Source organism: Echiichthys vipera (assembly GCF_963691815.1).
Source record: "Echiichthys vipera genome assembly, chromosome: 1".
Taxonomy (NCBI): domain Eukaryota; kingdom Metazoa; phylum Chordata; class Actinopteri; order Perciformes; family Trachinidae; genus Echiichthys; species Echiichthys vipera.
This window is the reverse complement of record NC_139826.1, coordinates 25680048-25824226: the sequence shown is the minus strand read 5'-3', so window position 1 is coordinate 25824226 and position 144179 is coordinate 25680048. Positions and strand designations below refer to the sequence as shown.

General features: G+C 39.6%; 5 protein-coding genes and 1 pseudogene across 10 annotated transcripts in view; 3 read left to right on the top strand and 3 right to left on the bottom strand.

The window, feature by feature from the left end:
• The window catches only part of sdhaf2 (succinate dehydrogenase complex assembly factor 2), a 6613-nt gene extending 434 nt beyond the window's left edge, over positions 1 to 6179 (bottom strand). Inside the window, exons 1-5 of the mRNA XM_083927419.1 lie at positions 6088 to 6179; positions 4842 to 5036; positions 3442 to 3665; positions 2567 to 2676; positions 1 to 525 (exon numbers count right to left, since the gene is read on the bottom strand). The exon at positions 1 to 525 is cut by the window's left edge and continues 434 nt beyond it. Coding sequence (XP_083783545.1) covers positions 395 to 525; positions 2567 to 2676; positions 3442 to 3665; positions 4842 to 4868 — 492 coding nt within the window. The 5' untranslated portion in view covers positions 4869 to 5036; positions 6088 to 6179 and the 3' untranslated portion in view covers positions 1 to 394. The remainder of the gene's footprint in view (positions 526 to 2566; positions 2677 to 3441; positions 3666 to 4841; positions 5037 to 6087) is intronic.
• LOC310956918 (cleavage and polyadenylation specificity factor subunit 7-like) lies at positions 5752 to 14280 on the top strand. The gene is made up of 9 exons (XM_083927296.1): positions 5752 to 6218; positions 6607 to 6810; positions 9206 to 9309; positions 9438 to 9583; positions 9683 to 10025; positions 10346 to 10449; positions 11718 to 11862; positions 11967 to 12196; positions 13979 to 14280. Exons 1-8 carry the CDS (start codon positions 6141 to 6143, stop codon positions 12190 to 12192), a joined length of 1350 nt encoding a protein of 449 aa, XP_083783422.1. The 5' UTR covers positions 5752 to 6140; the 3' UTR covers positions 12193 to 12196; positions 13979 to 14280.
• Positions 14281 to 14686: 406 nt separating this feature from the next.
• Positions 14687 to 15929, bottom strand: polr2l (RNA polymerase II, I and III subunit L). 2 transcript variants are annotated; one of them, XM_083930770.1, is made up of 3 exons: positions 15813 to 15929; positions 15323 to 15427; positions 14687 to 14952 (listed from the first exon to the last, which is right to left on the bottom strand). In XM_083930770.1, the coding sequence occupies exons 2-3, from the start codon at positions 15415 to 15417 to the stop codon at positions 14844 to 14846; spliced, it is 204 nt and encodes a 67-aa protein (XP_083786896.1). In that variant the 5' UTR covers positions 15418 to 15427; positions 15813 to 15929; the 3' UTR covers positions 14687 to 14843. The 2 variants fall into 2 exon arrangements, with proteins under 2 accessions (XP_083786896.1, XP_083786895.1); XM_083930769.1 differs by having other exon boundaries at positions 15807 to 15906.
• Positions 15930 to 24944: 9015 nt separating this feature from the next.
• Positions 24945 to 76180, top strand: dagla (diacylglycerol lipase, alpha). Its single transcript, XM_083915552.1, has 20 exons — positions 24945 to 25605; positions 56020 to 56121; positions 56274 to 56485; positions 57605 to 57706; positions 57807 to 57945; positions 58085 to 58172; positions 58970 to 59104; positions 59230 to 59307; positions 59880 to 60004; positions 60597 to 60747; positions 61808 to 61891; positions 63101 to 63178; positions 63446 to 63526; positions 63771 to 63913; positions 65568 to 65636; positions 65731 to 65803; positions 66290 to 66498; positions 68738 to 68864; positions 73760 to 73926; positions 74694 to 76180. Exons 2-20 carry the CDS (start codon positions 56027 to 56029, stop codon positions 75796 to 75798), a joined length of 3261 nt encoding a protein of 1086 aa, XP_083771678.1. The 5' UTR covers positions 24945 to 25605; positions 56020 to 56026; the 3' UTR covers positions 75799 to 76180.
• Positions 76181 to 80838: 4658 nt separating this feature from the next.
• Positions 80839 to 104721, top strand: ext2 (exostosin glycosyltransferase 2). 4 transcript variants are annotated; one of them, XM_083926824.1, is made up of 15 exons: positions 80839 to 80981; positions 83050 to 83392; positions 83517 to 83740; positions 84001 to 84090; positions 86126 to 86242; positions 86509 to 86704; positions 87110 to 87249; positions 87523 to 87616; positions 94367 to 94498; positions 98654 to 98843; positions 100385 to 100551; positions 101203 to 101346; positions 101717 to 101845; positions 102534 to 102616; positions 103324 to 104721. In XM_083926824.1, the coding sequence occupies exons 1-15, from the start codon at positions 80905 to 80907 to the stop codon at positions 103460 to 103462; spliced, it is 2265 nt and encodes a 754-aa protein (XP_083782950.1). In that variant the 5' UTR covers positions 80839 to 80904; the 3' UTR covers positions 103463 to 104721. The 4 variants fall into 4 exon arrangements, with proteins under 4 accessions (XP_083782950.1, XP_083782952.1, XP_083782951.1 ...); XM_083926826.1 differs by lacking the exon at positions 80839 to 80981 and adding an exon at positions 81855 to 81978 and having other exon boundaries at positions 83053 to 83392; XM_083926825.1 differs by lacking the exon at positions 80839 to 80981 and adding an exon at positions 81860 to 81978.
• Positions 104722 to 108758: 4037 nt separating this feature from the next.
• On the bottom strand, positions 108759 to 127153 carry LOC310949990 (homeobox protein aristaless-like 4; annotated as a pseudogene). Its single transcript has 3 exons — positions 126817 to 127153; positions 109835 to 109963; positions 108759 to 109079 (listed from the first exon to the last, which is right to left on the bottom strand). The product of its transcript is annotated as a homeobox protein aristaless-like 4 (transcript).
• Positions 127154 to 144179: the final 17026 nt, after the last annotated feature.

Sequence of the window (144179 nt, the reverse complement as noted above, 5' to 3'; positions counted from 1 at the left end):
CATTGGTTATTTAGATTATTTATTCAGAATGAATCTCATACATTGAACAGTTTTAATTTACAGTCTTGAAACAAACATTTACAATACATTAATGTCAACACCTTTCTAATATTGTGTTGCATCAATGTTCAATCGATCCACAGCTTCCACTAATCATCGAAATGACTGGAGTTAGCAGAGGAAATAGCGCATGGAGACTTCTGTGGTCAGAGTATTTCCTGAAGAAGTGTATAATACTAAAGTGTTCTAAATATCTTCCACTCTGCAATATTTTGTTCACTCTGCTGCGTATAATTGGAGAAACACAGCTGACCTCTGAAGGATTTCATGGCAATAATAGTCCACCTAGTTCCCAAACCTTAAACAGAGTCTCTGTGGAGGTCTAAAGAGGACCTCATTGGCTTCCTTTATCCAGGTACTCCAAGTTGGGTGCATCTAACCTCTGCTCCTGGTCACGGTTCTTTGTGAACTCCTTCAGCATATCCATCACCTCTCCTTGGTAAACGTCAGGGGTGGGCTGAGCTTCTGTAATCGTGTAGAAAGAGAACAGGTTTAGACACCCTCTATAAAATCTTAACTGGGGGAGGAAAGTGAGATTTCTGATTATTTTATGCAAGAAGATTAACTATGAGACAGATGGCTGAAGAACAACGAGCACACAGAGGGGAGTCCTCCTGACATCAACATGGTCTATTTTGGGAGAAGCTGAGAACATAAAACCGAAAGGCTACTGTTATGATTCACCGTGATTTTCTGACCCTGATGAAAGTTCATCTGGATGTTTGTATTTGTGTCATATTGTAGTAGTAAGAAGAGGCAATTGTGAGCCTTCCCCGAGCCAACAACAGCATCTCTGCAGAAGACAGACTCTTGAGTTTCAGGTCTCACATGGTAATTTTAATGCCACATACAGGCCTTGTGAAATCTTTGTGGTCGTTACAGACTTTGGAAATTCAATGCTCATTTTCAGTAGAACACGTTTACATACTATAATGTTCAAAATACACATTCTTTTTCTCATACTGTCTCTCTGAATATACCTGTATTCACCCTCTGTCTGAAACACCTCCAATAAAAGCCTCAACTTTTTTTTTTAAATAGTCTTCCTCATCTGCCCTCTTGGCGTCTCTGCGCCGTCATTGCAGCTGGGAAATGACTGTAACTGGCACTGTGGCCACCTATATACTGTATAGTATACAGTAATTGTGATGTCACAACCCTACCGAAGTCCTGCAGCTCATTTAAAAGTTTCTGAATCTTGGCTGTGTGCATTTCTCTGTGGATTGAGCATTTTTATACACAGTATTCATTAAGTATTCACAGTATTTGTATAGCACCTCCACCAGCTTTATAATCTAAAAAGACATGACAATCTCACTTAAATACAGTATGTATGTATGTATGTATGTATGTATGTATGTATGTATATATATATATATACTGTGTATATATATATATATATATATATATATATATATATATATATACTGTGTATATATATATATATATATATATATATATATATATATATATATATATATATATATATATATATTAATAAAAGTATGTATGCAGATTCTGTTTCAGTCAAGTCAGCCTGCCTGTTTGTGTTTGTTTTCCAGATTGCTGCTGCCAATTGGACGTGTTGACGCAATTCTCAGACTCACACTGATTCTATTTTTCAGTTGTTCTGCACAACAAAGCAGACACATCATTGAATCATATGAAAGAAAATTAGATGAATAAGGCAGCGAGTTAAACTGGGACAGTAAATGAGCTCCCAAGATGAAGTCCGAGCCAAAAGGAACCTTAAAAAACAGCGACAGATCTGAAGTTTATTTGTAAGCAGAGCAGTAATTTACCTATTTTCGCATCATCAGCCATGAATGATTGATGTTTTGTTTTTTTAAATTATTGTTTTCCACATTCTGTTGTTTTACAGACTGAATTTAAAATTGGCAAGTCTGATTTATTTGTCACCACAGAATAAGGTACACAGAGTTTCGAGTAGGTACCAGGGAACAAATGATAAACGAATAAGGAACTAGTAGAGTAGCTAATGATTAGTTAATGACTAGTTCATTGAGAAACAAATCCTGTGATCACTTTACGTAATAATTCCTACTATGTATTAGATAACGATGAGTTACTAGAGAACATACTGGGAGATCCTATGTTAATGAATAGTAGGTTAACCAGTTCATGAATATCTGTGAATCGGTCATACTATTTTCTGCAAGAACCTTCCTGATCAACTCTGAACCAGCTGCTGAGCTGCACAAAACTAGTAACGACTCATTAGTGAGTTATTAGTGAGAATTACTTCAAAATGAGTTACCGTTTTTGTTATTTGCAATTTGTAAATATGTAAACATTAATATGGCAAAGCTGAAATGTTTTTTAACATTTAAATGTTTTGCACTGAGAATCTAAAGTATATACAAATCCCCATCAGTGTCTGAAAGGTCTCTTGAGTGGAGGCCATCTGTTGCCAGTTTTATGTCTGCTGTTCTGTATAAGGGGGAATATCTCATGTCCGAGGAGAAAATATACACTATTCGCTCACCTGTTGCCCAGTAGTAGATGTCCCAGTCATTGCTCGGTTCATTAATCAGTCTATCATACTGGTGCAGCTGGATCTCACTCATTGTGTTCAGGTAACGCTTTGCAAAAAGGCTGCAAGAGAAATGGAGAGCTGATTAGAGTCTTTTCTTCAAATCAAAAGTCATTGTTACTGGTCAGAGCGGCCAGTGAATGGTCAGCACACTGGGAACTTCTTCTTCTTTGGGTATCTCCACGTTGCATTGCTGCCTCCTAGTGGTTTTAGTCCTTGTAAGTGTCCCTTTTCAATACATTTGTTCAGGTAACTCTGGTGGCTCCATGGCAGCGTCTAGCTCACTGGGTAGTGTGCACACCCCATATAGGCTCCGTTTCGGGCATGTAATCCCCTCTCCCGTCACTCTTCAACAGCTCTAATAAAAAACAATTTAAAGCCTGAAAAAGAAATATCTAAATCATTTTAAATTGGTGGTGGCTATCAAAAAAATTAACCAACATCTTCTGCCCCCCCAGACTCTGAAATACTGAGCTCTAATATATATATAGTTCTATCGTAATAATATAATACCATCATCTTACATGATATAAGAACATGTTTTACCGTCCCTGCCTCCTAACAGGGTTCACAGTGACATGCAGGATGTTTTCCTTTGCTGTTGATTACTATGTATGAATATCATTGTGCTAATTTTTACCTGTACTCCTCACCTGACCCCATTCTACACTGTGAACTTAAATTAGAAAGAGAGCTAATTGTTAAAAAGAAAAACCTCTTCAAATAGAACAAAATAAATGATTAGTGCTGTGAGGTAAAAGAAACATAAGAAAAGCAACATAAGTAGATGAGATACAGACAAGAGAAAAACAGTTTAGTTTAACAACCTGAGCAGAATGCAGTTCTCCAACATGCCTCTCTTGCGACTCTCATACAGCAGGCGTTTCTTCTTGATGTCAGTGGGCTCGCCGGGCCTATCCTCCCAAGGGGGCAAAGGGATCTCAATCAGGTCTCCCTTGGTGTCATCTGGCGACTCACCGCGGTAACCACGAGATGATACCAGGCCTGTGACTGCTGGTCTCCATGCTGCCTGGCACAGCCCTGTCACCAGCTGATAGGCATCAACCGAACACATGTTTGAACAAATATTAGCATTAGCTTGTGCTGTAATGTATCATCAAAGACATGTGATGGATAAAACAGTTCACTGTGTAATCAGTGTCAGTACTGATGCAGTACTGTTGTTGAGCTGATACATCTTGCTTTAAGCTGAAGGCTTATAACTAAAGGCATGGTATTAATTTGTATATTCTATGATTATTATTATTTTAAGTTTATTGACACATAACAGTCTTTATGCTGTCTGAGAACGCAACATGTGACTGACACTGAGACAAATTTTATGTATCAATTCTTTCATTTTTTTATATTTATCTATATATTAATTTATCCCGCAATCTGCACATATATTTTAGTATAGTTTTCACTTTTTTATCATATGGGGACAAACATCTGTGTCATTACATTTAAAATCAACACTAAAAGGAAGAAGAACAAGAGAGAGGGGGATTAGAATAGTTTTATATGTTATCTTTTTTCTATGGCAGACACTTTCAACAGAGGGTCCTCAGAGTTACTGCATGGGGTCCGCCAAAGTGTCTGATAATCTTTCAAACATTTAAAAAGAATGGGAAAAAAATAGATGAATGTAACTTATTTTTAGCAAAGATACATTTGTGAGGGGGGGGGGGGGGGGGGGATAAAAAAAATTACATAACCTTGATGATAAGCTTACTGGCTTATAGGCAAGGTAGCCGCTAAGGTAGCCATGCACAGATACAACTGAGCTGAATGATTCAATTAGGCCACCCTAGCTGTTCGGCCCAATTTAATATGCAACTGAATTTAATACAATATTTGCAGCAGAGGGTCCCTGCTTCGTCTGTCTTTCAGATAAGGGGTGCTTGAACTAAAACAACGTTGAAGACCCCTGCATTATGGGGATTTCTTAACACTGCCCTGTTGTACAACTCCAGGATTGTACAACTGTCCTCCTGCAGGTCACGCTTCGTTAATACAATGCTACGTTAAACTAACTGAAATCAACAAGACCACGCTAGTAAGTCAACTACAACATTAAAATAATATTGCTATATCATATTATTACATCTCCCTCACTGTATAATTTAATTGGCGTTACTTATGGCTCTTCCATCAGCCCTCGATGAGCTCTAGGCGTTAAAATAATTAAAACTTATACAAATGCAAGGGTTACAAGGTTACTCACTCTTCTCGCAACAACAGAGGACAGCATTTGAACCCCCTTTCTCGTAACGTTGAGACTTCTTGGCGAAACTGCTTCTCCGTCGTGAAAACGTTACTAAACGTGTGAATGTCAGAGACAAAACAGTGATATTACACAAGCAGGGTGACGTCACAGCAGCACACCGGAAACTCACGGGTGGAGGGGGACGGATCTCTGCTATGGAAATAAAAACAAAACAGTACAATGGATGTCATTTTATTAAATCTACAAGGAAATTGAGGCTAACTTTTAATCCCTTCAAAATTTAATTTCTGAATTTTTTTGAGTCTATCCAAATTATTATTAGAAGAAAACTATTTATACAGCTGGAAATGTGATTATATAGCCTACCTTTGAATACTTTTTTTTTCTTGTACTTATTTATTAACGTTGCATTTCTTCTTTTATTTTGTATTTACTTCCTTCCTTTTTGATTTTGTATTTAAGTACTCTTGCTTCTTAAATTTAATTATGTTATGTCACCATAATGTAAGATTGTAATGTTCAATAAAAGGGAAACAATACTGCCGTACATACATTTTTAAACGTATGGTGTCAAACTGTTTTACAACTGTTTGTGTCACATGTTGTTTGTGAGAATTTGCAAATAAAGTAGTGGTGGGGAGAAAAAAAAGAGAAAAGAGGGGGGACCGTATCGTACCGGACGCGCATATTGCCACTATGTCTATGGCTAACAATATTGTTTAACTACAAGAAAACACCATTGGCCCCAGTGTAATGGTGGCTACTTATTTGGTGCGATTTCAGTTATCTTCTATGATCAATGTAACTAGAATTTAAAGAGGCTGAACACAGGAATCACCATAGGAACCAAAGTGTAGGTTGTTGTTGTTAGCCGGTCACATATTCCTGACGCACTGAAATGGTAACATTAGCATCAGTAGCGTTAGCTGCCCATGGACCAGCTATTGTATTTCAAAATAGTTTGTATGTTCACTCATACAAAACCATGCATGTGACGTTATTTTGAAAGTGTCCATGAAGACATAATTTCGTGACTTATGTTCGCTTGTTGTATTTTCGGTTTATCGTCAGAATTTGTTAGTAGATTATCATTGTGTGCGTCGAGCGGAACGTTAGTCAACGTTGGCTAACGGTAGGAACAGGCGTAACGTTGACAACAATCCTTACAATTGATAGTGCACCTGTTGTCGGTATGCACTGATAGTTGTGCAAAGTGTGCATGTACGAGCTAAGTTACACTCACAACCACCGAACTAGCTTGCAGTGCCATCAACTGGATCATCTTAGGCCCACGGGATGACTGCTGCAGCCGGACCGAGTACCTCCAAGCAGGACGTCACAGATCTTTACAGTGACCTGAATCAAAGCGACGAGGTGAGTGTGTAGTCAACTTGTATTCTCTAAATCACAGCACATGCATCAATGATAGCATAACAGTGCCGAGTGTAGATGTAGACTTGTCGAGTTTAAATTTTATTTGACACCTGTGCGGACTGATATCACAATAAATGTTAAACTTCAGTTTATTTTGCTGCTTTGTGTTGTATTCCCCAGAGTACAAAATGCACTGAATCAATTTGGATATATATTTAATAAACAACTTCATCCAATATATTATTTAATATATTTTTTATTTAACTTTATGTTCTGTAAAACCCCTGTAATAATGGGCAGCAGCTGGTAGTGTATTGTCATCTATGTTTTGCACATTGAGATACACAGATACACACAATTTGTTGTTTTTCTTTTCTCTCTCATACAGGATTTGGACAAAATTGCCGAAGCAAATGAACTTTTTGATGCTGTTCTGACTGGCTCAGTTGATCAGGACAAGAAAGTTAAGACAAATGTAGGGCCTTCAAAGGGGACAACAGCTAAAACAGAGGCTCAATCAACAACAGTGAAAAGCCAAAAAGGAGGAAATGTTCTGAGGAGACTGTCTTTATATGTTGGAAATTTCCCCTGGGTGAGTAATGTTCTGTTAATATTGATTACATTTTTCTTGTATTGTCCATTCAATTTCTGCTATTCTGTCCACATGAGTTGCATAACAGTGTTTACATGAAACATGACAGAGAATTAAGTTCCCCTATCACAATCTAGATGACTATGAATATTTATAGACCACCCGAGCACATCCCCTCTTTTATCAGTGAATTTTGCGAACTTCTATTGATTTTACACTCAACTTACAACAGGGTTTTAATAACTGGTGATTTTAATATACACACAGATAATGGTTCAGATCCCACTGCGAGTGAATTTTGAAATCTTTTAAACAACCTGGGTTTTAAGCAGCACTTCACACAGCTCACTCACAACAGAAGACACACCCTGGACTTGGTCTTAACAGGGTGTCGACCTGGGTGTGTCTGACCATCATTGTGTGTCTTTTGATATCTCCAGTTTTATCCAACTGGAGGCCCCGGTGAGAACAGTGAGGAAGCGCTTCCTTTCTTCTGAATTGCCTGCAAATTTTATTGAAATATTACACAATAGCACTGCTGACATTTTACCTGCACCCTCCGATTTTATTGTTGACAATGTTAACAGTAAACTCAGGTCAGCCCTAGATTCAGTGGCTCCACTTTCCACAAAAACAATACAAACAATATAACAAGAACTTCCCATTTTTCACAACACATCTCAGATAAAAAGAACAACCACAAATTCCTCTTCTCTACAATTGCTTGTTTAACTAATATTGATTTTTAAAAATCCTCCATAGTTCCAACATACCATCTATGTGAGGACTTACTTCAGATGTATAATCGTTGGTATTACCTCCACTCTCTTAGAACAGAACAATGTTGCTTTTGACAGACCTGGACCATCACTTTATCTGAGGAGACAATGGAGAATTTTGTCCTGGTTGATGAAGTAATACTCTGTAGAGTTTTCTCCCGAGTTAACCCAACAACCTGTCTTTTAGACCCAATTCCCACATCACTCTTAAAACAATTTTATGCGTTCTTTGATTTTGACCTTTTAAACTTTGTGAATTGCTCTCTCCAGACGGGTGTCTTCCCCACTGCCTTTAAAACGGCACATAGATGATTAATGATGATATAAAGTCATGGATGGCAGAGAAGCTCTTACAGCTCAGCCAGGACCAAATAGAGGTTTTAATTATTGGTTCTGAAGGCAAGATAGAGAAACTTTTACCAAAATTAAATGCTTTTAAACGTTCACAGTGTGTTAAAAAACTGGCCGTTCTATACTACAAAGATGTTTTTTTTACCATCTTAGGAATATAGCCAGAGTTCGCCTTTTTCTCTCCGGCCAGCACAGAGGTGCTAATGTAATGCCCTGCTCACTGGTCTCCTGAAAAAGAGCATTTCAAATCTTCGGCTGCTCCAGAACTCTGCATGGCTGACGAAGACCAGAAGGCGGGCTCGCAGTACACAAGTTTTAGAATCGCTGCATTGACTCCCTGTGCGCTTCAGGATTGATTTTAAGGTTCTTTTATTAGTTTTTAAGTGTCTTAACGGCCTTGGGCCTTCTGATCTGACCCCCAACTGCTCTGAAAAAATCGAATTTTCCCGTTGCAGAACTAATAAGGGAATTCTTCTTCTTCTTCTTTTACCGTATCGGCCCTGGCGGACCATGAGGTGTCCCGGTGCTGGTCTTTTATCTGTTCCCAGTGTGAGAACCAGAACCATTGGTGAAGCCTCATTTTATCATTACGGCCCTCTCCTTTGAAACAGCCTGCCGGAGGGCCTCAGGGCCACTGAGTCTGTTGATGCTTTTAAACGCAGGCTCAAGACTCACCTTTTTAATTTAGCTTTTAACTGGGTCCTCTCTGACTCTTTTAGTATTACTCATTTATCCTGTCCTGTCATTTTTCCTTGTCTTTTAATTTTTTCTTAATGGTTTTATTATTCATTTACTTATTTATTTTTGTTTTGCTCTTAGTAATTCATATTAACATTAACATTCTCTTATGTGGTTTTAGGAGGTTTTTCATTTCTTTTAGTACCTATTTTATTTATTGTCTCTTAGTTACCAGCTCCATTGTTCTTCTCATGGGGGCCCTCCACTCCGAGAGCTCTGTCTGTTGTCCGGGCCTGGATAGTTGGGGAGTCCTGTCCCAGGCTTTATGGCCGTGGTATAGGTCCCTATCTGTCTGGGTCGGGGCGGTGGGGACGGACGTATCGGTCGGTCGGGTGTGTGTGTGTGTGTGTGTTACACGATTGAGGGAGTGGGGATGTCAAGGGGGTTTGATTTATTTTATTTTAATGTAAAGCACTTTGGGCTGCATTTTTATATGTATGAAAGGTGCTATACAAATAAAGCTGATTAGTAACTATCTACCCTCCATCATTTTCGTACCTTTTTTCGGAACATCCAACTACCTCCAGTGGACATCTGATAAGGACATCATGACCATGGCTCTAACATTGGGTGTGAAAGACATCATAGAGATCAAATTTGCTGAGAACAAAGCGAACGGCCAGTCGAGAGGGTCAGTGGTTGGTAGTGTCACATTCACAGTGTTTTCCCGTGAATGATTTGTTTATTATTAATTAATTTTACTTAAGATTTGAATAGCTGTGCCTTAATGTCAGTAACTTTAAATGTGTGGTTTCACAGCTATGCTGAAGTGGTGGTCACCTCAGAAGAATCGTTAAAAATAATGTTGGAAAAAGTACCCCGATGTGAGATCAATGGGGAAAGGATCAACTGTCGCTTTGCCACTCACCAGAACCTTAGTGTGTTTGAGGACATGGCAAATAAACGTAAGAGCACCACAATCTTAAAACACTGTTGAATTTACATTATATTGCAAAATGTCAGTATTACTGTCATGTTTAACAAAAACAATGCATTCTCTGCAGGTATACCCCTGCGTGTTAATTCCAAAGATCCTAAGGACTCTGAATATTTGGAAAAGATTCCCTCATTATTATCACAGGAGCCCAGCCCCTCTCCTATACCTCCACTTTTTCCACCACATCTACTTGCAAACAGATTTCCCTCAATACCCAGCCCTTATCCTAATCACCCACCTCCTCCCTTCCCACATATGCCACCAAACATACCCCCGCCCATGCCGCCCCATTTGTTCCCTCCTCTTCCAGTCCATGTTCCCGTTCAGCCCCCTCACAGTCTGTATGTAAATCCAGCATTCTTCACCCCAGCACAAGATGGACACAGCAGCAAAACTTACAGCCAACAAAAGTAAGAACATACTTTGTTTATTATTTATAGCTATTGCAAACCATAAACAGTGATATCATATGATTTGTTTCACAATGAGATAGGGTGATAATATAGTTAATCTTTAAACCAGCAAAAGACCAGAATAAAGAGAGGAATGCAAAATAACGTGCAGATATTAAAGCACATGAAACATATTAAGGGATAATACACCAAATTGAGCATTCAGCATCTTTGTCTTTTAAGCAATTACAAAAATAGTTTTTTATGGCAACAGTTATGTATCTTTTATATCTTGTAGTGATGGTTTGAAAATTCTGTTAACAATCTGTACTTTTCAGACACATGCCTCAAACTACAGATCCAGATTTTGAGGAGCTAATGAACAGAAATAGGGCTGTTGCCAGCAGTGCCATCAGCAAAGCGGTGTCTGGAGCAACAGCCGGTAAGTACAGCCGATCAGAGTACGTGAAGCAGAAGAAAACAAAGAACTTAATAAACAATATATGCAGCTGTGGCTCAGGAGGTTCAGTCGTCTAGTCCACTAATCGGAAGATCAGTGGTTTAGTTTTGAAGAAGAAGCTTGGGCAAGATACTGAACCTCAAATTGCTGCCGAAGGTTGTGCAATGTACGTGTGCGTATGTGTCTGAATGATTAGATTAGATCGTGATGACCAGGTGGCTTCTTGCAGGGCAACCTCTGTGTAAGTGAACGTGGCAAGTAGCGTAAAAGCGCCTTGAAGGTCAGAAATGCACTATGGAAGTACTGGTCCATTTACAAAAGCTGTTCGCCACCCCTCTTACATTGTAATTGGAATTTAAATTGATAACCTAATTTTTTAGTATTTTGTTATGTTAGAGATAATATCAAATTGACAACAAAAACATGGAACCTTTTATAATGTAATGTAAGAATATGTGTAGCTTTCTAAATCTTAGTGTTTTATTTCCAAATGCATACATCTTGTGTGTTCCTCATTCAAATATTTAAACATAGATTTGTTGAGGTTGCAAATCCTTATTTAGCATACTATTAACTTGAGTAATTAATCATTAATCATCTATGTACCCTTATTATTACCCTTATTATTATTAAGGGTTAGGCTACAGCTTTATTGGAGCATTCGAAGAAAAACATGGGAACAACCGCAGCAGATCTCTGATACACTGCAGGTCTAACACATTAACAAACACATCCATGCCAACACAATCATCTAAGGATGATTTAAAGAAACAGGATGCATCTGTGCTCCACTTGAGTAACTAGTTAGAAAACATGTAAATGAATTTCTGTTGGAATGAGCAATTATTATTGCAGTTATATGTTTAAAAAAATCTTGTTTTTGTGTTGTCTATCAGGTGTCATGGATAGATTGTCACGAATAGCTGATATAAAATTAGCTACAAGACAACATAATGTAACAAAGAATGATGAAGTCCAAATACTGCTAGTCAATTCTAGCCTTTTTTGGAGGTTGCTGTTGCGGGCATTGTGGATGTTCCAAACATTTTTCAACTTTATTGATATTGATTTCCAGTTTTTCTGTCATTTAAGCCCCAATGGATGCAAGTGCTTAAAAAGTTTGCCTAAATTTACTGTATAAAGGGGGTAAATATTCATTTAAAAACTTCCTTTATGCACCCTAATCCTACGAGCTTTGAAGTCCTTAAAAGAAACTGTCTAATATCTATTTTTTTCAATTGCTAATGCAGGAGACTTGCGGGTGGCCATGGAGACTCTATTAACTGCCATTGCCATCATTAAGCAGTCCAGAGTGTATGGAGATGACCGCTGCCAAGCCCTGGTCACCTCACTCAAAGACTGTCTCGTCTCTATCCAGGGCAACTACGGCTACAGGTTTGTGAAATAATGCAAGACTCTCAGATATAATGCATTTCTTTGTCCATATAGAAATTAAAGATGAATATGAAAAAGTGTGACAAAAACACATTTCTCTGCAGTAGTAACAGTCGTTCTGAGGACAAAGAAAGAGGCCGGGACAGGGGTCGTGACCGAGAGCGTGACAGGGAACGTGTCAGAGAAGATGCTTCAGGTCGGAATAGTGCGGGAATGTCTCGAAGACACAGAGAACATTCCCGGAGCAGAGAGAGGGACAGGGAACGCTCACGGGAACAGGAACGGGAAAGGCACAGAGATCAAAGAGATCACAGAGGCCGATACCGCTGACTTGGTAAGCTTCCCTATAACTCACATACTTTTTCACCAAACAGACAGTTTGATTTCTTGGCGTGTTTAATTAGTAGTTGTACTGTTGGGTTCCTTAGTATATACAATGTATCATGTGTTTCTTCTGCGATTTGTTTTTAAGTACATCAATACCACAACAGAAGAAACTGCCCCAAAATTCCTAAATGTAACAGAAGATTAATATCACAGTCACACAGTGGTCTTGGTTGGTCTTTTATATTAAAAGATTCAGAAAATCTGAAGACATGCCTGTACTCAAGGGACAAGGCTGTAAACCAATATTGGATGTTGGTGATCTTCGGGCTCAGACATCACTGCATTAGAAACAGACCCGATTCAGAGTTGAAATCACTGCTTGGGCTCAGTGACAATTCCAAAAACCATTGGGAGCACAGTTCGTCACTGCCTCCACAAATAACAGTTGTAACTCTACCATGCAAAGAGGAAACTGTATATAAACCAGATCCAGAAATGCCACCGCCTTCTCTGGACCTGACTGAAGCGAAGTGGAAAACTGCCCTGTGGTCTGACGAGTCAATATTTATTTAAAATTATTTTAGCAAAATTATGGACACTTCATCCTCCAAGCTAAAGAGGAGAGAGACCATCCAGCTTATCAGCACACAGTTCAAAAGCCACCATTCATGATGGTATGGGGGTGTGTTAGTGCACAGTTAATGCTGAAAAATATATACAGGTTTTGGAGCAATATATGCTGCCAAATAGACAACATCTTTTGCAGGGAAGGCCTTGTTTACTTCAGCAGAACAATGCTAAACTATATTCTGCACATTACAGCAGCATGGCTCCGTAGTAAAAAAAAAAGTCCAGGTGCTAAACTGGCCTGCCTGCAGTCGCGACTTGTCACCCATGGAAATTGTTTGCTCCATTATGAAATATAAAATAAGACAAAGGAGACCCCAAACTGTTGAACATCTGAAATCCTACATCAAGCAAGAATGGGAAAACATTCAACTTTCAAAATGACAGCAGTTGGTCTCCTTAGCTCCCAAACTTTTAGTCTTGTTACATGAAGAGGTGATGCAACACAGTGGGTAAACCTCATCCTGGCTACATGTTTTTTGATCCATGTTGCTGACATCAGATTCTAAATATAGTCTTTGGGATATTTTCAATTACATATGGGGTTTCAATAATTTGCAAATCATTGCTTTCTGTTATTTCTATTTCACACACATATTTGTTCTGTACTCAACTTCATTATGGATGTCAGAAACATTTTTCTACAAACCGAAAGAAAGAATGGCTTCAATCTATGACTTGTTTTAAGCATGCGATTAATTTCAATAAAACATCCTGTATACTCCCTATATCTGTTAATTTGGCTTAAGAGTGCAGGCTGCTGGGTTTAGGGTTTTAAGTAGAATTGGATAAACCGTTAAAACTACAATCCTTTGTTTCTTAGTGCTATTTAACACCCCCAAAACGTTTTTGATAGATTAGTTTATGAAGTGAAGGTCAGTAAAGCTTTTTTAAAGGATTTTTTACAATGAACTGTTAAGTCTGCAAACCATTACGTCATCAGACTGTTAATACATCATTACATTTTCAGTCTTCTTGTCAGCACATGCCTCTGAAGAGACATGATTATAACGTGATGACATATGAGGTAGAGCCTATGCTTAATAGTAATTATGTACCTAAGCTTTTACATAAAGTAGTAGTACTGATTGGACAACTAACAAACATCCTCCGTCCTGATCTGTAAATGTGGCTTTGAATATTGTTTTTGTTTTCTCCCCAGGAATGATGGAGTGTGTGAGGCCGAGCAAAGGCAGGACTTTTTTTTTCTGGGCCAAGTTCTGTAAAAATCTGGAAGAGCCATAGGTTATACTGAAGATGCATCTTCAAAAGTCTAAAGTGTACTTTTGTTGTTCACTAGTTGTCTGTACATACCGGAACTTTTACCCATTTTAAGAGGAAAAAATGGGGTTGTAGATTTTTTGCCGGGACATCGGATTCCAATACTAGCATGTGCAGGAACACCATAATAACTTAATAAATACAGTAATGTTTGTCACTTTCTTTTGTATTAAATCTGCAGATTAAAAACACATTCCCTAAAATATAATTTCTGTGTTGTACTTTTTCAGACATTGGTTGCATTACAGCTGCTTACTAAGGACCACGAACATCTAATAAGTATACTATTTTTATGTACTAGAAAGATAGTTGAAAATATTATTTAGACCTGAAGCAGTCAAAGCAGTGACTAAATTCTTCTATTGCTTTCGATTGATCATTCTGACGCCTGTACTGTGAATTATTTGCAATGTTTTTGGTTAACCCAGTTTTCCAAAAGGTTTACTCTAAATTAAGTAAAATCACCATAAGTTACTTTACTTTGCACAGTGCAGACACAGCACTAATGACTCAGGTTCACCTTGTAGTTCTGGAAGAAAGATAACTTATGGTAACTACACAAGTCAGTAATACAGGTAATGTCATTTAACACTTTTATTTAGAAAAACAATGTATTATCAAAACAAATGAATGTTTCAGAAGTCTTTACCGTGGTCTCATCAAAATATAACAGGGCGGTGACATGGACATTTAATCTGTCCATGCCACAGCCCCACAAAGTCTGTGTAGTTCTTAGAGCTGGCCATTCACTTTTCCAGTGGTGCATAATTCAACAATTTCTCAATAAGATCCACATGAGAAAGGAGCATCCGCCGACAACAGTATCTCTTCAGGCCCAGGGCATCAAGGGCATCACTTAAGTGGGAGAGAGAAGGTAATGTTAGCCCTAATGCATGGCATACAGATCACTGAATGACTAAGTAAAGTACAAGAACATTACTGCAGTGTAAATGGCCTCAGGTAATTGCTATTATTCAGTGCATCGTAAGCTTGAAGGTGGACAACTCAAAACCTTTGATGAAATGAGCATACCCTATGACATAAATGGGTTAAAGGGTTTTTGATTTATTGCATTTCACCTCGACTGTTTCTAGAAAATGATTTTGTAATGCATGAGTTTTGCCTTAAACCGTATTCACTATTCAAGTAATGTTTGCCACGGGCCACTAACGTTTTACTTGCAAAATGTGGGTGGTAAATGTAGTCTATCAGGTATGTATCTCACCCCTCAGTATACTCTGCTTGAAGTAGGCCGAGGTATGCCTCCCACTTGTTACCCACGATCTTCCCACACGTGAAGCACCGGACAGGGATGATCATTGTAAGACACCTGTGGACAAGAGAAGACAAACATGCTAACATTCATATCTGAGTGAAGAATAAATGTGACGCGAGCATGACAACTACATAAGCTTTAAGTGACGCGTTTTCGTTTAAAATATTTACAAAAAATAAGCCGTAAATTTAAGTTCGTTTCTGTACCTAGAAGTGTTCATCTTAATTCGCGTTTTCCCTTAAATCCGTTGGCAAATTGAGATGTAACATTAATTTAGCCAAATCCGTAGACGACAGACTGTAGCCACGCGATTAGCACAACAGAAACTGTTAGCTCACGTTAGCCGCCAATAACACATTGCCAAGAGTAGACATAGTGTTAGTCATTTACCAGTCGAACACTGTTTTAAATAGTGCAGGTCTTATTTACTCACCGTCACCAGTCTAGTGCACCGAAAGCCTATGTTGTATTGTTCTGAGAGAAGATATTGGGAGCGAGGAACTCAAGGTAGCTACCCTCGTTCTCTTCAGACGGAACAGCAAGCAGCACTTCCGGCTCGGATCCTTCAGAACAAAAGCACAACATCCTCAAACAATTACCCAAAAATATCTATATCAGGGGTCTTCAACGTATTTTAGGCCAAGCATCCCTCAGCTGAAAGAGAGACGAAGCAGAGACCCCCTACTACAGATATTGTATTACATTGAGTAGCAAAATAAATTCGGCCTAACAGCTAGGGCGGCCTAAAGCCTATCCGGCTGTTGAGACGTGACGTAACACCCTTTTTTTTAATATGACTTCCGGTTCCAAGCCTTCCGAGCCTCGTATTTCTACACCGCCGTGTTCCCCGTTGTTTGTTTCAACAGATCGGAGATTTTAAACAACAACGTGATTATAATTTTACCTCTTTCTTATCGATGGAAAATGTCTAACTGACGAAATAGGTGATCGTAATTGTTCTCATGTTCGGCCATTGTCTGTTTTGTTCGTTTCAGCCATAGGTTTCAGGTTTCAACCTATGGTTTTAACCAACGGAGCGTTTGGACCCGGAAATCGTATTTTGAAAGGGTGTTACATCAGACATAACAGCTGGTATCACAAACAGCTTTTTGTGGTGCATACAATACTAAGATATTACAATTCATGTATCAATCCTTCAGCTTATGTGTCTCTGTGCATGGCTACCTTGCCTATACGCCAGTAATCCTTCTGTATAATCAAGGTTGTGTAAATTAATTATTCTTTTGCACTAATTTATCTTGGCTAATAATACATTGCAATTGCAATTAATGTATATTTTCAGAAATATCTAAAAAAAAAAACATTAAAAAGATTATCAAACAATTTGGCAGACCTTCTGCAGTAACTGAGAACCCACTGAGGGTCCTGGACCTCCTGTTGAAGATCTCCGGTCTTGGGGTTTACTGATGATACACTTTGTTCGACAGTTTGTTAGATACACACCCTAAAATTGAACATGTCCGAGTATCATGTAAAAGATTACAACACAATGAAACAGTTTGATCAACAACTGATTACATTAACAGAAGGCAGGCTTATGTTGCAAGGTTGATGCATTAGACTGCATTACTTTTTACTACATAATAAAATGTCACCTTGTGGTAAATTTGCCACAAACACTACAGACCCCCTTAAATAAACCATTCTGTGCAGTGGTTATTTTATTCACGATGAACTGACCTCAGAACATCTTTCTGACTCTCTTGCGAGTTGTGTTGCACTTGTTACAAGTCAGCCTATATTTTTATGATTTTATGTATACAACAAAGTTCACACAGTATCTACCTATCTATAAATATGTTTGTGGGTACAGTGCATAAGAGTTGACCGATAATGGCTTTCGTAAACCAGTCTAGGGATTAATAATTAAGTAAAAATAACCACATTACACATTACCTAAACACAAATACTTTAGCAGCTTTCCCTTGAGAAAGCTGTCACTTTCTGATGCAAGATATTTTATAGTTGGACCATAAACGTTAATAATATAATAATATAACTAAATATAGTAGTAATTATAGTCAAACTATGTAGTTTATGTTTTCATGAAAATTAAAGATAATTTGACAGTGGATTTTTTTCAGGTGAGCTGCAGTTAACTAATGCAAGGTCTGTGCCTCAAATTTGTTAACTTTGATGTATTATTCAATTTAAAAAACAGTCTGAGTTTGGAAGATTGTGGGGTTTTTTTGTTAATGTAACTCAAGGGGCATACCTACACTTCATAAAATTTGAAACGTGAAAATCATCAGATCTAAAAGTTTCTCATCCAGCAGCAGCAATATGACTTTGTTCGGTATTTCAAAATTGGAAGTATAGATAGGAACAAGAAGCATTTAACATGCATCACAGAATACAGAGATGGAAATACATATTTAATATGGCAGAATTAAGGATAAGGCTGAAAAGAGGGTGTTCCGGCATATGCAAAAAGTACCTTATTATATTGTCCTGACATTGCTGATTTATCAGACAAAACAGCAATGAATTATTATTTCATAAGTTTCACCTTTAGTTCACTCAGCGCTGAAGCTCTGTCTGTAGCTATATGATTGCTAATTCTGAATAGTTGCAAATAAAGAAATACTCACTTGCTGGTTCACTGTCTTTAATAAAGGTTGGATAATGGCCACTCTCTTTTTTACATTTAAAGTTTGGGGGGCAGAGGGGAGTGTGCATAAGGAAAATATATTAGAAATATATCAAAAATATATCATAACCGACATCATTATCAGTACAATCACCATGAAAAACATCATCATTGCCATCATTATCATCCGTAACATCACCTCCATTAACATAATTAACATCATGCAATCATCATCATCACCAACAATATTATAACATTATTATTTAGGTAATTGAACCTGCTACAGCACATGTGCTAAATAAGGAGACCTATCTGAATTATTGCATTTATACGCTGTTGAAATTATGAAAATAGGATTTTTTTTTTTTTTTTTGGTACACTGTATTGTACAATGTAAGGTGAAGTTTGTTTTGGTGTTGGCATACCATCTTTTGGATGTGTTTGGGGTGTTCACTATGGTGAATTAGATATGTTTGTACAATATTTCTGGCCAGTAATGTGTTGTGAAATACATAAGTACCCTACAACTAAAATTAGATAATGATGTGTAGCAGAACTGTCTTTCCACTTTCTGCTATCATGAGTGGACAGCTTTGTGTACAGCCATACATGTGAGTGTTTGCTGCAACAACATTGTGAATGCGTGACTTTTTTTTTTATCTCTGAGTAAACTATTCAACAGTAGTTCATCTTCAACCCACTTCAATTGTATTATCAACCAAGGTTTCTCTTGTTATATTTAAGTTGTACATAGCTATGAGCTAGGTTTTGAACGCCACTTAACGGGAGCACAGTGAAGACATAAACCACTCCCATGTTTTAGTAGCAGACTTTAAACCGGATGATGCAACACTTATGGCTGTTCAGCCTACTACAGCTAAGTACCTAATATGTAAACAGATTGAACCACCAGACTTTGGATGTTGTGTGAGACATGAAATGTTATTGATTTGAGACATCATCTGACAGTAAAACAAAAACTCTCTACAGCTAGAGGTAACTTCCCTACAATTCTTGGACACATACTGTACATGTTTTATCTCCTACAGTCCTCATACATTCCATTTCTAAACCACTGCATGCTTCTACTTTCTGTCTCTAAACATTTTTTTAAATATTTTTTGCACTGTGCTGTTCTGTATTTGGTGGGGATAGGAAGGGATTCAATGTTTCTGAACTGAATCCCTTCATTTAGGCATTGATTTAGCCAAAATATGTAGAATACATCACAATGCATATTTCCATCTGTTTTCATGCCTTTACTTTCAACTGTCGTATTTAAATGTAAAATAAAACCTATAGCAACTCTGATGGCAAGTATTAATATCAAGTTTCAACCTTATGAATAAAGATTTTCATGATCGTTTAACAAAGTAAACCAAGCTGATTTTGGGAGCAAGAATGCACAAATATTTCAAGCTAATATCAATATTTCTGCAAACTGGATTAGACCAAGCAGTTGATAGTTTAGTACTACAGAGTGTGTTCTTTTTAGAAATTGATTATTACAGTTCAGATGCAGTACTGACGCAACTTCATGCATATATTATGAGTAATTATGCTCCATATACAGCCTTTATCAAAACTTGAATGGTTTGATTCTCTACAAGTGAAAGCAGGTCAAAAGAACAAAACTAAAGGTGCACAGTGGCTCCCCATCCCCCATATGTACCGTAATAGTCTGTGAACCACTCAGCAACAACTCATCAACCAATACATACTTTAATTTGAGATAAAGATTCGGTTTTAATTTCTCCTCGCCAGTAGCAACACTCCCAGCAAGATGGCTCCTGCAGCAATAACGGCACCACCGATCAAAAAGGGTTTCAGGTGTTCCAGAGAGTCTGTGCCGGAGGCCGCAGCCTCGTCACCTGCCGCTGCTGCTGCTTCAGCTTCTGCTGCCCCATCCTGAGGAGGAGGATGCTCAGGCTCAGGGGCTGCGGGTGCAGGGTCAGCCTTGCGTGGGGCTGCCGGCTCCTTCTTCTCTGCTTTAGGTGCCGCTTTGGGTGCTGGAGCCCCGGACTTGGCCTTGGCTTCCATGGACTCTGGGACAGAGGTGTGGTCTGGTCAGGACAGAGGAGTCTTTATAAGGTCAGCTCTGTGCTGCTTCACTGAGGAAACACAGCAAACAGACAATGCCAGATTATACCTCTAATTCAGGCTCAGACATCATGTTATCTGCTCTGCTGAACGTAGAGACACTGACGTACAATAAAAAGACCTTAAAATCCTCTTATTCTCTGTACAGAGGTGAAGCAGTCAAGTGATGGTGAGGCCTTAAAAGTGACCTTGTAAAAAAATGACATTGATGGGAACTCGCTGATGCTCAGAGGACAGAGGAAGAGTTAATTTTGGTCTCAGCAGCTGTGACATAATCTTCCACTGAAAAAAATATTTTATGGCAGCTTCCTGTGTAAAGCTTTTTTGGGGAAAATCTCCGTTTTGTAATGGAGGAAGAGAGAGCTGCAGCTGCATATCTTATTCGGCGTCAAGGACTGAATCTCCATTTCTTTGACCCCTACAAGAGCTGAATCCAGATACAATAACGTGTGGATTGAATTCTATCCCCGTCCTGCTCTCAGTTCTCTCTCTGTAAAACTGCATGAGTCATGTGTGCTATAAATGGAGGACAAGATGGAGGGAATGAATAAGAACCATCATGACTGCGAGAGAATCAGTAAAATGCAATGAGGACAAAAACAAGAGGAAAAACAGCTGCTCAAATTAAATACACGCATCATTGCAGCTACTTTACACAACATAGGTTGGACATGTCTCTACAAAAGTGCTTTCTATTAAATCCTGCAGCAACGTAGTGAGAGGAAATATGGACACTACATACCTCTCTGACTGCTCTGTAGCAATTAAAAGAGTACCAGATGAAGGAGGAACTGCAGCAGTCTCTGGAAATGAGAACGTCCTTAATATAAGTAAATGGGAGAAAGCGGAGAGATGGAGGACACTGAAAGAGGGAGGGAGGAGAATAAGAGAGGGAGAGGAGGAGAGACTGGGATGTACCATCTAGTCCCTCAAAAAGGGGGAGTCCAAGAATATGCTTAATACAGTGAGTTTATATGGCTATACAACTATTACTTCAATATGGCAAAGCTTAGTGTTCTATTAATCATGAGATAGGCCTATAATACATTACACATAGGACCTTGTGAAAATAATTTAGTCTGGTCATTTTTGAGTTACAGTGCAGTAGGAGTAAGAATTTGGATTATATTTGACATTTAAATTCCTTGTACTTGTACGTGAAAACCCACTTGTCAAAAAACGATTTCTGATTCTGATTGCTCTGGTTTGTGTGGTAAAACATAACACTTTTTACTCATATATTTCCTGACAGCGCAAGAGCTGACTGACTGCAGACATCCATAGCTGAAAATCAGAGCTACCTGCTTTTAGACTGACCTACCCATCATGCATTGTGAGGACTCTCTTTAACCTGACTGGAAAAAAAACATGTCAGAAGGACATTACCACTCACACAGAGTTGTACAGTATCTTAGTGAGGTTACAAATGCAGTAAAAAGACAGATCCTTGTGAGGAAAGTGGTGTAAAAACACTTTCCCTCACCAGCGCAAATCGCAAGCGGTTTTAACATTTAATTGAATCACTCTCCTCTCTGTAATTACATTTTAGATGATTTCGGCAGAATGATAATTTCAGATATCCTCAATGACATTCTTACTAGTACAAATGACGTTACTTTTGACATTCATGTGTATTGGGATTCAATTCTAGATATCCACAAATACATTTTGGATATCTACAATGAACATTCTGGATATCTGTAATGTAATTCCTAATGGTAAAATGAAAGTTGCACATATCCATAATTACATGTTTACTAGTCATAATGTATTTTAGATAGTTAAAATTACATTATGGATATCTGGAATGTTCTTTTTCATTTGGGGTATCTGAAATTAAAATTATGACTAGTAACACTAGGATTATAGATATCTGAAATGGGGGTTTTTCCTAGTAAGAATTACATTATCCAGAATGTTCATTCTAGATATCTAATATGTAATTGTGGATATCTAGAATTGAGAGCCCAATTCGCATGAATGAGAAAGATTGACGTTGTGGATATCAGTCTACTTCAATGACACTCACCACCATCTTCTGTTAGTTCCCATAAAGAAGGTTGGACATCATGAGTCATGATGCTTTCTTCCACATGAAGGGGAGGCACCCTCGGTCACGTTTGCCCCATGTCTATACAACTATGTGCTATATGACGTGAGAAATGTTAGGCCATATTACAAATATGCAGAGTGAATTCTGCTGCAGTTGACACACCAGTGACAGGCAGCTCTGGATCTATTTTCGGACAGGAGATGTCTGCTAAATAACCTGGAGCCCGGAGGTCAGCAGTCTGTGTGAAAGGGAGGAGTCTCTGTGACTGGACTAGGGCGGTTTTCTCATTCATTAACTCGCTTTTTCAAAGAACAGATGTTTGGCATAGCTTTCACTTGCTCGCCTGCGTTTTTGACAGATGATGACATTACACCTACTGTGGATTTTATGACATGACGCTGATCCACGCCCAGTAGCTATACGTTGGATCCAAAGACGATTGAAGTCAAGATAGTAATCGGTAAAGCACGGAGGTGTCGGTCAAACGCGTACTGGTTATGCGTAAAACACTCTTTGCAATCCATATAAGTGGGCTAATCACACAAGCGCAATATTTTCACTTCGGTCATGATGGTTTTAATGGGCAAGAATTAGAAACAAAATGTAACGAGGATGCATTCACTAATTACATTATAGTAATAATAAAACAACGTGAGGTTGTGATTTTTTAAACTCATTTATAAAGTTTTAAATTTCTCATATGTTTTTAGACTAAATGTTGCTTATAATGAGTGTTTATTTGTACACAAGTAAAGCTTTGCCTACTTTGCTGTGGTAACTCAGAACTTGTTTGTTTATTGTTTATTTATGATTGTTATTTATTCTTCCTTAATTTCCCCTTTTTCATGTGCTTATTTTTAGTTTATTCATTTTTAAAATCGGAATTAGTTTATATTTTGGATACGAACATATATGAATAAGTTAAGAATTTTTGATTAAATTAAATACATATGCAATTAATGTCAATATGTATTTTATAGGAATATATGAGGAATAAATTGTATTTTTTAAGATACTTGTTAAAGGTTGAATATGTAAAATATTTATCAAAAGCTTTATTTAAAAAATTACAAAGAAAACACCCGGGGCATTTTTAGGTGTACAGAATGAAAGTATTGCTTTTCCAAAAAAAATATATTTAGTCTGAATCAATATTTTACAATTTTTGGGGTTTGACAATGACTTTCTGTCACGTTCTGTTTACATGGTACCAGCCAATAGTGGTGGCATTGCGGGTTGCCAGGGTTGTCTGTTGTTTGACGCAGCTACTGTAGGCTGGCACTGGGTGAAATGGAGTTTGCCAATCCGGCATCTGCGGTGTTATTTGTCCCAGCAGCTGAGTGACCGGCGACAGGCAAAAACGAGAGTCAATATAGAACAAGCTTTCGCTCTATGGACTGAGATAAAGGAGTTCAAGAGCATTAAAACACGCACCGAAATGGCTACATTTCTCCTTGATCGGTAAGCTAACTTTCATGTTTACTTAGCTGTAACGGTAACTGTCAGTCAAACTCCTTAGACTTAGACTTCTCTTTTTTATTGATCCTTTGGGATGACTCCCGTAAGGAAATTAAGTTTCCAGCAGCTTACAAAAACTCCTCTGCAATGCTTGTTTTAATGGTGTGTTTTGCCGGAGGGGATGGGTTCAAACAAACCGGAGGGGATGGGTTCAAACAAACCAGAGGGGATGGGTTCAAACAGGATCAAACAGACTCTGATCTTCTGTCTCGAACCTGGCAACCCGACTGCTCAAATTATTTTTTGTTGTTGCGACCACTACACGGCGGTGTTCTGCTTATTCTCCATATTCAACCTTTAATTAAAGTTAAAGCATTTGGTTAAGTTGGGAAAAAATAGAAACAAAAATCAATAATAATTCCATATCACAGAGGACGCTGTTAATTAACAATGGATTATGAAGAAGGGATGGGATTAGATAAGTGTATACTTTACCCACTCCTTTTTGAATATGTCAAAAAGAAAAGAAAAAAACATGTAATGTTATTTTCTGCACAAGTTTTTCTGTTTTCTTTTTTACACGTTTGAAATTAATACAAACAAAAATCAAACTCCACAGGTACGGTGGCATAACCTGGTCAAATCTATATTTGATATTTGTTGCCTTTAATGTTAGTGTTGTTTTAAACAAATTCAAAATAGACAGCGCCCTTAAAAAGTCACAGCAGTCTATAACCAACTGACCAAACCAGTATCAACTCCCCTGGTGTATGGAGAACTAAACAGGACTTAAGTCTCAATAAATAAATAAATGCAGAAATAAACACATATAGAAATGAATCAGTGAATCCGTGAGTAAATTGGACCTCCTACCTTATTTTCATATGGCCACAGAAATACAGAAATAAATAAATGTAGAAGAAAAATTTTGAAATACATGTAAAGCATTTATTATCTTATTCCAACATTAATTTTTGCATGTATGTATTCATACATTTATTCTTGCATTTATGTAGGCATGTATTTATTAATGTATTGAGCTTTAAGTCATGTTTAGTCCTCCGTACCCTTGGTCTTTCTGTGTGACTTCACGAAAGGGGGGTGGTGGTGGCATCCTCTTGGAAACCACTGCCCTCTTTGATTCGGTTGCAGATTCCTTGATATTCTGAAAACCACCAGTGGCGCCCTTTCTCCGCAGGATCTCAAAGTGCCTGCGGTTAATACCGTTTACAAAAAAAAAACGAGTCAGGTGTGCGAGAGCAGCACAGTTGCACGGGATTTGCGCAGCCAAACACGGAAGGAGAATCGCCGATTCGTGCGTATTTTTTTCTTTTTTTCCGTGGGGAGAGAAATGTCCGAGGGGATGGGCCAGATTCTGTGGAAATGCTGCCTCCGTTTAGCTGCTATCCGCGCTGGGGTTCGGGAGTTGTCCGGCTGATGATGGCACACACAACCAGCTGCGGACCACAACCGTGAGAATCGACCTGTCTCGTCTTGTTTGTCAAAAAAGCCGAGGCTCCGTTACCTTTTGTGGATTGAAAAAAAAACATGCCAAGCTCCGACGGAGGTATATCCATTTTTTTTTAAAAAGACCCACACTCAGTGAACTGCCAGAGCCGACGACGTGTTGCAATTACGCGGAGAACCAAGAAGCCAGTGGTTTGAAAACCCACCGCGTAATGATTATTATTAATAACGCTTTTTTTGAATGGCATGTATCAGTGTTGGCACGTAACCGATGAAGCTCGAGCTCCTTTTGATGTCTCTGGATCCATTCATCCTTCTGCTGGAATGACGTCTGCACGGTTGTTATAATTTTGATCGGTGAGACATTCGTGAATTCATAACCCACCACTGAGCCAACAACCCCTGAGCCGGTGTCCGGTGCTGGGGGGAGAGAGAGAGAGAGAGAGAGAGAGGGGCTGTGAGGCGGTGTCGGCAGTCGGAAGGATATGGGAGAGCGAGCGGAACCGATGCAGTGGGTTTTGGCAAGGCATCGTGAAAATACAGGTGAGCAGCAGGACGAAGAAGAAGGGACTGACAACCTGCCTCGTTACCTTTTGTCTTTTGGCTATAGAAGCACACGCAGGGGCAGCCAGCCCAGCCGCGACACCCACAGTGTGACCCGGCTTCTTTTAATCCATGTTTGAGTGCCGCTTTGAGACACATTTCTTAGGCCACATCTCTCCGTTAGCTAGGCCCGCAGGATGCCACCTTTTAAGCAGCTGTTCCGATTAGATGGGATCAGATGGGACACTACTCACTGACTTGTTGGAATCACACATTTGCTGTTGCACATATATACACACAGGGCTGCAGCCAGTGGTGGAAAGTACATCTACTCAAGTACTGTACTTGGATACAATAATGAGATACATGTACTTTATTTGAGTAATTCCATTGTATGCTACTTTATACTTCTACTCCACTACATTTCAGAAGAAATAGTATATATTTTCCTCCACTACATTTATTTGGTTACTTCAGTCACTAATTGCTTTACAGATTCACATTAATAATACAATAATATCGACAAATAGTATAGGATACATAATTATAGATTAAGCTACACAGCAGGGCCTTTATCATATGCAACACTAGATATTTACATGAATCTCTCAATAATTATAATCCAATGATATATGATTCTGAAACAGGTGATTCTGCATAAGGAGTATTTTTACTTTTTGTACTTCCAGTGCATTTTGATGCTGATACTTAAGTGCAGGACTTTTACTTGCAACAGAGTATTCCTACAGTGTGCTTTTAACACTTTTACTTAAGTAAAAGCTCTAGGTACTAGTGATAGACCCATAGATCTGCCCGGCGACATTTTCAGTAGATAGTTGCGTTTTTTAAGTCTATCCCTATCGGCCGATGCGGGCTGCTGCGTTCGCCGATATTTTTTCCCAGCATTATTTACAGACAGGCGTCCACAGGCAGCTCCGTGTTGCTGGAGACTCCTTTTTAAAGTTCAATAACTGTTTCTTTTTTTTTTTTTTATTAAGGGCTCGTAACAGTTGTTATCATCATTGTGTCATTTTTATGATGTAAATTGAGGGAGCATCAGTATCAGTCATCGGCTAAGGCTGATGAAAAAAAATCGGCATCGGCCCCAAAAAATCCATACCAGTTGATCCCTCCTGGGTACTTCTTCCACCAGTGACTGCAGCTGACTATAGTTCAATTCTAGTTGGGTATTTTCTAATCCGCTGTGCAAATCACAAGTTACAAGAATCCAAAGTGGTGTGACAGTTTCTTGGCCTAGTTGGTGTAAGCTGCCAGTACGGCAAAGTATTCAGTTGAAGTAAAATGACAGCATCACCATCAATTCTTCTTCTTATTTAGTAGCTTTATGATTCATCCACTGGTCTTTTCGTTACTAGAAGCAGACTAACCGGACTTGAAGCCCGGTCTAACATATCAACTGTAATGCTTTAGGTTGGGCAGTAGGTGACATGTTTCCACCAAAGGGAATGTCACACCTGTTCTCACACTGAGATTGTTTCACTGGACAATTCAGGTCTCTCCCTTTCACACAACTTCCCGGTTGTAGATAGGTTTTCCTCTGTTGTCATTCTGTTCATGCCACTCATTCATTAATCAATGTTTCAGCATAAATGACTAGAGGTGTCAGTTTGGGGAGTGCTGAGCTGTCCTAGGATAATGATTACTTTTAGGGATCTGTCTTTCTGAATTTCCCCTTTGAGGATCAGTAAAGGCTTATCTAGTGAAAATAACATTATAATCCAGTCTAGACTTCTATGCATTTTGAGCAAAAGGAGATGAGTTAATGGGAAAAAATGAGAAAGGGCATTACTTTGCACGAAATGGCACATAGTCTTGTCCTGAGTCAATTTTATACTAAGGCACCGCATACGTTTGGCACACACATTAGTACTGGACTATATCCCAGCTTTCACTTTTTCCATGTTATTTAATACTAATTTTTATACTTGATTTCTCTCACCATAAGCCTGTTGTTGAGTATAGACAAGCTTACACAATACATTTTGAATCCTACTTGACTAAAAGATCAACTCAAGCCAATCCATGTTAGGCTGCAGCAACACCCATGTTTACACTTGGTTCACTGGCATCCCCGTAGGTTTTAACCCTAGTGGAAACCAACTGCCTCCAGGGAGTGCTGGCAGATATAGTATGTTGTCTCTTTGTTTTCCAAAGCACACAGACACATCAACGCACACGCACACGCACACACAATCTGCTTCTCTGCTCTAATATTGACTATTATACATATGTTATTTGATTAGGCTGGGCGTAATTCTGGTGTTAAGGTGTTTAAAAGTTTATAAAGTCGACGTTTATTGTCATTCTACAACACAGTTGCACCATGAAATATGAGTTTTGTCCCTTAATGCTACACAAGAAAAAAACTAAAATCTATTTAAAAGAAGTTTTTAACCAGCAGTTAAGGAATCACACGGCTTTGGGATGAACCAGTAGCAAATTAGAGCATTTGGCGGTGTTATAATACATAATGAATGCCGATTTCTGTACCTTTTAAATGGCTGTATGAAGTCTTGTTGCTTGTATTACACTGAAAAAAGTATAACCTTGCTCAAACTAAAAAAAATGATGTCCAGATATCACATCTAAAATATTTGACTTCACAGAATCTAAATTGAGTAACTTCATATGACCTAATTATTTTATGTTGATGTAAACAATAATACTGCACTTGACTCAACCTTAATTTTTTGCCTTGATCCAAATTATTTTCTTCACTTTTAGTTATTGAACCAAACTAATAAATTGAAATTGAACCAACCTAATGTATTCACTTTTAACTGATTTAACTTGAATTGTTTGCATTGACACCAGTTAATTAATTTACATATATCCAAACTATATTTTTTACATTTTATTTGACCCAAAAATAATTTGTTTCCCACCTTATAAACTCTATAAAAAAGACACTTCGCCAACAGATTACATTAAATGTATTTATTAATATTAAACATATTAACCATATGCAACATTAACATTATGCAATCGGCCTTCATTTTTTTTTTAAACTAAAAGAGGGCAGATATGTGTGTAACCCTGGACTATGACTAAACCTGGATGCTGACTAAAATTATACACTGTATAGCATCCCTAAAGGCACTGCAAGGTGGCAAGGGGAGGAGACGGTGGAGAGAAGAGGAGAAAGGCTGGAGAGGGTGATGTGGAGCCAATTGAAAATTAAATAAAACACAGATGCTTCAACAAAGGGTGATATTGTTGTCATGTCCCTGTAATGCCTGGGATTAAACATCCAGACATAAAGTTACTTATTTTTTATTTGTATGTGAAATCATTACAACTTGTATAGCCATGTAAGAATACAATTTTCAGGTACTCTCTTATTTACTTTTATTTTTCATGCCAATCATTCATTTAAACTAAGACTACCTTTGATTTCTTGGGCTAGTCAGGCCAGGAGAAGATATGGAGAGGGGAACAGAGGAAAGGATGAGAGGCAGGAGAGAGGAGGAGAGAGAGCAGGACAGGGCCAGGGGAGGATATACTGTTAACACACAGGAATAACAGTGAATTGTTTTTGAGAAAACATGCCGTTTTATCACCCTCTGGCAACTGGAATCTCCCTTTGAACTGGGCAGTCTTTATCAATATTGTATCTGAACTTAGAATCTGCTACAACGTTTTCAGCACAGATCTTTAAGAAATACAAGTCAGATAAAAAAAATAGATTAGCAAATGAACCAGGACAAACACACACGTGGTAATAGGCCTATACACAGGCTCTATACAATCTGAACTGTAATAACCGGTAAATGAAATTACATGAAATATTATTCAAAACACTCACTCAAAGCCCAACAATATAACATAGCCTTAAATGGCTACAGCACCCTTGGCTAGGTGCAACTAAGTGCAGAGGTTCTAAGTGCAGAGGTTCTCCCCCTCATAAAGTGCTGACTTGTGGTTACTACAGGCTACCTCAATATAAATGCAACATCTACTGTGTGTGTAAACACACAAGCATGTGTACGCATGTCACACATACTACTGTGCAGTGTGGAGTTCACCATTCAGTTTGCGAATCTTGGAGCTCATCTTGTTGGAACCAAGCTCCATCAGGATCTTCTGAAGAGCCTCAAAGGTAAACCTGAACCCCTGTGGATATTCCATGTTAAGAGCATAACAGAGTCCAAAGAGCATTACCACTCCAGCTGCCACAGAAGGCAACTCACTGAGAACTTCCACACCATCAATGATGATCCCGATCTCTTTTGGCTGTTGTAGAAGGCTGGAGTTCTCTCTAAAGACGAAGACCGCCATGGTGGTACTCTCCAGCTCGGCTTGATCTTTCTGGGACATCTGAGGTCAAATATAGGACAAAATGTACAAGTGAACAACTGATTATTAATCACCACATCCAATAGCAGGGCTTTCAAGCTTCCCCCAGGATTATTAAAGTTGCATCTCATCACGGAGAGAAAACAGATTTGGACATACCGTGTATTCTTTTATCAGGTCCTCAACACATTCTCCCAGGTATATGATGAGAGATTTGAGGACACACTCCCTTCTGAGATCAGCATCAGCATCCTGCAGGGACAGTGAAAAAGGGTTACTATGCAGTGTGGAGGATAGGCAAGCTTTTGAATTTCCAGCTCTACCACAAACAGTCGGTGCTTGTACGATTGGATCCATAGCACAATTAATTGAAATCAGAGCGTTACAGGATATGTCAGAGACCACTGACAGTCTCTCTTACAAGAGAGATGATTGGATGTCTCTTTGCCAGGTCAGGCCAATCCTGTCTTTTACAGCGCTCTCTCAAGACCTGCCAGTGGTCATTGACATGTTCTCATCCTGGATGTCTCTGCTTTCACTAATTTGTGCTGTGGATGAATGTGGATTTGAGCTGGAATCAAGGTATTGTGCAAGCATCTCGCTGGTTTGTGGAAGAGCTGGTATTTGCACTGGTCACTTCACAAATACAACAATGGCAGTAGCTCCCCACCAAGGGAGAAGGCCACAGCAAGGTGAGGAGAGCAGTTCCTCCAAATCCCCCAAAATGCAACTCTGTGTGCACCAGAGGAAGGGCACCTGCTGCTAGTGTGTAAAGAACATTTGCAAAGCCCACACATCCTTGCTTGACACACACACACTTCATACCAACAGTTTAAAAAGATACAGCATTTTTCAAATGACTATAACCATAATCACTGAAATAAAAATGGAAAAGGATACCTATCCCCATCAGACAAGGGTTAAAATGCTAACTGTTGTTAGTGGTTCATTATATACATCATACCTGGTCAAGAAACTCCAGGATCATGGCAGTTTTTGCTTTGGTTGCCCCTCCTCTCTTTTTGATGATCTTCAGTAGCTGCGTGGAGTACTTGTCCAGCTGGGCCATAAATCTCGACAGCAGGGGAACTGCAGTAACCCGCAGAAACTCTGCATTGATCTGTACATGAGGAAGCAGTGCACAATATATATATATATATATATATATATATATATATTAAAAATTTTTATTGAAGACAAACTTCGCACAAGCATTCATTTCCCACCTCCAAAGTATGAGTTTTATGTAGTCTCTGCTTTACTAAATTGTCAATTATCAAAATGTATAATTCTTCATACACAAATACCCCTCAATGATCATTTAGGTCCCACTAGAATGTATGGTCTATAACAATCATGTAACAATTGTTCCCCATTTGGTTGTGTTTTGGTTATGATTTGTTATGATTTGTTGTTGTTCATTGTTACTTCTGTCAAAATTTAGTTAGTTTCATTTATTGTCCACGGTGTGGAAATTTGTTTTTGGTCTCATAAAAACAACAAGCAGGACAACAACAACAACACTTACACACTTAGTAATTTCAAACTAAATATAATTTTTGATGAAAAAGCAATACTATTACTAGTCTTCACAAAGCCCTGTGGATGTATTATTTCTGAAAAAATGTTTGTTATAATTAGTATGAAAGAGGTTAAGAAAGGTATACCTCTTCCACCTGAAATAGAGCTGGCCATCTTTCCATGAGGTTCTCGATGGAAGGGTTCTGATCTACAACCTCTTGCCTCCTAAACTCGAAGGTCCTGGCCATCTTCTCCCGTATGGTTTTGTCATTGTTTCTCTTCTTTACTTCAGTCAGAAGCAATGTTCTTTCTTGTTCCAGGCTTTCTGGAGTCTCAATGCTGGGCTGAGGATAATAATTGGCCTCACCTCTTCTTGCCTTTTTGTTGTTCTTTGCTGGGCGGGGAAGGGGATCTTCTCGTGACTTGGATTTGAGTGTGTTCACCATGAGCTCAGATGCAAGTCCATGTGACTTCAACTGAGTGCGATAATTGCACATCTTATTCTTGAGTCTCATTTTCCATCCATAGCTCTCATTGAAGGAGTCTGGTTGCCTAAGGCAGGGATGCTTCCTTGTGAGAGCCTCTGCGACATCACTCAGGTCTGCATCATTGGGGTACGCCTTGTAGGAGAAAATCTTCTCTGCCAATCTTTCCAGAATGTCTGACAGCATTTTAGACGTAGGGGTCAGTCTAGTTTGGTTCTGTGTGTATTCAGCATTCCCTTTCTCGAGTTGACCTTCTGTTTCAAAGGAGAAGGTTGGGATGTTGAACTCTTTCGGCCAGGGCTTTGTTCGGAGTCTCTCAGAAGAGCTGCTGCTGAGTATGATTGTGTCATCTGAATCAGTGTGTGTCGATAAGAAGCTTGAATCAGTGACTGCCGATACGGAGCATGAATCTAGGTCACTCAAATCAGTTGGGGCACTGTCTATGAATTCAAGAATGAGATCAGTATCAGGAACAGTCGGTATGACCTTGATGGTGATAAGATCCTTGATCGAGGAAGTTGAGCTTAAGTTAACAAATGCTCCTCCAAAGTCAATATCTTTGTATTGCAGCCTGATGCCTCCAGTTAGTTTGTATGCTTCTTTGACCTGTTCAATGAGCTCTTCAACAGTGTCTGGCACCAGTGGTAGATCCATCCTCTCTGAGCTGTCGTCACTCAACAAGATGAGGAGTCGTATGGGATTTGCCATATTGACGGATCAAGGGTCCAGGAAGCTGCTTCAATACCAACTAAAATAACAAAGGACAGGGACACACAAAAGACATGGCATCAGCTCCCACTGCAGGTTTCTACAGATGAATAAAAACATTTGTTCTCAACGGTAGCCTATCTGATCTATCGGGTAATGTTTCAACTAATATTATAGATAATACCACAATACAACATAAGTTGATTTTACCCCCAAATTGTGGACAGGCTCCTCTAGGAAGCCCACACAACAATCATGGTTAGAGTTTGAGTAGGCTTCACCAGGTGAGGGGGGTCAGGTTGAGGACTGTTATTACCTGGATGTGTTGAAGAACTTGAATGTAAATGGTGATGCCCAGGCAACCGATGAAGTGCAGGCTGCCGTCAAAAAACGTCCTGGATGTCTTTACACTGGGGAAGAGACATGAGAGACAACAGGACTCAGTCAGATACAGACACATATGATGAAGAATACTGAACCTCAGCAGGAGGAAGATTCCGGAGACGGACGAGTGAACGAGAGAGAGACCCAGGTTAGGAGTTGGGGTCACAACTCATTCTTACCTGGGCGTGTTGAAAAAGGTGTTGGTGTAGATTTTGATGCCCTGACGGCGTGTGTAGTGCAGGAGACTGGAGTCAAACCACGTCCTGGGTGTCTGGAGAAAAAAAGCAGGAGAGACAAAGGGGGAGAGGGAAAGCATTAATTTACATTCAAAACAACCTTGTGTGGGCATAAAGATGACAGGTTAGAGTTGTAATAATGTTTCAGTGTCCCTTTAACTTAGTCCACCATTACAACATTACTCAGAGACAGATACATGTGATGCAGAATACTGAACCCCAGCAGCAGAGAAATGAGGATTCCTAGAGCGGGAAAGAGGGAGAACCAGGTTGGGGTCAAGGTCAGAACCGTCATTCTTACCTGGGTGTGTTGAGAGGGGTTGACAGATTGTGAGCAAACAACAGATGTTGTGCAGTAAGCTTGTGTAAAAACACGTCCTGGATGGGTGTGGAGAACAGGAGAGGGGGAAGCAAAGCATTATTTCACATTCACAATCACATTGTGTGAGCATAAAGATGATAGGTTAGAATTGTAATAAGTGCAGTGTCAAATTACCCCAGTGGCAATTAAGTGCCCATTTAACATTTCTAGTAGAATGAATTATATGCAAATATGATGTTTTGATGAAAATGCAGACCTTAAACTTGAATATGTCTCTTCAGGGTAATCAAACGCAATCCTCCCACAGTGTAATCCACCAGCGGATATGGATCCGTCAGTTCATCTGGCGCCACGAGTATTATGTCTTTGGTGGGGCTCACTTTAAGTTCAAAGGCCCTGAAGTGTTCCCAGTGCCATGCACTCAGCTTCCGAACAATGAAAAAAAGATTGTCCTTCAGAACCAACATGTGGATGATTTCAGTGAATTCAGGGATCCCTGCCAAAGATCCATATGCAAGGATCATTCCAGTTCTGTAATTGAATCCATCGTAAGTGACATTCTTTGCCAGACACACATTGTCCACAGCTGGGTGTTTCAGCCGGATAGCTTTTGCGATCTCCTCTTTCAACACATCAAGAGAAAGAGTTGAAACATTTGACACTTCCAGAAGAGGTTTTTGAGGGTACATAAATACCTGCTGTGCCATGTGAAATTGGTGTCGCTCGGCCAAAGACAACAACACATTCTTGAAAGATCTTATATATCGAACAACTCTTTTAAAAAAACTGTGTTTGGCTTCAAATCTTAAAGTCCAAAGACAAACTAATGGTCCAAATTGATGAATTAGTTGGGGGTAATGTTCCAAATAATGGTGCTTAGGCAGCAGGTTGTAGTCTGGGAAAACCTCTTTAAGTTGTACTCTGTGCTCTGATATCTTGAAATTCAAATATGCAATCGATTCCTCTGTATGAACAGGTGAGACAATAAGGTCCACAATATCCTTTAGATCAGTCAATATTTTCCATGCAGGTTCTTCAACAGGCACCTTCTGGCCAACAAGGAAGGGGAAAAACCTTAACAAGCTCCAGTTTTCGTGCGAATTCCCCCCTATCGTCTTTCGTGTTGCAAAGTTCAATGGCACTGGATGGGGACAATTAACTTTGTCAGTCCACTTAAAGGGGAAATGTAGTATAGACTCGTTTAAATATGCAAGTGTAAAGTATTTCTTAGATGTGAAGATGGACAGACACAAAGCTATCTCTGCAGGAACAATCCCTTCAAATAAATCGTGGACCAGATCCGGGGGGAAACCGGTAGTGACTTTGAAATGACTGAGTTTCTCAGAGAGAACACATCTCCTCTTAACACCACAGAAATTGTTCAGAGATTGTTCTTTGATGGTTTTGAGATGGTCCGAGTGAAGGTCTTCTGTTCTTGGTGTAAAAGATCCACTGTCTACTTGCTTAGTTTGAATTTCTGATTTGGAAGCGGTACAAAATCGGCATATGTGACCACTTGAAAAACTCTCAATAAATCCAGCGATGCCGTGGGCTCCAAGATTGTCTGCTATGACACACTGTACTGTTCCCTTAACACATTTCCCTAACTTTGACAAAAACACACCGTGTTGTTCCAAGGAAATTAAATCACAAATGAGAGGCTCGAGTACTGCTTCATAGCCATACAACTTCAAATCATCACTTCTGACTAGAAGAGCCAAGTGTATCGATGACAGTGAAGATTGACAACCGGGGGACAGATTACCTAAAGTCCAATAGAGGGCACAGATCTTATGTTTTCTTCGTGATGTCCCAATGGGGTTGCATATTTCAAAATCATCAATATAAAGGTTAAGTGAAATTGCACAGTCTTTAGACAAAAATGTGTTGTTTCTGAAAAATTCACCATCAAAGGGACAACTGTAAACTGCTTTATCACTGTCGGGTGACTGATATTTCCCTTTCAAATTGGCAGTCTTTTTTAAGATAGAATCTAAATTTAGAATCTGCTGCAGTGTTTTCAGCACAGATACATACTGTAATGATTTTTTGTTCCTTTTATCAAGAATATATTCCACTGGTGACACTACACCAAATTCTCTTTTATAATATGACTTGCGCTTCCAAGAAGTAGACAATGGGCCTTGTTTCACTATTGCTTTTTGAATTGGATGGGAAGAACAAAGAACTGTAGCTAGCTCTTCAACAACAGATGCTTCCACATGACAATCGTTATCTCCCAAAACCTGATTAATTGTTTTTAGACTATGTGGCACAGAGACAGTTCCAATAAGATGTTGTAGCTCCTCAAGCAATTCGTTGACAGCTGTACTGGAGACTAAGTATGTATGTTCCAATTTAAGTAAAAGTGAAGCTAATTTCAGTTCAAATTCCTTTTCAAAATCCTTAGACTCTTCAGTGGTTGGCTCACCCAGCTGTACTTCTTCATTCAGGTCAGAGTTCAATGATTCAGAAGGATTGGAACTGAGTGATGATGTGACAATTATTCCACTTTTTAAGTCATCAACGGTGCATGTCTGATGTTTTCTCCATTTATGGGTCCTGAAACTGCTGTATATGTTTGTTTTGTATGAACAACCATCAAACATACAAGAGACTTGTTCATTTTTTTTCAAATGTTGATTGATGTGAAGGAAAAAATCATACTCCGTGGAAAGCTGATTGTTGTCACAAATGTAGCACTTGAATGAAGAGACCTTTTGTGTGAACTCCTGAGAAGGATGATTCCTAGTAAGATGTTTTTGTAGACCATTCCATGTCTTAGACGAACAGGGACAATTTTCGTGGATGCATGGGTAAGGACGGCGCCTACCGTGAAACCGATGGTCAATGCGATAGTGTTTTAGTAGCTCAGATCGTGCTGAAAATGACAGGCTGCAGTCTTTGCATTTCCACATCCGATAACTGAGAAAACAAAAGAAGAAATGGTGAATTCCCGAGCTGGCGCAATCAACAGAGCTAAAAATATATTTTTTTAAAATACAGTAATCCATTTGCTACTATGAAAATGTATAGATGAGGGTCTAATATTCAGGGTGATTTGTGAAATGGTTAAAAAGGCGATGTGCAGTGTAGGTGCAACATGTTACCTGCTCAGGTTGGATGGAGATATAGGCTACAGCCAGGGAGCTGAAGAGAGCAGCCTTGTGTTTCTGAAAGCATACAAGATAAAATAAACAATTACTACTCTCTGAAGACCACATAATACAGAACCAAGAGGTAAACCTTTATGGGTGGAGAGAGCCAGCGTTTTCTCGCCAGCAACAGAGCTCAGCCTCAGAGTAATAGCCACACTAGCTGGATGTTAGCAAGTGCTAGCACGTCTCTCTTTCTCTCTCTTGCAGCACCACAAAGGAAAAAATGCAGTCTGGGTGAAGCGCTGGAGCCGCGAACGGACGATATCTAACGTTAACTAAAGCCTCAAATGTAGTTAACAAGTATGAGAGCCGTTGTAGTGTGCTAGCTCGATGCTAACTTCGGCTAGCGTTAGCGGTTAGCATCCGCCGCTAACACCCCCATCCCAGCTCAGCACAACGGCTCTCCTGCTCGGTAACTTAGACCAAAACACTGGAGGCTGTCGTTGTTATCGGCCCACGTCTCCAGTGCTTCACTCGAACTGTATTTCCTTACCTTTACGGACCTGACAGCTGTTGCTGGAGCCCGAGAGGACGGGCCCAGTCTGCAATACAGTGGAAACCGCTTATAGTGATCACGTTGGTCCAGAGCCAATTTGATCACTATAAGCGGTTGATCGCTATAAACGAATTCTTATTATTTCACATTTTTTATGCAGAATATCATCTAAATGCCATTTATATCGTTTTTCAATGAGAACAATTGCACGAAACGGACAGTTTTAGCATTGACTGAATTTTATTATGGTTTCAAACACATTCCTTTCAAATGCTCCTTTTGAACCATGCAAGTTATATTACTGCGCAGTGCGCAGACACAACTCAAATACGTATGTAACTTCTTCTGTGCGTCGGCTCTGCCGTGAAGCCGGTGCATTTTTTTTAAAACAAGTCTTAAAATACATTTTGAAAACAAACTGTTTCATAGAACAACAACATAGAAAATAACAACGGCATCAAGAAAAGTGAAGCTACCTCTGTTTTGTGTTGCGGCTCCGCTGCGCCGCGTTAAGAAGTCACTTCATACATGTATCCATAATCCATGGATCACAGTGTTGTCTAACACCAAGTTCACTGCGTTTTCAATACGATAAAAAAATTGTCATAAGCCTCGAGGAGACGTTTTTCATTAGGAGACAATGACTTCCCTTTTCCCGCCATGATTCGCGCACTTGCTGCCGGTGCCCACCCCTCACGTTAGCTAACTGTTAGCTCGCTCGTTAGCTAGCTGTTAGCTCGCTCGGCAGAAGCAGACGTCCAGCAAGGAATCGCGGGAGTAAAAAATAAAATAATATTTTTTAATAATTTCAAATTATTTTTGCACGTTTTCATTCATAAAATGAGAAAAAAATGAACACTATAAGCGGATTTCTTGATCACTATAAGCGAATTATTTAAACAGCATTTGTATAGAAATGATTCTGTCCCAAGACTTTTGATCCGTATAAGCGGTTGATCACTATATCCGTGATCACTATAAGCGGTTTCCACTGTATCTGTTTAGCCTGGAATGTAGCCTTTTGGCTAACGTTAGCTTACATTACCGACACTTGTAAAGAGTTAGAAAATATATTTATTATTATTCACGGTCATAGCTGCTACTGCCAACTAGCTAGCCAGCTAACGTTACTGCCAGCTAACGTTACAATCATGCCAGGTAACTTATCGCCCCATATAAGTACTTAAATTGGGCTCTTCTTTGCAATTTTAACAACACGAAACACTAAAACATTAATTAATGGCAAAGTGTTTGCTACTTACGTTTATTTTTCGACGAAATCCACCCAGGACGTAAAGGATATCACAATGTCCAGCGTCTGGTCAGCATGCCGAGAGGGAGCTACCGGACTTAACATGTGCGCTGACTGAGCAGTGTGCAGTGCGCATGCGCAGTTCATTTGACTCAACCTAAAAATATTACGTGCAGGTCATGAAGAAAAAAAATAAATTGAGAGAAATCAAAAACTTTGTTTTGGGTCCTTTGGACGTATATTTAGTTCAGTATAAATCAAACTTGGTGTATCTAAATGCAAAAAGAATGAGTTTTACAATCAAATCAATAATTTTATACTGTTTTAAATGGCAGTTATTAGTTTGAATGAACAACTGCATGTTACACTTTTTTCAGTGTAGTCAGAAATGTTTAGAATTAAGACTAGTAATTGTGTCTACAGGACAGAGGGTCAAAACTACCTAAAGCATGTTATTTTTTAATAACTACACAGCTTGAATGGGAATATAACACAACTACACCATGGCCAAAGATGTAGGTACACTTATTGGTCTGCAGTCACTCCTTATGAGGTCCTGTGAGATATAATACGCTAGGCTGTAGTTTGATGTGTTTTTTTATTTTATTTACCTTTTTAAATCTTTAACCTACTTTTTATTTTATGTATATTTGTCAGTTCTTCCTTTGGTCAAAGTTTGGTGCCTTGTGGTTAAATTTGCTATTTTCATTTCCATCGTTTTGTCCTCAGCTTTCCCCTTCTTATATAGTTTGTGTTTCCCTAAAGGCTTAAGAATTTAAGTTAAAATTCATGATATGGTTTAAGGATTTGTAAATACTGTATTACTTTGTACACTAGTACATTTTTTAAAGGTCTAATCCTATTTATATAGGACAGTATTGACACTCTGAGCTGCAGGATTATCTGGAAATAACACATACCCTCTGGCCATTTTCACTGAACATGGTATAAATGCCATGTGTATGTTGTTTTGGTGTATATGAAGCAGCAGTGATTGTAAAACCATGTTGACACACAGCATATGTACTGTTATGCTGTAACAAACATGTAAAAGGAGCATAAATGTGGTGGTTAAAGTCGCAGGCCTGTGTAATCTCAACAGCCCATTCTGTTGGGTTTTCTGTGTGGAGTGCTGGTGTGAGAAGAAAGGAAATTCATATGTTTAAAAAAAAAACAGTCACTTGTACTCACTCATGTGGGGGAAATTTCTTCTGTTAATTTATACATTAACACAACTGCAAATGAAATAAATAAACTGCAAATATTCAGTTCATGTATGAATAATTTGTCTGGTATAATGAACCCAGACTAAATGAAAAATACTCTAATTTACTAAATGTAAAATGGCACGGGCCCTTAAAATTAATTAATTTTGTTTTCAGTGTGCAAATTGCACATCAGTATAAAAGGAACTTCATACCAGCCGCAACACTGGTATTGGTTTCACTGTGTGAGTATGTGTGTGTCATCATGGCAAAATGTGGTCTTGGAGACATCTACTGTTGAAGGAACCACCACAGAGGTTGTTTTTTATGTCGGTCTGTGTGTGCGGCCAGATTTTATCACCATGATACTGCAACCGTGCAAGATACAGTCACAAAACTTAACAGGTGTGTAGTTGACATTTAAATAAAGCCTGAGTATAAAGAGGGGAGACTTGAGACTTTTTCGCAGTGCATTACGGGACATGTGATCCAAATAAGCTATAAGTAAAAGGAGATTATTCTGTGATAATACGACAGGAGACAGTATTGATGATCTAGAAGGTGCTTGGCAGGCGGATTTGTGTTTGTGTGTGTGTGTCTCTCCTCCTGGACACACTTGCACTTAACAGCTGTGTGAAAAATGCAAATGTGTGAAAAAAAAACGCCAATTTAAACTGCCTCAATACATTCAATGCACTGCTGAAAACCGATGGCTGCAGGAGTGTGTTGCATGGACAAATCCGCTACAGTTATTTTCGGTATCTGATAAGATACAGTGACAAACAGATCGGTACTGTACGTGGTTCGTGGCAGCGTGCCACAGACAGGTTGGCAGAGCACATATGTTACCACCCTGACTCACAAAAAAAAACATTCATGTATACACAAATACACACATGCAATCTGCAGTGCACAAACTATCACATCAACTGAAAGAAGAGAAAATGGAGTGGGAAGAGGTGAAAGGGATTGAGTGGGTGGCAGTGGGAGAAAAAGATGTAGAAAGAGGCAGAGGGAGAGTAGGAGTGAGTGGCACATGGCTTTCAGTCTAAAAAAAAGATGAGCAACACGAAACCAAAACCAGAATCTGGATTAGCCAGATAAGGAAGAGGAGGGGGACGAGGGAAGGCTCGAGGAGAAAATGTAGGTTTCCTCTGCACCGAAAATGGTGCAGATGCACACGCTCGGTTACATGCTCATAAATGTCCTCTAAAATATGAATACTGAATGACTGTGTGGGTAGAAGGAGAAGAAGGAGAGAGCATGAGGATTGGAAGACAGAAGATGAGATGGAGATAGGCGATAGGCGAGATTCTTTAGGATGGACAGAATACTACTGTGGTGTAAGGGAATAGGAAGAGACAGTATCATTAGAGACCGCAGAAGCAGAGCCAGGAATGTGACAAATGCTGGACAGAATCCTGATCTGAACAGTGTGTAACACTGACCCAGGCAGAAAAAGAGAGAGACTGGAGCAGATGGATGTATAACAGAGAGCAGAGGAGACGGGAGAGATTTGGGACTGTGCTGCAGTCATGCCAACCGGGCACAACCACAGCATCATTTGTCTGTAGTCATTCTCAGTAGTTTGTCTGTTCAGGATTGTGCTCAACACCTCACTACTCTTCAGCCTGCCTTCACTGCACCCCCCCCCCCTCCCTTAGCAAATATTCATCCTTTCTTTTTGATTTCTATTGATTCCGGCTCCAGAACAAGCTACCAGCAGGACGTACATGTGTGCCCACAGAGCTTTTCTAGTTCACCTACAGCTTTTGCAATAGTTTTGTAACCCTTTAACATGCATTAACCTGGAAATATCACATGATATTGATATTGATATGAATTACTGTTTGCATTAAGAGTGCCCCCCCCCCCCCCCCCCCCCCTTCTGCTCACACTTACCATTCGTACCGAGCCCAAGCACGATTTACGGCTTGAGTCTAGTTTGTTTGACCAGTAGGAGTGCAACTGTACCGTGCCCAAGTAAGCTTCCCAGCTGCGGCCTGGTTGAGAGAGGCTGGCTACATCACGGCAAGATTGCACATGTACGAGTACTAGCACGAGAAAAAATGAAAAAAAAAAAAAAAACAGTTGTACGAAACAAAAACTCAGAGGAGTGATGACATATAAACAAAAAGTAATCGTGCCGTTCTCAGTCTTTTGAAGTAAGACTGGGGGGTAATCACGTTAGAGCACGGCACAAATGGTAAGTATGAGTTGACTCTAAGATTTATTTAGTCGATTAGTCATTTTTAGGCTTTTTTCCCATGTTGAATGACTTATTTCTAACAAAAACATATTAGTCCATCTCTGGTAAACACAATATTTAAAGTGGTGTTCTTGCATGATTCTTGGTGGAAAAACACTTTTCTTTTTTTAAATCATTCGATTTAAATCGAAGAAACGATTTGTGGATAAAATCGTATGAGTGTTAAACGTCTAAAAATGTCTTTAGTCTGCATATGCTCTGTCAACTCTGTCACCAAACCGACATCCTTACATGACATCCTTACATATACATTCTAAATACATTTTTCCTTCACCAAATAGAAGCGTAGTGGGAATATTCAAATCTCGTGGATCAGCACAGGCCTGAAACAAAATTTGCAGCAGTGAATCTCAGATACATCCAGGATGTATTCAGAGGAGGCCGTTCACCTGTGTCTTGTCATTGGGCACACCTTAGTTTACAAAGATTCACTCACATCCAGTATGTTGAGTGAAAGCGGCTGTACTTGATGCTGTGTAAAGAGTGGTGTATGTATAATCAAGTAAATAATCCTACCACTACAGATTATTGAAGCATGTCCACAAACGTTTTGTATCTGTCAGATAAAGATGGATACAATTTAGAAATGTAGTTCTGTTGGATGTATTTACCGTCTGCTGAAGCACACCATTAGGATGAATGATGTATGACATGTATGTTGTCATCAGAGCAGAGCATCCCGACTCGGGACACCCATAAAAACAACACAGTTTTAGAAAGGCTGGGTCATGACCGAAAGAACAAGGTCGCGGGTACAAGCGACCGAAATGGGTTTTCTCAGGAGGGTGGCTGGAGTCTCCCCCAGAGATAGGGTGAGATGTTCAGCCATCCGAGAGGAACTTGGAGTAGAGCCGCTGCTCCTTTGCGTTGAAAGGAGCCAGTTGAGGTGGTTCGGGCATCTAGTAAGGATGCCCCCTGGGTGCCTCCCTAGGGGGGTGTTCCAGGCACGTCCAGCTGGGAGGAGGCCTCGGGGAAGACCCAGGACCAGGTGGAGAGATTATATCTCCACACTGGCCTGGGAACGCCTCGGGATCCCCCAGTTAGAGCTGATTAATGTGGCCTGGGAAAGGGAAGTTTGGGGTCCCCTGCTAAAGCTGCTGCCCCCGCAACCCGACCCCGGATAAGCGTATGAAGATGAGATGAGATGAGATGAGATCCAGCTGTATACCCACTTGACAACTTAATCAGGGAACAATGTAACATGTTTGTTTAATCAATCGCTGCAGAATCCACAGCACATTGCAGCACCGAAACATTGTCCCTCAGGGTTTCCTCTATGGCACTGCCCCTGCTGCAAATCCTAGAGGAAACATTTCTAAGACAGCCAGGCATCCTGTTTTTTTAAGTGTCAGATTTAATGTGCAGATCTGCGGAAAAAAACACCAGTTGGTTTGTTGGTGGCTGTAACATCTTACATCTGTTCAAACTGTAAGCCCTGACACAAAGCTGCACAAAGTGATGCAAAATCTGTATTTTTTTGAGTTTCAAACAGTCACCCCTTGTAGGCCTGAGAGGTGCCTGTTAGTTAAATGAGATGATTCTGGATGGTTTAAATGGGTTCATATGGGCATTTCGTTGTTGACCTTTTCCCGATAAGAAAACCCAGACACTGTTGGAATCCATTTAGCCAAATTGAGGACGAGGACATGACAAACTTTGTGCTATGACCTTTTTAAGCCTACACACTGTGTTTGTTAGACACTCAGATAGATATACTGCAGATTATGGTTGGATCACTTTGAAAGGTGCCGACAAGGTTTATAACAATGAGGTTACAGTTGGATATTCAACACCTGTAAGACTTCTCTGTTATGATAATGGATTAGAATTCATCGCCTGTTTGTTTTCAAACCAGTTGTGTGTGTGTGTGTGTGTGTGTGTGTGTGTGTGTGTGTGTGTGTGTGTGTGTGTGTGTGTGTGTGTGTGTGTGTGTGTGTGTGTGTGTGTGTGTGTGTGTGTGTGTGTGTGTGTGTGTGTGTGTGTGTGTGTGTGTGTGTGTGTGTGTGTGTGTGTGTGTGTGTGTGTGTGTGTGTGTGTGTGTGTGTGTGTGTGTGTGTGTGTGTGTGTGTGTGTGTGTGTGTGTGTGTAATATTCCTTTTGAGCCTGGCTACAGTGGCAATAGATGGGGAGGTTTCTCAGGGAGAGAATGTAATAGAAAATAAAGAGACTGTAACCAACAGGCTGTGTGCCACAGCTCGGCTTGATGCTGCTGTTCCTGCAGCAGCAAACTAACTGTGACTGAGATGGAAGAGTAGGATACTTAAACACCTGCTGCTAGTCACACCAGATTAACCTTATTTCTCCTAAACAAGGAATATACAACTAATGTTGTCTTCAGATGGGACTGTATTCAGTATCTACCTTGGAAATGATGTATGTATATCTTGAGTGTGTTCTGCGTAATGCTGTGAGACCAGGTGAGTAAGTGTGTGTGTGTGAAATGACAACAGCATGATTTTTTTTTTAAATCACCTACAATTTTAAAATTATTGCGTAAAATAAGATTTTGTTGGTTTTTACAAGGCTATAGCATGTGAGCATGTGTAAGAGATGAATCTGAAAATTCAAAAGTGTTGTGCTGCATGCCTGTGCCCTGTTTGTTTCATGTCCATGTCAAAGACAAAGCCATAATGACGAACGGGGAGCCCTGTCATTGTTTGTTACATCATTGTTGTTGCATCACGTGGGTGCGGGCCTGGGCCTGGCACACAGTAGCACGCTGTGTGGAGCACAAAAGCATTGCTCACATGCAGGAATATGTCACAGTCTTTTCACAAAACACATGTCATTTGGTTTGAGACGGAGTCAGTAGCTCAGGATGAGAGTCAAGAGTTTGCATGATGACTCATGCTGAATGCAGAACGCACCAGCAGAGTCAGGGACTGCAGCTCTACTGGAGTTGTGTGTGTAGGAGAGCTGTCCTAAAGGTTAGGTTTTAGACATTTAGATGCTCTTTTGATCTCGGGTTACAAACAGCAGGGTGTGTGTGGTGTGTGGCAGCTTCAGGTGCTCCGGCTGATCAAACTTACTGCTTGGATTGGCTCAGCGTTTGCTTTTATCCCGACTCTGCATCATTTCCAAGTAAATCATGGAGGGTATCATCTATATCATATAATCAAAGCATTGTGTTAGTTGAATCAATATCCAAAGTAATATATATATATAATAGCTATTTGAAATAACAAATATGTGTTCAGATTTTAAATTACAATAAATAGTCATATAGTTTATGAAGACTTGCTTACCTGTGAGTGTATCAATGGTTTGTCAGAATCTAAATCTATAATTTTGATTCTGCAGACATGACAGTTATTTAAAGGGTTGATGTTCTGCACTATGATGTGAAGGGTCCCACCCACAACTGCTCAAAATTGACGTTTCACTTGAGAGTGCATGTGTGCATTTAGTGTATAAAAACATAATCTTTATAGGGCTGGATACCGAATGCTGATACTTTTAGGCACAGACTAAATTAGTCTGAAAAAAATACCAAATTTCAACACTCTTATCAGCATCAGTGAGGTAATAAGCATGACGCATGTTTGTACCAAGATCTAATAATGCTGGTGATTGGCTGTCTAATATTTCACGCTGTAAAAGCATGCAGAAAAACACTACGTCAGACACACAGATGGGACTCGTATGTGTGTGTTTGTGTTGTTATATATTAATAGGCTTGACTACACTGTGTGCAGTGTAGAAGAGCTGAAAAATAAATATTCTAATATAATGCAATCTAATTCTTTTTCTGTTAAAAATAGAGTAAAAAAAAAAAATTGGTATCCAAAAAAGTATCGTTCAGGAACAGTTCTTGAAGCCAAGGTATCGTATTGAGTCCTAACTTTGTCAGGTGGTAAGTGTTATGTATTTACTTGTAACGAACATGTTACATGAAAGAAAGCCCATTCTATGAATCCCTGTAAAAATAAAAAGCCATTTCACAGTTTGCGCCATGGTCCAAAGTACTTTGTTTAATATATTTTTAAATAAAGATCAGCCATGAAGTGAAAATATAACATCAAGTTGTCTAAACTTTGCAGTAAGTTTAAATGTTCTGAAAATGTTAACGTTTTTTATCCCCTCTTCATTTTCTTCTCTTTTGGTTAGATAGGTAGGTTGCCCCCCCACCTCTTATTAGAGGGCTTTTTTAAAAATAATTGCATGGAGACGTCCCAACCGGTCGACTCTACGGTAGGGGGCGTGTTGCCATTTTAAACCCATAAAATGCTGAATTGTTTTTTTTTTTTTATATAAATTTGGTGAGAAATGCCAATATTAACAGCAGTATTGATGTGTTTCATCCATAGACTGTATAAAAAATGGATATAACCTCTACGTCCAGGTCCATTCTCTCAACTCGATCCAATCGTACTAACCCACGGGAGTCGCCATCTTGTCAGACTTTCACTCCGCCTCATTTCCTCTTACCAAAAAAGGGCATTGATGTGACGTTGGGGGGAGGGAGTTACGTCCATCTGGCTGACTTACACCTCCGAGGCAAATTGAGGGCCAGAGGCTAGCTGTCACTCAATAGGCTGTGCCCCTAATTATTCATTAAATCTAACCTCCAATTAAATAAAAACTAGCCTGATACAAAAAAATTATCCCCCTCAGTGTTGTCATGGAGATATGACCTACACATACAGACTAGAATGTTTTTTTATACCAGGCCTTAAATGGGTTTAATTATGCCAATGAAACAGCCTGTTTAACATGGGGGGTCAATGAGAAATTGCTCTATTATGAAACCTGCCCCTAGTGGACACTCTGCGAACTGCAATTTTTGGCACTTCCTTATTGGATCAACCAGGAAGTCCCTTCGGTGGGGCTTGGTTTCATTGCAGTACAGTCATGTCATTTAGTTTACAGCTAAAAAAAAAGCATGTGTGCAATACCTCTTTAACGTAGTAAAAAAAATATTTTAAAAAGTCTATTTTTTGAGAGATAATTAGACATAAATAAAATATTGGAATACGATTTGCTGTTATTGTCATAGGAATGTGATTGCGCACCTAAAAACCCAATTTGTTTTAATTTGCTTCATTTTCTGAAGATATGTAATTGTAAATAATTTATAGAAATAAAATATCTCCACCTTTTCTGTTTTAAATCTCATTTGGTTAAGGGAGTTAAGTTTACTATGAAAGCTCACAGAACCATGCATCTCCGTCAGTATACCACAGTTTAAACGAATGCTGGGGTCCCTGTGGGAAAAAAAATGAATGTAAAGCGTAATGATCTGTTAGCATTTCAGTGTGGTGAAAACAGTCTAAGTGCATCTGCTAATGTACAGTAGGAGCTCAACAGCACCACTAATAGGCTAACATCCCCTGGGTGATGGATGGGAGAGCCCTGGAGGAGGCAACTGGTGAGGATGTGGGGTTGAGACATGTACTGATGACCAGAGTCTTCTTCCATGAAATGAGCAGAGCAGATCTCGCCAGAGGTCAGTGCTGATGAGTTGTACAAAGAACTGATTACAAGAGTAATAGACTGGGTTTCGTGTTCGCCACTGGGCAACATGATGGATTATTGGGCTAGTGTACTCTTGACTGTTCTGACTTTACGAAAAAGCTAAGGTTGACTAAAGCTGTTTTCACATATGAACCCTGGACAAGAAGCAGGTCCGGAGATCGTCAGATGTATTCGCACTGGAAGTACTCTACTACTATTTTGTTTAGGTGAGGGGAGACAGCGCCTCTAAGGGTGCACTCACACTGTCCTGGGCCTTGCGCAAATGCTTCTTGCCTGTCTATATGTCATCACGCGTAACATGTCACACGCATTGATCGACGTCATCGCGATGCGTTGCTTTGTTTACAAATCTTTCCATTGACCTCTGAGTTTTTGTGCGTCTTGTCTGACTGTTTTTTGAATATTTTCATCTGACCAAATCTGCAGTAAACACTCCACCTCCGCATCACACCAACGTGAACCTTTCACCGCCATTGTTTTAAATGTCCGTGTAGGTCCGTTTTTTTTTTGTTTGTTTTTCCTTTTCTGTGTCCGAGCAGGAACACATAAAATGACGTCAGAGCCGCTGTAGGCCTTGTGCTCGTGCTCGTACATGTGCAAGCTCGGATTACAAAAGCCCACCTCTCCTAAACGGTCCGCCGGCAAGCGGGCAGCAGCTATGCACCGCGGTTGCACTCACACTGGTCAAACGAACTAGGCTTTACCCGTAAAACCTGTTTTGGCACGGTACGGATGGACAGTTTGAGTGCGCCCTAAGGCGGCAGGAGGGGAGGGCATGATGTGGGTTACACCAACGAAGCAGGTTTTTAATTTGGTAACAAACAGCGGTGTTTCTTGCATTCGTTGAATTTGTCTGATTATTTCAGCTTTGGTCCCTTACTAACAGAGGTTCCAGAATCTCGTCATCTCTCCATTTAGATATTTCCATTGCCGTCTTTGTGTAAATCACCCTTTTTCTTCACCGTTAGAGGTTTATTTTCTTCCCATGTCGACATAGCAATGTCATCAGCATGTCCATTCTCTCTCAGTAAGTACTCTGGAGAACGAGTGTCTCTATTCACATATGGGCTCACTCTGAGATTAAATAGTCTTTGTACTAGGGAGCTGGCAGGGTAAACTCCGTTTTATGTCCAGTCTGACTAAATCTGACATTTGAGTTCTCACATACAACCCCGCCAGGTATTAATGTCAAGATAATTTCAGGTTTTCCAGTGTGTGAAAGGGGCGATAGGGGAGTATTTCAATCCGGTCTCGAGAACTAGTCACAGCTATCTGACTCTTTTGCAGCTGGATTGGGATGCACTGATCATTAAAGGGACATTTTTCTGAGGTGTTCTTAGCGCATTGATCGCCTTCAGGACCCCGGGTGTGATCGATCAATATTGACTGACCTTAGAATCTATGGTTACAGTAGCTGCCTTACAGAGGCCAGAACAGTGAGAATACAAACTGAATACAGTTCGAATAAATGTAACATGCTCATACAAGGAACATTCACAAGAACACAATCAACCCAACAGATAACACAATTATACAATAACAAACAGTTAAAAGAATGGTTAAAATCATGAAAACATTCAATTAAAAAAAAACTTTAAATCCTAGGGGAATGCAAGACTCTTGTTTGAGGGAAGTTGAGATTCTTTCTGTTTAAACAGTGTTTAGTATGTGAAACCAGTCCTGCCAATGTTGGTGCGTAAATGAGGGATATAAGGTTAAGTTGTTACTAGATGTTGTACTGCGGTTATTAGAATTAAAAGGAGAGAAGATGTTTGAGGGAGTATGGAATCTTCTACAGTAGGGCTTTGTAAATGTATAAGATCAGATGGTAATATGACATTTTTCATTTGTGATAAAACATAAAGGACTATGAATATAATACATCGGGTTTAACAGCTTAAGTGTCGTGGGGGCAGTGTGACTTTACAGTATATCGCCATAAACAAGAACAGACATGAAGGTTGACTGCACAATAGTTAGAGATAGAAACACAATAGAAGCCCAGTTTAAGTTAACTGTTGTATAGAAATATGGTCTAAAGGTTTTTGCAAAGTGCTTCGTGATTCATAACCGCTGAAATGATTGACACAAATTCAATCATTGCATGTTTATCAAGCAAAACTGTAAAACATTCTGTTGCTTCAGCTTCTTTAAAATTGAGGACTTCCTGCTTTTCTCAGTTTCATATTAATGTGGAGAGGAGAACACGTCTTTGGACCGTTGGTCTGACAAAACAAACGATTTAGAGGCATCACCCCAGGTTAACCATTACCCAGAGTAATGATGATGAGCATTTTCATGAATTTTTAACATTTTATAGATTTTGAAAATAATTGTTAGTTGTAGCCCTAATCGTGACCAATTAGAATAAAACAATAAAAGACCCTCAATAAAAGGAGTAAGTAAGAAACAAGCAGTCAAAATAAATAAGCAGAACGTAATATATTTAAAAAAAAAATGGTGGTTGAGCAGTCATGAAGTTTTTCTTTTCACATTTCTGTACTATATTTTAAACCGGTAGACGTGATCCCAGCATTGATTAATAAGATTGATTTTCTGAATTTCACTCTGAATGGTTAACTTTATAGACCTTTTTAATGGAATTCCATTATTAGGCAACAGGAAGTTAACTTTTTTAACTGTCCGTCATTCACATTCAGTGCAACATGAAATAAACTTGGACACATTTAGAATGTTTATGTTTACAACTTTGAAAAGGTCTATACGTAACATAAAATGCTATCTTCCTTATAATATAAAGAAAAAATGCAAATCATATTCCTTAATCACTCACTTGAGGGCAGGGAAAAACATTTTGTTAGCATATCAAACATATTCTGAATAGAAAATATCAAAATAATACACAGGCTACTTAACATGAAATGAAATTGGGCATTCTCTCATCTGCAACATTGGAAACTTTAATAGCAGCAGCATAAAAAAAATCATTCCTGAATAGATGAATACAATACAATGCCAGTGAGGCCGTATACCTCACTGACACACTCTCTGTGAGTAGGACTGCTGACAGTACCTGCCAGTCCGGTTCAATGTAGTAGCATGTAACTGTGATGTAGCTTTCTGTAGTCGAGGAAGTCCAACAATCTGTTGTGAGAGCCTCATTCGTGTTTGCAAATTGTGTTTTCAACTTGGCCTTCTTCCTTGCGTAGCTTGCTTCCACGCGGGTGGTTATGGTTGTACCCTGGCTCTCGAAATCCCTGTCCGTCAACGACATTTATAGGCAGCATGTTTGTAGAAACCATATTACATATCCGCTGGGTAATGCCCTCTTCTTCCGGGTAGTCACATACCCTTCGCCCCAACGCTGTGGTGTAGGCTGAGAACCACTCGCTGCTTGTAGCCCGGCTAAACGTGACATATTTAGGTGGTAGTTCAACAAAGTTGTGGAGTTCTTGTATTTAAATACTTCCACATATTGTGCATTTGTCATCATCAACCAACTTAAAGTGGCTCCATACTGCACTCCGTTTTTCCCTTTTCATCCTGTCGGTGTACCGCTTCTCATTTGTCTTGTTGCTCATTTTTCCCATGTGTGTGTCAAGCGCATCCTCACATGGACTGGCAGGGGCATTACGGGTTCAAAACGCAATTAATGGCAATTAATTTATTTTAACCAAGTAATTTCTCATCGACAATTAATTGAAAATCGATTAATTGTTTGCATCCCTACTGAGTAGATCTACACTCTACACTACACCAAGGTCACACTGTTACTGTCTAATCCCCTTTAATTTATAATGAAGTCATAATGTTTTTTTTCCACTGTTGAGATCTCTGCTGGGAGTTAAAGCCATCTTAACAACAGGCCTGGAGGAGAGTGCTGATAACAGTGTCTCTGGAGGTCTTGAGCGCCCCTTCTGCGTTTAAGCAATCTGCTTGGCTTTGGCCTAAATTAGATTTTTTTTTTTGGCGTGGGGGTTCAGATATACCCATATTTCTTTCCCCCCTCTTCTTTCTTTTCTGCCTCCCTCCTCTCTCTGTCCTCTTTAATGTTTCCAACCCAGATAGACTTTTTTTTTTTTTTACAAGTAGCTTTGAGATGACTTCAGTCACATGAATCCATTCGCATGCCCTTGTTTCCTTCACTTTCAAAAGCTGAGGAGCCCCGTGGTAAACTGAAGTTAAGACCTGGAATCTGTAGGTCAGGAGTCGTGCCACGCCTGATGCGTATTCCTCAAGTCTCCTCTGATGCTGGGAATCCAATCATTTGCTGTGGAGAGCTGAAAGTGAACAAGGCTGTCTTCCAGCTGATTTCACTGTGTCTTCCGTCCTCTTTGATTAAAGGTCGCTAATCCGAAAAACCACCTGCTGCAGTGCTCTGATTGGAAAGAAACCCTTCAAACTGTCACTCCACTGGTCATGGTTTGAGTTAGCCAGTTGTGATCACCTGCCTAAGGATAAGTTGCTGTGAAAACAATTTTTATATCCCTAAAACATTGAAGGAATTAGGCATAAATTATGCTGTAATATTTGTGCCCACTCCATGAAATCTTTTTCTTTTTCTTGGTTTGTTATAAAATCCAGTATTAGTCAAAGAAATCGGGGAGTTTCATATTTTCCTATTACTCTCAGTGTGGCAAATGCTGTTCTGTCTGCTGGGTCTCAAGTAGTATGAGCCCCTTTTTTTTTTATAGATCTACGTGTCGGTAGGTTAACAGAAAAACCTTTAAATTCAAATCCAGTGGCCTTACAGTGAACACGTTTAATGAAGTTCACAAGACTGCCATGTGTGTAGAACCGACTTTATAGCTGTGATTTGAGCCTATACACTGTAGTTTATTGTGCTGTTAAGCAAACGGCATTAAGCATCTCTAGTCAGTGATGTCTGATCGTGACCACTGTCGAGACGTGAATAGTTTAAGCTTTTATGGAAAAGGAGGTGTGCTGCTTCATGTATAATTTCAAGCAGCCAAAGCATGTCACTGTCAGGTGAATAGTGGGTGTTTGTGTGATTTAAACATTTAAAAGAAGAGAGAAAATAATTATTGTTGTGTCCTGTCACCCTATTACAGTATAAGTATGTGATTCACTTTCAGCTGAAGCTAGAGAAAAGCTTTTTTTGTCACAATACCCATCCTGCTCCTCATCATTATTCATGTGCATATTAAGTCCATGGCTCATTTCCAGCTTAATCTGCACAATAGTAGAATTTGGTAATATTATAGGTATTTTATTTGCTTAAGTTCAGTGTTGCTCAGCAAATCCCTCTATAGCCCTATTCAGATAGGATTAGTTTGATGTGGGGACGTGGGGCAAGATCATTTTTACCAGAGGTTTTTGTCCTATCCGCATGCGCCAAGTCAGTAATTATTACAAAGAATGTCAGTTAACAATACGGCAATTTTTACCTTATGTATAACAGTCTGGAAAAAATACCTTAGGTAAAAGTAATCCCATCCGAATACAACCCTCTGTAAAGCATATGTAGATATTCCGTTATATCCTGCTAATAAATAGTTTTTTTTAATCTTTGTGTTTACTTAATTTTTCGATATCAGGAAGCAACATAGCACGCACACAGCAGCGCAAAGCCAATGTTTTTTTAATGCTTAAACCTTCATCCTTTTTTATGCATTTTGACACGACAGTATGTCATCGACACTTGTAGATAAGCGGAATAATGAGAAACTATTGGAAAAACAAACCAAATGCGGCCCCACTCACTAAAACGTTGCTCCACAGTTCTACCAGTGGACAAAAACTACACAGGTTATCTTTGATTTTTGATGAAATAACAACAAGCAAAACAAATATTTTATTCAACATTATTGCAAACAGACTGTAACTGTATTTTTGCAAGATAGAGAGTTCATGGTAATGTGTTTTCAAATTCGGACCTACTCGTCCCTCTCTGACGCACCTGTCCCATTAAAGATTTTTAATTATTAATTTTTTTTATCATGCTTCAGAGAAAACATTATCAATACACACATTTAAAAAAAGTACACGCAGCAGTTTAGTCCAACACAATTTAAATTTTTTATGGTTTATTTTTCAGGAAATAAAATAAACCAGAACATGTATGTGCTTTCAGTAGGTTCAGTAGGTCTCCAGGTGACTGTAATATAGGTCACTAAATGTCTTGGTGGTCAGTACCAGACTACCAATTTTGAAAAATAAGCATACTAAATGTATGCACATAAAAGGAACAAAAATTATAGGAGCCCATATTTCGTGTTGGCCCCTAAAAATAGGGAAAACCTTTGCTCTTTATTTAGACAAAATGCAAATCAGTGTAGGGGTTAAGGCTCAATAAGCAGAAATAAAGGAGGGAACTGGCACACAGCTAAGCATTGGGGATAAAAAAAAAAGAGTTGCAGAGACATTTGTTACAATTTTAGATCTTAAAAGACTTATGTCTTATGTTTTGCCAAAACAAAGCTGTGAATATGGAATTTTGTAACAAAAGAAAAGTGAACTCGATGGGCATGGGGATGTATTCTGCACTGTGTTTGTGTGTGATCTGTATTTCTCCACCAGATTTGCTTAGAGGAAATGCCAGTGTGTTTTTCTGTAATACTCCACAGGTCCCTACTGAGTGCTATGTAGTTGGTAGCACAAATGCCGCGGTGAATTCTTTTTTTTTTTGCGTGATGTCTTCTTCAGATGTAATTACAAAGTACAAACCAGGAACAGCAGATTCTCTGCTGAAGACTATGTGAAGGTTATTCCTCAAGATTAGCTATATTGGCTGATGCTTTCTTGTCCGTCTTAGTCTAAGAAACTTTAGACCCCTCTTCAAGACATGATAATGTGCTGAGCTGATATATTTAATACATGTATATTTAATACATTGTCTGGTAAAGGGCACCTGTCTGAAGGGAAACTCCTTCTGTCTGTCCGGGGGTCTTACCTTTTGCATTTTTAGATTAGTAGTGCGGATTCTTTTTCATTTTAAATCATTACTCAACTTAGACCAGGTCAGCGTAATCGGCACATTTGTTATCTCTCTTAGTAAGTCCTTTCAGACACCATCTATTATCTGCGCATTCATCATAATTAGTAGGGCACGAACTTAGCCGAGAAAACATTGTGAAACACAAAGCACACACACAAGGTCCACAGGTATTACTGTTCTGCAGACAGATAGCTTTTTTTCCACAGTTGTTTAGCTGCATTTTTTATCACCTTTTACTGTAAAAGATTACATCACTGTCCATCTAAGAATGGTATGACAAGCATGTTGTCTTGTCACTACCTGACATGCACAAGGGAAAAGAACATGACTAAACATTGCAGTACAGTTTCGGTGGGCCAGTGCGAAACTTGCAACGGGAACGGTATGCATAATGTCAGTAAACAGAAATGTGAACAAACTTGGAAAATATCACACAAAGAAATGCCAAATAAAGAACTGTGTTGCACCACCAAGTTGTTGTGCCAGTACTTTGCTATCATGGTCCAATCTGAGTTCACTTAAATGCAAAATTTCACATCCCGGCTGTCTCTTTTTGACCTATTAAAATAAGAAAACAAGGTTTTGCAACTCCGGATTTTGCTCATTTTATCATCCCACCAAATTGCTTCTGCAGTTAGTCATCGTGGAAATTCAAATCGCTACGTCTTTGCTGCAGAATTTATGAGTCTTACCTTTTAATGATGCAACTGCAGGCACAATGTGAGAAGTGGGACTTCTAACAACTGTGATGACTGTGGTATTTAAGGGTGAAACAAGGAGGGTGCTGCCAGATTCTTAATTACTAAAACATGGGGAAAATTTTCTAAAAAACAATACTAAAAAGCAGAGGAGTGCTAGATAGTGACCAACAAGAAATCTTAAAATAAGGTCATGATGCTTTATCTTTTATAAGTAATGCTTTTGGCATGATGGATGGCATACTTTTTTTTGACAGAAGTGAAAAAGCTGCCCTATGCAGGAGCAGCGCCTGATAAAGGCTGTATCAGCCCATAAGGGCACCATAAGGCCTGCCTCAGCCTCTCTGTGGCTCCTTTCCCTACTATTTGCTTCTTACCATGCTTTTTACAGTTCATTTCAGTTTAGCCCAGAGGCAACTTGAGTGAACTCACAATGCTTTTCCAACACAGAGAATGGACAGAGTGGTGTAAAAGAAGCCTTTTCATGTGGCTATAACCAGCGTGGTACCATCATATATCAAAGTGGGTTCTCTTTCTTTTGTTCATTAAAGTGGTGCATTTTCTCTGCATCCCTTCACCCACTTTGTCTCATCTTCTTCACGTCCCATTTGCCGCTCACTCTTCTCCTCAAGTGCAAGTCTATTTGCTTTATAATCCCTGCAGCCCTCTCTCAGTTTCAGTGTAGAGAGTTTAAGAAACAGGAAGTAAATCACTGCCCTACTGAGTATCTAGAGCTTTGAGCAAGACCTGTTGAGACATCCATGCCATTGTAAATGTGCTCTGTGTGTTGAAGCTCATAATGTGAGATTATGATGTACAGTATGAAGGCCATTAGGTTAAACACTTTCATACATGCAGAGAATTAAGAAGAAAGAATTGAGGCATGGCAACTTTTTAGACAAAGGACCCAGGTTGCACATGATGTTCAAAGTCCCTGAAGTCGTCGCTACCTTTTCGGTCTTCCTACAGGGCAGTGATGCCTGGCATGGTGATGTTTCGGCGGCGCTGGTCAGTTGGGAGTGATGACCTGGTGCTGCCCGCCCTCTTCCTCTTTCTATTGCACTGCATCTGGTGAGTCACTATACTTATGTTTTTATTTTTTTCATATATATATATATATATATATATATATATATATATATATATATATATACACTTAATTATTAATATATCTCTGCCCCCAGATATACTATATATTCCTTACCCTTGGCTTTCATACTCAGGTTGGTGGTTCTGTCCGTGGTTCTGTTCGGCCTCCCTTATGGCTCAGACCAGTCCTGTTCTATAACGTTGGTGGACCATGGCAGAGGGTACCTCGGCATACTGGTCAGCTGCCTTATCTGTGAGAGCGCCATCATGTGGTTGAGCATGAGAGGCAGCATTCTGTACACACAGCCCAGGGAAGCTGTGCAATATGTCATCTATATACGACTAGGTAAGACACACAGGCACACTTTTTTTTTTTTTTCAGTAAAGGTCCCGTATTGTGAAAAGTGAGATTTTCTTTGTCTCTTTTGATTATAAAGAAGAATGAGATGCTATATAAATACCTTGGTAGTATCAAAACGTTCAATCCACAGAGAAATGCACACAACCTGTACTCAGAAGCTGTGACTTTAAACGTCAAACGTCAGGACTTCTGTACAATTGTGATGTCACAACTATACTAAATATAGGTAGAAAGTGCCGCTACAGTGCGGTTACAGTCCTTCCCCAGTGGTGAAGAGATTACAGATGTGGAAGACTCTGAAACGCTGACTAATCAGAGCAGACTGGGCTTTTTTCAGGCTGCAGGGGGGTTAATAAGACAGTACTAAAACAGTGCATTTCAGACAGAGTGAATACAGGTATATTCAAACAGACATTATGAGAAAAATAATGTGTTTAATACGCCAGCGTCCCCTTTTCATGAATGCGATATCTCAGGAACGCCCTGAGGGTTTTTTTCTTGATATGTGGCACAAAATACATTTTTGTCCATAACTCAAGAGTTCCTACGCTAATTCTGACAACATTTCCCACAAATGTCTAAAAAATTATGAAGTGATGTCATTTTCATTCCAAAAGGGCAAAGGTCAACTTCATTGGGACGTCATAATGTTTCATAACTCAGGAACAGAAGGGGAGACATTTTGTCGCATACTAAATTGGCGGCACTACTCTTGAAAAATGAGGTGTTGTTTAGAGCTTCTGAGATGCCGTGTAGAAGATGTGCGTGAACATCCACGTTTCACCAAAGTCTTTACTACTAATATTATCTAAGTCTGGACAATTAGGATGTTTACGATAACTTGACTAATCAGTGTAGGCATACAACCACAATGCAGTTATTCTATAAAGCATAAAACCTTTTACTAGAAACCCAAAATTCAAGTATGAGTCTGAAAATGAGCAGCATGTGTTTTTGAGGTTTACTTGTGGTTCCAAGTTAAGATTCGAACACTGTATATATTGATTGAGATTATATTGGTCATTATTCTCTCTCTCTCTCTCTCTCTCTCTCTCTCTCTCTCTCTCTCTCTCTCTCTCTCTCTCTCTCTCTCTCTCTCTCCAGCTATTCTGTTGGTTGAGCTAGTATATGCTGTGGTGGGCATTGCCTGGCTTGTCCAGTATTACCAGCCATGCTCTGATGTCACTGCCAAAAACCTGGCTTTGGGTGAGTGAAAGAGGATATAAATAAAGGAGGCTGGATATTCTAAATTAAAAAAGGGTTTGTTATGCTTTAATGTGAATTATTTTTTTAATATTCTCTGCAGGAATCGTTGCGTGCAACTGGCTAGTTATATTCAGCGTTTGCATTACTCTCACCTGCACCTTTGATCCTACGGGTCGGACGTTTGTCAAACTGAAAGCCACCCGTCGGCGTCAGCGTAACCTCACTACGTACACACTCAGGTATTAACAGGCGCTTAGCTTCTATATTTCTCACTGTCTCTTATTTGTCTTGACACAAAACTCAACCAAAGCAAAACATCCAGGCATGCATATCTTATCAGTCTTGAAGGTATTCCTTGTCTTTTTTTCTCTCCATTAGACACAGGTTAGAGGAAGGCCAAGCCAGCAGCTGGAGCAGGAGACTAAAGTTCTTCATGTGCTGTACAAGAGCCCAGGATACACAATCAGTGAGTTCAAGTGGTTCAAGAGAAAAAGAAAGGAATGAATCCAGAAATAGGACAGGCCGTACGTCCAGTGAGCCAGTCATTAAAATACGCCCTGACACAAAGGAGCTCGCTGCTCTGCTACTTACCAGCAACATTAGGCCTTTCACATAAAATAGTATTCTAAAATGATTTAATTTCAGGCCACACAACTATAGTCATATCAATTCTAGTAACTGCCAATAACTAGACTGAACTGCAGAAAATAAGTCCTTAAAGAAAAAAAATCCATTCAATCCATCCAGTTGCCGTCTTTGCTCTTAGCCAACAGTCCAATATTTATTCCTCTCTGATTTAAATTAAAACTAATACTTCAACAAGACGTGCTGACCTCAGTGAGTTGGTACAAATCCACTGCACTCGATAGACTCTCCGGTTAGTGTGCTTTGAAGCGTTCAAAATATCCAGGCAGTTATACCAAACCGCCTAAAATTAAAAACATGAATACACACATGGTACCAACTAAGTGAAGTGTGTATTAACAGTAATCGACAAGTTATATTTTTTTTTCAGAAAATATTGCTATTTAATTGGAGCCAAAGTTGTGGCTAAAGCTATGCAATCTAATTTATAAGCCTACAAAATTGTAATTGGGGGTGAGGAGAAATATACCTTCACTACATTTGCTTTGAGCTATCATTCACTTGAAGGGAGCACAATAAGCAGAGGGTCGAACAGTTTGATGGTGGCATGATGAAATGAAACCTGTTTCTTACTGTGCTTTGCCAACGTGTCCTGATATCTGATGCTCTCTTGTCCAGGATGCGTATTCAGAAGTAGCCAGCCTTTTCGCAGAGTTCTTCAGAGACCTGGACATTGTGCCTAGTGATATTATTGCTGGCCTGGTACTTCTCCGCCAGAGGCAGAGGTCTAAAAGATCTTCTATCCTTGACCAGGTATCGCTGTCTCTAAAAAATAATATTTAATTGAATAATATTAATATCAATGTCTCTATTTTTGTGCTTGTGTGGACATGTGCTGTCCTGAAAATAACTTTTCTATTCTGTTTGCCCTTCCCAAGGCCAACAATGACATTTTAGCCTTCTTATCTGGAATGCCTGTCACTCGTAACACTAGATACCTGGACCTTAAGAACTCGGTGAGTTTATCTATACTTTATATCTATACACAGCAACTTACAAAGAAACTGAACCAGAGTTGATTTGATAGTTACATGTCTTGAAAAGTTGTTTTCCTGCAGGTGTGTGTGTGTGTGTGTGTGTGTGTGTGTGTGTGTGTGTGTGTGTGTGTGTGTGTGTGTGTGTGTGTGTGTGTGTGTGTGTGTGTGTGTGTGTGTGTGTGTGTGTGTGTGTGTGTGTGTGTGTGTGTGTGTGTGTGTGTGTGTGTGTGTGTGTGTGTGTGTGTGTGTGTGTGTGTGTGTGTGTGTGTGTGTGTGTGTGTGTGTGTGTGTGTGTGTGTGTGTGTGTGTAATATTCCTTTGGAAGTTGGATATTCAACACCTGTAAGACTTCTCTGTTATGATAATGGATTAGAATTCATCGCCTGTTTGTTTTCAAACCAGTTGTGTGTGTGTGTGTGTGTGTGTGTGTGTCCTAATCTACGTAAACTGCAGTTTTGTATATCTCAGGATTTCTGAATGTGTGATTACTCTTCTTCCTCGGTTGTTCTGATGCCTGTGTGTGTCCATCTGTCTGCCTCCCCCTATCCCAGTCCGAGATGAACATGTACAAGGATGTGTGTTATTACATGCTCTTTGCCCTGGCTGCATATGGTTGGCCCATGTACCTAATGAGGAAGCCTGCCTGTGGACTGTGCCGCCTTGCCAGCTCCTGCCCGTAAGCACTCAAACATACACCCGCACAGTTTTGATCTGTTTGGCTTTTGTGTCTCTTGAGCCTCTCCAGTGCGGATGAAATTTCACATGCGTCAACACTTGCCAAGTGGTAATCCACTGAGACAATACCACTCTAGTCATTAAACCTTTTCTAAAAAAGCGGAGCTTAGATGCCTCTATTATTAACAACTACAGACCAACTTTCCAACATCTTTGCACTTTTAACGTCCGCACTGTTTTTATTATTGTCTATGTTTTTATTCTCTTTGTCTTTCTGTAGTGCATTTTAATTCATGACATGTTGTGCTGTGAAGCACTTTGAGTCTGCCTTGTGTATGAAAAGTGCTATACAAATAAAGTTGCCTTGCCTTGCCTAGTTAGACTCACTGACACAAACGCTGTCAAATTAATCACATTCTTCTATCCACATTGCCTGCACTCGGATACTAGATAATTTCTCTGTAATCCTACCTGTGTATTTTTTTTCTCTTGTATTTGTCCCACATACTGCTTTACAAAGAAAATGTATGTGTTTATTTTTTGTACTTATGTGTTCTCCTATTTTCTTCTTATATTTTTCCCTCTCTCCCCAGCTGTACGTCAGTGTCTGGCTCTCGGTTGTCTCAGTCTGTGACAGTGGAGGAGGACAATTGTTGCGGCTGTAATGTCCTGGCCATACGGAGGCACTTCCTGGACAGGGACCTCAAGCAGGTTCAGATTGTCTACACTTCCTGCCACGATGCTGTGAGTAATCAGAGGTGTTTGGGCTCCACTTCCTTAATTAGACAAAAGGAAAACTTTTGTGGAGGTCTGAAGTACAACGTGAGGAAATGTTTTTTTCATGTGTCCTTGAACTTCGGTTCTGTATTGATGCTTATAACATTTGCAAAATGCACTGAGGGGAATTATGGTACGACTTTTTCAAGCTGTTCTGCACACACAGCCCTGCCTACAATGTTATGCATGCAAACAAACATCATTTAACACATGGGCGGCTGTGCAGTGCTGCACATCAACAAACTGTGAGCCAGTGTGATCCTTTAATGGCTTATTTTATAGTTTTGGCCTTCATTTGTAAATGTTCAATGGGCAGTAAGTCAAGTGTGTTCTCAGTAGGTGTACTCCACCGTGGCTCTTTGTGATTGTCATGGACAGAATCTTAAGGTACAGCCGAAGAGGACCCATTATGGTGGCCTCAGGGTTGCATTTCTGCTCATTCACTTCATTCACTTCTTTCATTCACTCTTTGATTTCACTTCTTGGTGAGTGGGTACTGTAGTCCCAGGTTGTTAAATAATCATGACAAAAAATGTTTTTAAAATCAATATTTTTCCTAATAACTTTGAAAGTGTAGTGACCAAAGGCACCTCTGCATTTAACCCCACTGTTTTGGTGTAGCTTTAAAAGTCAAAATAATTTCACTCCAGTTTCGCACAACTCCTAACAGTTTCCCATCCAAATGGGTAGCCGTATTCCGAATGACATCAAAACAAATAGTTGTTAAAATAGTTTCCTAATTTAACCAGATATTCGATTAACTAGTTCTATTTTCATGTGGAATTTCCCCAGCATTCATACTTTGAGCCACATGATGATGATTTCTACAGCAGAGCTCTTCTTTGAGCTCTTCATCCATAAACTTCTGTCCTGGAGTGACTTATACGACTGTGTGCAGTGGAGAAAATGTGTGACGACTAAGACTTCAGAAGTGCTCCGTTCGCTTGGACAGAAGTAGAACTAACACTTACCTGATCCTCTCACTTTCTCACCACAGTTAACTGTCTGCTCTGAATCTTCCATACAGGTTTATGAGACTCCGTTCTTTGTGGCAGTGGATCATGCCAAAAAGAGGGTTGTCATCAGTATCAGAGGAACCCTATCGCCAAAGGTGAATTTTTAGTTTTGTCGTGCCTTGTTTTTACATTAATATCGTAAACTCTTTTAGTTTTAGTGCATCGTGTTCCCTGCAGTATCTCACAACACCAACACAGTGAGAGCAGCTGAAGTTCTTATGGTTTAATGCAGTGTTCTCAAACTCCAACCTACATCCTTCACGGATAGAGCAGAAACGTGACTGTCCTAAATGTCTCATCATTTTTTTTTGCATGAGTATTTGAGAATTCCTGTAGTGATTTTAAGACATGGATTGAACCAACAGCTAAAAATTAATCACAGCAATCATTAAAACAAAGGTAAAACGTCTTTTAAGAGGAAAATAACTACTCATCCCATCGATTTCTGATGCTTTGCTCCCAACATGAAGTGTTGGATGTTACAGAGTGCAAAGATTAAAGAAGCACTTGCAAGTTGTTTGTATAAATATATATATTTAAGAGAGTAAATGTTAATATTAATTAAGTGTTGAGCTCTGGTTGCTCTCCAGTGCATCCAGTTTTAGTATGTATGATGTATATTTTTCATATTCCACCATAGCTGAAACTATTTCCCATATGATATGAACTTTATATATACCTGCATAGCTGAAACAATTGCTGTAACTCTTCAATAGGCAGAAAAATATATAATATTGATTTCCTCGAACGGTTGGGGGAAGCTGTGAGCATACCCTGCTTATTAACAGTTAGAACTTTTAACCATGGGAAATACCATAGCAACGACAGTTTGTGACACAAACAATTTGTAACAACAATAATTGCACTTACAAAATAACACCGCCGATCAGCATGTTTTTATACTCTATGTACTCGTGACAGTAGAATAAGCCATTTTGAAACACCTTTTCAAAGGCTGTGATCATCTGCTCTTTAGGTACCACTTTAACCTAATGTTGAGTCATAGAAAACCTTGCTAGACTGATACATGGAGTATATATGAGCATATGCAATTTTTTATATAGTCCTATAGCTCTTGCTTACGCTTCTCAGGTACAATTAATATAGTATAACCAGTAATAATCCAATTAGCAACGGGGATTGCAAATGGTATTTTTAATTCCTGTGCCTGATCTGTGGCGCTTTAATTAGCGCGTTCTTTTCGCGTTCTTTGTCTGAATTCCCATGTTTTCACTTCATCCACTTGTGATCTCTGCTTTATGCTGTCTTCTGTAGAAGTTTTTAATTTGTCTTGTGTGTATCAGGACGCATTGACCGATCTAACGGGGGATTCTGAACGTTTGCCTGTAGAGGAGCAGCACGGGACCTGGCTTGGCCACAAGGTCAGAGATTACCGTTTAAAAAAACTCACCTACATTACATTAAGTGTACTCCGCTGTACAGTCTCCTATGAGATTTTACCTTTTTACATTTCTCTGTTCATTGCGTACTTTCAACACGTTCATTTAATTTGTTAATAGTAGAATAAGTGTTATGGATATTTTATTAAGAGATTAATGACTCAGGCTTCCTCTCCATATTTCTGTCTCTCTCTCTCTCTCGCCATCCTCCGCTCCACTGAATCCCTTTCTCTTTCTTTCCACTCTTAGGGGATGGTTTACTCAGCAGAATACATTAAGAAGAAACTGGAGCAGGAAATGATCTTGTCACAAGCCTTTGGAAGAGACTTGGTACACGACTCAGTATACCTTAACAAATGATGTGCTCACTAATGAAACTTTTCCATAATTTTGCACAATTTGTGTAAGTAATTTATTCAAGGCTACGCTAGCTGTGTAAAAAAAACCCACTAACCCTACTCTATACAAAGAGTTCTGCAAATAGCACTAGAAGCGATTTGTTTAAGTGATTATCATCACCGAGCTAACAACAGTGTGCTGTTGTGAGGGTAATGATTCTGGCTGTCTCTCACAGAACAAGGGCACCATGCACTATGGGCTGGTGATAGTCGGGCATTCTCTTGGTGCAGGCACTGCTGCTATCCTCTCCTTCCTGCTGAGACCTGAGTACCCCACACTTCACTGCTACTCTTACTCTCCACCTGGTGGCCTTTTTAGGTAAGTCAATCCGTGAGTTTACAGGATGTGCAAAACACTATACAAGAGAAGGTCAGTCATTCTGCTAGTCATTAAAAGACTGTTTGCCACTTTCATGCATGAATCCCATGTTCATGTTTATAAATCTCACACATGGGAGACACACATTAAGATTTTTTTTTGGCAGTTTTTCAAGCATTTATTATATAGGACAGACAGGAAATGGGACGAGAGAGGGGGGGGCATGCAGTGAGCAGCCGCAGGTCGGAGTCGAACCCGCGGCCGCTCCATTTAGGACCTTCAGCCTCTTGACATGGGGTGACTGCTCGAACCCCTGAGTCACTGGCCACCCCATTGAAGCCATATTTGACATATTGATTCATACCCAACTGCTGCCACATGTTATACCCTTGTCACCGTTGTTTACTGAAGCCCTGGGTCCATTGGTCAGTGCACATCACTGCTAAACTTCAGAATACCACAACTAATATAAATATTTTTGCTCAATAGAGCTGTGAATTTTCAGTTAATCAGAAATGGTCCATCCTGTGTTTACACTAGAGACTGACATGACAGTGTGACCAATGTGGTGCCTTTTGTTTTTTCCTTAATTGACAATAAAAAGGCAGACAGGAAACGAGGGGGAGAGAGAGAGAGCATGACCTGCAACAAAGGTCCAGTGAATTCAAACCAGGAACGTTGCAGTTCATATCATACACCTTAAAGTCCCAGTCAGCAACATGTTTGATCAAATTTACTGAAGCCGGCACTATGCTCCGATAGAACAACATAAATCATCCGGTTTTAGAAAAAAAACGTGCCTCTACGTGCATGTAGAGCCTGTTGTTTGATTTGCAAATGCTTAGGTTGGGAGCACAGACACAAAATATATTCATTTATTTGAAACACACACAAAGTTTTTTGACCCATTCCATTATTCTTAAACTCCTAACAAGTCACAGAGAAGTGGTTTGCAAAATGCATTGTAGGTTTATGAAAACCAGGGTGTTGTAAAGTACAAAAGACCCGAAAAAGTGTTTTAGGCATGCACCCACATTCTGTGGTTTGCACTGTAATTTGCCTTTATTTGCATTCATTTTTGGTCCAGTGGTTTGGAGTTCATTAGCATTTTGTCTGTCTACACTAACACGCTGCCATACAGCTGGCTTCAGTGTTAACAGTGTTTGCTCTGGCAACATTCAGGGAGGGAGTCTGCACCGAGATAATATATAACTTATAACTCATAACTAAATGCTGCAGTGTACCTTGGATGTTTCTTATTAAAGTCAAGAGAAGGTAATGCCAGGCTTTGAGCATAAGACACAAGGAAAGTGACTTCCACTCACATGCAAATTAAATGTGGAAATTAAGTTTCTCATGTTTGCACCTGTTTATGGTGTGACATAAGCAAATGTGAAGGGAAGGTCCGCATTCTCTGCAGGCACAGGGATTTTTTTTTAAATCATTTATCACTTATTTTCTGTCCATCATTTCCAGTACTGTATCAACTAAAGAATATTTGTAAGCCCTCTTGTGCATACGTTCGGATAAATGTATTTCCTAACCACTTGATGTAGAATAGTGTAAAGTATTTAAGAACTTTGTGTTAAAACAAATGTTTGTTTGTCTCCACATGACCTGTTTGCATCGTTTAACTTTCCTTTTATTTACCCAGTGAGGATGCCATGGAGTACTCCAAAGAGTTTGTCACATCTGTGGTATTAGGGAAAGACCTGGTACCAAGGTTTGTCTTCTACTATATCCAGTATATTGTGGTGAACTTCACTTTGCTGCAGTATTACCACATGAGACGAACCTGCTGCTGGTCTCTCTCATAGACTCGGCCTGTCACAACTGGAGGGTTTCCGACGCCACCTTCTGGAAGTCTTGCAGAAAAGTAACAAGCCAAAGGTGATTGAATCTCTGAATCTCTCTTGAAGATGACAGTCAGATAGACTCGTAGACGCGTTGTACTATGAAAAGGAAAGATATAGGAAACTGATACAGTCAAGAAAATCCTGCGCTACCTCACAATAGTTTAGAGAAATACTTCATGGACTATTCACAAAAAACACATCTCTACCGTACAAATACTAATGAATGATTAAAAAGTTTCAGATTCACAACATATTTTCATTTTCACCCTTTTTAATGAACCACATAAACCTAGCAGCATCACACCTCTGCTGTATTTTTCCAAGTGTAGCAGTGGATGATTAAAAGAAACCCCTCACAACACTGCAGTCACTGTATCTCTGCTGTAATTAAAGCATCTTTGAGTTAACCCCTGGCTGCTGCAGAAACACTTACAATGTACAGAAGATATATTTAGATTCAGATGTTATGTAACATAACTAAGATACATTTTTTTCTTCTTCTTCTTCTTCTTTGTAACAGTGGAGGATCATTGCGGGAGGCACCAAATGCATCCCGAAATCAGAGCTTCCAGTAGAGGATGATGATCCTCAGTCTCAGCCGGCAGCGCCCCCCAGCAGTCGCCTGTGGCTCCACCCCAGTGACCTCAGCATTGCCCTTTCAGCCTCCACCCCCCTCTACCCTCCTGGCAGGATCATCCATGTGGTGCACAACCACCCTCCAGAGACATGGTGAGAAATTTGATTTGAAAGCTCTCTGTAGATTATAGCATTTAGATCCCCCCAAATGTTGTCTTTTGTGTCCTGTTTTGCTTTGCCCTGCGTAAGACTCCATAAGTGAGATCAGTCATCAGTTGAGTGGTATTGGCCCTCAAAGCTCGTCTTTGTACAAAACATACATTTTTACCACACAACTCCAGTGCACAAATGGTGAAGTTGTATAACTGATGCGTGGACTCGGTTAACTCAAAAGAAATCTTGTGGGTTATTTTCACACCGGTGACATAAAAGAACTGGCAGCTCAGTGGGCAAAGGTATACATTGCATACTGGGGACAGTGTGGGTTTAAAGTGTGTCACGTGGCCCTCTCCTACTCTTCTGTCTGCACTCTCTGCTACGCTGTCTATTACCACATTTTATTTCATAATCTGCCTTGCACATTTTTCTTCATTCCTGTTTTGTTTTTCATTAGTACTGTGTGGGAATATATTTAAAGGGGGGATATTAATCTTTTAGCAATAATGTTTAGAGATAATGAAATTTAGACAATAGTATCAAACATCCCTCATCAGCCGAGCTGTTTTCCATAGCCAGAATACATTTCAGTGATCTTGTGAATAACAGATGGATGTTGTTCTGTCTTAAAACAAATTAAAGTTATCTGTGCTATGAGATGGTAATAGCTGTTGTTGAGCATCTGGAAAAGAGAATATTTTGTTATACTCAGTCAGCTGTCAAGTAGAGCTGCAACAATTAGTCGACTAATTGATTCCCAAACTTTTCCTGCTTCAGACCCAAAAGATTGATTTGGTGTCTCCATGGGACCCGAACTTCCAAAAATACATCATGAATTCGTGCAATCGAGAGTGAGAGAATCACACAGATCATACTCAATGTTTACCTCTGCCACAGAATAAAACACATTATCAGGTCACCGTTCTCATCATCTCCAATAAAAATAGATTCTGCGACCCTAACCTCGGGATAGGCTTGGTTAGTTGATCGACAGAAAATTGATCAGCAACTATTTTTATAATCGATTCAACATTCAAATCCTTTTCATGCAAAAATGGCAAAAGAAAATTGGGCTTTGGACTGCCAAGAGACCATTTAAAGACATCCCCTTTGGACATTTTATACACCAAATGATTAATCAGTTCCTCTAGAGCAGGGCTCGGCAACATTTTTGATATGAAGTGCCTTTTTAATATGTTCTTGTTAATCTGTGTGCCATCATCTACATCTACTACGTAATTTTTCCCCCACCTGCATCATATTCTGTGAAAAAGCAAATAGAACTAACCAATCAGAGGCAGAGCAGGGCGGGTATTCACCGAATGCAGATGGGGGGGAAAGTCAATAAATCTACCACAAGTAACAGGTTGTGCACCTTTTCAATGACTTTGAAAAATGTTGTTTAGCATGCAGATGAGAGGGCACTTCAACATTTCCAAAGAACTCTCTTGCACACTTATTGCTAGTGTGCCATTAGTTAAGCTACCGTGTACAAGTGAAGGCACCCGTGCCTAAGGTTGATGACCACTGATCTTGAAAATAAATTTCAGATCAATGGATGATGAAATTAATCGTTAGTTGCAGTCCTACTGGCAAGTTAGAGTGGGTGTTATCTAACTGTTTGTGCCTCTGTGACGCAATCAAAAGTAACTGATGGTTGTATTGCAGACAACTGCTAAAAGCCAGTTTACTCAAAGGAAGTCTATGGAGGTGCAACAGTCTGATCTCTGGCCTGTAGTAGTTCACTGAAACTGCAATACTGCTGCGTTGGTCTGGCCATATCACAGAAGCAAGTAGCCTTGCGATCTTTAACCACCTTATGCAAAACCACAAGGAAGAAGTGGTTTGGCCAGCTTATCCTCACAATGACACCACGATTTCATCCTCATGTTAGTAATATCTGATAATGGAAACACAGCAGTGGAGCTACTGGGTACTTCTTCTTCATCCTCTTTTGTTCCGGTCCTCTTCTTCTTCCTCTTCCCACTGTAATTCAGTCATTTTAGAGTTTGCCATATGCAGCTAGTGAGCTTTTTGCCCCGACTTGTGAGTCTGTTCTGATTTCTAAAATGAGCTCATCTCTAAGGTCTGTCACAAAAGTCTGTCCGCTCAGTGCGGTCATAGCCTGGATTATGCAGCTACTCCCACATGGATACCGAGGCAGGCTGTTGCTAAATAAACATGTGCGTTCACTTTGTCTATCATCCCAGTTGACAGACTCTCTCTTTCCCTGTAGCTGCAGCCAGGAGGAGCCAACCTACTCAGCTCTGTGGGGGGACAACAAGGCCTTCGATGAGGTCATCATATCACCCGCCATGCTTAATGAGCACATGCCCCACATGGTGATGGAGGGCCTAAACAAGGTCTGTTTCATGAGTGTGCATGCAGCGGTGGTGGGGAGTTGAAATGTTGGTGAAATGACGTTTAAATCTTTTTTGTTGATTTCCAACTCTGGATAATTGAATTGGTGGATGATGAGTTTGTGTGAATTGTCTGTTAACTGTAACAACAATTGTTCATAAAGGGGAATAGCACTTTTTTAAATTACTTATTTGAAAAACAAAATCCAGAGACCAGCATTTTACTTTTGGTTATGTTTTAGCTGTAATTTAATTTCTTAAAATGTCCCTATATTAATTAATCGTTAGTATTTTACAATATAGTTGCTGATGTGTTTCGCTCTGTGTCGTGCTGTCTGTAAATGTCAATAGCTCCTGAGTCCTATCAGTAATAGAAGTGAAAGCTTTATCTCATGTATGCCTGGTAAAGAAGTTTGACATTAATAGAAAAAACTCATTTGAAGATGCATACATATGTCATCTCTCAGGCCTTTTAAATCTTTATGATTGACCATGACAGCATTAAAAAAGACAACTTTCAAATACATTGAAGTGCTTTATTTCATTGTACTGTTAAAAAACAGTTGCAAAGGCAGAAGAAAAAACATTCTTGTTTCCTCTGATCCTATTTTCAGTGGTATGCCTTTTATGTGTTGGGTTAAAACTTATTTTTGATGGTTTTGGAAGACTCTATGTCAATGTATGCATGTGACCTATCATTAACCTTGAACTTACCACACCTTTTGTTTTCTTCCAGTTTCAAAGCATGGGAACTGCTCACTCACTGGTTTTATGATATTCTCTATGGTGGTCTTTATTACCGTAATCTTCACGGGCATTTCACATCGGTTTTGATAACAGGGTATTAATGTGTATGTTTGCATGTGACGGATCCACTGGGAGTTGCACTTTGTTCTGGCTGAAGTTGTGTGCATTTGTGTGCGTTTGTTCCTTTGTGTACAAGGAGATTTATTCACTTGGGTTTTACATTACTTTGTGTGGCTCATCATAAATGGGCTCAACCTTGTGTCAGTATGTCTTTGGATGGATGGATGGATGGATGTGGGTGTGTGGCCTAGTCTGTAGTATGATACCTCTGGTGTTTCTGCAGGTACTGGAACCATTTTGTCCCCTGTCTGAGCAGGAAAACTTGGAACCAGAGGAGCCGGAAGTCAATCAACCAACCTCCAATACCACTGTTTTCATAACCTCGCAAACAGAATTAAACTCTAGTCCTCTCCCCTCTGATGATTCCTCCTCGACCGCCCACAAAGACGTTTCTCACGGTTCCTCCCCCGCAGAAACTGAGGCCGTCTCTTCCCCTCTGACTGTTGTTGCGTCTTCCTCTTTTTCAGATGCGGAGTCTGTTCTCCCTCCTCATCTTCTCTCAGACTGTACCCCTGCCTCAGAGCCGTGCTTGGTGTCAGTACCCCCACTTTCTAACACTCCTTCTAACGCTCACTTGGGAGCACTCTCAGTTGAAGATGATTCATGCATTCCAGCACAAATCCAAAAAGACCCACCCGACTCTCACCCTTGTGTAGATGCTGATGAGTGTGAGAGTGCTCGGATAGAAAATTCTCCCCTTAATATGGTAATATTACATAGTTCTTCACAAAAACATGAAGTCTGTAGTTTACAAGTTCCAAACAGTCCCTCTGATACTCTTGTATAGACTTTATGACACTCTAGACTTGGCCACCATTAGCCTCTGTGCATAATACATTTATACATTTATGTATGTCTATTAAAGGAATAATTCAGAGTGGAACACTTAAAAACTGTTACTTTTTAAGAGATTGTTTGGCTCTTTTAAAGTTGGGTTGTCTGAGGTACTTATCCATAGTCAGTGTATTACCTTCAGTAGGTGGCGGTCAGCACAACCCCAGTTTGAAGAAGTAGGCAGGAGCACCAGCGCGTAAAAAAAAATAAGCAATGCACTGCTGTGGACACATGTAGCTAAATGTATTTGAGACACCTAAAAAGGGCCACCTAAAAAAAAAAAAATCTAAATCGTTATAAGTGTGCGCTATATTTAGAATATTTTCCCCAGCTTTACCTTTGCCATCAGACAGCGCTATTTACGCAGGGGGAACTGAAGCCGCTATCTATGCTCTTGTCAAAGCCACCAGGCTTCCCTAACAAAAACATTTTACCTCGCAGAATACAAGAGTTGCTGGTCTAACTCTGCCTCGATCGGAAAGTTTGTTAGTTTAGTTAGTTCCTGACCCTTTTTAAAACACCAAAATAAAAATAAAATATAAATGAACTAACCATAAATATAGCGTATGCTTAAACTTAAACTTTTTTTTAGGTCAGGCTTTTTTAGGTGTCCAACGTATGTTTAGCTGCAGTCCCTATCCACAGCAGCACATTACTTAGCTTCCTGTTCTCCTGTCTGCTTCTCCAAACTAGGGGGCAATCCGACCGTCATCTACTGTAGGTAACACACTCACTATGGATAAGTACCTCTCACAACGCCACCAAACTATCCCTTTAATAATGTGACTAAATGGCCAGGCTGAGATGATGTGATTTCATTCCTATGAGGCTCAATAGGAGAAACATTTTGCCTTAAAACTCAAGATTTTATGTCAGTCTTGGAGAAAGGCGTTCTTCTGGCAATAACATTTAAAAAGTGACCATAGAGGAGGGGGAGAGAGCTTGCCAGTTCCTCCACTAAAACAAGTCAATAAAGACTGATGCAAAGCTGCTCAACTGATATAACAGTTGAAAAAATTGGAAAATATTGTTATTAAGACTTCCTTTTGCTGTTTCCACTTACACATAACGAGTGGCGGCTGGGTGCTGCAAGTCCAAGCAAGTTCCCCAGATGCCGTAAAAGGGTGTTCGCGGGAAAGTAGGAAACGGGTTTACAAACTCAAAGAATGTAAATATCTGACAAAGCAAGTGGCAGGTTGATGTAAGGAATCTGTACACAACAACAAGGGAACAGGGTAAATGTCATTACTTAAGTATCCCCTGGAATACATTACAGGTTAATGGTGTGTATATCACGTTATTTGTAACCCTGCGTATTAAGTCCAAACCCACCTGCACTCTTTTTCTCTTTAATGAGCTTCATCGCCCAGCTGAACTCTTATAAACCTTTCATTCTTTTCCATTCCTCTCACAGCTACAGTACATTTGGTCAAGTGCTGTGGCGTGAACTTGCTAACCCCGTTCCTCAGGCTAACAAGTTTTCTTTGTATTCACAAAGTTTCCATGGTAACCTAATTTCTTCCACATTAACTGCTCTTTCTTCCTTCTTGGCTGGGGTTTTTCAGGAGCTGCAGCACTTTTCTTCTGCTCTTTTTTTCCTTTTTTCAAAGCACATTTTCAGCTTTTGCTTAATCATAATCCCTTCAAGGAATTTGTTAATTATTGAAATGTGTAAATACGGATACCTCTGCTCAGCTGTAAAATTGCTACTCACTGAGTCTTACTGCCTTGTTACAGTCAAGACTCTGCAAATGTGATTATTTTTTATGTTCTCCACCATGCATTTCATAATGCTATGTCAAAATGTGTTGTCATAAATTATATATATCATATGAATCTATGGCTGCAGGGATTGCAGTACATTATTGCATAATGCAAAATTCAAAGTATATTTTTCTCTCTCTCTGGGTACTCGGTGTACAGTCTCATGCTTTGTTTTTTTGTGTCGTGACTACAAGTGTGTTTGATATTGTTGTTGCCAAATATTTGCTGTAGTTTAACACTTACAGCCATCTTGTCCTCATTTATCATCGGTCACACTCACCCATGTAACATCCTCATGTTTTCATTTGTGACCCATAGCAATCTGCATAACCCTAACGTAATAAACTTGTTTGTTTTAATTTTTAATTTTTAACACACTGAGCCTGTGTCCCTGTGATTTTCAGTCTTTTTCTACATTCATCTCCATTCAATTTTTGCCATTTTATGTTCCATTGTCACATGAATTGTATGTATTTTTTATGTCCTCTTCCTGTTCCACTTGTTTTTAATCCATAATGTGCTTCCACCACGTGTTTTAACTCATTAAAGTTAACCAAATACATGTGTGTGTTGATGTGATTTTCCGAACTGTTAACTGTTACCACAACACTGTTTTTTCTTGTATGTTTTTGAAGTTTCGTATACAGTTCTCTAATGGATAACTATACCCTATCATACTGTAGTTCTTGTGTAGTTCTTGCTCAGGCGCCATGACTCCATTGTGGGCGTTTAATGTCAGTTGGAGTAGGTGGAAGCTCACCATTAGATTGCACTTACATTTATCTGAACTACAGTGTGGCTCTTTAGCACTATGATAATAGATGTAATCATATCTGTAGTTAAATATAAATGTAGTGGTTTCTTGGACAATATCATTGAAAACCATTATAATCTTACTTAAGGTGATCCAAATGTGTTAGACCTCTGTAATCTTGCATTTATTATGCAATATTCATGTGCCTGATAAATGATCCAAGTTTCTAAGGATGAAAACTGACACAGTTAATGGCCAGTGGATTGTACATAGATCTATTAAATCATCTAAACCTTCAGTTTTTTCATCCCACCTGCTAACAAAAAAGTAATGGGTCATATTTTTAAAAAAATATTTTTTTAACTTATTTCTGTCAAATTTCAATAAATTGAGATTCCCCTGCATCCAACTTAAAAAAAAAACGTAGCATAGAAAAGATTGAAATATATTTATATTCTGTTCTGCAAAATTAAGCACGCAAAATAATTTGAATATTTGTTGGTGTAGTGCAGCAGTAATATAATTTTAACTTTTTTTCCAGTTAGAACTGAGCTTGTGTATCTTCTTTATGCAATCATTATTCTGTTCATGTTGAATCTCAGTGCACACCCTCCCTGCTCTCCTGCTCCCACCGTACCTTCAAATCATGTGTCTGTGTGCGCCTTTGTGCTTGTGACAGGTACTGGAGAACTACAACAAAGGGAAAACTGCTTTGCTGTCAGCAGCCAAGATCATGGTGAGCCCCACAGAAGTGGACTTGAATCCAGAGAGCATGTTCGTGGATACATCAACAACTTCTCAGCAGCCGACGCCTACAACCCACCACCGCAGGAACAGTAGTGTTCGGTTAGTACACCAGGCACCACTGTGGGTGTGTTGGAGCCTTAAAAAAAAAATATGAAACCGTTTGTTTGAATTCCTGTATATTCAGTTTCACCTGTAACGTAATATATAATGAAGCAAACCTCTTAAACCGTAGGGATAATCATGGGGACATGTCTAATTTGAATTTCAAGCCAATACTAAACAATACTACTGCTACTAACTGCTACTTTATTGTTTTCTCAAAATCATTGTTTCTGTCTGTTCCGTTTGGTTTCAAAAAACAAAACAAAAAACAAGACAAAAACCCTTGTCACGGTAAGCAAAGCATGCTAATACTAATTTTGCATAATGTGCTCCCTTTCCTCATGCACGCATGCACGCTGTCTGACCACAGAGCAGTTGCAACGTATGGTAGTATTTAGTTCCCTCCTCACTCCCTCTGATTAAGCCCCTGTCCGAAGTCAGTTTGAACTCCTCGTAGTGATGATTGAATTATGATTTCATCTCTCCTGTATTATAAGCTAATACAGGAGCACTCGGGTACACTTCTGGTCTCCCAGTCTCTCCTTTCTCTGTTCTTCCTTCCATCTATATGTCATGTTTTGATGGTGTTCGCCTAGTCTGTTTGATCTAGATATGGTTTAAATACTAACACCTTCCTGTTTTTTTCCCCCTTCTTTAACCCTGTGTAAGTAGTTTTGAGCCAGTTTTCATGTCTGCCTTGTGTTTTGGATCCCCTCTCCCCTCCTTTCCCTGTCACCACTCTCCAACCCCTTCTTCTCCTCTAGTTCGTGTGCCCAATCTGAAATCTCTCTGGATGGTTTCTCTGAGTGCCCTCCTGCCCCAGTGCCTGTAGTGCTGCGTGGAGCACGGGAGCGCCTGGCAGTAGAGTTGAGGGACCGCAAAGCACCTCTGGCCCTCATGGAGAGTCTTTCAGACGCCGAATCCCTTTACAGTCTTGATTCCCGACGTTCCTCAGCTGCTCTCAGGGGTTCACCGATGCTGAGTAGCCTTCCGTTCCCTTTGGATGCCCCGATCCCCGAGGAGAACCCGTCTCTCAGCTCTCGCACTGAACTACTGGCTGCTGACTGCCTCTGCCCGGAAACACCAGAGCACCTTGGTGAGGTTGGGCCATTCTTTACCCCTCTGGAATCCAGATCCACCCCAGATTACCCCATGCGTCTGTCTCCCGCCACACCTCACTACAGTGGACACCATTCCCCAGCTCTGATGAACCAGAGCGCCTTGGCTCAGCATTTCAAGCCAGAGACCAACACCAACCGAAAAATGCTTCCTGATGGGGATCACCAACAGATGCCTGGTGTCTACAGCCCAGGGAGCACTCCTAACGCTCCCCTTAGCCCACAAATTGGTTCTAGACCAATGGATAGAGAAAATGAAGACTGGGAGCAGGAGACAGCAGAGAAACAGTTAAGTGAAGAGACCAGACCGACAGCTTCTACTCCTCCACCCCAACTGTCCAATGGAAACCCCAGTCAGGCAGTGCTGGAGTTCGCCCAGTACTTAGACTCTCTGTTCAGACTGGACGGCAGCAGCTCTCCGCCTCTGGAGCTGTCTGACGGGGAGTCTGAGTCAGGCCGGGGCTCCTTCGGTCAGGGTGAGTATCTCGGAGATGGACAGCCGTTAGATGACAAACAACTTCTGGCCAGAGCAACACTGGAGCCCAACCTAGTTCCCAAGCCCCCACGCACTTTTGCTGGATCTGCTGACCCCTCTTCGGGCATCTCTTTGTCACCCTCTTTCCCTCTGTCATCGTCTGAGGAGCTCAACGATCTTTCCCCTGGCGAGGGCGCCCTGCCAGCCATGCACTCCCTACGAACATCTAGCCCTTGCCACTGTCCTGAAGAGAACACACTATCATCTATGGTGTAGTGTGCAAACCAAGACTCCTTTGCTCTAAACTGAGAGGTGCAGTCATCCAGAACGTGAAACATATCACAGTAAATGCATGCGATGGAATGCAGTCACTCATCAGAGATCCAATTACAGAACTTGACTGATCAACTCAAACTCTTTCCATTCTTCAGGTGTCCCCTATGAACGTTGTTTATAGCATTTTCACACTATTGCAATGACTAAGAAAAAAAGATACCTCTCTCTGCATGCCAGGGGGCTGTACTGCTTTTGGGTGAATATGAATAACTGTAGCTTCACAATGTCATTCCAAAACAATGTCGTCTTACCCACGTAGGGACGCATCAGCATTGCATCAATTCCCTGACTTAACAAGATCAAAGGGATAATACTTAACTGAGCAGGGATTCAAAAACTAACACTGTAGAAGAGGTTAGCATAGGCACATCATCTGGGTTTGATGTACTGTACAACTTACTGCACCCTCAGCATCTGCGGAAATTTTGTCCAGCTTTTATTTCATTTTTATTTTTTTCAAATCAGGAATGTGAAGATGGACATATTCGTCAGTCAATAGCAGTGAGAAGACATTATGAAATGTTCCTCAGGTCTATAAAGAATTGACTCTGAGAAAGAGAGTGTGTTGGTGAGAATTCATGTGTCTTAAGAAAATGTAGTGATTGTGACAAAGTTATTACAGACGCCTATGGATGTTTTTTTGAGTCTTTTGGTTACTCTTTATAGTGCATGAAGGTTTTTTTTTCTTTATTTTTAAAGAGAAATTGTCAATAAGCCACTTAGATTGCCATTTGGATACTCTTGCACACATCATATTGCTCAGTTTACCCCCTTTGCCAAAAAAGTATTGCCAAATGTATTTATGAGATGTAGTTTTGTATATGTATATGGATATTGCTTTATTTAAACACAAGCTAAGTTCATTATCTCCTTCCCATTCTGTTGGTTCCCATGTAGACTGTTACACAGCAACACCACAGAAAAGATGCCATCCAGACCTTAAACACTGCCATGGCTTTTATTTGGAAAACACAACTTCTGTACCTTGGGTTTAAACCAATAATGGACTTGCTACTACTCGTCCTAGTCTCATAACAACTGTACCTTTCTCTTTGGAGAGTTATTCGCAATGTGCCCATGTCAGGGTCTGCATGCTTTATGCATTTCAGAGTAGCATGGCTGGTATAGAACAAGTCTTGTCACCAAGTCACAGTCGATAAGCTCTAAACATCCAGAAATGATCATGTATGTAAAACCTTTTAGAGGCTTATAACATGCCTGGGTCACGACAGGACCAAATTGTGTCTGTACCAGGATATCATCGCTCTTGTTCTCGAGGTGCTCTCAGTCATCTTGGACGTCAAGATGTTTGCTTCCCTTTAATGTGGTTCATCTCAAACACCCTTGAGGTTGGACTGAATGAACAAAGGGGCTCGAACATCACGTATGCCAATTCTATACATGGCATACAATCTTCCACATCACTCTGGGTGTAACAGGTGGCTCACAATTTACATTATTTATTACCGTTAATGTTGTTATCACTTTTATTGCTATATTTGATGGTATTATTATCCTTATTGCTCTTGCAACAGATTGGTTTGATGTCAGTGGTTTTTATCTCAGTTTTTGGGACGGTGTGGGGAACTTTTTTAGACTTTCCCAAATGTAAGGAGTTATATATTTCAGCTTTTTTTCTGTCCGAGTAGAAAAGTATTTGACATTCTGCCATGGCATGGTGACAATATGCTCTTTTTACAAATGTTTCATAGTGGTGAGACATGCTACAGAGTGACAGCCTGCTCATAGTGACCTTTGATGCAGCGCCACCGTCAAGCCTGGAGTCACCATAGTGATCTGCACAGTCTCTCTATTAGGATTTAGATTTTCTGCGATTACTCACAGCAGATATTTCAAGTCAGTTTACAGTCACACTACTCAAATCATGCTGCCAGTCCCAGTAGTCTCTTACAAGATACACTTAAGGTTGGGCCAGCATTTTCCAATGTTCAGTAGCTTTGCTTGCAGCGGGTCATACACTAAATCACTGCTGAAAGGAAGCACTGTAATACTTTCCACCATGATGTGTACAGCACCATGTTCTATGTGTAATTATTTATGCAGATGTCTTTAAAAAAGAAGAAGATGAATTCCAATAGAGTCATGTAGAAAACAACTATATAACAATAAGGAGATAATGACTATATTAAAAGATATCAGAAATGACATATAGAGAAAAAATATTTCAACTATTTATTCAAACTATTGGCAGATCTACAAATTGGTCTATATTGAAAGAAGAATAATTCAACTATGTCTTGTCCATGTTTACCTGGTTTGCTTCCCCTCCTTTCCTGCCCCACAATGAGAATGTATTTAATCCCTCCCCCTCACTGCCCTGCCTGTAATGGAATAAAATACAAACCATGAAAATAAGTAGTAGTGTCTCTCGTATCTCTTTCAGCATGTGCATTTAATTCTGATTTAAATGAGCCACAAATTGTAGTTAATCTCTCAGGTTTTCTGGGTCTGCTTCTTTACTTTTCTGCTTCTTCTTTTCCTCACTGCTACGAATTGTTGAGATACAGTTTTGCTTGAGTATATTAATAAGAGTATAATGGGAGTACACATTTCTTATTTAGGAATGTGTGTAATCAAGATTCTATTGAATTTAGCCTTTAATAATGTATATTGTACTGTATGTGCCCATATTGTAAAAAGTGAGAATTCCATGTTTTTTTTTTTAACTTTTGAGCAGCTCTAGGGGCTATATAAACGCTGTGAAAGTATCAAAACGCTCCAGCCACAGAGAAATGCACACAGCCTGTATTCAGAAACAGAGTTTTTAAACGAACTGTCAGGACTTCTGTCCAGTTGTGATGTTACAACAATTCTATTTACAGGTAGAAAGTGCCGCCACAGTGCCGTTACAGTCTTTCCGCAGCTGCAATGACAGTGAAGAAATAGCAAGAGCACAGCTACGGAAGACCCAGAAACACTGACCAATCAGAGCAAACTAGGCTTTTTCAGGAGGGGGGTTCAAAGAGACAGGTGCTCAAATTGAGCATTTCAGACAGGGGGGGAATACAGATATATTCAGACTGACGGTATGACAAAAAGAATGTGTTTTTTTAACTTCAAAGCATGTAAACATGTTCTAGTAGAAACCCAAAATGCAAGCATAACACCGGCCCTTTGAATTATTGACTTTTGATGTCACATACCATGGACACGTGGATGTTCAAGAGTAGTTTTTGCCTAATAAACATCCTTAAAAAGGTTTGCGCTTTAAATTTTATGTAAAGAATGTGTTATCAGTTTTAGGAATGCTGAGTAGAGATTTTGAGTAAGGATGGTATGAGTTGTTCTGGGTTATATTTAGGCCCAAGTGTAGGTGCAGTGTATTTTAAGTGTTCAGTAGGTCTGATAGAGATCGGAATCTACTGTTACGCCTCATGGAGCTTTTATGGGTCAAATGACACAATGGATTGGTGGTGGTTGTTTGATAACACCATTGACCCACCTCAGACCTGTCTCATGATGTATTATGAAGTAAAACGCATCAGCAAAACCTGGTGTATCTTATACTGCAATACCAAGTTTTACTGCAGGTATATTACCTTACTTAAAGACAGAGAGTCAGTGATTAGGATATATAAAGCAATGATTAGATCAGTTCTTCATTTTGGATGTAGGGCTTATGGATCAGCAGCACCTAGTGATTAAAAAAGTGGATATGGTACAAGCTTTTCAGTTATTCTGGCTAATTAGACCTCTGCTTAGGGTGAAGGTGGTGATGAGAATTTGGTGGGAATTTATGAGGTCATAAATGTCCGTCTACCACTAGGAATGATAAAGGTGTACTTTCTCCCGCCTTAACAGGTGAAACAAAGCTATCAGGAGACTCTGGAAGATGTCAATCAATCACAGTATACACACCCACACAGTCCTGAGAAAAGGTCTAATCAACCAGGTTAACTGAAAACACCTGTGTGGGTGTTCAGGGGCGTTTAGCCCTGAGAATATGTAGTGGAGCATTTCTCACTAGTGAGACTCTACACTAATTAAAACTGAGAAGATATAATACTTGGGTTCAAATACTTGATGAAAATAAAAGGAGTTGGTGAAACCTTCCCAGCGAAATGCGTGCCAAGATCAACCTTGGGAATTTCGAGGAAGAGCAAGTAAGGTCGAACAAACTAAAACTTTTTTTTTTTAAAAGAGAGGAGGAAATTGGTTTTATTAATATTGATGCATGCCCTCCAGTCTGTTGGCCAGTTGTACCGTTATGGCTTATTCCAGATCCTGTAGTTAAATGTATCTATTCGGAATAATAACAATATATAAGGAGAAATAAGGAGATAAGAGCTGATAAAACGCTAAGAGCTGTCTGCAGCAAGAATGGAGCGCATATTTACACATTTATACAAAAGGATCCAGAGAGCGGAAAAGTTGCATTCCAAGTAACCATTCCCGAATTAGGAATAAAAAAGTGAGTAGTAGTTAGTATTCACAGTAGAGATACTAGCAATTTATAAGCAAGTTGGTGGGTAGAGGATAATCAACCAGACATACAGTTTATAGTGATTCAGCAGCTTATTTCAGTAAAAGACCAAATCAAGACCTGATATTCTGACAGATATTTATCAAAAATCACAAAGCAGGGTGTGAGGTGGGTTTTATTGGGGTACCAGCACAAATGGGTGGGAAATGAGTAAGAAGATTAGTTTTTTTATGAGGGTAAAAAATGCTGCCGTATAATTCAGACTGTTAGTGTTCAATTATAAATAAGTCCTTAAAAGAAAGGGAAAAGAAAAGAGGGGAAGACATAAGCCTACTATAAAGTAAGCCTAACAGGAAAACAATGGAAATAAGTGGATTCTGTTGTCATAACCAGATTGAGGCTTGGTCGTTGTGGGTTAAGGAGTGGGCCGGCTCTGATTGGGAAACACCCAGATGGAAAATGGAAATGTGGAGGTTCAGAAACAGTCAAAATACATCCTCATTCAGTGCAAGAACTACTGACTGCAAAACGGGATGCTTTTCAGAGACCTGGGTCCAGCTGGATAAACTTTTTTTCTTTGCCATCAAGAGTCAAGATTTAAGATGATTACTGTCACATCGGTTATAGAAGTACAAACGTGTGACATGCTTATGCTGGAAGGATCCGTAGAAGAAAAACAGTAAGTAGTAGGCTTAATGTAGGTAAGGGATGTAAAATATAAAATCAAGTATGGTAGCAAATCTAAGAGGAAATACAAGAAAAACAGTGAATAGCCTATAAAATAAACAAAATATGATACAATAAGAAAATATAAGAAGCAACAAATATAGCCTACATAAAGTCTACTGTATATAGCCTAGGCTATAACTATTAGCTTATAGCTAATATAGCCTAAAGTTAGATATAACATAATATATACATTTAAGGCATGTTAAAAACAGTGACTACTTCACACAGAGTGAATATTGCACAGTGGGTTGACGTTGACCCTCTACTACTGTAGCCTAGACACATACCTTTTGATGATGCATAAAATACTAAGATATTATAATTGTCATTGATATATTCATAGATTTAAACACCATGTTTTTGTTAAACAGAGGCCTACACGTGGAAGGCATAGTGAACACTTAATACTTAGCCATGTAGTAGCTAGGCCTACCTTACTTAGCAGCCAGTAAGCCTTTCATCAATGTTGTGTGAATTAAATGTTTCTCAATTTAAAAAAAATATATAGGCCGATTTTATCATTGCTAATAATATGTTGGATTAATGTTCATGCATATTTTCATGTTTGAAAGAGGTACCAAACAATATTTTGGCGGACCTCTTGGAGCAACTCTGAGGACTCCCCCAGGGGTCCCGGACCCCCTGTTGAATATCTCTGAAATATAGCAAATATAAATTACTGTATACAGTGGCGTGCACATACTTTAACACATGCTTTGGCTCCCAAGAGGGCGCTTCTTCCCTTAATAAACAGCAGATGGCAGTAATGCGCTAGTGCTGTGTCTAGTCTGCCAAACCCACAGAAGAAGAAGGAGACTTCCGCGCTAACGTTAGCTTGATGCTAGGTTAACTTTAGCATTAACAGTATTTACAAGTGTAGCCTGTTTTCCAACCGTTACCATGAATTAACTGAAGACTGTCGAACCATCGTTCCGTTAAACGTCTCGGTAGGTAAAACATATACCTATATTAATAACGTTGGAATAATCCTCTTTTTCGACCGTTTTATAACGTTTAATAACGTCAGCTGAGATAAGTGAGCCAACTTAGCATGAATGTTTTCACAGCTGGTTTAGCTAACTACGGTACTTGGTACTTAGTTACGTTGGCCTGGCGTCCTAATTTATTTATTAAGTCGCTCTCGTCGCTGTTCTTTTGGTGGTTTACCTTGAACATTAACCGTCAAGTCAACAAGTCTTACGATTTTACCCTCGCGTCATGGTCAATATCTTTGGATTGGTAACATTGGCAGTTATGGATATGTTATAATCGACGTTGACAGCGACAGAACAATATGAAAATTGATTATTGTTAATGGGGAACATAGGAACCACAGTTTTGGCATTAAAATACGTTTTATTTGGGGGGACCTGTGTGACTATGGCAAGCCGTTTTATTATTTAATCAAATCACACGGCTATCTGTTATTACATGTTAGATATCCATAATACCAGTTGTCCCAGTCAAAATTGAATTCTTACTAGTCAGAATGTTGATTTCAGATATCTAGAATGAACATACTGGAGAGCTGTAATGTAATTTTTAACACGAAAATAGCAGTTGTACATATCCGTAATGACATTTTTGCTAGTCAGAATGTATTTTTGATAGTCAAAATTACATTATGGATATCTGAAATTTAAATAACTAGTAACAACAGAATTGTAGATAGCTGAAATAGGAGTTTTTCCTATTAAGAGTGACATTATAGATATCCAGAATGTTTATTCTAGATACCTAAAATCTAATTGTGGATGAGAATTGAAAGCCCAATACACATAACTGGCAAAAGTGGATATCTGAAATCTTCTTTTTGACCAGGAAGAATTGCGTTACAGATATCTGCAATGCATATCCAGTTTAGCTATTAACTGTTAAAACAGCTTGCCGTAGTGTGAGTGTATTTAGGTCATCATTCTCTGGAGTACACTTCATTTTCCTTTCTTTTATTACAAGGTAGTTCTGCATAGGAGTAATGTTACCTAACATTGTCATTTAATAGAAGCCTGTCTTTTCAGTAGCTGTTTGGAGAGAGAAGCATCAGCCATGTATGCCTCTGGTAAATACAGCTCGCGGGGCCCTGCTCTCATCCCGCGGATGAAAACCAAGCATCGCATATACTACATCACCCTGTTCTCTGTGGTGCTGCTTGGACTCATCGCCACCGGCATGTTTCAGTTCTGGCCTCACTCCATTGAGTCCGCAGCTGACTGGACACTTGATAAACGCAGTGTTCATGATGCACCTCTGGTCCGCCTGCCTGTCTCCAGTCCTATTCCAGAGAGGGGGGACCTCAGCTGTCGCATGCACACATGTTTTGACGTGTACAGATGTGGCTACAATCCTAAAAACAGAATCAAGGTAACTGCCCTTTACAATGACCCTCATATCACAGAGCTTACACAAACTAAACATATCCTTTCAATGTTTTGCATTGTTACTTGATGAAATTATAGCCCGTTTTTTTAAATGTTCGCTTTTGTAGGTGTACATCTACCAGCTGCAGAAGTTTGTGGACGAATTAGGGGTTCCCATCAGCAGCACTGGACTGTCTCGAGAGTACAATGACCTGCTCAGTGCCATCTCTGACAGTGACTTTTACACTGACGACGTCACCAGAGCTTGTCTTTTTGTCCCATCTATTGATGTGCTGAACCAGAACTCCCTGCGTATCAGAGAGACCGCCCAGGCTCTCTCAATGCTACCCAGGTAATGTTTAAAGTAGAACCAGTCAGGAAAAAGGAAATCTTAATACACTTCTGAACCATGTCAGAGAGTTTGGTACTTTTGCTTTCTGTAGTTATTCGTCTTTATGAACCTGTTTTTCTTAAATTGCTCTTGTGTGTTATCATTGATGTATTACTTACATCATTAATGGATCAGCTATGAAAACTGCCGTTAATTTTCTGTCCATATAATCTGCTAATTTACTTATCCTTCCAGCACTAATATTGTGTATCTTTTGGTAGATGGGACAAAGGGATGAATCATCTACTTTTCAACATGTTACCTGGAGGCCCTCCTGACTACAATACTGCCTTGGATGTGCCCAGAGACAGGTAGCTATTACATAAGAATGGGCCAGGGGTGGGCAGTCCTGCTCCTGGAGGGCCAATGCCCTGCATGTTTTAGGTTTCTCCCTACTCTATCACACCTGAGTCTAACGATTATCACACCTGTGACAAGCTTCAGCTTCTTGATAACGAGCACATCATTAGAATCAGGTGTGTTAGAGCAGAGAGAAACCTAAAACATGCAGGGCAGTGGCCCTCCAGGAGCTGGATGGAAATTAATGAAAATATGTAGAAAAAGAAACACGGAAATTTAAATCAAAGAATAGGCTTGGTGCATGAACCAAAAAAATTGTTGCTTAGCTGATGTACGACTATAGTCAATTTTGACATTTAAAAGTCCATGTTTTCAGGATTCCTATCAGCAACTTTTAACCATAGACTGTATAAAAATTGGACATAGCCTCTACGCCAAGGTTTGTTCGCAAAAACTTGACCCGATCGTCCTCGCCTATGGGAGACCTTGACTCCACCTCATTTCCTCTTACCAAAAAAGTGCATTGATGTGACGTGGGGGGGGGGGGGGGGGGGGGGGTGTGTGGATATGTCATGGAAGTATGACCTAAACATACAGACCAGAATGTTTTTTTTTGTACCGGTTCGTAAATAGGTTTAATTATGCTGTGAAAACGCCCTGTTTAACATGGGGTCAATGAGAAATGTCTCTATTATGAAACTTGCCCCTAGTGGACACTCAGCGAACAGCAATGCTGCACCTCGTGTACTAGCTAAAACAAATCAAAAGAGAACATATTTCTCCTGTATTAGCTTCTTTGCACTGGCTACCTGTAAAATCTAGAATATAATTTAAAATTCTTCTACTTACCTACAAAGCTCTTATTGGTCAGGCTCCATCGTATCTTAAAGAGCTCATAGTACCGTATTACCCGACTAGATCGCTGCGCTCTGAGAATTCAGGGCTACTTGTCGTTCCTAGAGTCTCCAAAAGGAGAATGGGAGGCAGAGCCTTCAGCTACCAAGCTCCTCTCCTCTGGAAACAACTCCCAAGTGTTATTCGGGAGGCAGACACTGTTCCCATATTTAAGAGTATGCTCAAAACGTTCCTTTTTGATAAATCTTACAGCTAGGCCTTATGAGTCCTTAGCTATGTTGTTATTTTTAAGAGGATTTTGTCAAGACAGATGGCCGTCCTCCATAGAGCTGGGTCTGTAGGACGTTCCTGCCTGTTATAGGGAAAGTTTTCGTTGCCACCATACTCTATGGAGGAATTGTTGGGTCTATGTAAATCAAAAATAGGTCATAGAGTGTGGTCTATACCTACCCTCTAAAGATAACATTTGTTATGATTTGGCACTTTAAATCCAATTTAATTGAAATTCAATTCAATTAAATTTTTGGCACTTCCGCATTGGCTCAACCAGGAAGTCTCTGTGGGTGGAGCTTGTTTCTAACTTGTAGGTTCATAATTTCTTGTTCATGCATATTTTGTTTCTGAGACAGATTCAACTCATTTTAATGCTACAATGGATTATGCATTTTAAGGTAGAATTTTGATGAAGATGAAAGAGATATTAAGAAATTACGAGACAACATATTTTCTGAAATCCTTGAGGAGAAATTCAAAATCTGGTTGTATTTACCAGCAAAGAGCCTTATGTCTCAAGATGATCTGTAGGCTAGAGTGATGGTTGAGGATTGAAGAGGCTGGGCTCATGAACGCAGCCTTTAGACAATGAACACTATCTTTAGCTGTAAGGAATTTCCTGGGCTCATCCAGCTGGAGTCCATTTGGCATGGGGCCTCATCAGAACCAGGTGCGTGTGACCAACGACGTGTTTCCACTTATATTCACCTTGCCTGAGAATAGAACAGAACCCAGAATACTTATCATCACTTAATCAATTACATGGGATCTATTAATCAGGACACTAAGTCACGTCAGTTCATGTCGCTCATTGTTAGTTGCAAAAGATCTCTTAGGAAGCAAATTAATGCATTTGTGTTTAAAGGTATGTTCCTGTGGCTCATGTCTGTTGAAATCCCATTTGTGTGTTTGTTTCAGAGCACTTCTGGCTGGAGGCGGTTTCTCTACATGGACCTACAGACAAGGTTATGATGTCAGCATCCCAGTTTACAGCCCCCTCTCTGCAGATGTTGAGCTGCCTGAGAGACAGCCAGGGTGAGCACTTCTCACACATTAACTCTCATTATCTTGTTTGAGTAGCACATCATGACCAGATTAAAGTCACATTAGTAACATTATCCATCAACCACTTTTCTGCCAAAAGTGTACAGGGGAACATTGTGATGTGTGATATTTAGGATGGACTTTGAGTCTAGTTATGGAAATAAAGTTCATAGAAGTTTGTTTATAGGAGTTTATAGTCAACACTGTAAAGTATGACTTGATAAGCAGTTGCCTATCTCCTCTCTCCATTCCCCCAGGCCAAGGCGCTTTTTTATTTTGTCCTCTCAAACTGCCATTCACCGAGAGTACCGTGCTGAACTGGAGCGCTTGAAGGAAGAAAATGGTGAAGCGCTGCTCCTCCTGGACAAGTGTAGCAACCTTTCACAGGGGGCCGCATCTGCACGAAAACGCTGCTACAAGGGACAGGTGTATGACTACCCACAGATCCTGCAGGTAGGAAGTACAACTGCATTAAAATGACTTATTTCAAAGCTAAAGAGTATCAAGACGCAGTATCCTTGTTAAATGTACTACTTTCCTGAATTTGGCAACAAAAAAAATCAAATCAGATATTTTGAGATACATAATTCTTCAACCACCAGTGCATAATATAGACAGCAGGGATGCTAAATACATGTGTGAGAAGTCATGTATTACACAGCCATGATTAGTACTGCAGTTCCTGGTAACTTAGTTCCTAGGCTTTAAATAAAAGCTTCCTTTTGGCCAAAATGTTAAAGTTCCTAAAATATTCTTTTTTTCTAGAAGAAATTAAAGCAGTGAAAATGGGTCTGGCTTTAGTAAGTTAGTTAGTTTTGCATGTCCCTTTAACAGTTTGCTCCCACTGTGTCTCTACAGGAGTCCTCATTCTGTGTGGTTTTGCGTGGGGCCCGATTGGGTCAGGCTGCCCTCAGTGATGTGCTACAGGCTGGCTGTGTCCCGGTTATCCTCGCAGACTCCTACATTCTGCCATTCTCTGAAGTACTTGACTGGAAAAGGTCAGTCACTGATAGAGCTGTAATGATTAATTTAATAATTAATTAGTCGTCAACTTTTAAGTAAATCGCCTATTTTGATATTCGATTAATCGCTGAGTAATTTATTAAAAAAAAAAAATTCTTCCTCCAGTGTTTCAATTAAATCACCTATAATCGACAGAGTAATCAACTTTAAAAATAATCATTATCGGCAGCCCTACTCACCGAACAGTTGAAAAACATGTAAATGGTTCAACAGTCAATTTTTATTTCACTAATTCTGTTTTTGCACAGGGCGTCTGTGGTAATTCCAGAGGAGAAGCTATCAGAGATGTACACCATCCTAAAGAGTATTCCTCACAGACAAGTTGAAGAAATGCAAAGACAGGTAATAGTCACAATGTGCTCAAGAGAAAACCTCTGTCAGCAAAGTTTATTTAAAGTGCCTTCTATTTAGTTACAGTTTAAAAACTCAGATTGACATTGTGGTCAGAGCAGCTGTCAGTGGAGTTAGAGCACTTGCATGTCATGTGCGAGATGTGCCTGTACCTTAACGATCCAACCAACCAACCCAGTCATTGGGAGCTGGAACAAATTTTGTGTGATGTGCTGAAGACAGAAATTTGGATACCACCCTTACTTTATGTAAGTTTGAATTTCCTCTTTTGCTCACTTTAGATTTAAAAAAGCTTTCAGAAGACTCAACTATGTTGATTTAAGCTCGAGTGAAATGCACAGAAGACTGCTCACTCTCTCTTTCCATTTGATATCTGCAGTGAGCCATAATAAACAAAAGTGAAAGCAGCTTTGAAAGAAGTGCAGCAGTTCAGCTGCTCCTCATTCCCTTGTATCAACTCTAGTCCATTTACTAATTATATTGACCAAACAGACATTTTAGGCCAGGGGTTTAAAGACTGGTTAGGGTTGGATTACACAAGACAAGCTCAAAAACATGACTTGCTCATGAGAGGGTGGGGTATTCTGCAGTGTATAGCTTACAGCTAAATTGGTAGAATAGATCTGGTGTTGTTACCCATTGGTCACAGTACTCCTCTGCCTGCTCTGACGCTCTACAGATGGATTGAATTGGTTGTGAGCTGATTCTTGTCTTGTCTTGACCACAGAAGTAATTTTACTATGAATTTAGCGAAACTAATGGTATACCACGATATATGATTTTTTTTTTTGTGTGGTATTGGTCACAGACCGCACTCTTAACCCACAGTTAAAGCATCAGAGTGTGATGTCCTGTCAGTCACATTGATTACTATTGAAAAGAAAGTCTGTTTTCTTTTAACCTACAGTAAACAATGGCTGGAGATTGTAGGACCATAATGGAGATAACTTTTTTTTTTTTAAATAGTATTTTCTAAAAAACAAGACGGCTAAGAAATTGTCTTCCCGGCTTTCTACTTTTCAGGCTTCATTTCATACTTTGCTGAAGTAAAGTTCATATTAAGTCTCACCTTTAATGCTGTGTTCAACCTTAAGTGAGAAAAGCTCAAAATGACCAAGCCTGGCCAGCTACATTGTCACTGAGTTGCCGTTGAAAGTTGAGGACAAGCCAGCTTTGAAAGTGTCAGGCATCAGTTTGTACCTTCATAGCTGGCTTCCATTGAAAATTATTTGTAACTTCTTGCTCAGTTGCCAGTAATGTGAACTCAGCGTAAGAAACCAAAGCACACTCAGAAATGTAATACTGAATGGAAATTTGATGTCAATCAATTCTGCACATTTGCACAGTCCACCTCAATATGTAGTCTGTGTTGTAAGGGACCATACTGTACAGTGTCCACCTTCTCTGGCGTAAAAGACGGGGTCATTTTAATTCTACTCTTTTATACATATTTCACACAGAGCTTGATTAACAAAAAAGAATTAGAATTATTATTACTATTATTTTTGATGTGGTTGAGGTGATGTATTTAATTTGTTTTGCCAGCAGAGGGCTCAGCAGCCTTTGCTTTCATAGTGTGTCTGTGTATGTTCCCATGTGGTCTGACTTTTGTGCTTACAAATATAAAAATAGGAATGCATACTTACCTTGAAGGAACAACTTATAATTTGTTTCTTTAGTATAACGTATGGTTTTGTCAACGTAAATTATACTTAATAATTTTTAGAGTTGGAGGCCAGATATTATACCTGTGATATCGACAAAACAGATACTCCAAAGAAAATTAATTGGTAAAAATTGTTGGATGGGTGGTTGACCGAAGCTGATACATTTAAACTTCTTTGGGTAGGGAAAGAAGAAAATTTCACACAAATATTGATAGTTGTTTTTTTGTTGACCGTAGCAGAATAACATCTGTATGGCCGTTTTCAGGTCATGCTGCAGGGACGGAGCATTTGGTTAAGTTTAGGGGAGCCAATAAAAGGGTTAATAAGCTAAAAATCTTAATTTATAGATTAATGAAACTTCCCTGGTTGATTACTTATAGTAAGATATATTTTTTATTAGATTTAAATGCAAATTAGGAATTATCTTGTGCGATATGTGCTAATTTACATACATAACATAAATCTGAACACTGGATAAATCCAGGTTAAAATAAGAGTCAAAGGTTTATACTGAGGGAATTCCGTATCTCTCTGTTTTTGTCACTCCATAAATCAGAAAATAGTTTTATAAACTTCCTGAAATGTTATGTATGTGTAACCACATGTCTAAGCCTAACTCCACCCACAGCATAATTTGGAAAATGCAACATACCTCATTGGAGGGTGTTAACATTTTTATATTTTATGACATTAATTAGTCACAACTGAGCTGCTTGATCTCAGCATTGGACTTGTAGGTTTAGGGCTGATATAAAACAGCAGATGGCGTGTGGAGCCATTTTCAACACATGAAATGCTGACACAAGCAATGCCAATATAAACAACAGCATTACTGTTTCATTGCAGTACAGCCATATCATTTATTTACATTTCAAAAACGTGCAGTGCCTCCTTAAATATGCAAATGAGGCATTATCTAATTATAAATATTGTGATTTTAAGAGAATTATATTGACATAAATAGACAGGGTTTAGTAAAATACATAAATTTATATTTTGGTCATTTTACAACAGTCTTAAAGTAGACATGTTAAGAAAGAAAAATAGCCCCCAATCTCAAAATTAACAAGAACATAAAAAAATTATGCTTTTGCTTTAGTGTCTCCCCTTAAGGAGCCTTATTAGAGACCTGGTATACTGCTGAGCTTTCATCAGAAGTCACAAGAACTCATTTTCAACTTTGAGATGATGTAATAGCATCCATATAGGTCACACTTTAAAAGGCTGCATACTAAACAGCTGTGAGATGTTAACAGTGCTCAAGTGAGACTACTGAGCCCATGTTTGTGTGCCGACTTCATGAGCCTTGTTTGAATCATACCCTCTAAATAGGACACATACTATACAAGCTTTATTAGATTAACAAAGACAATTCATTTATTTTATTTGAATAGATAACATAGGATGGGAGAACTGCCTTCGTATTGAGCTTCAACCAGATTTTTCTTTCAGCCTTAGCTTCCCCTACTTTTTTTGGCCTCCCAGCACTCAACCATACAGAACAGTATACTGGCTGCAGCTGATTTATAGGATATATGTCAAGTGGGTCTTCTCTCCTCTCCCTTATATGCTGTCTGCTTTTCTTCAGTCTCCCTTTTACATGCATCCCCCTCAGACAGAACTGAACACTCAGCCAGGATGATGACAGGTGTCCGAGGCTTTTTTGGTCAGTCAGAAATGTAATAACAGCTCCTTAATCTTCTCAATCGAGATTTGCAGATTTGATATCCCTGAACTATCAACCAAGGTCCCTCACCAGATTCCTTCTCTTTACTTTCACAAATACAGGAGCTTTAACAGTCTCATGGTGTGCCTTTGTGTTTTACTGCAAACGATTTAGAGCCACACAAACTACTACAGTGGTGGGAGAAGATATTTAGCTAAAAACACATTGTAGAAGTACTGTGTTAAAAGTTATAGTACTGCAGCTTCAAACGTACACTAAAACTGTAAAAGCCTGTAAATATAAGCATCAAAATATACATAATGTACCCAAAGTAAAAGTACTGTTAATGCAGAAAGGTCCATCTCAGAATGAAAAATGTTATATTGTTGGTTTATAATAATTGACACATTAATACTTAACCAGCTGCTTTTTGTTTTTGTGTAGGTAGTGGGTACAATTAGAAGGCTTCTACAATACAAGAATTGAGGCATCACAGAGTTTAAAAAAATGTGATGATGAAAGTCTAATTTGAACACTATCTTATTTCAAAGTTACAGTACACTATTTATTTGGATATTTTTGTTTTGACTGTTCTCCTGCACATTGGATTTGAAATTAAATTAATAGCATCACTAATATAAAGGCCCCTAAAGGTGAAGTTTTATAGTAATCTATATAATCTATTAGTTGAGCGCTGTGGAAGATTAGTTTTATTTTGTATTAATCTGTAAAAAAGAACTAGTAACTAAAGCTGTTAAAATAAAAGTAGGCGTAAAAAGTACAATACTTGCCCTCAAGAGCTAGAGGAGATGTTATTAAGTAACATAAAATAGAAATTCTCAAGTACCTCAAAATTGTACTTGATGAAATTGCATCACTGAACTAGTGTCAGTCGGATAGTCTGGAAACCACAGGGCTAACTAGCACAAAAACTAATTCCACATGAAACCTGCGGCTAAAGTTGTGGTCATCAGTCATGGTCGTCTAGACCCAAAGTCCTGCTAGTTTATATTTTAGCTCTTCTAATAAGGACTGATTTACACCTGGGAGACTTGTAGGTTATAATTATTCTTATTATTAACAAGTTGTGTGTGTAGAAATGTTTTGATCACAGTTAAAAGTAAAGTGCTAATAAATCTTGAGCAAAACAATATTCCCAGTGAGCAGCTCACATGAATTAAACGGACTTTGTTTCTCTGCTGTTTTTGATTATGTCAAAAACACTAATGATTGCCTGGGTCTGTCCACAGCTCGCCGGCTGCCAATTTTGCTCTATAGGTTGAATCATCTGTCAGGCACTTGACAACTTTTTCTGAGTTAAAGAAAGTGATGCAGACGACTGCAATATAAGCAGTTTTTGATCATCTCTTTGACCTTTTATTTTAATGATTTTAAACAAATAAGGAGTGGAAGCTATTGGGGAACTCTGTAAACCAAAAGGAAATGAGAAGGTAATTTCGTTTTAACTTAGCGTTACGTATTGGTGAATTAAATTTTGGTTAACTCATGGATTTAGTTGTTCAGAGTTACTGTATGTTTGCTGCTACACATCTTTATTCATCAGCAGAACAGAGCGTAGACTACAGATGCTGTAAACGGAAGATGGAGAAAAGGGTTTCTCTTCTCTTGCAGCGCTGTCTCTTCTTCCATGCTCATAAAAATTCCTGCAGGCGCTGGGAGAGGGTGGAGGTATGGGCCCCTGGGCCAGCACAGTTTGCTTTCTGCCTCCCCCCGTCGGAAAAGAAACTTTCATCACTGGCTGATTTATGGGCCGCTGGGATTCCCCCTTGAGATTAGAAAGTCTTTTTTGAATCCCCTCAACCACTCTATAAAAATAACTGTTGTTTTTGTGTTCAGTGCTTATAGACCTAGGTGATTTAGGCAATGGTGGGATGTCCAGTGCTTTACACCTAAATACTCAAATATTCACATCCTCTTCTCTGTAGAGGGGGGGTGTGTCATGTAGGTCATCGAGGAGCTGTAGGCATGGAGCCAGGTCAGTGTAACACGGTGTCTGTTGTTTAAAGCTTCATTAACTCTTATAGGGTTTTTTTGCCTCTGAACTGTGCCTTGAAGTTTCTAACTAGAATTGGAGCCTGCAGGAGGCAAGGAGGCTAGACGCATATGTCACGGCCAGTAGCACTACTCTAGATTGATCAGTTCATTGCAACTTTCATGTTTCGTGGTATAAATTGTGAAAAACAGTTCATGAACCCTACATACTGTATAATCTCTTGATTTCTCTTCAAATCTCTTCTCTTGCATCTCGACCATAAAGCAGCCAGAGTTTAAACTAACTATCTTTCAACAGAGATGCATTCTTTTTATATTTCTTTGTCTTTGCTCAAAGTGAAATGTGAATGAGGACAGTTGTGGTAACATTAAGATATGGGTTGGGAGTTCAGTAATCATTAAGTCTGCTGTGCACATCAGTGATCTGTTGAAGCAAAACGGGCACAGTAAAAAGAAGTTTTAGAGAGGTTCAGAAGGACAGTTGTTGAAGGTGAAGAGGCTGGAGAGAGCTACAAAATTGTCTTTAAAGACGTGGAACAGGGGAAAATCTGGATTTTACAGCTATGACTTCACTCTGGTGTTATCTTCTGTTATGTAGTGGCTGTCCTCCACAGCATAAAATGAGAATAAAACTACAAAAGCATTTCAATAAGCAGTAACAACAGTTTCATTCTCTACTATCTTATTCAAGTTAGGTCAATTATTGGAGTCCATGTAAATGATTCTGGTACTTTTTCATTGACATTTCCATTATGGTGACTAAAGGCAAAAGCAGTGTTTCCTTATACCTGTGTGCACATTGTTTTTTGATAATGACAAGATTGCCATTTTTTAAATTACATTTTGTACTTGTACATAAATACTTGTATGTCTAAAACTTTTACTTTTCAGGCAACCGCTAATTTGAAAACATTTTATTGAGCTGTTGATGTTTAGCTGAGACAAAGTTGGATGAAATCGCCTCGTCTCTGTTTACCTTCAGCTTTCTTTACCTCCGCTCATTTCTTTCAAATTGCGAGGTGGGTCGGGGTTATGAGGTTTTGATGACAGTTTGAGGATCTAATCGAGTCACGAGATTTAGTCAAAACCTCTTTTTAGTACTTTTCAGTGAATAAATATTATAAAATCCACAGACGGTTGTAAAGGGTGCCCAATATCATTCACTGACATAGACAATATATGGAGATACGAGGTTACCAACAAGACGAGATGTTTGTTTTTTCATCAATCAGTGCAAATATCCAATTATGTATTTTCCAGCTACATCTGTAACGTGAGTATTTAATAAGGTTTATTTGGTTAATTTACTTTTGTTAATGTGTAGAGCAATGTTGATCCTCTAAACATGTGGTATTTATGGGTACATTTTAACAAGTCTGTTCCATTTGTCCATAGGCACACTGGTTCTGGGAGGCCTACTTCAGCTCCATGAAGGCTATTGGCTTGACAACGCTCCAGATTATCAATGACCGCATCTACCCGTATGCTGCGCGAACTTACGAGCAGTGGAACAATCCACCTGTGGTGGTATGTAACTGTGTTGACTTGATGTGTATTTATATTGAAATAATTTGCAACTTTAAGCCATTGAGCAATATTGTTTCAATATTTTTGTCCTAACCTTCCATTGTTGCCTTCCAGAAGTATTTAGTATCTATTTCAACATACAACTTTATAATCTATACAGTCTGTGTGCTCTACTGTGCTGAGGCACTCAGTTGTATTCCTCGAAGTCTTTTTATTGCAGACATCTGAATGATGAAACCAATCCAGAATGGAGCTTTGACCATACAGACGCTCACAGTGACATATCAGCTCTCCTGAGCCTTGTAAATCAAAGCCTCTTTGGCAGAGTGACAGTAGATGCCTTCAGTGTTTCTGAAGCATCACACATGCTTCGCTTCGCAGTTTGGTATACACCCAGCTAGCTTTGAGGCAGCCAGTTTGTGTCAGCAGTTCTGCTCTAGGAGGATGCCTCCGTCGTGGTGAAAAATAAGTTCCTGCATGTCTGAGTCATTGTGTTTGTAGAAAGTACGCTGGATGTGAAGAATGGTGTGTGTGTTTAGCATCCCTGCGGTTGTGGGAGGTTGTGCTTGCAGACAGCTTGGCTGGGCAATCTCTCAGGAGTTGTTAATCAGCACGGTCTGATCTAGAGTCTCCTCAATCCTCAGCTTGTGGGGTAGAGGCATGTGCATGTGATCATGTGTGTGGAGGCATACAGTAATAGTGTCTTTGCATCTGTCAAACGTCTACAAGTATCCCAGCAGATCCACTGAAATGCTAAGATAAAAGAGGTGGCAGTCACAATGAGGTTGCCTTGGTGTAAACGAGCAACGCTCTAAGGGGTGTTTTCTGATGTCCATCATTTTATTTTGCCTCAAATCTGTACAGAAATTCAGGTCTATTAGACCTAATTGGTTCTAATAGGACTAATATTGAGTGTTTTCCTCCGAGCAGATGGCTTGTTAATAAGCAGTTATACTTGACATTGCCAGCTTGTTTTTATCCAATTGATCAGTATCACTCAGGTCTCAAGGTTTGTTCAGACACAGAGGAGGTTAATTGTGTCATGGTACAGACTTTTGTCCATTCCTGCCTGAGATGGGAGATGAAGTGTTTTCTCGATGGATTCAGTGAATGGATGGTGAGAAGAACTTCCACGGAGCACTAAATAAATCAGGCAGACATTTTCCCCCTCTCCTCCTGTAGTCTTTAGGCTGGTAATTGAAAGCACATTTCCCAGGATTGTTCGGGGGGGGTGTCAGAGTAAGGGACAAGCTGCTTTTTGTTTTTTGTGTAGGTAGTGGGCATACTTAGAAGGTCTCTACATTACAAGAATTGAGGCATCACAGAAATGTGATGATGAAAGTCTAATTTGAACACTATCTTATTTGAAAGTTACAGTACACTCTGTTTATTTGGATATTTTTGTTTTGACTGTTCTCCTGCACGTTGAATTTGAAATGAAATAACTCATGGGGTTAAAGTCAACTTTATTTTGATGGCGCTGACATTCCCATCTGGTTAACCATACTATAAAATGATTTAATCCGCACAATAAACACAACACAATAAAATAAGTTGTTTCTTTGTATTTTTCAGGAAATGAATTGTAATTTAATTATTTAGATTTAATCCAACTCTACTGTGCATCTGTGTACACTAGTAATATACCGTATGTGAGATTGTGTTTATATATATATATATACACACACACACACAGGAAATCAAAACAAATTATTAATAATTGATTTATTGTGAAATATTGTTCTTTTTTATTATTCAGAATTAGAGTGGCTTTTTTTATATAACCAAGGAACTTCAACAAAAACCTTTTTTCTTAGGGCTATGGGATTAAAAAATGAATAGGAAGTGTAGAGGCCCTTGCTTTGAATGACTTCAGCTCATCTGTGCCCACAGGACATCACTAGTTTCTCACACAGCTCTGGTTTGATCTTGGTCCATTCTTCTTCAGTCTCTTCCACAGTTCGGTAAGTGTAGTGGGTTTCTAAGCCATTACTTTGTTGCCAAGGATTTTCCAGAGATTCTCTATGGGGTTTAGATCTTGCTGAAGGAGGTTCACGTAAACATTTGCATTCACCCTGCCATTGAGCTGTACAAGAGGCCCAACTCCTGCTGCATAAAACATTGCTAAAGTTCAAATTATTTGGGTCTGATGGGAATTATGGCATCGGACTGGGAAAGACTGAACCCAAAGTGTGTAAAGAAGTGAGTTAAATTTGGAGGAGGGAGTATCAGAGTCCAGATCTAAACCCCATAGAGAATCTCTGGAAAATCGCTGGCAACAAAGTAATGGCTTAGAAACCCACTGAAGTGACCGAACTGTGGAAGAGACTGAAGAAGAATGGACCAAGATCAAACCAGAGCTGTGTGAGAAACTAGTGATGTCCTGTGGGCGAGGATGTGCTGAAGTCTTTCAAAGCAAGGGCCTTTACACTTCCTATTCATTATCATCATATTTAATCCTTCAGCCCTAAGAAAACATTGTTTAAATCTTCTCTTCTGACACAGTGGTTACTGTTCTCTAATTTTGCTCACAAAAGCATTTTTCACAAAATAAAGGTTTTTGTTGAAGTGCCTTGGTCATTTAAAAAAAACATGCTAATACAGCAGTGGTATAGTTAAAGAACATATATCAAATTCTGAACAATAAAAAAACAGTATTTCAGAATAAATCAAGTATAATACTTTCTTCTGTAATTTTGATCTCCAGTGTATATTATACTGTATGTGCATGGGTTCAAGTTGAATGTAAAATTGTGTTTCAGCAAGAATGCTTCAACAGATAACACAGAGAGATAAAGGCATTTTCAACACTTGTTAGTACTTCATTTTCTTTTCCTCTTTAATCTACAAACCCTCAGGATTAATGGAGAACCACTGAAGAAGTTCAAATAACCAAATAAAAATTTTTTTTTAGTGTAAAACGCATCAACTCCTTCAGATCTGTTGGTGACATAATGAGCTTTGGCTTTCTTTTCATCTAATTTATTCAGTTTGACAAATGACTTCAGTGGTCTCTAACCTCCTTTTTTATACTGTTGAAGTGCGTGCGTGCGTGTGCGTGAAGTTTAATTATTTCCCCCTCTGCTTGTTCGACAATGTGAGAATGACCACAAGGAAGTTTCCACTTGCCAGTAAAGTGGAATTTTATTGGTGGAGGAGTGACTGATGTTGTGTAAAAGCAGTGGCTGTGTCTTTCTTGACAGACTTGTGATGATGCTCTGGAAGGATTCACATAATCACTGTGTGGCCACCTGTACCCAGAAGAGAAATAGTTTGTGTTCTTCAAGAGGCCCACACATTTACTGTGTTAAATATGCTCTCTTTGCCCATCTCAGACTGATTGTCACTGTAACCAGGGTGGATAATTTGTGAAGCCTTGAAGTTTATCAAGAGTGAACCCTGGTGCTAGTGTTAGAATAACACATGCTTGTAAATCGAATACATGGATTGTCTTTATTTCACTTGAGACAACAACCTTTGTAAACAAAAAGTGATTGTTTGCATGACTACTACCACTAGTCTTTGGATTTGTGTCAGTGTAATCTAAATTACTGTAATGTTTTAAGTTTAGTATTTAGTACACATGTACCATCAGAAAACTCTCCTGTAACTTCCTTCATTTAACAGTTTCACTTGATCTAAGCTGCAGTCAGTGCGGCTCCAATGGTTCACAAGCCATTTTAAAGGGGAGCAATGAAAGAAAAAGTTCCATGAGTTCCACAGTTGACAATAGACGGCCACTACTTGCTGTTTCCACCCTGTGCTCTGCCTCTGGTGTTCCCAGAGGGTAGCCAACCTGTCTTGTTTGCAAACTCCTTCCCAGTCTTTCTTGTCCCTCTGCTGCTTCTGTAGAGTTTACTTGGCATTCCGACTGGAAGCTTTTGGCATCCCATGCTCTCCCTCTGTTAGCCCCTGAGAGACATTATTGGATGATTCTTGCTCCATAATAAAAACCATAATCTGGAAATTACTGCAGGTGACCTCACTGTCAATTGAAGCACTATTATAGTGGATTAAATCATGGAAAACCTGACAGACGGTGTTAACACAGAAGACATGAGACTAGCTCTACAGTAGCTTTTCATGGAAATGAAAAAGAATGAATGGATTTGCATCCTAAACGGCCTGTTTGTCTCTGTTTCATTTCTTGTTTAGAAGTGGACCAGTGTGAACAGCCCTCTATTCTTGCCACTTATCCCACCAAGGGCACCTGGGTTCACAGCAGTGGTGCTGACTTACGATCGCGTTGAGAGTCTTTTCCGGGTCATCACAGAAATCTCCAAGGTTCCTAGCTTGGCTAAGCTACTGGTGGTGTGGAATAACCAAAACAAGAGTCCTCCTGAGGGTGAGTTTAGCAGATTCTCATCAAAAATAAGATATAGTTTAGGTTTCTGTCTTTAATTTCTGTTTACAATCCTATTAGTTGCTCCTATTAGTTGTTATTTATGCATCTCGCTCTGTAATTATTTCCTTTAATATAGCAATTCAGTATACAGTAGTTAATTGTGCCTTACCCCACTGACTGTTTAAGTCAGACAAAGACTGTTCGGGAACAGGACTTAGATCGGTCCTGCTGCTGTAAGAGTTAGCTAATGTAATGAAGTAATGAGACGACTTTGAAGTGCTCCCTCGTGGCTGTGAGTTGCCTTTTCATTAGAGGCATCAGCGGCGCCTGGCTGGAGCTTTGTGACCCATTATAATTAACAAGGGGCCATTGATGGGTCAGACTTATGGGGCTCAGTCCAATATGAAGGCAGATTTTCCCATTCGCACCAAGCCTTGATCTGATGTGTTTACAAGCTCCTATTTCTACTTCCTACTTTGTTTTAAAGAAGATGCTGAGCAAGCAAGTTCATTTTTTTTAATAACATAATCTAGCATTAATGCTTTTGTTTGTGAGCCTGAACCTCAAACAGATGCCTTGACCTGCTTTCAGTGTTTTTTATCCATTAATATAAAGGATCTCTTGTACGTGTACGGCAGCTAAGATTAACTGCCTCACAGCTATAATAAATGTAAAAGCTATAGCTTATTTGCTGAAGTTTAGAAATTCAGATAATAGCCTAAAATTCCCTCACTCCTACTGTCTCTTTGCAACCTAAGAAATAAAAGAAGAGTGACAGCAACATGGACAGAGTGAAAATAGAAACTCTGGGCGTTTAACATAGCAGTTTTCCTGACAATAGCTTTTGACAGGAGACCTCAGACGTGGTTAGGAGGACCTGGAGCTCTTCTCATAGGCTGCCAGGCCCCAGTTACCCCATTAATGGGAGGACACATTCTGTGTGATCTGTCTGTGCCATAGTCCGTGCCATGGACACTGCCCAAGATGTTTGAAACTCTCTCCTGAAAAAATACTTTGTTGATCTGCCTCATGAAGAATCTTAATGTGGTTAGATTTGCACACGCTTGAGGTTAGCGTAGCGATACGAGTGAGTGACTAAAGCTAAACTCCCAGAGCACTGTTTTCCACTGGCAGGACAGACTTCAAATATCTGTCTGTCAGTGGTAAATTACATCATAATTCCTCGCCCATCTTCAGACACTGACATTGACCAGATATAGAGATACATTATTGTGTCACTTACTAGATATATGTATCTGTGTATGGCTGCAACTAACAATTTAATATTCAGTTAAATCTTGTGCAGATTATTTTCTCAAATAAATGATTACTTGTGTGATTAAAAATTCAAAGATTATCAACTTGCTATCATATAAAACAATTCTTATTCACATTTGAGAAGTTTTTGGCCATTTTTGCTTGAAAAATTGTTCAAACGTTGAAATCTTGCCTATTAATTTTCTGTTTACCAATCAATGGATTAAATTGTTTCACTTGTGTGTATATATGTAGTTGTAATTGTATTGTTTTCCACCTGGCAGAGTCTCTTTGGCCAAAGATCGGAGTTCCTCTCAAAGTTGTGCGAACCAAAGAGAACAAGTTGAGTAACCGCTTCTTCCCCTACGACGAGATCGAGACAGAAGCTGTGCTAGCGATCGATGATGACATCATCATGCTGACATCTGATGAACTGCAGTTTGGCTATGAGGTGAGAAAAAGACCCCATTCAAAAAAATGTAAATCTTAACCTTGACCATACTTTCCCATCTTTCCTCTGACGTATTGCAGGGAGCCATTTCAAGTTGATCCCAGAGTTTAAAGTCATTCAGGGAGATTACCGTCTCATTCTCCACTAGTTGGGGATTTGGCTGCCTGCTGAATGTGTTTGATGTGTGAAGAATGATGACAGGTCTAGAGCTGATGCTTTCCATGCCCACATACCTGCCGGGCCCCACTTAACCCGGCACACTCACCTGAATCCATTTAGAAGCCATTTAATAAAATTGTGCTCAGTTTAAGGATAATTACATGGAATTACAGGCAGAATTGAGGAGCTGTCTGAATGACCAGATGATCAGACTGGCTGCTGGTGTCAAGTCAATATTTTCAGCCATCATAAAGCTACTTCTATCTGGGGGGGGGGGGGGGGGGGGGATCTGGATCTGACTCTCAGTTGTGAAATTTTTTGGCTCAGACAAAAATGTTCAGAGATCATTTGAAACTAAAGACTAAATAGTCTTACACTCTCTTTTGAATACCCCCTAATTATTCATGTGTTTAGTGTTTTAGCCATCAGTTTTCACCTTTGTTCAATTCAACTGAAAATGCCTTCAACGATCTGTTTCTTGTCCTGCTCCAGGTATGGAGGGAGTTCCCCGACAGGCTGGTGGGCTACCCAGGCCGGCTGCACCTCTGGGACCACGAAATGGGGAAGTGGAAGTATGAGTCCGAGTGGACCAACGAGGTCTCCATGGTTCTAACCGGGGCCGCCTTCTACCACAAGGTGAGACCCTGAAATTAAGTAGTTTAGGCTGCTTGAGCTCTGCCTCTTTTATCTCCCTTAAATCTACTTGCGGGTGTTAGAACTTTTACTTTGTAATGATGCTCACCAAACTAGTTTTGAAAAGGGAAATTTTCCATTATATGTGGAAATCAAATCAAGAATGAAGCGAGTGTGCGTGTGTGTGTGTGTGTGTGTGTCTCACTTATACTTAAAAGCTCACGCTCACTTAAGTTCAAAGCAAATTCTGGTGCAGTAGTTCCTCCTACATACTCTCGGGTCACCCTGTCAGTGTCTGCAATATTGAACTTAATGAGTCTGCAGTATATTTATACGCTACCTATTAATAATCTGTTGTTCATTTCCATTCCAGTACTTCAACTATTTGTACTCATACAAAATGCCTGGAGACATCAAGAACTGGGTGGACGCTCACATGAACTGTGAAGATATTGCCATGAACTTCCTGGTGGCTAATATCACAGGAAAAGCTCCCATAAAGGTAGGTTCATAGCTCTGATGATGTAGGTGCTTTGAGCTTGCAGAGCGAGGCTGAAGCCTGACAAAGCGGACCAGCATCTCTGGGTTTGATCAGCTGTCACCCTTCAACTTCACTGCCTCTCCCCCTCCTCATCACACTCACTGTGCCCAGGTGCAGGGGCCCAAGCTAAAGCCCAGCCTTAACCTCCCTTATCTGGGTGTCACTCACTGGTACTCCCCCTCTGAGTATGTTTTCCTAAATTCACCGGGGCTCACGCACACCCTGCCATCAAATCACAACCTGCACACTCTGCCTGCACCCGCACTTCAACCTCCCACCGTATCTCCTTCAGGTTCTTTCAGAAAACACCCACCCTCTCCAACCAAACCCATTCTGTATTGCTCTCTCAATGTCTCCTGCTTTCTTCTGCACTCATACATTCACAGATTCAGAGAGTGCGGTGTAGGCATGTGTCGGGGTGTGGATGTGATGGAGGTTAGACAGAGGAAAGCCATACATCATCTCTCTCCAACTCCACTGATGAGAATTCAGACTTTTTTTTTTTTTCCACAAGCTGGGTTTGGAAAAAGTTCTTGAAGAATGTCATCATACCGGACAGTGTATTAGCGTCTGTCTGCGCTGCTCAGGTTTAACAAACAGTTAAAGTGAGCTGACATTACTGGTGTGACTTTGTCCTGCTTCTGTTTAGGTGACCCCCAGGAAGAAGTTCAAATGCCCCGAGTGTACTGCCATTGATGGACTGTCCTTGGATCAAACGCACATGGTGGAGAGGTACGGCACTCTTTTGGAAATTAAATGAGCACAGTAGAATTTATTTAGTGTGCATGCATGTGTGTGATTTTCAGAATTAGAATATTTTTATAGCTATTAATTGTTTTTTTTTTTCAGCTTTTTGTTGCTTTTCAAATAATAAAAAAATTAATAAAACAGAGATACCATTTGTCGTACATATACTGTAATTTAAAGTTTTTTTTGTTGGGCTCTGGTGCATAATCAGCAGCAGCGTATCCGCATTTCTTACCAAAAGCATTATCTTTTCATAGCAAGAGAACCTTGTTTACATTACACTGCAGTCAATAGTGTTTTGTAGCAGCAGGACACACCACATACATAAAACTTGGGGGAACTCAGTTTAAATCCATCTGCTCCTTTTTCTTAAAAAAAACTTGCAGCATTAGTGAAATAAAGTTAAAAATGTTGCACCTAAATTATTTTCAGTGTTTTCCGTTACCTCTTTAATGTCATATGCAATAATTTATGTAAAGTCCGGCATATTTTGTATTACAAATTCCTTAAGCTGTGCAAAAGTAAACACACAAGATCAATATGTCGATATATCCTCTGCATGCCATTAAACAGAGATATAAATGTAAAAAAAACAATTTATCATTCGCAAACATTACTAATCAGAAGTTGATAAATAAATACATGTTTTTAGCCTGAATCTTCAAGTAAATCCATTTTGTTTTTGTCCCTAGATCTGAGTGCATCAACAAGTTTGCATCAGTTTTTGGTACAATGCCTCTGAAGGTGGTGGAACACCGTGCAGACCCGGTGCTTTATAAAGACGACTTCCCAGAGAAGCTCAAGAGTTTCCCCAACATCGGCAGTCTCTGACCAGCCTATAACAGATGTTCGGACCTCATCACAGCCTCAACATTTCAACATTTGTCAACAACTTTGTCTTTTGTGTCAAAACGCCAATATTCAGACTAAAGTGGTAAATGTTTCTGTCACCCCTCAGTTCAAGTGATGTTCACTTTGATTTTTTTGGATTGAATTTAAAAGCACACTTGTGCAGGACATTAACAATATCTTGAGAACACTAGAATCTAGGGATGGCGATGAGTCTGATGTAAGTGATTTGTTTATTTGGGTTAAAGTGACTTTCAAACATTTACCAGTACTGATGCATACACTAATGTTACATGAATTGCTATTGGAGGATCTAACTGAGTCTGATGTTTGACGAACAGGCTGACTGGAGGCTTGTGGCCCCTCACTGTTACTGTTTTGGAGCTGGAAACTTTTGGCTCCAGCTGCTCTGGAATCAGCGTATACAGTGTATATATTTGTATTAATTGTGATAATTTATGATGCTCCAACCAGGATTTTTGACCTGATTATTTTAGCTGTACTGTATTTAAAGTAATACATGTTTAATTTACATGGTATAAAATTATATGATTCAAAGGTATATCTATCCTAGGCTTTAATGGATAAGTGAATGTGCTAACACAGCGTACAACAGATGATGTACAGTAAATGTTTCACTTGTGTTCTGTTTTAATCAGATTGGACAAAGCTGGTACCATAAATCTAATATTTAGAGTGTGTAACTGCTGATTTTAAAAGTTTGATGCTGAGCTACTGGAACATCTTGAATTGTAATTTTATACTGCCTGAGCAAGCCTTTCGATATGAACATCTTTCTCTCTCTCTATCTCTATCTCTCTCTATATATATATGTATATATACACACACACACAGTGGTGCTAATTGCAACAGCAAAAAGTCACTTAATGAGTTATGTGTATAGTAATGTAACACTACATAAGCATAGGAGTTGTTTTTTGCATTTGAAGGAAAGTCCATTTCCTAAATCCACACTTTTCAAAACCGATATGTATAAACTGTTGATGCAATGCTTCGTTTTTATTTGGTGTGTGTCTGTGTTGTAGTTGTCCCAGCTCCCGTATTTAGGCTGTAACACTGAATGCGGTGTTATTAACATTGCCTTGTGATGGTTCATTTGCCCTTTTTTTTATCATTTTCATAAGGTCAGTGAAATTGTTTTAAATTTTTTGACTGGGTTTATGTATTTAAGTGTAAATATGACTTTGTAATACACAATAAGTAAAGACCAAACTAATGTGTCTTATAGTCTTAATGTTTTTTTCCCCATCTACATGTTTCTGATGTGAAGATGAAGTAAGACATTTTTCTTCCTTTTCATGTCTGTCTTTACTCCAGTCTGTGACCGTCCACAGCAGAGCCTCCATGACACGGGCGATCCACTGTTCCCTCCAGCCCGTCACCTGTTGTTAATATACGCAGCCTAATCCACCCTGTTCAGTGTCAGCAGTTCAAAAGGGCGCAGTTCGTATTTTTGTCAACTTCAATTAGCGTGATACTCTTGCGGGTTGTGAGATCTCATTTCAGCACTCGTGCCCCTTCAAAGGGACTGAAATGCGTGGGGATTTCAGAATGTGACTACAGGATGACACAATATTTTGGCAGAGTGGGTGCAATGCAATACGACACTGTTTTTTAACAACAGCAGACAACTTAATCGCATCACAAGTCCTCTTTAGCCGAAGACTTGAGTGATTTCTAAATATATGTACTTGTACTTTACCTTCTATCCTTTATCTGCTGTCTTTTGCCGTTGGAACCTTGTCATAGCAAATAAAATGACAAATACTTGAATAGAAGTGCAATAACTTATTGTACTTTAATCACACAAAACGTAAAACAAGCATGAGTAAATTCATACACATTTCAAAAGACAGCTTAAAGCCACAAAAGGGAAAAAAACAACTTGCATATTAAGAGAAAACAATGCTCAAACACAACTCTGGAAATACAATTGTACCACCAAATGAAAAAAAAGTGATACACTCAAATACTCCATAAACTGTCTCACAAAATAAAACATGACATCTAATTAGAAACGCTTCCAGGAGTCTTAAACACTTCAATCCATTTTCCATGCACGAAAATGTACATGCAGCACACGTCTATCATATATTTACTCCTATACTGATTGCCTGACTTCAGTAGTATTAGAAAATGAGAAAAGTGGACGATGACTTCATCACTCAGGGATGGAGTTACGCAGAGTGCAGGAGGGAGAGGCCTTTTATGCAATCTTGCATCAACAGTCCTTGCGTGATTGTAGGAAAAGTGATTGATTGAGTGTGTTCTCTCCTGACATCGCTGGAGATGTTTCAGTCAAGAATAATGATGCTGAATACTCAGAGGAGTGAAACCTTGAGTATTTATTGTTTAAACCTGAGCTACTGAATGCCAGTACATATGTCTGTGTGTCTATTAAACCAACCAGAAAACAGAAGGCCCTGTCTGTCCTGACACACAATACTGCAGTCCACAGCCTCCACATGGCTCAGCATTAATTAAAAAGCCTTCCCGTGCGGCTGTGCCTCGGACCTTGCGAATGAGGGGCTGCAGCTTTAAGCCGGTGGACATGGTGGAAGTGAGCAAAGGGAGAGGCACAGAGCAATGTGTATGAGTGTATTGAGGAGGAGGAGGTGGGATCTTTGAAAGCAGAGCCATGACAGCTGAGGGGGAAGCATGTGTGAGGCATGTTTGTTTTGCATTTACCCCCTGAGCGCAGCTGTGTGCACTGTCCTTTTCCCAGAACACCGGAACACAGCAGACGCCCTCGTGGCTCGCCCTCCGTCCAACCCCACAGCTAGAGCACAGGGGCCCCCATGTCCACATTTGCAACGAGACGCTCTCAGTTTAAGTCAAAGATATGTACCCTATAGTTAATATTGTGCATATGCCTTGGATTTGGGTCAGAGAGTAGAACTGGATATAATTCGGAAGACTCTGACCTGCGCTGATGACAGGTTACAGCCTGCATCCTGCTTCTCTTACCTGCCCTGGAAGACAGTGAATATGGTTCAGTATAGTGAATTAGCAACGGTTGCTCAGCCAGAAAGTGTACTACAAGGTATCAGGTTTTCTTGAAACCCTTTGTTCCGCTTAATTCAGGCCTTGCTAACAAAGGAAGCACACACTATAACCTCATCTGCTATTCTTGTCACAATGGAGGAAGCAGTTACCAGGGAAAAGCAGTTTTAGTGTTTGAATATTTGAACGTTATGAGGATATGGATATGATTTGGGCTCATCTCTGGCTGGCCCCCTCCTCTTCTCTTTCCACAGAGAGAAACAAACAAACACAGGCACGTTGTTCCAAGCCTAGATTGAAGTAAACAGGGAGTTAAAGCTGTAACCGGAGTGGAGACAGGGAACACGATTTGTTAAGGTGCTTTACCCTGACTCGTTAGTGGTTTTAAAAAAACAGATCCTGCTCAGATATCATGAGGTTGGGCTCAAACTTGATCTTCCCTTATTGAGACTTTGGGTCACTGCCTTACGTAATGACTATCATTGTGTCTTTTGCTACTCTACAAAACAGGTTTAATCTGTAACCATGGCCAGATTGAGCTGTTTGGGGTTAACATTAGCTGTCTGGCCCATGTTGACTCCCCTAAAGGACAGTGCACAAATGCCCCAGAGTACTACCTGATTCCAGGTTTTCTGAGTGTCATTTAGATTGATGTACAGTCATTTCATTAAACACCACTTTGTTTAGGATTATACACCATGTGAGCATGATATAGGTTAAAATATTTAAGATTTTAGAACTAGTTTGTGGCTCCTTCACAAGATAACACCACAAGATTACATAAACCTAGCAACCTGCTTGACTCCTCCTGCTAAAATCGAATACCTTCATCGAACATCATTTAGAGATATGTTAGATGTATATGTGATGAACAGAGGCATGTGTTTGTGGTAAAAATAGGACTTCAGGGTGGCTGAAGATGGAGGATGAAGCTGATATTTAATAATCAAGCCTGTTCAGAGTCGTCCAAGATGCAACATCCAACTGAGATTTAGTCAAAGTCAATAGAATAATAATACTCTGCATTAACCTGGTACATTGCTTCCATTGTTTGGATTTGACAGAAATGATGACAGAAAAAGAGAAAGAAATACAATCTGGCTCATGCTAGAAAAAGCTGTTGAACACTGACATCAGTTCAGTGTTTAAAACACACACTGTGAAATCTCCAACAACCTCCTCTTTTTCAAAGGTGGCTGCTGCTGGTTTAGCTGTTATTTCTGGCAGAATGACTGACTAGTAGGCACTTCTCTCTCTGAAACTCCTGAGACTGGAAATGCAAGTGGGCACAGTCATGTCCACTTGTAGTCTGTCCTCCTCCAAACAGAGCTGGCTCTGTTTGGAGGCTGGTGCTCCCAGGCTCTTCAGCCCTGAGAGCAGCAGGCCTGCTGTGCCCCTCTCATACTCCCACACACCACTTCCTCCTCCATCCCTTCCTCTTTTTGGCCATCAGCAGGCTGAGTCAGTGCGGCAGGTGGATCTCTCACCCTGGCCACACTAACACAAACCACATTTCATCCAGAGGGTGCAGCCACTTCTAACTTTTTTTTAGTAACTGAAATGTTTGGTTTGAATCTGAGAAGCTTAATGTGACAGAAATGCTGAATTTACACTGTTTTCTGTAGCAACAGTGTGCTAATGCTGATAAAGACTGCCTTAGAATAATATGAACACTTTATATAATAACTAAATATTAATTTTCAGTTTTCTTAAGGATGCTTGCTGAACTATTTGTCAAAACAAAACCAGTAACAAAATAACTGGAGACAACAACAGAAAAAACACTCAAAAAATTAAATAATAAGGTAAGAATAAAACAGCACCTGAACAGAAAACTACAATGACGCTGAAAGCACTGTACAAACACAATTTCCTATATTTTAGCGAATAAGTGCATGGATTTGTTTGAAATTATTTTCTAACATTTGCTTTCGCCTATTATCTGAACTATACAGTACAGCATCACCTCCCACTACGCTGCTTTCTGCAAAGCTCACTCGCACACTGTGGTTGCTTTCTCCCACCAGAAGGGTTACGAAACACAGCAGTGCAATGCCACTTGCCAAATCTCTTGTTGTTCTCTCTCTCTCTTGGAGTAATCTTCACCCGTCGGTGTATCTGGATAATTATTTTATTGCAACATTTATGAAGGTAGTCACTGTTGCCTTTAAAGTTTTAGATTATAGTGCCCCCTCACCCCATAATGGGTTTGTGTAGACATTTCAGGGGTCAACAAGGTCCCCAATCCAGCACCTCATGTGGCCCAAGATATGGCTGCACTGTGCTCTTTGGCCTTCATGCGCAAAGCAGCGATACTGGAGGACTTGCGATCAGGGTCCATGTTCAGGTCGTACGTGTTGATGCCTGTAGCCATGCCAGAATGCCCTCCAAACAGGCTGCCCATGTGAGCCTGTCCCACATGACCTCCAGGGCTCTGCATGCTCAGAAAATCAGACATCCCACTGGCAGAGTGGGGGTGAGGTGTCATACACTGGGTCACAGTGTCACAGGGCACAACACAGCCCGGCACGGGAGATGCTGCGCTGCTGCCACCGATCCAAGAAGGGTTCTGAATCTGAAATATTGATGGGAAATCAACATTGTTAAAGAGAATTCATGCACTGGCTTCTCTAAGACACACTGTTTTTTTAGTCCAATTAACTACAAATTATGTATAAACTAGATTATCGCTGACAATAACTAAGATTTTAAAAGTGATTTCCTGCCTCTCAGGCCACCAGTTTGCTTTGGCTTTAGTCCACAAGGAAAATAAAAAGCCAATGAACATCACGTGTTTATGCTTATGTTTTACTGAATTTCAAAAACAGTAAGCTGGAAAAAAAAGATTTTGTATATAGTTATATAGAAGTGGTTGGAAAATCCAACATGAAAGGCAAACATTAGGGAGCATCAGACCCTTTTCAGGAAAAAACTGTCGGCTCTTGCTTCCTATTTAGGGTACACAGATGACAGTGGTATCGATCTTCTCATCTAACTTTCAGCAAAAATCTGAATCAGTCTGTTTCTATTCATAGACATATAACAATCATATTTGTATTGTAACTGCATTACCATACCATAAGCACAATTGTCTTTGACAAACAAAATGGAAGCTATTAAAAGGTCGTTGTAATGAACGTGAGAAACTTTCCTTTCCTAGGCATTAAGAAATAACTTAAACTTGGAAGGCAGGAGTCAAAGTAAAAATGTAAATACTGAATGACAATCAACCTTCTCTCCTAGGAGTCACATTTGAGTTGAGAAAAATAGAAGATTTGGAGTTAATGGGCTAAAATATGTCAAACCTGCATTGAAGTACTCATTCTGTACCTGTGCGTAGTTCTCAGGACGCGTCAGGAGAGGCAGCTCATAAGCTGTTGAGAAATGTGTTCGGACCTGCTGCATCTGACCAAAACGCTCTCTTTTCCTCCATTTTGCCCTTCGATTCTGAAACCACACCTGCAGAGAGAAAATAATATGTAGGACTGTCATAAAGCCGGCAGGAACGTAAATGTTTTGTGTGTTTTTGTCTGAGAGAACGAGGGATCTGATCTTTCATCATGGTCTCGGGCCAAGGTGAGTTGAGAATTTAAAAAAAGGAGTGCAGTGACTTTAACACTTAAACCTTTGACATGTTTCCCCCAAATTTGAAGTACACAGAAAAATGCACAGTGTTTTTCAGACAGAAGGTAAATACCGTTATAATGTTTTTGAACATTAAAGCAATTCTTACCTTTCTGGCATGTCGCACAGCACAACATTTGAACATGAACAACTCTGCGTGCCCCCCAAAGTCCCACCCTCTTCCCCCTGCCTGACCTCTGGATTCAGACCGAATAAAATGATTGGTCAGACTTTTATTAAAAATATATGAGAATTTAATATTTTGGAAGTTCAACACCTGGTGGATTTCTTGTAAATGTAAATGTGCCATACATTATAAGCAGCATTTTAAGATTACAAAAGAACAGCGTGAAAAAGGCTAGAAAGGTACAAATTGCTTTAAAGTGTGTAAACATGTTCTAGTAGAAACCCACAATACGAATATGAGCCTGAAAATTAGCATAATATGGAACCTTTAAGTGTCAATTTTCAGTGCACAGATAAACACAATTGTGAGGCAGCGCAATATACGTAGATGTACGTCTGTGCAGGCTGAGCTGAAAGCAAGAAAACTGGAAATTTGAGGGGGGAAAAAGAGAAAATAGCCTTTGTAAACAGTGTGCTGCAACCTTCACTTCACTGAGGTCGTCAAAACAAAATGTAAACAGATCTTGTCCCTCTCACCTTTGCTTATTTGTTGTCTGACGAGAGTGCTGCTATTTCTCATCACTTAAGTTTCCTTTAATCATCTTTGACATCTAAATCGGATGATGTTGTTTATTGAAAGCATTATTGTGTTTGAATTACCATCAGCGTGTGTGGAAGTGATCTAAATACTCTTGAAGCCTGACATGCTTTTCATCAAATGTCAAAATGTAAAGGTTTGTTATACATTTCTTGACTATCCGATTGCTTCTCCCTGACTGGACTAATTCTCACGCAAAGTTAGCAACAAACTCTGACTTGTCCCTGATATGATTTCTCTTATTTCATGTATCCGCTCTCATTCATCTGAAGAGGCATAATGGGAAATTGAAAAGTGAGATGGGATTATATCTGGCGTTTGTTTGCATTTTCCTTTTAATTTCCTGAAACTGAAAGCTCCTGGCTTTGAGATGCTGTCTACTCCTAAATTAAAGAAGCACACAGACTAGAGGACGTAATCCTTCTCTCCTGATGATTTCATACATCTTCCTCTGTCAGTCAAGATTCACAAGCCTGTACAAGATCACTATGTTTCTCTAAATAAATGTTGTTCTATGATTATAAGAGATGAAATATGTTTGTATCTCTACGGCGTCACCAACAGCTCTCATCTCACTGTCTGCTGTGGGCCCAGTCTGTTGGCTATTAAACGGAGAGAACATATTTTTGTGTTGCACACACTGCATCGTGACAGTAATTGGTAAAGACTATGACAGCTTAAGTAGCTGGTGGACTTTCAATGAGTCTTTATTTATGTTACAGCTCCAGAGAGAAAGACTAGAGAAATGCCAAACTGGCCCCAGCAGGAGAGCTGTATGGAGCTGAAAACACTTTGAAGTGAGAGACCGGCTCAGAGGATTGATAACCCGCCTCTGCTGTCACTCATGTCAGCTTCCCTACCAAAGTAAAAAGAAATCCAAGGCTGAGCCTGGCTTCGGTTTTCCAACACCCCCAAAGCACAAATGATATAATGGAAACACCTCTGACCAGTGTTGTTGTTCATTAAATGTAAGTTTGTTCTATTTTCCCCCAGAATCGTCCACCACATAATTTCTTATTTCTCATGTTGAATAAAGGTAAGGGCAGGACACCAGTGGAATGATATATTATGTATATTTATGTACATATATATATATATGTAAGTATATACAGTATATATACTGTATTGTGCAATTTGAATTTGATTTTCTTTGCTAACTGGTGATGTGCTGTAGGAAGACCCTATAACTATATTTACTATCTAAATTATATAATATTGTGATTTGTCAAGTCTTGTTCAAATATTATGCATTTCATCTCAGTTCTTAAAGGGGGCATATTATGCTCATTTTCATGTTTGTGCTTTTTATTGTGAGTTTCTACTAGAACATGTTTACATGCTTTAATGTAAAAAAAAACACAACATATTTCATTTAATATCTGTCTGAATATATCTTTTATTCAGCCTCTGTCTGAAATGCTCCATTTCAGTGCCTGTCTCTTTAAGACCCCTTCCCGATTGGACAGAATTTCTGTATCTTCTGCACTGTAGCGGCATTTTCTACCTGTATAGTTGTGACATCACATTTGTACAGAGGTCAAATATTTGTTTTGTGAAAATGGTCTTTGCGATGATTCCTCACTCTTCTCAAAATGTTTTTTTATGTATTTCTATGGTGACAAAATATAATTGACAGCTTTAGTATTTCTGCAAGTTAGACTGAAGGAACTATTGACTCCTTGCTAATTCATCGGATCAGGTTTTCCTGCGGTTTCATCTTCTGTCAACAGTTTGGATCTATGAACTCACATGGACACCCGTGTTTGCCCGCTGAACTCCATATGTCAGATGCCGTTTCGGCTCTCTGAGCTCTCTGGCCTAACAGAATGGCAAATCTGAGAAATGTGATGTTGTTGAAACCCCGACCCTTGACCCCTGACCCTCCCATGTATCTGTAGTGCATATGACTCTGATCTGAGCTTACTTTCTCCCTTTGAAATCCAGAGACTGAAAAAGCAAACAACTCCAGACCCTAACGTTTTTCAACTTAACGTTGCTCTTTGGTGTGAGAACCATCAGACAATGCGGTGTAATATCACCCTCCTTAGAATTACACTCTCATACTTAAGACATTTTTAGCAGGCCTTTTACTTGTAAATAAAAATACGATAAACTTTTCAGCAGCAGTTCAGTTTTTTTTTCACATTTCTTTCACTCCAGACTCAGAATTCATGAGCTGTAAGTCCTTTTGCGTGTGAATGACTTGAATAGAGTACAGAGCCCTGTTCTCTGAGTGACTGGGCATCTCGTGTCTTTTATCTTTTTTAACTTGAGTGTTTAAGAGGGCCGCTGGGAGAGCCGAAGGCTGTAAAGCTGCATCCAACTGAAAGCAGGCAGGGCTGTGATAGTATGAGCAGCAGAGCAGCATACCTCCAGAGCCTTGGGGTTGAGTTATAGCCCTGCGGCTGCACAGACTTCCTGTGTTTCACTGCAAAGCTTTTCTGGTCACTGTTCCCACTTGTCATTTAAAAGATTGCTTTTAATTGACCTCTTATCTCATAAAAAAATGTATATTTTTGCATTATTTTTGCAACTAGAATACCTCATATGCCTAAAAAAATCCTCAAATTTCAGATATGACTTGAAATGTCAGTCACTAACTTGCTCAAAGCTCGTGGGAAGGATTTCACACCTACCCTGGACGCCACAGCGGGGACACATTCTTGTCTGAACAGGATGTTAATGAAAGAAAAATACAGAAAATCCAGGGGCTTTGGGGGTCTGTGGTGCACACGTACGCACACACATAAACCCACACATACACCACACACATGAACAGAAATGGAGGTATTTTTCTTTGTTAACCAATGTTGGAATGCGTTACAGCAGTCGTGATCGGATTGAATGTAAACTAGGTCACTAGAAGGGTTTCAGTCGGAGAGATGCGGTACACTTCAGGCTCGACTAACACCAGCAGAAACTGAACTCGCAGAATTCAGGAACTCAAAACAGCTCAGGTACAAAGAAAAAAGAACACTGAGACGATCCCATCGACTCACAGCACAGTCAAACAAGTCTCTTCGTATGCTGATGAAAGTCTGCTCTCCTAAAACTGCACATATGAGGCCCAGGCATCTCCAACCTCAGCCCCGTGGGCCCCCTGGCCTCTGTGAGCTCCCACTCCCCCACTCTCTCTCTCTGTCTCTCTCTCTCTCCCCCCTTCGACTCCCACATTACCAGATAAATCTCTCATGTTGTTCTGTGAGTGACGTTATCTCTTCAGAGCTGCAGATGTTGAAGGATCCATGAGGTTGTGTTGTTAAAACTTCCTTTGGTCTGCTGTCACAAAGACCTCTTTTTTAAAATTTTATTGATAGGACAGACATGTTGTGAATTGTAACTTTTTAAAATTATCCTCAGTGTGTGATTTAGTAATCTGATTAATTGTTTTTGGTTTGTATTTTATTTTGTGTTGCTTTTTTTGTTTTGCTTAATTAGCTGCAAAGGAGAATCCCCTAAACACAGCTGTTGCATTACCTGCACACGGGCTTCAGTCAGGTCAGTCCTCAGTGCCAGCTGCTCCCGGGCGTAAACGTCAGGATAGTGCGTTTTCTGGAAAACCTTCTCCAGCTCTTCCAGCTGGTAGCTTGTAAAGGTTGTGCGGTTGCGCCTTTTCTTGCCCTTGTTGCTTTCGGCGCCATCCCCCTTGTCCAGAGGGCTTGACAAATCTGTGCCTGGTGGCCTATCGGAGGCCGCCTTCACGCCCTGATCCTTCACAGCCAGGTAGCTGGGGTCCATTCCAGGTGGGTCAGAGTCCGGTGCCAAATCAGAGTCTGTCAGACCTGAACTGTCTTTACCTGCAGAAACAGAAAGAAGGGCTTTATGTTTTTTGATATGATTTTATCAGGATTGAAAGGATGGAGTCAAAGCAGATCTTTGTGAATGTGTTCCCCTGTAACTGAAGATGAACGTGAAAATAAAGACGTGCATGTAATGCGTTAAATTCTACAGCTACTCATGATTCGAGATTTAGGCTTCAATGCAGACTCAACTGATTTAAGCCATGTGTTTGCATGCATTCTTCACATGAATAAGACAATAAAGGGAAAGCTGTTAATATCGAGACTTCAAAGATCCCCAACTCTTTTTGGTGCCTCATTCACAATATTGAAACAAAATACGGACTGTAATTCACAAAATGTGAATGCATAAGTGGCTGCTATTCTGGAGATTGACACTGTGGTCTTTTTTTAACCTTTTCCAGAATGATCTTATGAGATTTAAAGAATGGGCTTTGTCATAAATTAGATATGTAAGTGATAATACCCGATGAGATGTCCATTATCAGGAAAAAAGGGACTCGCATCGGATGGTTCTGGCCTCCCCATCATCCATTAATTCCTTTTAAGACACCCCCGCTGGCATTGTCCCTTAATTAATCACCATATTGCTCATTTTTGGTAGTACTTTCAATAGCAAACATTTTTATTGAGGCTTTATTCTACTCATCTCTACTGTTCGGTCGCTTGCCTCTGGCAGTATATTCACAGCTCGTGATTTATTCGTGGGATCAGCATAATAATTCATGGGGTCTGATGGGGTGGAACAAAGGAATTTCTCGCTCTTTGTGAGGAAATTCTGTGACAGTTGTGAAATCTATTGGCGAGCGGTGCTGAGTGTGTGTGTGTGTGTGTGTGTGTGTGTGTGTGTTTGTGTGTGTGTGTGTGTGTGTGTGTGTGTGTGTGTGTGTGTGTGTGTGTGTGTGTGCGTGTGTCAATTTGTTTGTCTGTATCTGCCTGCATAATGGATGGCCTGGATCACTGGCTGCTTACAGGATCCAGTTGTAGTTCGTAGATCATTCTCTGATGTGCTTGGGAACAGACACCCTGGCCCATAATTTGAGACTGACAGAAAGTTGCAGTTTTTTTTATCGCTAGTCCTCCCCAACCCCCTGCCCCCTCTGCTTGAAGACACGCACACACACACACACACACACACACACACACACACACACACACACACACACACACACACACACACACCAAACTCAGTCCTGCATTTAGTTGACGTCTGTCATGTGGCTGCAAAGTCACCTGGCAGCAAGACTGTCACAATTTGCAGAGAAACAATTTCTAGCCACGCAAAAAAAGAGAAAGCCCCATCTTTGTACTCTCTCGTTCTCACACACACACACACACACACACACACACACACACACACACACACACACACACACACACACACACACATTTGCTTTCTTCACGACTGCAGCTTAACTGTAAAACCTCAGGCAGCTCTCTGATCATAAATTTCCACAGCCGTGTCTTTGCCAGCGTTCTTGTCTAAACTGGCAGCTCTTTTCTCCCTGCTGCTGCCCTTCCCCGAACTATCCCGTTCATACACACATCTTTGGATTAATACACATCCACATGGAGGAGGATGTAATAGCTGAAAGTGTTTGGTTCCAGGCTTCTTAATGAGAGCTCTTTCTCTCTGGCTCAGTCTAGTGGCAACTCACAGCTCTGCACCTTCCTCTGCTCCTTAGACACCCTCTGAGGTGAGGTTATTTTCAGGATCGAGGACGCAGCCGCTCATCTGCCCATCCAACCATTTGTCAGGTTAGAGGAAGGAGGTGTGCACATTCATGTGAGCTCCTCACAGCACACCCAGTGACCCGCAACTCACAGCCATGTTGGGTAATGTGCTGCAAGGTGAGGTGAATGGATATCCTGTCATAGACTCTCTATTACAGACACATGCACAAAAGTTATTAAGTTAGCCTTTTAAGTGCATCTTTTTCATCCTAGACAGAAAAGTGATGAACTATAGTACCGAGGTGTAGACTCGAGGATGTTTGAAAATGCCAAAAGGTTGTTGGATTTCTCCATTAGACAAAGATTAAAACTATATATTTTCCCAAACATCCCTCTATTTTTCTGTACACATTTTGCTATTATTTTTAATTTTATAAAAAATTTTTGCTATAATTTAGGAGAACTTTTATTTCACTTCAATTTATTTTCAATATTTGACCTTTGACCTTCTTTCCTTTTAAGGTATGCATGCAGAGACCCAGCCTGAGTGAATGCGTAATGATGTTATTTTGTTTTACTAACGTATGAAAGCTCCAATTTTTGTTTCGCAGATTTGTTTTTTAGCTCATTGCTTAAATATTAATGTATGAGTTGTATGTGTATGGTTGAAATGCAATTTTCTTCATCATAAAATACATAGACTTCCTCTGGTGGATGTTGTTTTTCAAACATACTGATGGCAGAATAGTTTATATTGAACTCTAAGGACACTCATTTCATTTTATGGATTTATTGAGGAGTCAGGAGTATCACATCAAATCTAATGGCCAAAGCAGAGTTTGCTTGAATGATTTTGAAACAGTGCCAATATACTGAAACCAAAATTATATTTGGTAATAGTTACAATACTTCATTAATATATAGACAGTACAAAGAGTACAAATCTATGTCAGTTTTCAGTACTTGACAGTTTTTGATATGCTACAAACACATTTCAGTCTATACCACAATAGCATTGATTTTTGATGTCCAGGTGGAGTAATGGCTCACAGCTTACGTTTTTATTCACTTCAATCGAAGCCATGCTGAGGAGAGCTGAGCATGCAGAAGCCCCTTGCCAAATAAAGTAGTTATTTTTTATTTTTATCTTAGCCAAGAAGAAGAGCATAAAACCTGTCTTAATAGCCTGCTTTCTACAGCACTAGATTGAAGAACCAGATGTTTCAGCTGTGAAAGAATGAGCACTGTGGCTCTGGTTCATGATGATGTTTGCCCTACAGTGCTGGAAACGGACTCTGAGGAGCCGTGTTTTGGTGGCAGACTGCTCGCTGAGGGTCTAACACTCGAAACATTGCCTCGCTGTCCATGACTAACATCCTGTTGGGCCTGAAGGGAACAAATGTGTTTACTCTCTAGTTATTTCATCATATTTCGCTGGCTGGCACCCGCAGACGATCCCCAAGAGGCAAGAGCTGTCAGGCTGTTTGAAATCATGAGGCCTCTCTTGATCAAAGGCCATTGTTTATATCTCATGTCGCTGATGTTTTTTTGGCAGGATCTGGATATTGTGACAATCTCCTGCTTGTTATCCATAAGATCTGCTGTAGCTGTGAGGCTCTTCAATAGTCAATGCCCAAGGTGAACAGCGGTGGGCCCTCCTGCAGGGTGCACCACATGTATGAAGAACATAGAAAGGGCCTTATTCCAAACAATGCCTGCCAGGATATAATCTCTATGGAGGGAGGCAGGAAGGAGTGACTATGAAAACCATACGTTGCATCAAAATGTTCTGTCTCAACGTGTAAACAACAGGCTCTTCCCTCTATTTCCACAAAAAAACTGAGAAACACCTGCACTATTGCACATACTGTGCTGTCATTTGTCCTGACAATAATCCAGTAAACCAACCAAAATGGCTGTTCTTTTTTCTTCTTTTCAGAAGAATATGCCATGCAAAAGTTTGGAGTTGCAACCACAGAATGTTCTATTTTCACTGCAGTGGGTCCAGCAGGCTGCATCTGTTCCATTTACCGCGCTACAGAGAGCAGAGTCTGCAGCTCTGTGTGGTGAGCCCAGAGAAGAGAAAGACACAGAAAGTTCTTTGAAACAGGCTTAGCAGTAACTTGCAGTTTAGCTTGTGAATATTTCCACCTGACTACAGAACTACACATACTAACTCCACAGTTTTGTTTTACAACAAAGTGTGTCACTGTTTGCACTAAGGATTGATTTTATATATCCACTGCAGATTAAAATTAGATTGATTGATTCTTAAATACTATTTTTTATTGCTCAGAATTTGATAGAATATCCGCTGTGGCTTTACCACTGCTGTACTAGCATGTTTTTTTTTTAACCTTTATGTTGTGAAAAAAGAAGTAAGCAAATTTCGGGAACACTTTCGAATACCTCCGAGTAATCGGTGTTAACCTGGCACTTGGTGACCAGGTTACTTAATTGTTGGACACACCCTATTTTTCTCGCAGCTCTCCTGGTTACTTGGCAAGATGGCGAGCTGCTCTAAGGTGACTGAAACCCTGAGACAGTAGGTTGGCCAGATGAAGGCCAAAGGGATGACCCTCTCAGCCATTGCAAGAGAGGTTGGGTGTTCCAAGTCTGTGATTTCAAGAATATTCAAACTTTACAAGGACAGATTAATTTAAGGCCGGTCGTCCACGTAAAACAAGTGCATGAGAGGATAGGATTGTACAAAGACTCTCAATGGGGAATCAGTTCAACACTGCTGCTGGAGTTGCTTTCCAGTTCAGGGCTGAACAGGGCAATAATCTCTCTGCACTAAGTTTCTCGTCGATTAAGACAATTTGGACTGAAAGCCCTATATGCAGTGACCAAACCTCTCATCAGCAGACATAATAAGAAGGTTAGAGTTGCCTTTGCTGAGGAGCATGTTGTGTGGACAGAGGAGAACTGGTTCAGAGTGACTTCAGTGATGAGAGTATGTTTAATTTATTTGGGTCTAATGGGAAACATGTTTGGCGTAGGACTGGGGAAAGACTGAACCCAAAGTGTCTAAAGAACTCAGTTAAATTTGGAGAAGGAAGTGTCAGAATCCAGGTCGCAACCACATAGAGAATCTCAAATCTCTATTTTAGCAACAATGTAATAGCTGAGTAACCACTACAGTTACCAAACTGTGGAAGAGACTGCAAGAAGAATGGACCAACATCAAACCAGAGCAGTGTGAGAAACTAGCGATGTCCAGGGGGCACAGATGTGCTGAAGTCATTCAAAGCAAGGCCTCTTCACTTCCTATTCATTTTTGAATCCTACAGCCCTAAGAAAACATTGTTTTAATATTACTGTTCTCTAATGTTGCTCTTTTTTTGTCACAAAATAAAGGTTTTTGTTGAAGTGCCTTGGTTATTTTAGAAAACATGCTAGTACAGCAGTGGTATAGCCACAGCAGATATTGTATCAAATAATGAACAACAAAAAAATAACAGAATAAATTAAGAATTAATACTTTGTTCTCTAATTAAGATATCCACGATATATATATATATATATATATATTGTGAGGTACTTCCTGTGTGGACATCAGCGCCAAAGTGACGTCCTTGTGGGTCAGACGGCTATTATTCACAGTTTAAAAATGAAGGAGCAACATCAAAGTGTAATTTAACTGGCTGTTAAGCGACAGGGCACCTTCACTGCCTCTTTATTGACTGGGACGACTGGGGTCAGCTCACAGTGTTAAGGGGAAACACAATAAATTACACTCCACACGGCGACTGGGAGAGATTAACAACATGTAGCTCAAACTGAAAAAGAAAAATATCCGATGCAGGGGGAAAAGGTAAACAGTAGACAAAGAAAAAAGAAGTGAAGAGATGGAAAAGGGAAAGAGAAAGTACAGTTTGTCTAGCTAAATGCAGAGAACAGAGGAAAGGAAATGCGTTAGCAAAGTGTTTATTTGTACATGTTTCTGGGGTTTGTTTTACTGATTTAGACTATGGATTGGGATTTAACATGAAGATTTGAACAGTGGATAACTCTTAAGTCTTTCTTGGCTGCAAAGACAGAGGCTGGCTCAGACACTGAAAATGTGTGGGCTGCAAGCCAAGGTAAGAATATGATACATTCAATATATGAAGTTATTTATGACTCCATAAAGAGACTCATCACAAATGACAAGCCAACTGGAGATCAGCGGTGGAATGTAAATAAGTGCATTTACTCAAAAGGTACTTCTACTAGTTCTTTTATTTTACTTTATGCCTCAAACCCACAACATTTAAGAGGGAAATATTGTACTTTTATCTGAGAGCTACATAGTCACTTTGCTAATTAGAATGGAAATCAAGACTGATTCATTGATTTATATTAATAAGATGTATAAAGTATTTAAATGTGGCTTTATCTTAACCCACTAAAACATCAAAATGCTGTTTACACATTAAAGCATCCTTAGAAATAGTCCAATAGAATAATTATAAGACTGGTCCCTTTCAACTCATCTCTGCATTTCAAATGCTTCCCCAATGTTCACCTGCGAGTTTCTGACTGTTTGTCTGTTGTTTGGTGCTGAACAGGTGGAAAACAACACTATGAGAGCAGTAAAAGTGAACCACATACAGTGAAGTTGTGGGCTGCAGAGCTAAACAATGAGCTGAAACTCACAAATTCGAGGGGAGTTTCAGATTCAGGTGATAATTCACTGCAGGTTCATTACTCTGAGCAACCGCTTTGTCATTTGATACACTGTTATTGTAAAAAAAAAAAAAAAAAAAAAATCTGCTTTAAGTAAAGGATCTTAAAATGTATTCCAGCACATGCAGATGCAGTCAAAGTTTCTCTGACCCTGTGTTCTTGAAATCCAATCTTGTCTCTTTTGGAAGTACAAATAACACGACTATGAATAGCTTTGCACTATACTTGCTTGGTGTGGTGTCAGGTGCATTCATCAAAAACATTTGGGGACAATATATACACACACACACACACACACACACACCTTAGAGACAACTGCTGTGCTTTGGAAACAGTCAGTGTGGCCAAACAGACAGAACTTTGGCACATTTACTTTTTTGTGTTTTCTTAACAAAGTTTTCTTTTGTGACTGTGTGATAGGTAGCTATCACTTTGAAATTCAACTCGGCTGACTGAGCAGAGCGATGATCCATCTCTGCAGGCTGTGCAAAATTCACAGACGGTGAAAAGAAAAAACATCCATAGAGCCTAAGACTGATAAATCACCTCTTATGTGCTCTTTGCCCCCCCTCCTTGTGTCTCTCTCCCTCCCAACTGCTCTCTTCCAAATGTTTCTCTCAGACTTTGGAGCAAAACAGAATTTCCTTCATTTTATGTTTTTGTTGTCTGATCGAAGGAGAACATTCCACCCGAGTGAGAAAAAACTCACTAGAGTACATTTTTGTGTGCACGCACATAAAATGAAAAATACTTTGCTGGGAAACTCACTTAACAGCATGCAGGGTCACTGTTTCCAGTTTCAAGGTCCAAAGAACACAAAGAACACAAAAGACACAAATCCTAACAATGTGCCCCGCAACAATACTGCAATCACATCTCACTATGTGTCAGGTTCATAGAAATGATTGTGTAACAGCAGAAGTTTTCACTCACCAAAAGATAAGCCATAGAAATATAGATTTGTTTAAGACATTGAGACAAATAAACAACTACAGGCAAAACATACGTATTAATTTAAGCATATTTTAGGCCTGCCAGTGCATTTATGCTGCATATTATAAACACCAGGTGCTGTCAGTATCACATAAAGAATATTGTACAAAATAACAAAATGTAAGAAAGCAAAATTTGCATTTCTACTGTATTTATATCTGTTTCAAATAACAATTACCTTCAATATTAACACCTTTGTTTTCCTACAAATCAGAAATTAGTTTGTATCCTATCTTTATGCTAGTTTTTGATACATCTGTCAAGCCACATGACTGTACACAAGGAGGTCACACCTTGAAACTCCTTCAGTGTGTGACCTCAAAAAGGTCGGCCATTTATTGTTGAGATTATACAAATTAAATTGGCCTTACAAGGACAATGTTGTATCGTAAGTGAGTGCAGCGAAAAAAGTCACCTTATACTATACCAACATACACCAGATAAAAAACAACAGAATCTCTAATCTGCAGTCCTCCACGGCCAGTTCTGTGTCAGTGTTCAATTTACATGAAGCGGTGGCAAAGAGACCAAAGGAAGCCCTGGACTGCATGAGGCTTTTTGCCCTGCTGCTCTCACTTGGCCATGCAAACTGAGCCTAATGTAAATTGCCCTGCCAAACTTAAAGCTAAATGGTAAAATGATCCTGAGTCCTTGTCACCTCCACTCATGTCATTGACTTGCTGAAGTGTAACTCAGTTGTTGGGGCTGCATGACTGGTTCCCATTACTCCCTGCTCGAACAAATCTGCGTAGACAGACGGCCATTACGAGATGGTTGTGCCAGGTTAAAGATGGCGAGGGAACGAAAAAGGCAGGGGAACGAAGTGACGGAATCTCACAATGTCGGTCCTGCTGGAGATAACTGTCATGAACTGTTGAGACTTGCAACATAATATGCCTTTTTTAAAAAACAAATGAAACTGCAGCCTTTTATGTCTTAAAATTACACCAGCAGTGTGTTAAGATGTCATTACCCCGCAAAACCAGTGGCTGTAAAAAAAAAAGTAAAAGTGATAAAAGGCACCACCATAATAAGGCTTACAATTCAACACCAATGCAACAACAAAGTAACTTTGTCTTTTTGGTGTAGTTAAATGTTTACTATGTAAAACTGGACCCCAAATGTTGCAATGTGCTTGACTTTGACACCGGAGAGTTTAAAATAGGGGGTTTCAAATGGATTTTCTCTGCTGTGTGCGTGCAGGGAAACTTGTCCTGCTCTCCAAACAGACGAGAGCAGAAAAACCGAGCTAAAGGTCAGCGCCCTTAGACACTGAGGGCGGACATGGACACATCAAAAGAAGGAAGTGTGTTGTCTCTGAATCATAAAGACATGTAGGTGGCTGCTTTAAGACTCTGAAGTGACTGATTCAATCACCCTCAGAGCCCTATTTTTTTCAATCTCTATGTAGTCATATATACCTATAACTTGTCTCTACACTTTATTTGAGTATTTCCTTCTACATTTTAGTAAGGAATACTGTACTTTACACTTTTTTTTATATTTATTTGATAGCTGGGACTTCACAGATGAAGATTTTAAATGCAAAAGATAAGATCATCTTATCAAATATGTCTGATTCTATAAACAACTCACTCTTATATTAACATTAAATGCGACTAATATCAATATAATACTGAATATTGCCTTCTTCCATTTTACTGATCATATTTCTGTACAGGTAAGTAGTAAAAATGTTAAACGCAGGACTTGTACTTGTATTAAAGTAGTTTTTCATTGTTGTATTGCTATTTGTATTACTTCTTCCGCTATTTATTTTTTATTTTGTCATTATCGCTACCTGCTTATATTTAGAACAAACAATGTTGTTGTTTTTTTTGTCTTATTGAGTCTGCTATTAGCCCTGTCCGTGCTTTGATTTCATGAAACATGATCCGCAATATGTTGAGAAGAAACAATATCAATGTTTTGGTAGTGACTCCAATGTATGTCAGTGTTTATTAGACAGACATGCTGTTTTTTCCATTGTTCTAAAATGTCTCAGTTATAGATTCAGACAGCCCTGAGACCAGTCATCACATCACCTTTGACTGAATGGATCAAGCCACAAATTACAACAACAAAGCCATTCTCTGACAACTTGAAGCTACCCCGCCATTGTGTAAAATACAGGTTTGATTAAAGAAATGACTCAGGGAGTAAAATACACCAGCATTTTCCAATAAACACATCGGGAATCATTTATCTTTTCTTTTTTTTCTCCAAAGCTGGTAAGTTCAGCATATTTTACTGCTACCTCCAATTTATGTCCAGTCAGTCAGTCAGTGGTGAAGAAGTCAGTTCAAAGATGAGTTAACTACAATCTTCAGTCTGTGGTTTTCACAAGGAAAACAGCCACCATTGACAGTGAATTTCGATCTTTTAAATACTCTTTGAATCGTTTACATATTTAAAGATATATAGGTCTATGAGATAAAGCTTATAAAGCTATCTCATTCCAAGTCTGAGGGGTTAAAGGAGGTTGGTCTCTGAGGCCAAGTTCCCGTGAGCAGGAAAATAAATACAAACATAGAAGTTTGACATCTGAGTCGCATTAATGCCAGATCTTCTTGTCTATGAGCGCCGGGATGTTTTTTTCCTGCCTTGTGAATCCGGTCATTATATTTAAGTCCCCGTGTTGTAAAAAAAAAAAATACTTCCTGCATGTTTTCTAGTAAACCTGGCAACCTGTTAAAATGCGACCCGGATGAAAACAAATAAACAAAACTTCCCCAAAAAGTCGATAAAGAAAATGAAATGTTATGTGTTTTAACTAACTCGCCCCTCCATGCGCATCTGCGGCAAACCGCTCCAGGTTGCGCGTAATATAATAGTAATACAAATCCTTTAAAAATGTAGGAACTGGAGATGGGGTTTTTTTTCAGTTTAAAAATAATTCGTTTGCTTACTGTCTTTCTTCGTGGTTTGGGCTAAAATAACAGTTAACTCGCAGCCTAATAACTGCGGTTTATTTACAACATAATATAACGTTTTTATTTCCTCTCGATTTACCGGAAATGTCAAAGTTAATAGCTAATAAAAACTTAACAGCCATTATATAAAAAAAATTGAGCTGAGCTTTTGAAAATTGATCCGTTCCTGACATTTTGGAGCTGTAAAGGCTTTTTTTCTGCAGGCCGATTTCCAGAAACTGTCAAAACATCTTTAAACTACTTCCACTAAACATTTCAGTGTAACACTGATGGACAAGCAGCTCGAGTCAATCAAAGAAAAATGAGTGAGGGCTTCATGCGTAAAAGTGATTTTTGGCCTTCCATTATCATTGCTATTGCTATTATTAATATTATTATTATTATTATTTGTTTTATTATTAGTAATGGAATTGTTATTTTGATTATCATTATTATTATTATAACTTTAAAAAAAAAACAATAGACATGATGATCAGGCTTGTTCATCTTTCATTTTTACGCACAGCAGTTTGACTCTTGAGTCATCCCGAGAATTTGTTTTTTGTCTCCTTATTTCTGTCGCTTTATTCTTTATTAGTTCAAAACTTAAATGATTCAAATATCAGATGTCATGCTTTCAAATATTTCTAGTTTTCTGTGTGTGTGTGTGTGTGTGTGTGTGTGTGTGTGTGTGCGTGTGTGTGTGTGTGTGTGTGTGTGTGTGTGTGTGTGTGTGCGTGTGTGTGTGTGTGTGTGTGTGAGTTTGTGTTCTCGTTTATGAGCACGCAGGGTTGCAGCTGAGGGCAAAAAACAGCTGAATTCAGTTTGTCCACGTATTATTTTACCCGAAAACATCGAATGCCTCTTTTTGTGTGACAAATGTGAGCACTGCAGTTTTCATGATCATGTGTGTTTCCGATTAGGAGAAAAAAACGTTTTCTTGTGGGTAAAACACACGAATTAATGCTGCTTCAAAGTGACCGCCTGCCTAACCAGGGTCAAAGTTTTATTTACACCCTCATCATTCACCCATTACAGTAGCATCCCCACGCAATTAAATCTAATTGGAGCCAATCAGGCAGAGCAATGAACTGAAAATATGATCAGTTTGGAGCTCACTATTTGTGCCATCTGAAAACCTGTTAATTCAATTGTCCGACTCAGCTCCAATATTAAGGATTGTAATGCAGATTATCGCATTAAATGCGCCCTAATTTAATTTTGATGGCCAAAGGGACAATTTGATAGTCGGGAAGATTATGCCTCTTCTTAACTGTGTTACGCACATAACTGCTGGGCCGCGTCGTTACGAGCTGACATGTCCTGGAAGGAAAAGTTTGCTGATGTGTTTTACGCACGAAGGATATTTTCCATCTTACCGGAGACAAGAAGAAGAAGAAGAAAAAACAATGATTTATTTTTCTCAAAGCAGCAAACCCGTTGAAATAGTTTTGCACTTGTAATTTTTATCAGTCAGAATGTAAAAGAGACGGGATTCGGGATCACAGTACCTCAGTTCTGTCAGTTCGCTCACGGAACCACGATGGCCAGTTTACGCTAATGTGCCATTAATTGCGATCAAAACCTCCAAACCGTTTACGTTATATCTGCGGGTTTGTGGAAACAAGTGGAGTAACAATGAGTGACGACGCTGATGGTTAAAATGATCTGCACAGGTAAGCTTTAGAAAACAGTAATCAGACCAAAATACCGCTAGGAGACACTGAATAACTTAAGTGGCGTTATAAAAAAACATTTCTGCTGCATATTTCCGTGACAATATCTCTCCTTTATGATAAAATCAACTTAACAAATTCAAATTTTGGACTGTGGGGAGGTTTTTGACTTGGGAAGCCTCACCTCGCACAGTGGACGCATAACTCAGTCTTGTTAAAGTAGTTTTCCCCCACTCACCATAGCATGGGATGAGCGCTCCGTTGTGTCCGCTCTCCTGGTGCAGTTTGCCCTCCTCGGGGGGTGTTTTGCAAGAGGACCTCTGCATGAAGAGGTGGTATTTGCTGAAAGTGCCTTGCCCAGCTGCGGCGGCATCCAATGACTGGCACTCCTGCTGGAAGGGGCTCCGGGACTTTTCTCCGTAAGCCTGACCTTTGTTGGGCAGGAAGGCAGTTGGGCTGTATTTGGTGTCAGTGGCCGGGAATGTCCTAAAGTGGTCCGTCTGCGCTGCAGAGGGGCTATAATATGAATCCATGGATGTCATATCGCTGTATGAAACGCAGGTCTCGGCGTTCATACCTAAAAAACAGTGAAGAGAAGAAAAAAGACCAAACTCACTCACACTCTCTCTCTCTCTCTCTCTCTCTCTCTCTCTCTCTCTCTCTCTCTCTCTCTCTCAGACACCCCCTCCTCTCCCTCAACCTCACACAGATGAACACACACGCACACACACACACACACGCACACACACAGACACAGACACACAAACACACATGCATGCATGCAGAGGCTGCAGCGCACACCAGACCGCAGCTGGGTTTGGTTATAACACGATTCAGATCTTTTCCAGGAACCACTGTCGTTGACCAAACACTCCAAACTCCCCCTCAGGTTTGAGCAGAGTTACACAAACCCGTCTTTCCTCAGAGGATGGGACCCAGATCTCCTGGCTTCACGACCTCTCCTGAGTGATTATGCCAATGACATGAACGAGTTAGGTCGCTTTTTAGCAGAAAAAAAGGAAAAAAGTTTGAAAAAATAGGGGTGGGGGGGGGGGGCTTAACACATGACATTAATGCAATTTGGATATGAATATAGCCTATGAGTGATGGCACTGGGGCGGAGAGGGCACAATTTTACGCTTCATTCGCAATGGTTCATCAAGGGCCAATCATCCATACTCAGCCGATTGTGTTCCTACAGCCAACTCCGGCTTCTAAATCAAACCGGGGTTCAGAGCATTTTAATGTCTTATTTATCACTTGGAACTAATTTAGGTCACTTGCATCCTAATTATTTATGTCTACCATAAATAAACATTTTCATCTTAAAACATTAAAACTGGCAGATCCAATGCCTTTTTATTCTCTCGTGATTTTAGGATAAAGAAATAGACAAAACAGGCTTATTATTATTGTTTTTTGCCACAGATTACCTCATTTAAATTATGTGAATTATGTGTCAATTTTGTTTTTTTTTACCACTTTGTTTGATAAATACAACTGCACTGTCTACACATATTTCACGATTCAAATTTCAAATCGTGCTTGAGCTACACATACTCTTTGTGAGATGAGAGGATCATTATTATTTTACAGAGGGTTCATCCGTATGTCACCTTTAGTGAGGTATTTGTTCTGTTTTCCTCCGTGCCGCCACTGAATAAAGGGGTTTAGAGCCTTCACATCGTGCAGACTGGAAAAGTGCAGCTCCCTATAACGAAAAGTCACCGTAATTCCTCTGTGGACAACATTACAGTCCAGTCCGCGGCAGGTTTGTTTACAGCCGATGATAACAATGGCAGTATTTTATCGCTTATTGCAGAACTGCAATTACTTGAGATTTGTCGTTTGCTGTGTGCTTTTTGTTTTGTTTTGTTTTTTTTACAATTTCCACGTGTATTTGTTGAATCACCCACATTTAAGGATCAAACATATTTTCTTTTGTAAGAGCATCCTGTAGGAGTTTTTTCTACCAGACAGTTAGTTATTTGCCAATCCCTTTATGAGCCCCTAATATAATACAGACTTTGAAATACAATTTTACAGTTTAATAACCTACAGAACAATTTAATTCCGTATTTACCTGTTTTTTGTTTGTTTATATAATCGTTGTCATTTCAGTAAAATGAAGGATAAAACAAACAGCACACTCCTGTTTGTTTATCTTTACTTGACCCTCAAGACCATATCAGTTTTAAGGGATTTATTTCTTAAAAATGCAGGTTCCCGTAAGATCAATTATATTTTTGATATTTCTATTAGATATGCTTGTATTAGCACAATTATTTGACAGTCACTACCTGTGAGCTGGGGTATCATAGAATTTACACCCATGCACAAGATGAAATTGTGGAATCAAAAGATGTACCGCACATGACAATCATGTTTATCACATTTATTTGAAAGAGAAAATAAAGAATGTTCACACAGTAATTTATGAACTCGGCATTGAGGTCTTAAAACAAATATATAACCTAAGGTGACTTCTCAGAAACATGCTGAACATTGAAAACTGTATTAAAAAACAAATTGTACTGACAAAATAAGAGATAAACAGCACACATCGTCTGGTCCATCTTCTGCTGTGTGTGTGTGCAGGTGCGAGTGTCTTCTTCTCTGCCTGTTTTGGTCTGATCAGTTCATGTTTGTACTCTTCAGGGCGCACACTGACACACGCTTATAAGCAACCAGCAGAGAAAGTGACAGACTCACAGCTTGAAGCTATAGTGCACATACTGCAACAAACACACAAATATATTCATATAGTCACACACACACACAACACATGGTGGACACATGCTCACACACATAATAAGCACATGTGTGAGGTGAATAAAGAAAGCAAGTGAGAGAAAGAGGAGTATAAATCTGCTCCATTTACATGATTGGATTTCAAATGAAGTCCATCAGGCTGAAAGGTGTCCATACTTGTACATATGAGTACATTTGGAAATGTGGCTCAAACAGACTGTCTCAAGGGGGAACAATGAAATTACTTTACAACAGTTTGTCTCATCTAATACAGTCAAACAAATATCTAATTACTCTGAACTCTCTCTGTGTATGTCAGCTGCATGATTTATGGCAGTGAACCAGACCTAATGATCACTTAGCCAAGTTTTCAACCTGTTGGAACAGTGTACTTCTCTCTGGGCTATTCTTAGCAGCGAGCTGATGTTAGGTCATGATTTTGTAATGTTGGGACTTTTGGGTTTTCCACAATGAAAACTTTTTATCCACATTTTATAGCTAAACATATTCAAAAGCAAGCAAAATGGACACCAGCAGGACCCTGAAAATGCTACTGGATGTGCCTGCTATTGTCTTATCTGTTTATCTCCAGCTACAGGAGGTTTACCACGGCTGTAAATAAAGATTGAATATAGTGTGTTTTCTATTTCCATTGGCATGTTTAGGGTGCGGTTCATGCTTTGGCCACAAGCATAATTTGATCTCCTTTCATTTCACAGGGAAAAGTGTCCTACGTTTTACTAACTGTAATTGCTTTATTATAAGAACCATGCACATACAGCTCGGGAAGGTCAGAACGTGAGCGACTGTGTTCTTCACTATTGAAACATTATTTATGTGTCACTTTTCTGGCACAGTGAGTGAAAGCTTCCCCTTAACAGGAGGCCCACCTGCAGTGAATAAGGGAGCATTCAAACACACACACACACACACACACACACACACACACACACACACACACACACACACACACACGCACACACACACACACACATAGACATACACTCATGCCAAGTGCATTCATGTGTGTATACACAGAAAAATATATATTACAAAAATATGTAGCCAAATTCCTTTAGAAAGAAGTCACCACTGATGAAAGATGTTGAATATTTATATATACTCATTGTAGTGAGCAAAATTCAAATAAAAACATTGATTTGACTGTTGGTTTTTGTTCTCATAAAGAGAAACAACTGGTCTGAATTGTCCAGTTTATGGACAGCATCACATACAATAGTATTGAATTTTATTACAAAAGTCAAATGTATTCATTGTCAGCAGAAAGACAAACTGTTTGAGATGAATATTAACTCATTCTTTGCTTTATTTTTTTTTTTTGCATTTCTTACTATCTGTGATGGTAAAAGCAGAAATACTGAAGTCTAAAAAATAATCCATTAAAAGTAAAGCCCTGAGTTCAAAATGTTACGTACAGTAAGCACATCACAGAAGTATTATCAGCACAGGAAAATATACAACAGTATCAATTAAATGTCAAAGTATTATGCAAGCATTATTAAAAGCACCATATTATTAAAGAATAATATATAATTCTGGTTTTGTCTCTAATTAATACATACAGGGGAATTTTTACATTGTACGTCAATGTAGAACCAATCTTAGATACTTTTATTCTACTGACTAGCACAGCACTGCATCATAGTAAAGAGTATCATATGTACATACATAACATATTTCTTTACATAAAAAGTAACTTCTGTAGTAACTACAGGTGTCAAATACATTTAGTGTATAAAGTCCAATATTTGAAGGTTTGAGAAAATAAAACGGGAATCTATTACTGTAAAATCCCTGTTGTTAATTACAAATACTGCACAGGCGCTACTCTAAGAGCGCACAAAAGCTGGGGTTGATAAGTTTGAGGGAAGTTTAAAGAAGACTGATACAAAGCACAGAAAATATCTGCAGACAGTCGTCAGCTTCTTCTTAAATATTTGTCATTGCCGGATTCTTCTAAACTAAGAGTCTATTGACTCCCAGCCGTGACTAATTTTTTAGGAAGCCCTGTGTAATTATGTTTTATTTTCTACATTTTCCCCTCTCAGTGAAATACATAAAGACATTATCCTAGTGGCACAATGAGTAAGACTGTTGTCGCAGTCAGTGACCTTGAAATGGCCTCTCAGTGTGTAATGTTTTCAGATGCTGTGTTCATCTAATGGGACTTGCAAGATATTTGTGAATGTGGGGGTTAAAAAAGAAAACACAAGGACGCGGAAAAGACATGAGCCCACATCCTCGCTGCAACTGACAACATTAAACTTTAGCCTCTCCAGTTTGGCTTTAGCCTGTGGCAAAGCAACTTGATTGAGGCCTTTGATGGGCATTAATACACCGTGGAAGACGGCTTTCTTTGGGAATGGAAATGAACATAAAACGGAAAGCGGAACAGGAAGGACAGAGGCCCACAAGCTGATCTTATTTAATTTCACATAAAAGAAACATTCCATCTTTGCAGAGCCTGTTTGGGCATCTCCGTGTACAATAACCCAGACTAGACGCTGTGTGTGTGCACAGCAGAGATTTGGTGAGCATTTCCCGGAACTAAACCAGTACAGTCTGGGACATTTCGAACACATCACATGTGGCAGCAGACAAACACATGATTGGTATAACATTTCAGTGGCACAGGCCAAATCAGCATGGGGAGAAGTATTGAGCCTCTACCTGGCATAATGACGGGCGGCTCTGCCCACAGGCTAAACCTCTTCTATTAGTCCTGACCACATTCTCTGTCTTTTACAGTGTAAAGAATGAGCTACGTTCTGTTCAAGTGTTTCATCTTCGTGACATGCAAATATCTGCAGTGTATCTGACTGAATCAAAGATTACCCTCCTGTCATATCCTATTACACTGTTTTCGGTGTGGAACAACAGCGCTGCACCAGTGTTGTGTTGGTCTCTTTGATGACTGCTTGACTCAACCCAGGTCATGTATTTTCATTGGTGGTAATGCAAATATTTGGAAAGTTTTTATTTTAAGGTTTTAAGGCTTATTTTCAGCTTTTGTATTTTGGGTTTCTACTTGAACATGTTTACATGCTTTAATGTTCAAAAAACACATTACTTTTTCTAATTATACCTGTATTCACCCTGTCTGTAACACCCTGTCTAAGCGCCTGTCTCTTTAAGCTCCCGCCCTCCCAGACCGCATCTGTACTCTCAGCGTCTCTGCATCATTTCAGCTGGGGAATGACACTTTGTACCTATATATATTACAGTTGTGACATCACAACCGTACAGAAGTCCTGAAAGCACACAGTTTCTGAATACGGGCTTGTGTTTTGTTTTGACACCTTCAGATTGTTTTTAAAGCACCTCGACCTGCTGTATGAATAAAAAAGACAGAAATCTCACTTTTTACAATATGGGACCTTTCATTTTATAATTTTTTGTTGCAATGAAACAGACTTACTCTTATATACTGACACTAAAAAAGTGTATGTCTCACTGCAATGCTGGCCTGCTGTGTCATTGTATGTTTCATATCCTGTATATCACTAATTATCTTTACTTTACCTCTTTTAAGTAAGCATCACCGTGTTAGAGGAGAAGGAGTTCTGAAGGAGTCATCTTAGCCAGAAACACGGATTTGAGAATTATAGGTGAAGACTCAGAATTATATTTTTAAAAGATTTAATGACACACAAACAAAACATGGGCTTCAAAATGCTTCCTATGCTCATATGGTAAATGTGAACAAAAATAAACGTTCATAATGCTTATTGTGGTCAGTAGTGCAGGTGTTCATGGTAAATATACTCTCAGGTGTATGAAAAGCTACACTGCAACATCATGCTGAAATTTAGTGGAGTCAACTAATATGTTATCTTAATTCAATGTTAATACAGAAGTTTTAGTCCTTAAAATGATGAGTTTAATGAATGGGCTGCTGGGTGCTCACATAACTTAGAAAATTATGTTTCTAGAGATAACAGAATAGCATATTAATACACTTCCCAGCATACATTGTATGAGCATTACAACTATTCAGTGACCCTCTTCTTTAATTGTTAAAAAAAAATCATATATGATGTAAATTAGCTGTGTAGTAAATGTTAAGTCCAGTTGTTTCCTCTGGAGTAATAAAAATAATGGTTAGTCCCCTACAAACTGTAAAATTAATACATTTCCTGGGAACTTTCCTGGGTACGAGTGGCTTCAATAGGAGCAGTAACAGCTGTAAAAGCATCTGCAGCAAGTGAAGAACTGAATCTTCAAAACTACAATAGAATTGGAGTAGTTCAGCGACTTAACAAAGTCTGTATTACATTACAGTAATTCATGAGCCGACTTTGAACCAGTTATTCAAGTTTCAGTTAACTCACATTATCAAGGCAGCAGAGGAGCTTACGTGTTTAAATTGAATCAGCTTACAATGTTTTACAGTAAACCACAATTATTATCCCTAAACTGGATCTCTGTTGAGCTCCTCTTGTTATGATGTAAACGCCAAATAAAAATGTGTTGCGATAAAGTCAACCAATTAAATATTCACTCTACAAATGTTCTGACATTTTTTTTTACTTTATACATTGAATATACTGCCGTTGTAGTGACACACAAGTGCCAGCCTAGTAACGCTTTACTTATGGGAAACTAAAGTTTTATTGGCACATGAAAACATTTCTGCAATAGGACTTACATTTGGTGGTATTATATCATTCAGTTTAACTCTGGGTTTCTACGTGAGTGCTCACTGTGGGGCTGTAGGACAGCGATAACACACTGTGCTTATTGATGTATGAGTAGAACAAAGAAGAATCACACAGATCTCTGATTCAGTCAACATCATACATATCTGAGTCACACAATGGAATACAGGTTTTGTAATGTGATTCATGGTAAAACATTGAAATACCCTTAAAGCAACAATGTAAAAGAGAAGAGACCATTTATTTTTTATTTGACTACTTTGTGTATTTGGAACAACCACAATGTGATAATTTGGTGGTTGAGCCAAATCAAGTTGACCAAATAAAGCTATAAACTGGTAAAATAAAACAATTAAGTAACAGAAAGGTTTTCAGTCACCTTGTTTGTGTATTTTCGCCACACCTTTTCATCGGAACAAGTTGCTGAAAAAGAAGAAAAGAGTCTGCAGTAAAAGTAGGTTTGTGGTAGTGGTTGAGATTAAAGGTCAGCTGTCTTATGTGTACTTCATGGTCTCACACATTGTATGGTTTTCATAAAGACTAACACAAAAATCAGCTCAGCGTAGTAGAAATCACATTGAAGTCAAACTTGAAGACTACTGTCAGATATCCATTAGATATCATTTTGGTGCTCCATAAGTCACAGAAAGTTGGTCATAATTATTGGTCTGGACGACTAAACTGGGTCCTGGTGATTCTGGTACTCCTTTTAAATGGACTTCACCCTTTGCGTGCAAGTGTGTGTGTGTGTGTGTGTGTGTGTGTGTGTGTGTGTGTGTGTGTGTGTGTGTGTGTGTGTGTGTGTGTGTGTATGTGTGTGTGTGTGTGTGTGTGTGTGTGTGTGTGTGTGTGTGTGTGTGTGTGTGTGTGTGTGTGTGTGTGTGTGTGTGTGTGTGTGTGTATGTGTGTGTGTGTGTGTGTGTTTGTGTGTGTGTGTGTGTGTGTGTGTGTGTGTGTGTGTGTTGGTGGTGTGTCTCCCCCTTCACAGTGGTACACCCATATTTTCCTCCTGCTCCTGTATTGCCCTTTCTCTGGTCCTGACTGCATGACACAAAGCATACTGACTTTACTGCTGCCTTGTCCATGTGCACATCAGTTTGTGTGATAGCTTTCTGCTGAGTTTGCAGAATGTGTGAAGCAGCTTCTCCTCCCTCTCTATGTACCTGCAGTGAACAATGGGAAGGCCACACCTGCAGGATGAGATGAGCCTCTGCCCGTTTAAGCGCTGCAGCAGACTTTTATGTGCTACTGAAATTGGTTTCACATGCGTGGGGCACCGAACTGTGTCAGCAGATTTTCTGAAATTAAATGAAGAACAAGGGGAAAGCAAAAGGACCCAGCGGTTGCACTTATCTTGAATAAAGGCGAAGATGGAGAAATCATCTGTTCTTGCTTTTTTTCCATCTCACTTTGAGTTTGGTTTGGTGGGTAATCTTGGTGTACACAGTTGCGCCTCCACTTCACACAGTGCCAGTGAAACATCTGCTTGACTTCCTGTGGAGGAGCTTTAAACATCTGGCACCTCATGTCTGGCAGGTTCAAAGATAGATCAGGTAAACCCATGGTGAACCTCGGTGTTTCTGGTTCATCAGCACAGAATGCTTTGCTTTCCAAATGCGCTTTCATGGTTCAATAAATGTTTATGTGATATTTTTAAAAAACTTTTTTTTGAATTTCAAATAAACCAGTTTTAAAATCACTTTAGTTGTGTTTTTTTCTCCTCTGTTTTCTGTGTTAGTAATGTGTTTATTGAGCACTGCACCTTGCGGTTGTTACTGTAGATGTAAGCATTTCTATTTATTCATGTATATACAGTGTGGATTCAGTCTAAGGTTATTATTTTCCATCTGCCTCCTTTAAAACATCTTGACCTTCAGGCTCTGCAGAACTCGCAGGAAGCCTGGAAATGGTGCCCAGCACATACAGACCCTACATACACACAAAAATACAGATGAAAGTTTATTAGGATCTGGAAAAATGTTTCCCATATGTGACTACCTCCAGAATCTGGTGTTGATCTTGGGATTCCTCTTTTACTGATATGATCAGTTGAGAGAATTATCTGCCTTCATCAAATTCAGAGCACAGCTATGTGGCACACACAGCAACGCAGCACAGAGGTGTGTGTGTGTGTGTGTGTGTGTGTGTGTGTGTGTGTGTGTGAGTGTGTGTGTGTGTGTGTGTGTGTGTGTGTGTGTGTGTGTGTGTGTGTGTGTGTGTGTGTGTGTGTGTGTGTGTGTGTGTGTGCATGTGTGCATGTGTGTGTGTGTGTGTGTGTGTGTGTGTGTGTGTGCATGTGTGTGTGTGTGTGTGTGTGTGTGTGTGTTTATATAATTCTGGGGAGATGGGTATTGCAGATTCTTGGGACCAGATAACCTGGGAGATAATATTGATCCATCTGAGAAGTTTCATTCAACAGTCAGGGCTGACCTAAATGGTCCACTCTCCACTGTAGAAATCTGGTACAGTTGCTGTGTTCACTTGTGGATGTGAGAAGTTGGTAGTAGGAAAAACGTAATTATTTAAAGCATTTAAGCTCAGTGGGTGAGAAAAACATGCACGGCTGCTGTGAAGTGTTTAGCTGCTTACGAGCTGCTAATTGTTCAGGTTTAACCATGACCTTATTGTGCTGATTGATTTAAGTGTTTCAGGCCGAGAATCAAACTGTAAATGTGTACCATCTTGTCAAGGTAACATTTGAGAGGACAGGCATGTTGATGTGAATTGCAGCTTGAGAAAATGAGCAGAAATACTTTAGCTCAAAATATTTAAAGTGTAACTCTGGCTTATCAAATATCAAATAAGCCATTGAGACAAGTTTTTACGTTGATCACCTATTAACAGAGAAATCCCGGACAGTCTCTAGCAGCCAGAAATGGAAAACACTGAGTAGCTTGGGGTACCGAGTTCAGTTCTATTGAACTTCTGTGAACAACTGAACTCCAGTGCATTTGGTAATAAATTTGTTTGGGCTGCCTCTCAATATGGACGTAGTCGGCTGCTAGGGCTTGTAGCATAAACTTTTTCATTCTACTGCAGAGGTTTGATGCTATTGTGAGCAATATTAGTGGTTAAAAAAAGCCAATTTGGATGGTTTAGTGCTGCGCCCCAAGCTACTCGTGTCAGCCATGTCTGGCTGTTAGAGACTGTCCAGGATATTTCTGTTAATAGGTGATCACCCAAAACACTTAGGGTTTGTTTAAGCCGGGGTTACACTTAAAGTGAATCAGTTAAGGGGACATATGCTCATTACCAGGTTCATACTTTTTGGGGTTTCTACTCTGTTTGCATGCTTAAATGTTCAAAAAACACATTCTTATCATACTGTCTGTCTGAATAAACCTATATTCATCCTCTGAAATGCTTTATTTTAGTGTCTGTCTCTTTTAGTCCCTCCTCCTGAAAAAGCCAAGTTTGCTCTGATTGGTCAGCATTTCTGAGTCTTCGCTCTCTGTGTCTGTGCATTAACAGGGGAATGACTGTAACTGTAGCAGCAGCACTTTCTACCTATATATAGTTTAGTTGTGACATCACGTTTGTAGTCACAGTTTCTGAGCGTTTCGATACTCTCACAAAATGTATGTAGCATCTAAACCTGCTTAGTTATAAAAAAAAAATGCATCGCAATCTCACCACTTTTCACAATATATAACTTTTAAAGCTGCAGTCGGCAAGTCTGGCAGATCGAGTGGACTAGAATTTCGAATGTTTACAACTCTCACGGCCTTCCCCTACTATCACAAGCTCCTCCGTGCTCTCCAACCGTGTTCTCGTCAGTGTGCGTGCACCAGATTCCTGTGAACGCGCCGTGTCTTCTCTCATCAATAAACGGCATGGAGTACATGCTACAGGGAGGTAGGCTGGCTAACTTACTCATAGATAGCAATTGCTAACGTATTTGAGCGTATACTTAGCTTGAGGCGTGTGCCTGTGATATTGTAACATGCGCGAGTGGACAGGAAGACTCTGCGCTGTGGATTTTTGCGAAACAAACAACAGGCTCTACGTGTGCGTCGTGGCGCAGTTCTTCTAAAACCTGATGATTTTGTTGTTCCATTGGACCATAATGCCGGCTTCAGTGAATATTATAGAGCAAATGTTGCTGACTGGGACTTTAAGATATTTTCTAGTCAAGAAGCATGAATTCTGACTTGACTAAAATCAAATGAAACAGAATACTTTCCCACCTTTTATCAGGCTCACATTACATTCAACAGTTGCTTTTGATTAAAGCGAAATACATTTTTCCCCTCCTCAGTGGGAGCAATTTGTGGTTCAGTATCTTACTCAATCCTCCACCTGAGCTTTATCTGACATCTCAGTACAGGTAACAACAAGGGGGCCAGTCCTCTCACTTCAGTACAGAGTTGTTTGTGTGTGCTGTCTCTGAAAACATGCACAACAAAAGTTACCAAGAATGTATGAGGCAATGCTTTTGCAATTCTTGACTTTTTAGCAATAACCCACTGATATTTAAATGGGTAATGCTTGGCATGTCTGGTAACCTCTCTTGCCTGGTGTGTGCCACTATCTATAATTTAGTTCCCAAGAGCAATCTTATTGGTCTGCTGGTCAGAAAGCTTTTAGGTAGGTCCTCACTTGGCTTTAGGATCTCTAGAAACCACAGCCACAAATGTCCACAGGACTCCTTGGAGGATAATGACACTTGAATTTGGTGATTGCGTAGCAACAAATATGATGGCAGTGTTTAAAAAAGTGCTGCTGTGTTTATTTTTTAAAACCACGACAACTGAGTGTACTGTAGGCTTCTCATTCATTCATTCATCTTCAACCGCTTGTCCCTGTCGGGGTCACGGGGACTGTAGGTTTCTGTCATCAATCATTTTTTTTCACTCATTCACTCATTCCTTCGTCCAAAATGGTGTCACTAGAGGAACAATTTGGAGGCACAAGCCTGTCTCCTAGGATATTACGTTCTCACAACAAAACTGCCTTCTACATTCTGTATCGAGGGTATTGTATTTTCCAGCGTATTTTTAAAACACAATGTTAATGTTGTGAATTAAAAGAAAATTATTTGTTTAGGTTTAGACAGATATAGTGGTTTGGTTATGTAGATTAAGCAGGTTAAAGATTTTCGTCTTTTTAATATTCTTCAAGTTTCTATCTATCAAAGAGTGAGTTAAAACAAGGGTGACTGATCATATAACCACTAATGAAAGGGCTTCTACTTGCCAAGTTTCCCAATATCTGTGTCTGTGGCCACATTACCAGGCTAGATGTAAATAGGCCGCCATATTTGTAACGCTGCCGACAGCGGTTGGTCTGTCAGCTGAACTCTTCATTAACGGTTATGCTGCATTCACTTGTAATCAGAATTCGTGAACTTCCGACTTCGGAGTCAGGCTTATAGTGAGGGCAAGTGTAATAGGAACATGTATGTGTGTATGGATTTTTTGTGAGAGAAAAAAAATAGGGGACGGACTTAGAGAGGTTAAAGTGTTTCAATAAAGTTTATAAAAGAGCAAACAAATAAATACATTATACAAAGTCAACACACAAAGTGACCAGGCTCACCTGCAATTACATCTTACCATCAAAGAGGCCGCTAGAAACAAGGAATCGCAATTCTTACGAAGTACAACCTTAATGAGGTTACATAAACAAACCAAAGTTGACTTTTGGTTTCACATGAGACACACCCGTTTTTGTCATATGTCAAAGACAAACGTAATCTGGGACAAAATACATTTCCTTTGAAGCATATTTGAGAATGCAGTGTCATTGAATGGAAACATCGTTTTTTAGGAGACGGGGCTGCAAAGCTGAGACTGAAAATGTGTTTTCGGGTAAATCTTTTCATTGTTTGTGGAATACATGAATTGAAAAGATGGTCTTAATACTTTCCAGCGTCAAATAAGCCAAAGTGCTGCCAATACAACTAAAGTAATAAACACTTTTAAGTTCCACTGAATGGTAAGTAAAAAAACAAGCAGTAGAGACATGTGATACTAATGTATACCAGTATGAAGATACTTCAGTAATGCTGCACTGGCACCTCACCCGACTCCAACCACTTCTGAGAGATAATGTTGTGCAAATAGGTTGCAGGCTGCAATCTAGAGGGCACTGTATTCTGAATAAATTACACAAATGTCCAGCAATTTGTTGTCTCCCTCCCTACCACCGTGACTTTGTAAATGTCCAGATGCTGAAGTGTTGGTTGATGCTGTCAGCTTTTTTTTGGTTCCATTGGCTCTCCTTTCATTATGTAGTTTGTTGTTTCACATACATCCATTTCTCTCTTTCAAATGCACAGTTATACTAAAATAGTTTAGGGCTTTCTAGACAGACAAGAAAGCTGGAAGTCTACAAATGATGTTAAACCCAGAGTTTCGTCAAGTACACCATGTTAAGGTCTGGAAAACTGAAGTAAAGAGAGTTTAACATCTATGGATTATTTAAAGATGAGGTTGACTTTCATTGACAGTGAATAAGGCTGTTGATAGGTCACTGACTGAAGATCTCCTGCTTCATACTAGCCTCGACCTTGTTTCTAAAATATCAGTACCCCACAATGAAACTCAAAAATGAAAGTTGATATAAAACCATAATGTATCTGGCTTTATTATATGATGCAAATAGCCTATTATATCAGGCACTCCATTAAAGAAACAGATACAGGTTATGTCTTTGCAATCTAGTTTCTAAATAAAGATAGAGCTCCTGATAAACTCTCATATGTGTACTTTTTTGAGGTTCATAATGTGCAGTAGCACATAAGGAGTGTGGAATGCAGGAAGGGGAGCAACGTTGTTTTTCGTGTTCCTGCAATCCTCCCATTTTTCTTTTGTATATGACTGCCATATGGGAGCACTCGTAAAGAAAATTGGGCACAAATAAAAAAGGCTTGACAGTCCTTTCTATAGCAAGAGAAGCCCGGGTTGTTCCCTGGGTCATATCTCAGGTGTTTCCTAAGTTTTTTTATTTTTTATTTTTTTACTTATTTTTTTGTTACTGTATCTTTTGGCAGATCAATCCAATGTGTGGGTGTACTTACAGTAATGTGAGTTATTTGTTTATTTCATGCAAGGCACAATAGTGTTTCTAGAATTCTTGGACGGTTTGTTCTCTAATGAACTGAAATATAAAATGCAATGACATGATTACAGCAGGGGTATCTGACATCTACTTTTTGAAGTGTTTTCTAGTATGTTGAAGTGCATCTTTAGGTGTTTCACTGGCTGTTTATGTGAGAGCAGAGAAAAGAGTAAGGCAAACAGATGGTGAAGAAAAGCTCCTCAAACATGAGTCCTGCAAAAGGAAAACTCTCCTTCCACCAGAGTAAAGCTGCATTCTCTGGAACAGTGTCGCTGGGATAAAAGTTGACTGTGATCTCCAAGCTTGGCCTTTGACCCTGACAGTATTTTGATTAGAGAAGGCTGGATCCTGTGCATCCTTAGCGTTTAATCTCTGAGTCTCAGTCAGAGCTGGACAGGGGGTGTTGTGGGAGGGCTGAGCAGAAAACTCTCTGTGTTTATTTTGGTAGGCAGATAGGAGTCTCGCAGCAAGGTGCTTGCTGTCATCACTGTGACCTACGAACTCGGGCTGCCGGACATCACCAAGACTCCAGAGAAGAGGGCCACAGCAGCATGTGGGATGCTCAGTGAAGAGGTCAGAGGGCAGGGCTGCTGCTGAACATGTGCACAGATGTCAAGAAATAGACTCTGAATTTCCTTTGACTTGTTCAAAAAGATTTGCAGTTGGTGTATTAATGTATTTGGACAGAAGTGTGCTGGACCAACCGAGTCACCAGAATAAAATTTCGGCAAACCACTAATATGCTGATCTCAACGTTTCTATACTGCTGCAACCCGTTCTCATTCCCAACTCATCACATAACGACCTCTTGGTGTCACATTTTGAGCTCCATTGTCACAGTTAAAGATTAGTGTCGCCGTCTTTGCGTAAATCACCCTTTTTCTTCACAGTTGGAGGTTTGTTTTCTTCAGCTGTTGGCCGATGCATGATATAGATGTCATCAACACACCCATTCATTCTCTGTATATACACCAAAGAATGGGGGGCTGTATTCACGTATGGGCTCACTCTGAGATTAAATGGTCTTGGTACTGAGAGCTGGCAGGGTTAACTCTGTGATGAATGTATGAATTGTACATTTGCATTCTCACATACAGCCCCGCCGGGTAATGTCTAGATAATTTCAGGTTTGCAGAACATTTATGAAAAGGGGCTTATAACTGGCAACCTGGCTGGCTGGAGACCTTCTTCTAGAGTAGCAGTGGCAATATAGAGTGCATGACGATTATGCATCGCTGAGCTACTGAGACAATGAGCAGCAGAACAGCATCGATGACCAGCCCTAAAACTAAAGTGACCTTTTGCAAAGGTCAGCACCAAGAGAAAACAGAGAGCTCACTCATTGGTCTAATATCCTGGAATGTTCTGGAAGCTCCGAGGGAAAAAGGTCCTTTCAACCAGGATCTTAATCAGAGTCATGTTCTTGATTTAATTTAAGAGAATTATTTGTGTGGACGCAGATGCCCCTTTCTTTAGATGGATTTATTCACTTAAGGACATTTAAGGAATCACACAAGAATGAATAGTTACTATTTCTGTGTTTTTAAATCAGTCCTAAGGCCTTTCATCCTGTTAATTTATTTCCATTAGAAAGATGTGGACTGAAAAAAATGATATTTTTTGTCCATACATCGCTGCCTATGCATCTTCTTTGGCCTACACCTTCTTCTGCGCCACATCGCTGCATTTGTGTTTGTGTTGTTGTTATTATACAGGACATGAAACTGTCAGGGAAAATAAATTAAAGACAACACAAAACAGTGCCTAGTGAAGATTTGAAAGAGAGTTTCAAGTTTGGCTTTGTTCGTCATGAACACATTTACCAGTTTATCTGCATGGTACATGTGCATGCATTAATGGGACAAAAAAAAATACCTCTCAATTTAATGCGGTCCAATACAAATTCTAAGCAGCAACAACACATTACTTATTTATAATGCTGATTGTAAATAACCTTTAAAAAAAATATTGTTGCATGTGCTACTACTGCAATACAGTTCAACGGGGAAGCATTTCAAAGTAAAAGTCCACTAATTGTTTACAAACATTGTTTTAAAATAAATGCATGACTAACTGAAGTTATGTCATGGAAATGTGTGCTGTTGTGTTTTCATGTTTTAGAAGTCTTTCGCCTGGCTTTTGTTATACTTAAACATTAATCACAATAAAAACATTGCGAATTAATCAATTAAATAAATTAGTGCTCACTCAAGTCATGATGTTTTTGTCTTTGTTTTTTATTTTCCTCCTCTCATAAATCAAAACACTGATGAAACTTAAATATAAATGTAAAATGTAAAACATTTATAAAACATATATATATATATAGGTTTTTACTTTATGTCATTTCAAGAGCATAAACATTAACACTGGTAATTTTGCTATAATGTTATACTATTTTTATTGGCAACAGGTTAGGATTTGTGTACTTCTGGGAGCTGCCATGCTGCCATGCTGGCAACAAAGCCCTCTTCATCCTGATCAGGTTGAACAAGTGATTCCAATTAAGGCTGTGTGTGTTGTTTACTGAGGCTGGGGTCATGCAAGTCAAACATGAAGCAGTCTGATCTTACAAGCAGAGAGCAGAACCCTGGTTCACTCTGTCCTGAGTTTGTTCAACACTGAGATCTCTTACTTCTCATGATAAAAATCTGTCTGACACCTGAGACCTTTCAATTTTATTTTTAACACTATGTTTGTTTGTATTATTTGCTTTATTTCCCAAATAAACACCTTCATATACAACGCCCAATACATACAAACAGTCATGTATTTGGAAATACAGAAAATAAGACTGAACTGAACAGAATTGATCAGATCCAATGGGAGCTGTGCAGAAAAAAGCGAGACAAATCAGTTTGTTTTAGTGTAGTATGACATCCACTGACTGAAAGGTGAGAGAGGAGTCTGAGAGGGCAGAAGGAGAAGACGAACGAGGGAGTCTGAAGGGCCTGAGGGGGAAAAAACAACACGCTTAGCACTGGGTAATGGGATTTATATGCTCTGTCAGAATCTTGTAATTTAACAGTTTATCATCCAGTTCAACACTCATGAAGCTGTGTCACTATTTGTAGCCAAGACAATGACGTTAAAGTAGGAGTTAATGGGT

Coding starts and splice junctions, on each gene's coding strand:
- LOC310956918 (XM_083927296.1), top strand. CDS start 6,141: ATGACTGCTGCAGCCGGACCGAGTACCTCCAAGCAGGACGTCACAGAT. Junction 6,219..6,606: donor ACCTGAATCAAAGCGACGAG/GTGAGTGTGTAG, acceptor TCTCTCATACAG/GATTTGGACAAAATTGCCGA. Junction 10,026..10,345: donor AAAACTTACAGCCAACAAAA/GTAAGAACATAC, acceptor TGTACTTTTCAG/ACACATGCCTCAAACTACAG.
- polr2l (XM_083930770.1), bottom strand. CDS start 15,417: ATGATCATCCCTGTCCGGTGCTTCACGTGTGGGAAGATCGTGGGTAAC. Junction 14,953..15,322: donor CAAGCAGAGTATACTGAGGG/GTGAGATACATA, acceptor CTCCCACTTAAG/TGATGCCCTTGATGCCCTGG.
- dagla (XM_083915552.1), top strand. CDS start 56,027: ATGCCTGGCATGGTGATGTTTCGGCGGCGCTGGTCAGTTGGGAGTGAT. Junction 63,179..63,445: donor GGACCTGGCTTGGCCACAAG/GTCAGAGATTAC, acceptor TTCCACTCTTAG/GGGATGGTTTACTCAGCAGA. Junction 63,527..63,770: donor AAGCCTTTGGAAGAGACTTG/GTACACGACTCA, acceptor TGTCTCTCACAG/AACAAGGGCACCATGCACTA.
- ext2 (XM_083926824.1), top strand. CDS start 80,905: ATGATTACTGTCACATCGGTTATAGAAGTACAAACGTGTGACATGCTT. Junction 84,091..86,125: donor TTGGATGTGCCCAGAGACAG/GTAGCTATTACA, acceptor TGTTTGTTTCAG/AGCACTTCTGGCTGGAGGCG. Junction 94,499..98,653: donor GGAACAATCCACCTGTGGTG/GTATGTAACTGT, acceptor TTTCTTGTTTAG/AAGTGGACCAGTGTGAACAG.